This window comes from Nomascus leucogenys, chromosome 24 (assembly GCF_006542625.1).
Source record: "Nomascus leucogenys isolate Asia chromosome 24, Asia_NLE_v1, whole genome shotgun sequence".
NCBI lineage: Eukaryota > Metazoa > Chordata > Mammalia > Primates > Hylobatidae > Nomascus > Nomascus leucogenys.
In genome coordinates, this window is record NC_044404.1 from 18,701,251 (window position 1) to 18,835,315 (window position 134,065).

General features: G+C 51.7%; 1 protein-coding gene across 4 annotated transcripts; it reads left to right on the forward strand.

The window, feature by feature from the left end:
* Positions 1 to 3,141: 3,141 nt before the first annotated feature.
* PAX7 (paired box 7) lies at positions 3,142 to 121,315 on the forward strand. 4 transcript variants are annotated; one of them, XM_030805396.1, is made up of 9 exons: positions 3,142 to 3,993; positions 6,609 to 6,844; positions 7,418 to 7,547; positions 8,567 to 8,701; positions 63,882 to 64,081; positions 72,756 to 72,921; positions 75,229 to 75,431; positions 108,052 to 108,298; positions 117,278 to 121,315. In XM_030805396.1, exons 1-9 carry the CDS (start codon positions 3,909 to 3,911, stop codon positions 117,391 to 117,393), a joined length of 1,518 nt encoding a protein of 505 aa, XP_030661256.1. In that variant the 5' UTR covers positions 3,142 to 3,908; the 3' UTR covers positions 117,394 to 121,315. The 4 variants fall into 4 exon arrangements, with proteins under 4 accessions (XP_030661256.1, XP_012353836.2, XP_003279579.3 ...); XM_030805397.1 differs by having other exon boundaries at positions 3,909 to 3,993; positions 8,573 to 8,701; positions 117,278 to 117,393; XM_012498382.2 differs by lacking the exon at positions 117,278 to 121,315 and having other exon boundaries at positions 108,052 to 108,558.
* Positions 121,316 to 134,065: the final 12,750 nt, after the last annotated feature.

Consider the following 134,065-nt stretch of genomic DNA (forward strand, 5'->3'; position numbering starts at 1 on the left):
TGGGAAGAAGAATTCCTATTAGCATTGTTGTTGCCCTTAAGACAAGGGAAAGGAGGAATGCAGAGAGTTCAGACCAGACGGGGTGAGCTAGAGACAGGAGACAATCATCCAAACCAGATCACACTGGGGGATTAGCGGGCTGGGCTGGGCCCGGAGATGCACCCCCAGACCAAGCAGAGAAGGAGGATCTCTTCCCCAAGGTCTTCAGCCAACCTCATCTGGACCAAAGGATCTTCCCAGGGATTCAGGTCTGCATTACAGCCCAGAGAGCAATGGAGGCCCATACATACCTCAGGAAACCATGGAGATGGGGGAGGCGGTGACAAGACAGACAGTCCCAGAGAAAAGCCACTGGGGTGAAGCCAGAAAGGCAAGGAGGAAAAGAGAAAGAGAGACCAAAAGAACAAAACAGATGGAGGAGACCATAAGATAGACTCAGGGGGACAGAGAGACATGAAAAATGCTTGTGTGTGAGAGAGAGACAGAGAGAAAGAGGGTGAAAGAGGGTGAGGAGAGAGAGGGACAGAAAGAGGGGGTCAAGGGCTAAAGGAAAACTTTCTGGAACAAGTCCGGCCCAGCCCACACACTCAGAAGCCCTCACAGCCTCCCAGCAGCAACTGGAGGTCTTAGGCATTGATTAAGCCTGCATGGGGGTGACTTTTTCTAGACAAGGGGGTAAGCAAAGGGAAACGAGAGGAGGGGACATTGCTCTCCCCCACCCCCAGCCACAGTTCCCAGGTGAACCCCCCTTTCCCCTGCTGGATGTGAAATCGCCATTTCACCCCGCCACACTCCTTAATTGTTGCAAAAATCATTTGTGAAATTGGTCTCCAACAGGCAAGAACAGCCACGCTCATTCCAACAGACAACCCCCCCCAACCCTTCCCTCTGCAGGGGCCCATGGAATCCTGGAGCTGCAGAAACGCTGGGGGCCAGTGTCGCTACTGGACCTGCTACTGTGAGTCTTTTGCAGGGAGGGTGAGGTGGCCCCAATGCAGGACTCCTGAGGTTCTGAGGGTCCCTGGCAGCAGAAGTGTCCAGCTATGCACTCGCCCCACTCAGCTCAAGATGCTACATGAGCACTGGCCGGAAGAGAGGGAGGCTCCCACCCTCGGCACACCCTGGAAGTCTTTTCTCACTCGAGAATTGACCTAAACATACACTCACACATTCCTGACGCGTGCTTACAGCCATACCAAGGCAACCTGGAGGTGACCTCAAAGCAGAAATACAGACATGGACCCTCACTTAGAAACACACATTTACTCAAACTGACCCCAAACAGACCTACACACAAAACCCACCTGCACCTTGACACACAGACCCAGGCACAGGCCTATATTCACACACAAGCACACTGGCCCATTCCACAAATACAGGGAAGAAGTGCCTTGAATCCTTCCAGGCAAAGAGGACAACTAGTGACGAATGAATGGATGAATATGCAATATACCTAACATATATGTGTGTGTGTTATATGTGTGTATGCATAAGTGTATATGATACAAACACATGTATATATACACACAGAATATATATCCACCTATGGAGGTCAAAGCAGGCCAGGTCCCCAGCAAGGCTGGTGATGTAAGGGGGTTACCATCTTCCCTGGGCACACATGCTATGGCTTGAAGCTTGATCTCCCAATCTCTCCTGGGGGAGGGCCCCATAACTTGGGCCAGGCAAAGTACCCCAGTGTCCCCCTTCCAATTCGAAAGCTACTTGGCATCGCTCTTCTCAATTAGAGAGAGTGTGAGCTTAACAAGTTTTTCATCAGGGCCTCCATTCCCAGAAGGCCCCCCCAAAATCTGATGAGTCCCTTGTGCTAGGAGAGTGGGGAGAGGAGGGAGATCTGTCACATGCTGAGAGGGGCAAAGGTCACAGGTGAGGCAAAGGGGAGGGATGGGGACACCCTGGGGCCAGCCAGCGGTGAGCCCCCCAGGCTAAAACAAGGCTGACCCCACTGCCGAGAGAGGGCGGGCAGGGGGCGAGATTGAGGTCTGGGTTCATTTTATTGTATTTTGCCTCCAGCGTGGGGCCAGAGACGCTCTTTCCCCGGGGAGACAAAAGGCCTCTAGTTGTGGCGTCCTGCCCCGCTGGGAGGGCGTTTCGCCCCCAGGACTCTGTGTCCCGAGGTTGAGGCTACTGGTCACCCTGGCTTCAGAAAGCGAAGAATTCAGGAATCTCTGATCACCCCACCCTGACTCTCGATCATTCAATTGGGGCGTCCCCTCAAACCCACCAGCAAGGAGCTCAGAGCTGTACCAAGTCTTGACGGGCTCCCTCCCTCCCTCCCATTTCCCACCTCTTTGGGACCCCAGATCCTCACACCAGCACCAACTCCCTGTAAACCCAACTGCCTGCTGGAAAGGAGTTATGGGCCCGGCCTGGGGGCCTGAGGAGGACGGCGGCGGCTGGAGATGTCTGCACGGGGCGGAGCTGGAAGGGGAGGAAGAGACTTGTCCCTAACACTTGGCAGACCCACTTTGCCAAGCCTCGGAACCAGATACGGTTACTGGGGGCTTCTCAGAGCGGCGGGAAGGTAGAGTAAGAACCAGACACTGGGGCTCTGACATTACACAGAAAAAGTCAGAATTCCTCCCTTCAAGTCACCTTAGGCCGGTTCCCGGGGAGCCTCACTGGAGGAATTTCAGAGGGTGTAAGACGAGGGAGAAGATGAGAAATAGGGCGGACTCTGCCCCTGGGAGGCCAGAGAAAAGGCGAGACTCCAGAGAGGCGCCGGACCGGAGGCAGACATTCCCATACAGCCGGGACTCCGAGAGCAGCCGTGAGCGACCTGGGGGCCGGGGACTCGGCGGATCCGGCCCATTCATCAAAGGAAGGCACTGGGACAAAGTTGGCCCCCTCCCCTTCTCCCTCAGCCCCCAACTCGCCGGGATCCGCTCCCTCTGTTTTCACGGCGGTTCAAATTCTCCCCCAAAACGAGGTCGACCGGGGATTAGAAAAGAGGGAAAAAAATATTCGTTGGCGATTTCTTTTCGTTATTGGTCCTCCGCTCCCTTGTGCCCTGGCCCCCTTCCCTCCTCATGAATAAAAGAAAAGTCCGAACCTATCAGATCGCGTTCACTACCTCCTCCTCCTCCTCCTCCTCCTCCTCCTCCTCCTCCTCGTACTTCGGTGAACACTTTTGCACAACTTACCCAGCTGATCACTCGCGCCCCCTCGCTTTTCCATTTCTCTTTCCCCAACCCCGTCACCCCCTGTCGCCTCCGTCCAGCCCCGAAACCCGAGGAGGCTCCTTCTTCCGTCTGTCCCCAGGTCTCCTAGGGGACGGGGGTGTGAAAGCTGGTGTGGAGGGAGAAGCGAGTGCGGTCCGAAGAAAGAAGGCGTGGAGAAGAGGGAAGGAGCTAGAGCGAGAGAATAAATATATAAATAAATACGAGAACGAAATCCACTCCGCGGTCTCCGGGCTTGGAAACTTTGGCCCCAAGCGCGAGAGCGCGGCGCTCGCCACTCCGAGGCTGCCGGCCGCGATTCCGGCCGCGATTCCGGCCCCGAGTCCGGCCGCGTTCCCCCAGTCCCCCTCCGCCGCCGGGCCTCGTCTCCGGGTTCTGCCAGGCGCATCAGTCCGCACAACTTCTGGCCGAGCCCAGCCGGCAGAGGCGGACTTGGGGTTGGAGTGTTTGTTTGTTTGAACTTCCTTGTCGTCGCCACCTTCCCTCCCCCCAACCTCCGCCCCCACCTCGCCCCCCTCCCGAGCTTCTGGACGCGTTTGACTGCAGCCAGGGGTGGGGGGTGGGGGTAGGGAGTGTGTGTGGAGGGGAGGGAGAAGAGGTTAAAAAAAAGAAGACGAAGAAGACGGAAAGAAAGAGATCGCAGCAGGGGTGAAGGGAGCGGACGGGAAGCGATTTTTGCCGACTTTGGATTCGTCCGCGGCGTGCGCAAGAATGGCGGCCCTTCCCGGCACGGTACCGAGAATGATGCGGCCGGCTCCGGGGCAGAACTACCCCCGCACGGGATTCCCTTTGGAAGGTAAGAACGCCCAGGCTGGCCTCGCCGCGACTCCGCCGCCCGGAACTCGGGGTCCTTGGAGAGGCTGCGGTCTCCAGGGGACGGTGGCGGCGCCGGCGATAGCAGAGGGATCCGGTTCTCTTCTGGGTCCCAGTCCGGGCGCGGAACCCAGGAAGTTTCTGGAACCCATGCTTGTCCGCTTCTGCGTGGGTTTCACTGACCGGTGGCCTTCGTTTCTCAGGTCGAGAGCTTCCGGCCTTTACCCGCAGGGCTGAAATTCTGGTAGATTTGGACTCCTAGTAAATATCAGGTCCTGGTGAATTTCAGCTCTTTCCACTATTTCCAGACACTTCTTCCCTGACAGTTTCTCGGCTCTCCAGGCTCGCTGGCTGCCACCTTTCTACTCTTGTTTTGAATTATTTTTTCCACCCCTGGGATTGGTCTTACAGTCCCTTTTATTTCGAACCACCTACCATGGGTGATACTTTATATGCCTCAACTACCACGGCTATCCATTTCTTCCGAAGCCACGTTCAAACACTCCTGCTTTTCCGCCTGGAAACAAACTAATTGGAAATAATAATTAGTAATGATTTTCCCCCTAAAACTTTTTACTCGGGCTTCCGCACTCTGGAAATCTCCCGGGAGAGAACCTCTAAACGGCGAGGTTTAGAGAACCTCTAAACGGCGAGAGGGGCACGGCAATGTCCAAACGAGGAGAAAGAGCTGATTTTGTAAAGCGTCCTTCCTAAACATCCAGCGCCCGCCCGGGGAGACCTGAGAGGACGGGCGGCGGCGAACCGGGTCCAGGCTGGAGAAAAGGCTGGGAGCGCACGGCGGAGAGACCCGCTCCTGTGTTTTTGTTCTGTTTTCTTTTTAAACTAATGGAAGGCCTCAACCTGTCACTGAGGGATCATTTGGCTTCTGAGGGTAGGTAGCCTAGGGTGTCACAGAGAAGTCGTTAGAAATATGTGCGACTTTTTTTTTTTTTTAATTACTCTTCCTGTAATCGTATGAGTCCCTGGCGCGTGAGGAAGGGGAGAGAAGGCAGGGAGGGGGTGGGCGGGCTGGCAGCCTGCGATCCGGGAGGAGCTCCCTTGGGCAGCGAGACGGCGCCGGGTCCCTGAATTAGACAGAGGCGAAGAGAGCGGCTTCGTGATCAAGTGCGCGCCGGCAGCCACGCAGGCAGGAGAGCGCGCAAACCCGGGGATTTGCAGTAGCACTCTCCTGTAGCGAATGCAAGTAAAACAGGCGGCTGAGGACGCGCGGCGGATTAGAACAATATTTGCCCAACATGACGCAGAATACTGAGGAGGGCCGAGTGCCGGTCGCTAAAGAGGCTCTTGAATATAAAGTTGGGCCCTCGAGAGCTCTTGAGCGCTAATGGCATATCCCGCCACGGAGACCGAGTGACTCTGACTTTGCGACGCACGATTTCTGATTAAATCCGAGGGTGGCTTCAGACACCAACTTTTACAAAGAGAGGTGGGGGGACCGGGAGAGCGAGGGAGGGGGCGGTAGGAACGGCCCAGCAGCGGAGCCTCTTCTCGCCTCTTCCCTTTCAATTACAGTCAGCTCCCTCCACTCCCGCGGCTGTGAAATCGTTCTAATCTTCCAGATCTCCGCAGCCGCTGAGTCCCCAAATTGGGGGGATCGAGGTCGGATTAGTGCGCTGGGTGTCTCCCCAATCTTCTGTGAGGAAATTGTGTAGACTTTGCATTAAGGCGACCAGGGCGTTCTCCCCTCCCCAGCACACACGAGGGATGCCTGTCTTCCGGGTTCCCAAAGTCACCCCCACCCGGGGGAACTGTGTCCCATCTGCCTACCAGCCTCGCAGAGCCTGCAGGCACGGTTCATGGATTTGTGAGGCTAAGTCAACTATTTAATTTAGGAGCTTTGGGGCAGTGGTGTCCTAAAATTGTCCCAAAACGAAATTAGGACTTCGAGGGTGGTTAGAAGCAAGGGGAGTCACCCAAGGGACAGCCAGGTGCCCTTGGAGGCAGCAGCCAACAGCATATGTCACCCGTCCCTCGGCTGTGCCTCAGCTGTTCCCTGGGACAGTTCCACTGCTCTAGCCAGAGCTGTAAATGTAGTAATCAGCCAGGCCTTTCTAGCCCCCAAAAAACTGGATCATTCATGACTACCAGGAGTGTAGAACCGAGCAGATGAGCCAAATCACACCCGTTATTGGCCTCTCCAAGACGCAGGCAGGCCTGCAGCCCAAGCTTTGGCCTGAGGGACAGAGAGTCATTGGTCCCAAGATCTCTAAGGCTCTACCAGCCTGGTGGCTCTGCGGTCTCACCTTTGTCTCTCTCCCTCCCCTTCTTAGCAGCATTCGAATCCCCCAGGTGTGTCCTCATCCCTCGTAGTGTGGCAGGAGTTGGGGGACACAGCATCTGGGGACACTCTTGCAGCCGTGACTCCTCTATCCATCTCTGCAGGAGATTGCCTATATTTATGACAGTTGTTTCTCAAACTACCCACCTACTGAAGCCCCAGTGTGAGGACCACCGGGATCGCTGGCTGAGGTCTTGGGGCTCAAACGAACAAAACTACAGTCAGGGGGTGCACTCAGTGTCTGCTTTCCATCCTCACCCTGCACCTCTCTCCTTCTGCATCTCCCCTCCCTTCTCCAGTGTCCACCCCGCTTGGCCAAGGCCGGGTCAATCAGCTGGGAGGGGTCTTCATCAATGGGCGACCCCTGCCTAACCACATCCGCCACAAGATAGTGGAGATGGCCCACCATGGCATCCGGCCCTGTGTCATCTCCCGACAGCTGCGTGTCTCCCACGGCTGCGTCTCCAAGATTCTCTGCCGCTACCAGGAGACTGGGTCCATCCGGCCTGGGGCCATCGGCGGCAGCAAGCCCAGAGTGAGTGTCTTTGCCACAGAGGCTGGCAGCTGGCTTCCTATGGTCAGGGGCTCCTGGTTGTGGCCCCTCTTACTACCTCGCGGCACCAGGCTGTAGGAAAGTACAGCTGGAGGGTGTCTGCTACTCCCAGATATCCTCCCATTGTTTTCCTATTATTTGAATTTCTCAGAGATGGAGCTAAGTGAGGTCTAGGTTGTCCAAGACCTTGAGGCCAGTGAGCCATTCCTGGACTGTCCCCACATTTGCCTCAACCCCTGTCACCTTCCAAGACCAGAAGACATCTTCTCTCAGTCTTTCCTGAGATAATGATGGGGACCCTGGGGGTCCTAATTAGAGTTCTTTATTGCCTATCCATGTCCCACCCCGCCCCACCTGGCCAGACCCCTAGCTGCCTTCCTGGGAGCCAAGAACCGGTTTCTTGAAAGGATAAAGCCAATCTCTTGGGGGATGGGGGGGACACATGGTAACCAGAACCACCAGCCTGGTCTGGGGCTCTTAAGAGGTGATATTAAAAGTATTTCCCTCCCCCCATCCCATCTTTCCACTCCTACTCTCCCACCTCCACCTCTGAAGCAGGTGGCGACTCCGGATGTAGAGAAAAAGATTGAGGAGTACAAGAGGGAAAACCCGGGCATGTTCAGCTGGGAGATCCGGGACAGGCTGCTGAAGGACGGGCACTGTGACCGAAGCACTGTGCCCTCAGGTGAGAAGGCAGCTGAGCTGGCAGAGCTGGCCCAGAGTGTGGCCAGGCCTCCAGTATGGAGGGCTGGAGGTGGGAGAGAGGCGAGGGGAGATGATGGTTGACTGGGAACTTACTGAGAAGTTGGGAGGAAAGGAGTACAGAAAGGCAGAGTTAAGGCATAGGAGTAAATCAAAACAGAATGGAATAAGATGGAAAGAAGGAATGGGGAAAGAAAAAAGTTAAGAAAGAGGAGAGAGAAAGAAGAAAGGGAGGAAGAAGGAAGGAAGACAGGAAGGAAGGAAGAAAGGGAAGGAAGGAGGGAAAGCAGGCAGGCAGGCATGAAGGAGGGAAAGCAGGAGGGAAAGCAGGCAGGCAGGCGGGCAGGCAGGAATGGGCAAAAAGTTAACCTAGGAAGTTGGATGATAAGAGAGTCCCCCTGGAGGGTTTTTCGGAGAAAACGGCTTCAATAGATGTCCTAGGAGGGTGGATGCCCATGGGCTTCCCTGGACCACCGTCTCAGAGTTATCATTTCTGCTGTCGCCAACGCCAGCCATTTGAGTCCTAAATTTGGAGGTCCCAAACCATACTGCCTGTGAGAGAGAAAGTGACCTGGTTGTGTGTGTGTGTGTGTGTGGTGTGTGTACATGTACATTCAGGCATGCAGGGCCAGAATGCACACCTGAGTGTGGGAGTGGCAGCAGGAGCTGGAGAGACTCCAGGGAGGCCCTGGGACCTCTCAGGGGTGTGGGTGGAAGTGCACCTAGGCAGGTGTTAGTGTAAGGCACAAATGCATGCAAGCATCTGCATAGGAATGCACAGTCTAACCACCCTGTGAATGCCCGGGGTGTGAGTCAGGCTTCTCCAAGTGGATGCTGGTTATGGAGTACGTGTCAACGCCTAAATGCCTGTGTGTGGAAGAGGGATGAATGGATATCTAAGGAAAGCAGGGGGCTTCCTGACTTTCTCCCAGGGGCCCAGGCCACCGCTCGCTCCTCTGCTCCAACAACTTATACTTGCTCTTTTGCCTTTGAATTTCTGAGGTTTAGTGAGTTCGATTAGCCGCGTGCTCAGAATCAAGTTCGGGAAGAAAGAGGAGGAGGATGAAGCAGACAAGAAGGAGGACGACAGCGAAAAGAAGGCCAAACACAGCATCGACGGCATCCTGGGCGACAAAGGTAGGGAACTTCCCCGGGCAGCGAGGCCCCAGCCCGGGTTTTCCCACGCTCCGGTGTGCGGGCCGGTGGTTCGCTCCCGCCGCCGGAGCAGGTGACCAGAACTCCAGCGGGGAAACTCTCAGGCTGCGGGGCAGCTGGGAGCTGCTCAGGCTTTGCCGACAGCGCCCCCTCGGTGCGCACCCCAGGTGCCGGCTAGATGTGAAGCCCGTGCATTCTTTGCGCTATGGAGGGTGAGTCCCGGGAGAGCCCGGCTGCGGGGCCGCGCGCCTGGTCTACCCCAGTACTGCGGGGAGTGCGTCCTCCTGGGCTGGCGTTTTGGCTGCTACTCTCGGCGTCGATCAATTTTTATAGGAAACTTGGGCAAGGGGGCGGGGGACGGGAGGGAGGGAGCGAGGAAGGAGGAGCCGGCCCGCGGCTCCCTAAATGAATTTGTTAACCAGACCCGCACACGCTCTCTAAACGGTCCCTTGAAACCCCGCCTGACAGTTGACTGACCGCTGCAATCAATAAAAATTAGCCAGGGCCGCCGCCTGACTCAGCCCCGCGTTGCCAGGGCGGACTGGGGGACAGAGAGTGCCTTCCTCTGTGGCGTGCGCCGGCGGGGCTGGGAGTGGAGGCCAAGTTCTCAGATGCCCAGGGTCGGAGGATCGCAGTGGGGGAGAGACTCAGGCTCCACACACCCTCTCCCCATTCTTAGCACGGCTTCCGCGGGCAGGCTGGAGTCTGAGCCCTGCGTCATGCTTTTTCTCAGGATCAGCTAAGGAGGGCGTTTAGTTTTCAAGCGCCCGCAAGCCCGGGAAAGGGGATTGTGCTTTTGTTTCTTGATGGAAGGAAGTTTCGAGAGAAGGAAGGGAAAGTTCTTCCTCATTACCGCCTCCCCTTCCTCATTGCCCTTATAATTCCCCTCCTAAGTCTCTTTGAGACTTGGTAAGTGCACGTTAAGGGGCGACAGGGGGAGAAACAGAAATGGAAGACCCAGAGTCACAAAGACTGACAGTTAAAAGAAAAGGCCCCAAACACACACGCGGGGAGGCGGCAGGCTGAGGGAATCGGAAAGACAGTGGCCATGGGAACCCGCAGGCTGATGGCTTTGGAAAAAGTGGCGAGTGCCCTGGAACCTGAAAGCTTGCAAACAGCCTGTGTTGTTTCAGTCTCCCTTCAGAGGTTTCTCCCAGCACCCCTCTCCTCACTCCTAGCCCAGGTCTCTCTCCAGTTCTCAGAAGACCCTCCCAACCTTGAAGATGAACTTCACAGACAAAGCCGGCTCACTAAGACAACTCCCATCTACGCCCAGCCCCCATAGGCGTGGTCCGAGGAGGAAGGATGGGGGGCCAGGCAGCGGCCTGGAGCGAAGGGAAGGGGCGGGCTATTGACAAACAGGGCCCCTAGTGATGCCGCAGTCCCGCCCGGGACAAAAGAGAGAGGGAAGAAAGGGAGCGAGCTGTGCCGGGTGCCCCGCTGTGCCCCGCCTGCCGAGGGGCCACGGGTCTGCGGCGGGAGGCAGCCCTGCACTGCCAAGCGGTCCTTGGCTAGGCCAGTCGGCCCAGAGCCCTGGGACACCTGCCGGGGGACCAAGTCCTTATTTCAGTTGTTCCCATTGGAAGGAGACTAGATGGACTTTTTGTGGGCTGTGGAGGGGAGGCATAGAACTTGAATAATCTTTCCTGGACAAATAATCTTTCCTGCACAACAGACAACTCTTCTGAGAGTTATCCCAGGGAGAAGCAGAGGAGGTTTGGTTTTCCTTGGAGAGACTTTAAGTGTGTTTGCACGCAGGGAGTATATCCAGTTCAATCTGCGAGGAAGCACAAATAGGTAAATTTCCTCTGAGAAAAAAAGGAAGGGAAGGAAAGGAAGAGGATGGAAAGATCGTGCGGTTTGGAGGATTCCTCTGATTCCAGGGAATGCGGGGCGTTCCATGCTGGCCTGGGCTCACCACACCAGCTAACAAGCCACTTCGCTGGATAGAGGTTTTTCCCTGCCGCAGAACCAGGAACAACCACGTCTCCAAGGGTTTAAAGTGGAGCCTGTGCCAGATGAGGGTGGCCGAGGACACAGGTGCTAAGTCTAGAGGAGCTGAAGAAATGAAATGATCTTATGCAGTGAGCCTGGTCTCCAGAAAGTCCCTCAGTTTTTGCATGACGGTGGGTGCGCTGGGTGCGCTGATTGTGCATTGGATGGCTGTGTAAGCGCAAGCATCCCTTGGTGTGACTGTTTACCCACGGGCCTTCGGATCTGAATGCCATAGGCCATATATCTGTGCAAACGGGATTCAGCATAGGTGTGCAGGGAGCGTGTAGATGGGTGTGAATGGGCAATATGATGGTGCAGACGAGACAGGGCCATCTATCCATCTGTGAGCAAATTGTATCCGTTTCCTATTTGAGTTCCTGGGCCGGTCGGCAGGCACCCCTGTGAACCCCTCATCTCCCTCCCAGGCCCCAGACATCAGTTTCATGGCCAAGTTAAAGGTGAAAAGACCATCCAATCTCCATCCGAGTCATCCAGGTAGGGAGAGGCAGAGATGCCCCATGGCCAGAGCAGGGGGAGTTGTGCATACCCACAACTTTGTTTTGGCTTCTTGCTCTTGAAAAATGCTTTGTCTGGGGGAGTTGCCCCTCTCGTGGCAGGGAGCCGCCAAAGAAGGGGTTTAAGAGCTCTCCTCTTTAAGCACTAAAGAGAGATCCCTCCCTGAGTCCGTTTTTTCCTATCGTCCGCTTGGCATTTAATAATGTTAAGACTTATTAGAGCTGGTAATGAAAACTGGGACTGCTGAATAGGAAACTGTGTTGGAGAGGGGTGTAATAGCTTCCAGGCATGGTAAGAAACTATTTATCCGCAATCAGTTCTCACTCTCAGAGTTTGAAGCACAAACGTTAAGTTGAAGGGTTTTAAAGCAGATTAAATTGAGCTTTTATTTCTGTGCACTTTCATCTCTGAACAGCTCACTCCTGCTCCCCTTGGGCTGATATTCATGAGGCTGTTCATATTTTTTTTTTTTTTGCTCTTATCCTTGTTAAGACTGAGTTATTAGGATTGTTGGTTGTGAGTATTCTCAGACCGTTGCCGATAGGTGCTTGCCCCAGCCAAGCTCGGCTCACCTGGAGAGGGAAGTGGACAGTTCCTTGCCCCCAGGCACTTAGACTCCCTCCTCTTCACCCCTTTCTCCGAGGATCAGGGGATAGACAGGCCAGGGACCCAACAGGGAGGGGATTTGAGGAGAGAAGAGAAAGGAAAAGATTTTCACAGAATCTGAGCTCAGAGAGATTCTTGTGGGGAATTTGATAGGGGTTTGCAATGGGTCAAACCGTTCCTCAGTGGGAGCTGAGGGAGTGAGTGTGAAGAAATAAGCAATCATATAAACAATAATAACAGCAGTGACAAACAATAAGAACACCAAAGCCGCATGCATCTGATAGTGCACCAGTTTAAGCCAAAACTGACCGGATCGGACCAGTGGCTCCACTTTGTTCTCTAGGATGGAAAGGCCAATGAGGCTACAATTAATATGAAATATAGGGAAAAGTTACAAGATTAGAAAAAAGAAATAGTAGTAGTGGAGGCAGCATTTTTCTCTGGGGGACGGGGCGGGGGGGGAATCCTGGGGGTGTCAAAGTCCAGGTGGAGAATTTGCAGACTTCCTGGGTGTGAAAGACCATCTCAGGTGGGGGGAGGGTTGGCGAGGACAGCGAGTGAGGCAGATTTGTTTCTCTTTGCATTTTTCCTGTATTTATTTTTAAGGCAGCAAACTTACAGGTGTGGAGTGGGAAATGACGGGGAAGGATTGGAAAGGAGGGGAGAGCCCGGAGTGTCGGTTTTAGACACTTGTAAAAGGAGGTGGGAAACAATTTAATTTGGCAGCAGCGATAGCTGCTAATGCGGTTTTCGGTCGTTTGCTACACTGGAGGAAGCTGTTTTGATTGTGTGTACAAGGACCTGCCAAATTTAATTAGGCTCCGGGGGAGCGAGTGAATAGGGGAAGGGGGGCACGGCTCCCCTCAGCCCACACCATTTTTTCGGCTTCACACCTGGAAGGGACATTGTTTACCGGATCTTCGAGAACCGGGAAGGGGTGGGGGCGGAGAGGGACAGGAGCCTTGGAAGAGGGGGCGAGGGAGGGGATGAGGATAGTCCATTTATCACGAAACAATCTGCATTGATTTAAACCAACAAGTTCCCTCCTCTGTAAATGTTGTGTTTAGAGAAAGGTAATTGACACTCCACCAAATCAAAGGATTACCCCGGGTTGGCAATCTAATCAAACAGAGTCCAGGCGGGATTTGAAGCTGTTCATAGTGGGATCAGCTTCGCATAATGGGGGCTCGGAGGAAGACGGGAGGGTGTCAGGCAATTCCCGGCTTTAGGCAGCGCTCGGCGGTGGATATCCAGTGCGACCAGAGGGAGAGAGGGAGGGGGCGCGGGAGGGGCGCGCCGGGCCGGGGGCTGGGGGGGATGGGGCGAGCGGAGAGGGGCGAGCGGAGCTGGAAACGTCCCGGCGGAGGGGGCTCCCGGCGAGGGGCCGAGCCCACACTGGGCTGACAAGGCTCCCCTTTTCTTCCCTCCATCCCCCCAACCGAAGAAGAGAGAGGGGGAGGCGGGAGCGGAGACTAACGAGAAACAACAATGAGGAGATAAGTATTACAAAGGCAAACACTGGCGCTCGCGCGCTCGCAGCCCCAGAACCCGCGGTAAATAAACAAAGTCTGTAAACTGTTTGCTAGATAAACTCGTGCCTAAATCGAGTGTGACGGGCAAGGAGAGAAGAGACAGAAGGAGATAAGGTTGGAGGGGGATGAACGAGCATAATCTAACAGAAGACATTTAGAAAACAAACTTTAAACAAGGGAGAACAGGCGAACGGAGGGCAATTATCCGCCCCAGAGAGCGGGGGAAGCCGCTGGAGGTCTAGGAAGGGGTGGAAGGGAGGGGACTGGGAGCTGCGGAAGAGCTGAGTGTTGGGGGGGTGCCTTCGGGACTCCGTGGGGGAGCCAAGAGGGTCTCCCCAGGGCGCGCAAGAAAAGAGGCTCGGTTCCCGGAGTGAGGTTCCCGTGCTCAGCCGGTCTTGGAACGCAGGCACGTCTAAACCGGGTGGGGTCCCCCGCTGCGAGGGCGTGCGGGTTTTGTGTTCCCCTCGGGGCACGCATCGCCACACTTGGGCTGTTTCAAGGCGTTTGTACCTAAAAGACTAGTGTGCACGGCGCAGCGGTTAAAGGAATTAGATATTTACCAGTTTGAAATAAGCCTGGCTAAGAAGAAGAGAGAAGAGAGAGACATTGAAAAGATGAGGCTGGGGGAAGACTTCAAACGAATTCATCATTTGGAATGGTGGAGGGGAGATTTACCAGACAGTATTGGGAAGTTATTTAGATATTAATAACACATTTTCCTGAGGCGCGACCACAGCAGCCATCTGCGCTGCTCTCGGAGCTATTTGGCTGGGTAAAATATGGGCGTCTCAAATGTTGGGAAGAGATAACGCAATCAGGCTAACCCTGGTCCTAAGACTGCATCGCAGCGTTAAACCCGGATTAACCTCCCCCCCAACTCCCGCGGCCCCCTCCCCTTTCACAGCTTTCCAAATTTTCAGTGGAATTTACATGGAAGGATTTAAAAGCATATATAACAGTAGCCTTAAAGCAGTAAGGTGATTATTTGGGCTTTTTTTTTTTTAAGAATGTCTTTCTGAAAATGATAGTTGTCACACATTACATTATATATAAATAATATTATATAAAAACATATTTTTATATAGGAAAAGAGGGCTGAGCAAATGAGATTTCCTTCCAGGTTACCTCTTTGGAGTTTCTGTTTGCCATCATTCTATCATCATCAACAAAGTTGGTGAGGCCTGTGTGGCAAGAGTGCCTAAGGATATAAACATGTAATGTACAAGGTCCTGGCCGTGGCCCTGGAAGCTCATAGTCTAAGACTAGACAGAACTCACACCCCTGAAAAGACAATGCCTGGTTGAGGGATGGGTTCCTGCACAGACGAGAGACCCCCAAAGAAAGGTTCTCTAGACGATCTGGGGCCTTGAAGGCTGTGACTAAGAGGGGGGCACATTCCAGAAATTCCAGAAAAATAGCTCTTCTCTCCCTCCCATTGCAGACTGAAGGGGTAATTAGGAAACTCAGGGTGAGGGTAAGAGGCGCTTGGGAGATTAGGATGCCCCCCTCAGTTTTTGCTGTCCGGGGCCTTCCCTCTTCTTTTCTCCTTCCCCCAACTCTGGCTGAAAGAGGAAAAGGTGGAAATGGGGTCAGCGCTTTCTGATCTGCTCTGGAGAGATTGGCCCCGGCTGGGGTCGGGCAGGGGGAGGGAGGGAGGGAACTCGCCTTCCCAAATCGAATCAAGGCAGAACGGTGACCTAAGGGGGAAACTTCGCCATTAGTAGATAGATCTCTCCAAAACTTCAAACGAAGTGGGGTGGGGGAGAGGTGAGGCAGGGAAGGAGTCCAGAGAGAGCGCAAGGGGAACTACCAGCATGCGAAGGGGAGGGACCTGGAGGAGGAAGAGACGGGGTCGAGGGCAAAGGGGAGGCGGGGGCCAAAGGAAGGGGTGTGGGGTAGGGGATGCGAAGGGAGGGGGTCGGCTGCACTTGGAACTTCAACCCCCTGGGAGAGGAAAAGCGTCTGCGGGTCGCTGCAGCCTCGGGAGGGGTGAAGGGAAGTTGTGTGCGCCCCAAGTCCATCTCAAAAGAGGCCCCCAGGGCGCCTCGGGCACGCGTGCCAGGCCCCCGGTTTGGCAGCCGAGCTGAGCGAGGGTGGATTGCGAGGGGCACTGGGGCCGCCGCGGGGCTCTGCTTGTCGGCTGCCAGTGAATTGGCCGATTTCCGCAGTCTGAGGGTCAGCGAATGGACCTTTCCATGGCTTGGTCGCCCTGGTCCTGGAGGTGCGCTGGGCCTGAGCTCCGGTGGAGACCAAGGGAGGGGTGGGGAGAGGCAGCGGAGACAGAGAGCCACAGAGGAGGAAAAAGCTAGAAAATTCAGAGTGAGAAAGTCTGAGTGCAGCAGAAGAAAATCTTGGGTACAGTTTGAGGACGCTGGAAAATGCGGAGGGGCCGAGGGAGGCGCCGAGCAGCAGGAAGAAAGACAAAGAGATGTAGAATCACCGAGAGACTGTCCCTGGGACAGGCGGATCAGGAGAGGCAGCGGGACCTAGAGACAGAGCCCGCGGGAGAGCACGGGCCGAGAGGGCGAGCGCTCAAAGCCGGGCAGCGGCGAGGGAAAGACGGGAGGCGGGCGTGCCGCGGCCGCCCTTTTGATCCTTCGTGGCTTCGCCTTATCAGAAGCGCTTTCGGTGACATCGGCACAAAGGCAGTTCATCATATTACAGCATGTCCCGGCGGCTCGCTGCGATCCTGCCGCTTAATTAGAGGCGAGCGAGCTGGGCCGGCGGGGCGGGAGGGAAGCTGACCCCGAGGCGGGGGCCCGGGTTCCGCGCTCCAACCCGGGGCGCTGGGCAGGGGCCAGCCCGCGTGCCCGGCGGTGTTGGGACGTGGAGCGAGGGGGAGGCCGGGAACTGCATTCAGAGCGTCGCTAAATTAACAGGCCGGCCCGGGCTTCACTGCCCGGGGAGTGAAGCTCGCCGCCTTCCAATTTAGTCGCCGCCCCTTCTAAGTTCTCGGCTTTGGGAAGGGATGGTGCTCTGGCCACTTTCCCCGCTTCCAGGCTGCGAATGCTGCGGACTGGAGGGCGAGTAAGGGGGAGGTAACCCAGGGCGAGCTGAAGGCTCAGTGCAACTCCGGGTCCAGGTTGCACCCACCAGCCTCCCGCGGCTGTGTTCCATCCCCTTCTCCGACCGCCTTGCTCTCCATCCGAACCCAGGTGTGCGAGGCTGGAGCAATCTGAGAGGGGCAAAGTTCATCGTGGTCGAGGTTCTGCTATCCATCCCGCCCGCAACTCACTAGCGATATCACCCTAGACAACCCATTCAACCTCTTTGGGCCTCAGTTTCCTTCCATAAAAAAGAGAATTAACTAAGACAAATGTTATCCTTTTAGGGGATCCTGGATCCCTTTAAGAATAGGCTAAAACCGAAAAAATAATTTTAAAACCTTGCCACTCACATACTTTCATACAGGCAGAATTTTTCATCTAGTATAAAGGGGTCTTTGGGGCTTCTAGAGGCTACACCCCATTCAGAACCTCACATCTGCGTGCTTCCTGATGACTCCAGTATTCTCCAGGGAGCTTCTGATTCCAGCATCAGGAAGCTCAAAATGAGGCGATGCGGAGGAGGGGCACTGAGATCCTGCCCTTGGTCTGGTCCTTGCTGCTTCCTCCCCTCTCCAAAACAGAGCGGAGAGCTTCTTCTCCACCCCACTTGGTTATTGGAAGGGTCCTTTGGGAAGTGTTTAAATGCTGATATAAGCACGTGTGCTATGCTCCCCCTTTTACCTATACCACCCAAAAGAGAAATTTTCCTCTGGAGTGTATGTGTGTGAATGTCTTCATTCATTCTGCAAAAAATTTTTGAGCACCTAGTAGGTGCCAGGCGTTGTGTTAAGTGACCTCAAGAAGGTCCCTGCCCTCATGGAGTTCTGAGCCAGGCGGTGGAGACAGAAAATAAGCCCGCAAATAAACAGATGTGTCTCGTGTATGTGTTTGTTGTGTGTTTACCTGAATATCTTTGTGGGCTTCCCTCTTCGCAAGACTGTCTTGTGTCTGGGTGTTTGTGAATGGTGTGTGTGTGTGTGCGCGCGCGCGCACGACAGCAGAGTGTGTTTGCGGGGCTGGGGCTGAATTTGGCAGGCAGCCCCCAAGCTGACCTCTGGAGTGGCCCGCGTCGGCGGGCTGGGCCTTGCTTCGCCACGGGTTCGAGGGAGAGGCGGAGGGAGGAGCGGCTGGGCTGCGGAGCCTCTTGCCTTCACTGCACTCTTTGTCTGACACCACGAAAAGACCGAAGATCAAAGAGGCCCCGGGGCGGGACAGAAAAAGGGGTGGGGCGGCGGGCGCGATAAGTAGCTCGGAAAACTCCACCCTAAACTTTTGTGGATCCTTTCCATGGGACCCAGACCCTACACAACCTCACCCAAGTGGGCGAGTGGGCGGCCGGCGATGGGTTCTCTACCGTCCCAAGCCTCAGCGAGGGTGACAGGTGGAGAGGGACAGCTACGGCTGCGGGCTCCAATTCAGGTCGAGGTCTTTAGGTGACTGGAGAAGGTGGAGGGCAACATTCAGAAGTTTTGTGAGGTGTGTGTGTGTTTGTGCGGTGTGTTCTGAACACTTTTGCAGGGAGATTGTGGATTTGGATCAAGCCTCCTGGTTTCCTGAAAACTTGTCTTAAAGTCTGCTCTGGCTTTACCTGGGCTGCAGACTTGGGAGTTGGAAGGAGTCCTGAGGAAGCTTCTGGAACCTCTTGTTCCCAGCGGAAGCCTGCAGAAGCGCCTCCGTCTCCCGCACTTTCTTGTAACCACAGCCCTAACTCAGGAAGCTGGTCTCTAAGCCACCTGGGAAGGCGCTTTCCCCCCTCCCGTGGTCCTCACCCTGCAGCTCTCCTTCCCGCCTGGACTTCTTGAGTTCGAATTCACCCTTCCGAGGGTCTGAAAATATGGTAGAAAAAGAAAGTCCGATGTGGGGGGATATACCCCATCCTTCATTCTCCTCCCTCCCGCTGCCTGCAAATGCCAAAATTCAAAATGCCCACCCCTTCCACCTTTTCCATGGGGGAAGATTCTGAATGATTGCAGAATCCCAGCATGTCCAAGATTTGTTGGAGGTCCTCGGAGTGAACCCTAAGAAAAGAGGCCTTGGAACTTTCTTTAATAAATGGGGCTGAACCTCCCTCTCTCTTCAAATTAGGTTCTGGTTGGGACTTTTTCTCTGGTGGCCTAGTGGTCCATACAGGGGACACGGAGCGGTTTGCCCAGAGCTGCCTGTTACAGGCGATTACTGCTGTAAATGGCCCGCTTTGCGTCGACCCTCTTCCCCCAAAACCCGGTCTTTTCCGTCTCGGCGGTGCCTGAGCCTCAGTTTCCCTATCTGATTAGTGAGGATAAGAACCGCTCCCGGCCTCCCTAGGCAGCAGGAAATTAGGGCCAGGAAAGCGGTTTGGAAACTGGTCAGCGGGTGCAGGCGGGGAGAGGGTGGGAGGCGTCAGGAGTTCGTCCTCCTCCCCGCGTCGCCCCCTCCCCGCCACCCTCTCGGGGCAGTCCCCGCTCGCGCCTCAATGGCCACTTTAGAAATACAAACAACTTTAGAAATAAAGTAACCAAACCCCCGAAAGGGGCTTTGAAGGGGCGAATGCCTGGTGGCGCTTTACTATGCTGTGGGCCGAGGCCCCGGCCTAATCCCGCTTTCATTTCCACCGACGGCCGCGGAGGAAGCGCTCCCGGCCTCCCGGCCCCTCAGGAGGCTGATTAGGCCACAAAGAGCCCCCATTATCCCGAGAAGAAAACCGGGGGGCGGCGCAGGGCGGCGCGGCGCGGGGGGAGCGGCCCGCCCGCGCCCCGGCTATTGACTTAGTGGATGAAGTCAAGAGCGGGCACGCTGGGAGCCCGGGGTGGGGTGGCGGGGAGGGCTGGGGCCTTGGGCGGGGATCCCGGAGGTGGGGTGGGGGAAGGGCTGGGGGGGAGGGGCGACCCGCGCGGGAAGGGGCGGGGGACGGAACAAAACAGAACGCACAAAACCCACAACAAAACCGAGCTCCGGGAGAGGGGAGCCGGGATCTGGTGCAGGGCCTCCTCTGCTGAGCTTGGCTGGGTCAGCTGCCCGCGCCGGCCAGCGGAGGGGAGGGGGGCAAAGGACCTGGCCCCGCCGCCACTGCCGCCTGGGCTGGGTTGCTTACTTGGGACGGGGTGGTGGAGGAAAGGAGAAAGTTGCAGCCGTTGGACAGTCTGTCGCTAAGTGCTACATGGCTTGGGCACGCGGCTCTGTGGCTCAGGCTCTCTAGTCCTTCTCTGTGACCCCAGGGAACTGGGTACAGAGGTCTCCAAAAGTCACCCCCACTGTGGCGGCCTGCTAATCTGTGATCACAGCTATAGAGGATGCTGTAGAGGAGATGCCTGAATTGGTGGGGGCGGGGGCAGGGAGGGGGGAAGGAGGCAGGAGATTGAAGGAGAAAGAGGAGGACCCTGGATTCTGAAAGATCTGGGTAACTTTGAGTGAAGCATTCTGACAGCCTAGATGTCCTCTTCTGCAAAGTGGGTCCATGGACACAACCTCCAAGTAGGCTAGGAAGCGTAAATGCTATAATTATATAAAGTACAGGGCAAACTGGGAGGCTGGAGAAATATCACTCCCCCATCCTCTCCTGCCTCTTCATTTCCTCCAAGGCTTCTTTCAGTTAATCCCTATGACTTGAGAAATAATAGGGGCCTTGGAAGAAACGGGCTGTGAATCCATAAGTGATCACCAAATGTGGGTGCAGGTGGGGTGGGGGCAGATACTCAACCAAGTGCAAATAAATAGTATCCCTCCTGATCTACAGTTCTAGACAGGAGAAATAGGCCTGCTCTGTGGGCAGCTCCTCATTCAGCAGAAGGTCAAGAGAAGAAGGTAGAAACACACAGAGCCAGATCCTGGAGCCCAGTAGACACTGTTCTGTGTGTGGAGGGACTTGCCTCCCTGATGGCTTCTGTCCCCACAGGCAGAGAGGCTGGGCAGCCTTGACTGACAGGGTAGGGAGGTGTGGGTGAGTGCTCTGGTTTGAGGAGATGGTGAAAACATCCTCCAGGTATAAAGGAGGCAGGTGAGGGTATGTGACACAGGCTCCTACCTGACTGGCCCCCAGTCACCTCGCCTCCCCAACCGGAGCTGTTTTCCCCACCCCCAGCCATCTCTCAGAAACAGGCCCTGACTCCAATGATTTGGAAGTTCTTTGAAGGCAATGTCACTCTTCATCCATTCACTCTACTACTTTATATTTGTCTTTTTTTTTTTTTTTTGAGACTGGGTCTTGCTCTGTCACCCAGGCTGGAATGGAGTGGTGTGATCACTGCTCAGTGTAGCCACAACCTCTCAGGCTCAAGCGATTCTCCCACCTCTGCCTCCCGAGTAGCTGGGACTACAGGCATGCGCCACCACACCTGGCTAGTTTTTGTGTCTTTTTGTAGAAACAGGATTTTGCCATGTTGCCCGGGCTGGTCTGGAACTCTTGGACTCAAGCGATTCTCCCACCTTGGCCTCCCAAAATGCTGGGATTATAGTGATGACCACTATGCCCAGCCATTCCACTACTATTTATCAAGCCCTAGGTTGTGTGGGATGTTCTGGAGAGGATACCCCCTACTGCCGGTCCAGACTCATCAAAGGCTAAGTTAAGGAGTTAGGACTTATTCCAAGGGCAGCAGGGAGCCATGGAGGATATTTCAGTAGGGGAGTGTTGGATTCACCGAGCCGAGAATGTACCGGAAGATGTGGAGATACCAGCTAGGAGGTCAAGGCTGTGGGAAAGGAGCAGAGAGGTGCAGAGGTGCAGAGGAGCTGGAGAGCAGAGGATGCAAGGAGACATGGTTAGGAGAGGGCTGCCCCAGCTGGAGATGGAAGAGGAGGAAAGCAGCCCATTCCCAGACTCCCACCACTGATGCCCAGGGGTACTGAGCCCGTGACTGGCTGCTAAGTTCGTTCAAGGTAACTTGGAATTCCTCTGCAGGCTGCGATTACAAAGGGTGGAGTCAGACTCAAACAGGCCTTAGAGGTCATCTGGCCATTTTACAGATGGAAAACCTGAGGTCCAGAGGGAGTGACATGAGTGAGGCCAAAGGAGGGAAAGGCCACTCTGGTCTGCTGGCAGTTATGCATGGGTACAGGAGCAAAACAAACTGGTGGAAGCTTTGCTCCCAGGAATTAGGAAGGCATGGAATAAGGACAACCACGGGAAATGAGGCCTTTCCCTATCCCGGCAGTTCATCGCCCTTCGTGTTTAATGTGACACATGCCTTAAAGTTCTCATTCACAGAGGGGGAGACTGAGGCACAGAGCGTTGATTAGCCCAAGGAAGTAAGGGGAGGAGGGTTCCCTTCTAACAGGCTCTGCAGGACTCTGACACCTTTGCCCTAAGAAGCCTGAAGGGCAGCAAGAAGCTCCTCTTCTTACCCCATCTGGACAATTGCAGCCCGTATGCCCCTCCCCCGTTCTTCATAAACCCCAGATTCTCAGGTCCAGGGGAGACTGTGGTTCAAGCCATTGCCACAACCCACCCCACCCCACTACCACCCACACTCCCAGCACCCATAAGCACGTACTGGGATCTTGAGCCCTGCTAGATGCCACAAACTTGGCCTGCTGAAGAGTTGGTCTGTCCACCATCCTGGGAACAGTCCTTTCAACGGCAAGGGAAAATAAAGCCCAGAGGGAAAAGAATCACAGATTGTGGTTAGATCCTCATGTAAAGGGCCCCATGCAGAGGCCCTAGCCTGAGCACTAACTGCTGTGTCATTCTGGAAGAGTCGCTTCATGTCTCTGGCCCCTGGTCCTTTTCTCTGAACAATGGCAAGGCAGGGTCTGCCTAGTGGTTTTCAAACTGTGTTCCATGGGGTCTTGGGATTCTCAGCCTCAGGGGCCATCCTTTGAGCTGTAATACTCTGGGCGTGTGTTTAGTGGAGGGGAAGCAGTGAAAAACCAGCCTGGTTCCCCATGGATAGAGGAAACTACAGGAAGGCAGGGCTTTGTCCTGGGAAGAGCAAGGACCACTTCCTATCCAAGGCTACTCTGGAGGAGGGTGAGGGGAAGAAGCTCTGTATACTCCTGGAATCAGAGCCCGCGGGCTATGGTTATTGGTCTTCAGAGATAAGGTGATAACTGCTTATCTAGTGACAAATGATTATCCTCCTCTTCTATTCTTCTGATTAGGGAACTTTCTCTCCTGACTGGGAGGTCTCTTTGGAAGATGGGCAGGGCTGGTCAAGAGACACTGACATCTGCCTCTTCAGTCCCTGCCCGGCTTGCTGTGTGACCAGGAAGCAGTTACACACTCTGTGCTTCATTTTGGGGCCTCGTGGAGCAGCTGGCTTGCAATGCCATCCTGAGATGGTGCTGGAAGGAGGATTCAATGCAGCCTGTGGGGGATGGAAGGAGCAGGAGGGCAGAGGACAGAGGGCTGTGCCCCAGAGTCACCCAGGTGCTTTTGCAAGACATGCACACCTGGGTACTTTCTTGATTTGGGACATCTGAGCGCAGTGGCTTTGGAGCAATCTGTCCCGATCATTCTGATGGCCTCCCCAGCAAGAGCCACTGGTCTCATGCAACACCTTTTTTTATAGATGGAGAAACTGAAGCCCAGAGAAGGGAAGGGAATTGTTACCTGTTGCATAGCAAACGGAGAGGAGTCAGAAGAGAGACCCAGTCCCCAAAGTATTAAGCCAGGCACCATGAAGGGAACATTTTTCCAAAGTTGCTGGGTCCCTCAGCTTTTGTTATGGTCACCTGTCCCTACTAAGGGTCCCATCTGCCAGGCTACCATGCTGGGAACAATGGGGCTGGCAGAGCAAGACCTCTGCTCTGTCCTACCGTTCCCAACTCCTGCTTGTGCCATAGATGGTCTCCCAGACACTCACTGTCATCTCAGCTCTGGGCTCTGAGCCCTTATAGCCACAGGCAGCTTCAGTGCACAGAAGGACCCCTGGACTTGGAATCAGTAAGACCCAGGTTCCTCCCCACTTCTGCCCCCACCATGTCCCCTGAGCTGTGGCTTCCCCTCCCTCAGCCTTAGTTTTCTCATCCAGGCAATGGGAGCAAATGAATTAAAACACAGAAAAGCTGTGTGGCACATAGGAAGCACATGCTTAAAATGAAATAAAAGACCTGAAAGTGATTTGTGTGAAATAGATGATCCCTAAAGATCTATATGCTGAGAATTTCCTAAGTCAAAAGCACATTGTTTCATCGGTGGCTCTAAAATGTGTATGCATGTATTTTTATAGGTTTTTGAAAGATTTATTGCAAAAGTGATATGTACTTGTAAAATTTCACATCATAAAAAAGTATATAAAATAAAAATTAAGAATTCTTCTCTATCCCTAGCAACAGCTTTGTTGAGTTGGGATATAACTGTCTAGATTTATACAGTGATATCTAGATATGTCTGTCTAGATCTACCTATCCATCTATCTGTTTAGATGCAGATATATATTTGAAGGAAAGTGGTGTCACATCAGCTTAACTTGGGGGCAATAGAGGCTTCAAGGGGTGACTGTGAATCCCCAGAATTAATTTATCAGTGGCGGGTATGTGTCTGGAGAGAGATTCCAAGTGTTCCAGAGCTCAAGGTCCCCCAAAGGTTAAGCATCCCGAGTTGGAAGATTTGCAGGTGTTTGTCCTCTCAAAGCTCCACCCCTTCCCCCGCACCCTCCCTCCAGGCCTCACAGTGCCATCCCTCCCCCTCTCCCCTCCCCCACCCCCACCCCCTCCTCATGCACCTGCTGAGGCTTCCGGCCTCTGCTGCTTCAAAGAGGCAGGCTGGGCTTTACCTGCCTGCCTTGGAGAAAAGCAGCCTGGTTTGAAAGGGGAAGTGGCATTTCAGGCACTTAATTAGACCCGGGACAAGAATGGAAGCTGGCTCTCAGGTCAGGCCAGGGGGGATTGTTGGGGGATTAACACTCAGGTAAACCCATCAAGGCTCACCGGCCCCCTGGCAGGAGGCAGCAAGAGAATCCTGGGCAGCAGCGGAAAGGCTGGGCCGGCTGGGCCCACAGCCTGGGAATCACATTCCAGAGTGGGGTAGTGGGGGTGTGCAGAGCCGGTAGAGGTTGGGGAGGGGAAGGGAGGGCCACTGGCTGCCTCCACCCTTAACCTCAACTGGCCCCCTTCTCTTCCCCGCGCCCCCCCCCCCATTGCCCCAGGAAGGTAGAGTTAGAACTAGCATTTTATTCCTACAGCAAAATGTATTGAGAACCCACTATGTGCCAGGCGCTATTCCTGGGAGCACAGCCGGCAATAGCACAAGGTCCCGGCTGCACAGAGCTCACACACTGGGGGAAGAGCAGGTTCACCAATATGGAAATGCTTTCAGAAGGTAGATAAGGGCTTGAAGAATATAAAGCAGAATCGTGATAGAAAGGGACTGACAGAGGAGTGATGTTTATTAATAGTTGGGCTATCAGGGAGGCCTGCCACCAGAAGAGGTGATATTTGACCTGAAACCTGGATGGAAGGAAAGAGGTAACCATTTATTGAAAACATCTACTACTTAGGACACTGGCCAGTTGAAAGCTGACTGCATATGTGTTAAGTGCTTTACATTAATGAATTCATCAGATCCTTCCAAGAATACGTCGAAGGAGAGATTATTCATTAAGAAGCCCATTTGTAGATACAGAAATTGAGGCACACAGAGAGGTGTGTCAGTTCTTTGGGTCCAGATGGGCAGGGCCATCTCACTGGACACCTGTGCTCTCCACCTGCCCACCTCTTGCCACGTGCCAGGAACTGAGCCAGGTGCTCTATACACCTCCCTTAACTCCCCAGCCATGCCCCGTGGTTATCTGTTTTCCCAATTTTGTAGATGAAAGCACAGCTCAGAGAGGTTTACTCAGTTGCTTGGAGTCACACAGCCAACAAGAGTAGAGCCAGTAATTGAATCTGGTACCACAAACTCTTCCTGCTGCAACACCTATGCTTTTGCGGGCATTGACTTTGGAATACCCTCAGCTAATTCACGGGGTCCTTTGTCCCTGGGGAATGGCCTTCCCTGTCTCCTTCAGGGAAAGGGTTTCATCCTTCAGGGAAGATTCATTGAATCAGGATTTGCTGGGTCTTGTTTTGTTTTGTTTGTTTGTTTGTTTTACGAATGGACTTCCTGGCCTGCATTTTGATTTGCGCTTGGGTTTATGAATTGAGAAATCACAGTCAGCTTTGGGAATTAGTTGCAAGATAAATATTGCAATCTTGGTTAAGGACTTAAGAATTGTCACTTGTGTGTGTATGTTGTTGTTGTTGTTGTTGCTGCAACAATGCTGTGTACACATGGTTACAGTGGATCGAATTTAGGGAGTTAGGAAGTGGAGTTGGTTTGTGGTTAGACTTGGGGGAGGTGTCGCTTTCGGTTGTTGGTGTGCTGGTGGCTGTGTCCCTGTGATATGGAATGTACTGTCGGAGTGAGAATGTGTTCAGGGGTCTGTGGTTATGTGGATATGGGTGTGTAGCTGCTGATGACATGGATGGAGGGATGTATCTGGGTGTGTTTCTGCAGAACAGGTGATACCTGTACCATGTGACTTTGTCAATTCCACCATGTCCAGGCACAGGTTGGGGGGTTTGTCCAAGGCTCTGAACGTATCTGCCCCCATTTTACAGATAGGAAACCAAGACTTAGAGAGGCCAAGTCATCTGCTTGAAGTCATCTAGCTGGAAGCGGCTGAGCCTGAAGGGAAACCAGGGCTGCCTTCAGAGTCCAGCCTCTTTTCCCAGCTCACCAGGAAAGGTTTAAGTGACAACAAAAGGTTTAAATGCCAGCAAAAGGTTTAAACGCCAGCGTCGGTCACGGGGCCTGGCGGACGTGTGTGCGGTCACATGCATGTCCCCCTTCTCATTCTGGTGTCTCAGCTCCTGCCCATTCTATGGGCCCCCAGCCCAGCCCTGTCGCAGGAGAGCCTTTCTTTCTCGGGATTGCAAATACTCCAAAGATGAACGCCGCCCGCAGCTGGCTGCAGCCCTGAACAATGGCAAGACCTAGGAAGTGAAGAAATTGCCCGAGGAGCACAGCAGCCCAGTCCAGAGAGGCAGTTCACAGAGTCTGCCTGCTGGCTCAGGCTCCAGTGCAGTGAGCCCTCCCCCCACCCGCCAGCTCCACACTCCCGGCTGGAAGGATAAACAGTCTGTAAAGAAATTTTCCCTAGAAAGAACACTTCGATCAAGTGCAAGTCTACTGCCTTAGACCAGTGATTAGGGGAGAGTTAAAGAAGGGGAGGGGTGTCCCCTCTCAGGGGGAAATATGCAATAAATAATCACAGGTGGGAGAGAGTGAGGGCGGGGGCTGGAATCCCAGCTGGATGCTGGACCCAGCTCCAACACCGTTCTCCAGAATAGATGCCAAAATGCAACACAGTAAAACAAATCTGGTGCTCATGTGCAATGCCTTCCTCCTTCCTAAATCTCCACTCACCCACTTCTTCTTAGCAAGTGGCAAGGTGGCAGATGCCATCTGAGAACTATCTAGGGTAGCAGAGGAAAAAAAACCACAACATCGGGTGGGCTGCAAGGTAGCTTGTACAAATTTGCCAGGCCGTAATAATTAGAGATGAACAGAGCATGCTCATGTCCAGTTGTGAGGGAGCTCTGGAAAGCAAACTTGGAATTCTGGAGGGTTTACCATGAGCCAGACACAGCTCCTTTAATCAGCACAGCCCTATGAACGTCACAGGTTTTACTCATCCCATTTTACAGATGAGGGAACTGAGGCTCAGTGAGGTAAAGTCACTTGCCTGAGATCACAGGGCTAAAGAAAGAGGCAAGAGGAAGCATTTGAATCCAGGCCTCTCAGGCTTTGGGCCTGGGGTCTCCTATCACCCCTGGGGTGGCAAGGGAGGAGCCAATCAAAATCAAAGGAAGAACTAATCTTGCTTGGCACGTGCCTACAATGCCACCGTGATATTAGTTCCTGGGCCAGAACCATATATGCATTCCTTTAATTTGGGCATCATTGTTATCGTTTAATTTTAACTCTGCTATTTTGTCTGGAGCTAGTCAGGTTTGCACAAACTCCTTCCCAATTCATCTCATTACTGCAAAAAATAAAGACTGTTATTTTCAATGAAGACAATGTGACTCCTTTCTAGTGGCCAGAAGCTGGTCTCCTTGGATTCCAGTTTCACGGTCAGAAACAAGGGCTGCAGCCAGTCCCAGCCCATGACTACAGAGCTTAGAAATGCAGGTGGCACATCCCCTCCATAGATGAAGCCACTTAATTACCACGCAATCAATATGCAAACAAGTGCCAAACTGGGTTTGAATCAAATTTCTCATGGGACTGGAGGAGGAAAGTCCAGCCGAAGGGGGCCAACCGGGATGAGCTGGCAGGGAGGGGGCTGCAGGATGAAGAGATGGGCTTCGGCTGGGACCCAGGCACCTGAGGGCTACTCAGAGACCCTCCAGAGTCCCCAGTGTCTGGCATGGGGCCCGGCTCCCATTGAGGGGAGCCAGGGCCTGTGGCTCAGGGCTGCAGTCGGTGGGAGGGTTTCCAGGCCTGTCAGCTGAAGTCTGGCGGCCTCCGCTAATTCATTTGACTCGGAAATCTCAACTTGACCAGGTTCCCCCTCCCTTCTTTAAAACAAACTCATTAAACTTGTCAACACTCATTAGGCCTGTAAAACATTGAACTAGAGCCACGGGGGAGACTTGGAGAGGGTGTGTGTGTGTGCGTGTGTGCGTGTGTGTGTGTGTGTGTGTGTGTGTCTGGGAGTGTGTGCTCCAAAGCTGAGCCAGGCCCTGGGAGACCCATCTCCGAGGCTTCGCAGGGGCAGAAGTCACATTTGTTTGTTCATCTACTTCCTTCCTTCCTGCATCTGTGTTTTATCAAAGGCAGAACAGCGTGGGGGTTTGCAGCCTCAGACTTGAGCTGGAATCGGCCTTTACCCTCCTGGCACTCCAATGCAGCCCTCTCCTTAGCCTTGCCAGTGTGTCAGTTTACCCCATCTGCAATATGGGTATTATCATAAAGGACCCATTTCACTGGGCCATTGGGAAAATAATGCATCTAAAGCACTTATAACAATGCCTGGTGCATTTTAAGAGTGCAATGACTGGTAACTATTATTCTTGTTGTTGTGATTGATGATCTAAAATGTAAGAGGCAAGTCCGGGAGCAGTGGCTCACGCCTGTAATCCCAGCACTTTGGGAGGCCAAGGCAGGTGGATCACTTGAGGTCAGGAGTTCAAGACCAGCCTGGACAACATGGTGAAACCCTGTCTCTACTAAAAATACAAAAAAAAATAGCCAGATGAGGTGGTGCGCACCTGTAATCCCAGCTACTTGGGAGGCTGAGGCATAAGAATCGCTCAAACCTGGGAGGGCAGAGGTTGCAGTGAGCTGAGATACTGCCACTGCACTGCAGCCTGGGTGACAGAGTGACACAGTCTCAAACAAATAAATAAATAAAATGTAAAAGACGGCTTCATTTAGCACTTTGAAATTTGGATTTGGAAAGATTCAAGTTTGAATTTCAGCTTCCTGGTGTGAGACTCTAGATCATGGACCATTTCCCTGAGTTTCAGTTTCCCAAAGTAAAATGAGTAAAATAAAATGCATGCAAAAAAACCCAAAAAACAAAAAACAAGGGATAATGAGGTGAGACATGGTGGCTCATGCCTATAATCCCAGCACTTTGGGAGGCTGAGGCAGGAGGATTGCGTGAGCCCAGGAGTTAGAGAGAAGCCTGGGCGACACGAACCCTCTCTCTACAAAAAAATCGAAACATTAGCTGGGCATGGTGGGGCACGCCTGTGGTCACAGCTACTCGGGAGGCTGAGGAGGCAGGATTGCCTGAGCCTGGGAGGTCAAGGTTGCAGTGAGCCGTGATCACACCACCGCACTGCAGCCTTGACAACAGCAAAACCCTGTCTCAAAAAATAAAGAAAAAATAGGATCATGTCAAGAAGTGAGTTAACACAAACGGAATCAAAACCAGTGTGGTGTCTGTTGCTGTAGGAATATCAGGAATGTCCTTTTTTCTTTATTTCCCTCCCTATTCAACCCACGACCCCACCTTACCAGGCAGCAGAGAATCAGGGGGACAGGTTGAGATCCCATTGCTTTGGCATGCAGCATGGGGGTGATCAGAGGCTACACCTTCTTATGACCTAATCCAAAAGTGAGGCAGATATGGGCTCCCAGGAGAGGGGCTGGGGATTGAAACTCCACACTAGCCTAAGGGTGGAGGTCCCTCTGATCTGAGAAGCAGAAGCCTCAAGTGGAGAGGAAAAAGTGCTCAGAGGAGAAAAAACTGGCCCCGTCGCCTCCACCTTCCGTGAAAAAAACACACCTGCAGTTTTTAAAAACTGCCTGATGGCAAAGAAACCAAATGACCCTAGATCTAGAAAGAGAAGCCAGAGGAAGGGTTCCTGGCTGCCCTTGCCTTCTGTCACACTTTCCTGCTAAGAAGCTCCTCTTCTCAGCTTGCACTCTCTGAGCTAGAGACCAGGTCTCCTCTGCCTCCTCCAGGCTGCCAGCAGGACCCAGCTCCACCAGGCTCAGGGACACTTAAAGGGAAGCAGAATTCAGGGGCCCATGAATAGCGGTTTTGTCTGGGCTGCCTTTTAGGATCTGCGACTGGAGTGCTGGTGTGTTCTTTTTCCCTTTAAAGCGGGGTGTCTGCAGGCTCGCGCTCTCTCTCTCTCTCTCCCCTTCCCCTTCTTATTGAGAATGCCCCCTAAAAAAAAAAAAAAAGACGCCAGCCTTCTGCTATTTTTCTTCTTTCTCTGAAAATGAGAACATCAGCTATTGAAGCGGATTGATGAACTCTTCCCAAAAGTTTATTAAGGGAAGGTTAGACAAAGGCCTCAGGGCCCGCAGGCGACTGAGCAGTCAGTATATATACTGGGCCCTTTTGTCCCCCCAGGGCCGACGCATGAATACCTCTCAATGGCCCTCTTTAGAGTGACAAGATCAAGCCAGACAACGGCTTGTTAAAAGGAACTGCGAGCTGTTTCTCTTTTTCCAGCCCAAAGCTCCGTCCCCCACTTCTCCTGCATTAATGTACATCTGCAGCGGGGGGAATAATCGGCTGGAATTCTGTCGGTTTTGTGTGGGTTTTTCTTTTTTCTTAAATACACCCTTCCTCCTCCTCTTCCCTGCCCCCACCTGCCCCTCCCCGCTCCTGCCCTCCCCCTCCCCCACAAAGGTCCTGGAGCCATATGTTACTGAGCACATCCTGGCTGTGTCTTCCAGGGACCCCAGGGTGGGTATTTCTGGAAGACAGCAAGAAAAGGGGGTTCTGGAGCTTCTGTTCCTTCCAGTCCACGCTTATAATAATCACCCCATTTCTGAACACTTACTGTGTAGCAGGGGCTGGACTAGGGACCCAGGTGTGCCATCACCTCTGCAGACTTTTACATCAAGGGAGGCGTTATTGGCCCCCACATGATGGAAGGGAAAATGAGGCAAGAGAGAAGGAACTTTCTCAGGGAATCATCGGGGCTGCAACTCTAGGCCTGGCCCACTCTTGGGGGCTCGCCCTGATTTTCAGCTGCTGCATTCAGGACAGGGGTTAAAGCCAAAAGCAAATCTTAGCCCCAGTTCTACGGCAGGCTTCTGCCCGGCTGACTATGGCTCAGGCAGCTCAGAGAGAATGTGTTCTGCAAGGAAGGTTTGCTGGTAGAAGCCTGACCCCAAGGACAAGTGGCTGGGCAAGGTTGTAGGAGAGCTGGTTGGGGTTGACATGAAGTTGCCTTGGGAGAAGCCTTTCTTCATTATCAATGCTAAGGGAACCCTTGCTCAAACAAGCCAGGGTTATGCAAAAATTCAAAATTTCCTTCATTTGGGCTGCAGTGTGTGCGCGTATGTGTGTGTGCATGCATGTATATGTGTGTGTGCATACATGTGTGTGTACACACGTGTAATGTGTGCATGCCTGTATGTATATGTGTGTGCATATGTATTTGTGTGCATGCATGTGGCTGTGTGCACAGGAGCACGTGTGTGACGTGTGTGTATGTGTGTGTCTGTGTGTGTACTGCAGATTCACTGTCCTAGTGAGTTTTGTTCTGTGTTTCCAGTTCCTGAACCAGATTAGGACCTTCTTTGAGAGCAAGGACCAGAATAAAATAAACACTCCAGCCTGGGTGACAGAGCGAGACCCCGTCTCAAAAAAATAAAAAAAATAAACATTTTATTCTGCTTTGATCTCACCTATTTAGTGCCAGTGCAATACTGTATGCAGAACAGGTGCTCAATAAATGCTCCCTAACTCGAGAACTTCTTTGAGACACCTGAGCAGGACAGGGGAGGGGGCAGCCAGGTCTCCGCTGAGGATAGAAGGCAAGCCTTTCCCTCCCCCTCCTTTCCACTTCTCTTCCTCCCTCTCTCCCAATCCCATATCTGTCTTAATTTGGGTGCTACTGAAGTGAATTAGTGTCCCTAATGATCATGGTGTAGAGAATTCCACCCATGTCATTCACTTTCACCTTCTAAGGAGCTTCCCTGCCAGCAGGGACAGGGAGGGCTTTTGTACTCACCTTCCCTGGTGTTTTTTTCCCCTGGGGAAAGAGAGAGTGGAAAGGAAAGACCTTAGGCAAGCAGCCAGGTGGAGGGAAAACTGCTCTTGCCTGAGAGGTGGGAACCCTGCCTCTGAGTCCTGGTAGGCAGGCAACTGTCCCATTTGGCCTGGGACTTTCCTGGTTTTCGCACTGAGGGTCCCACATTCCAGAAAAGCCTTCAGTCCCAGGCAGACTGGGATGGTTGCTCACCCTACCCCCTGGGGTGTAAGGATCAGTCTCATAGGTCCATGGGGCTAAGGTACCTGACACAAGGAGCGGCCTCAATCTCCTCCCACCTTTGTTAAGGAATGGGTGGGAAGGGAAGAGTGACTGCAAAAGAACTGGGAAAAGCCCAGCGGGCCATGTGCTCAAGGGCCTTACCCTTTGGCATCTGCCCCTTATGTTGGGTGGTTGAGGGGAAGCATAGATGTGGGAGGTCGGAATTCGTCCATGTTTGTGGGTGGAATTGGAGCCCAGTGGCTGGAGCCTGGGGTGTCCTCCTTATCAACGCTCCCAAATTGGAGCCTCTGTCAGGGGAGGGGCCACTAGGTTAGGGCCAAATGGGCCTCCCATTTGGAGCTTGGCTCTTTGACTCAGACCAACTCAAATTCGAATCCTGGCTCTGCCATTTGCTGGCTGGGAGGTTTTGGCCAAGTCATCCCCCCACCTGTGGAAGAGAGGTGACACCACTCCAACCCAACTCTGCCCAGGACAGAGCAGGCCTCCGACACACGCCACATTCTTCTCTTCCTTTCTGCTCTGCTCTTCCCCCAGACACCTTATTTTTTCTGGCTTAAGGACAGAATTAGGAGGGAGGAAAACGGAAAATCCAGATGCCAAGTCTTTCCAGGGAGACCAAAGTGGGGGATGAGTGAGGCCTGGGAGGTGGACGGAGGGTTGTCTTGGAGTCATCATAATTTAAGAAATTTGCCTCCCTTCCACGCCCCAAGATGAGCATTACCATTTCATGGATGATTCAAGTCTAACTTCCCCCAAGGAAGGGCTGCGACCCCTGACCCCTGAAACCTGTATTTACCACGCTCAAAAGCCCCTACTAGCCCCAGAGAGCTGACCTGAGCTGGGACCAAGGCACCAGGGCCGGCAGGGCTATAAACAAGCCTGGCTCCTTCGGCTCAGGAATCCTGAGCGAAAAAACAGAAGGGGGCTCAGAGGTGGGGCCCAGTCCTGGCCTGTGAGCCAGCGGCTAAAGGGAGGGGGGGAGAGAACTCCCGAGGGTGGGGGACCTGGAGGATGAGTTAGGGGAGAAATGGGCAAATAAGGAGTTATTTCCTCTCCTTGACCCTTGGTTTTCTTGGCTGTAAAATGGAGCTAAAGCTACTTTGCTCGTAGGGGTTTTGTAAGGCTGAAGTGAAATAGCGAGTGTAAGGGCTTCAGAGTGCTAGAGGAGAAAGTAAAAAGCAAACACGCGTTCTAGAGCAGGGGGCACAGAATGGGGAGGGAGCCAAAGGATGGAGGATTAGACAGTTGACACGTGGTTGTTGGATGATCAGTAAATCTCTGTTGAGAAATAAATACCCAGAGCTTGGCTGAAACAGAACAACGTGGGTCCGTCCCTGCCCTCGAAGGCCCCCTTGCTTGGTGGGGTAGACAGGCAAACAGATATCCCTCCCTTCAGTGGAAGGGTCACCATGAGGAGTAGGGGCCTAGGGGCTGTGGGAGAGTCCAGCTTTGGGGTCCATGAGGTGGAAATGAATTCGTCTTTATTTTTTCAAACTCACATTTCCTGTGCATCTTTGCAGAAACTTTCTGATCTCTCCTCCCACCCCAAACCTGGCTTTGGTGTGTCCACATCTCTTGGATTAGACTTTAATCCTCCTCCAGCTCCTTGGTGGGCATGCAGAGGCTGAGAGGATCTAAATGGCCTTTCCCAGCGCTTGCTCTGGGACTATCTGGAAGCTTGCACACTAACTCAGCCCCTGCCCTGCCCTGTAACTGCAGACAAGAAATGACCTCCATGAGCCTCAGTGTTCTCATCTGTAAAATAGGGCTAATGACACCCACCTCACAGCGTCGGACAAAGCCATGCGCCGTGCCTGGCACACAGTAGGTGCTCCGAGTGTGGGCCTGGAGCCCATGCTGCCTTTCTGGCTGCAGCACACAAGAGCCTGGGCTCCCTCGGCCAACTGGGCCTGGCCTTTGAAGCTTAGTGCGGCTCCTTATTATGGCAATTAATTACCCGGGGACAATGGAGCACAGCCCTGCCCTCTGCCCGCGCCTTCCAGTGGCAGGGGGTGGGCGGAGGGCGCTGGGAGGGGGAGGTTAAGCGGCTGCCTGTTTGTTTATGGGCACAGGAAGCTTTATTGGTTTTACGCTGCAGCCTGTTCTGAAATCAAAGACGATTTCCAGGGAGCGGGTGGGAGTCAGCCACTTGGAGCTCAGAGAGTGGCTTTGTTTATTTTGGGGGCCCTGACTGAGCACAACCTGGTCTCTGCCTGCACCAGTGTCCTAGAGACCTGCTCTGGGGTTGGGCAACGGGAGTTGGTGCTTTGCTGGGGGTAGGGTGGGTGCTGGGGGGTTGAGGGGGGCGAGGAGGCAGCTCCTCCTGCAGGCCTGGGGGGAGAGGGAGCTTTGGTTTCCCAAAGCCTGGGGTGAGTGCTGCTGAAGTGATGCGACCCGGCCTTGGCCAAGCTACTCCTGCTCTCTGAGCTTTGGTGATCTTGCCTTCAGAACGGGCCTAAAGATGACCCCCGCCCCGGCAGTCTTGGAGGATGCGCCGGGTTATGCTCATTGGTGTGGTTCCATGAGGCGACCTTTCTGCAGTCCTGGAATTTGCAGTGCTCCTTTGTTCCTTTAGTTCATTCATTCATTCATTCATTCACTCATTCTCCCATCCTGTAAGAGAGCCTGTAGCTTCACACCGGACTTCTACTTGGAATTAGAGAAAAGAAAGCTGGTTTCTTAAATTCAAAAGCACCGTATTAGTTCTAGTTTTTTGTTTGTTTTGTTTTGTTTTTGTTTTGAGACAGTCTCTCTGTCACCCAGGCTGAAGTGCAGTGGCACAATCTCAGCTCACTGCAGCCTCCACCTCCTGAGTTCAACCAGTTCTCCTGCCTCAGCCTTCCGAGTAGCTGGGGTTTCAGGCACACGCCATCATGCTCAGCTAATTTTTTTTGTACTTTTAGTAGAGATGGGGTTTCACCATGTTGGCTAGGATGGTCAACCTGGCCTCAGGTGAGCCACCTGCCTTGGACTCCCAAAGTGCTGGGATTACAGGCATGAGCCACCACACCCGGCCTGTTAGTTCTTTATATTGAAGAAATCACATATTATTGTGAAGGAAAAAAAAAAACTCAAAAACTAAAAGAATATAGAAAGTAAAAAAGCTTGTCAGCCTCTGCTTCCTACTCTCCAGGGTTAAATACAATGAATAACTTGGGAGTCTGATCTTCTAAATGTTTCTCCACAGAGAAACGGCACATGTATACATATGTTTATTTTGACAAAGTGGGATTGTGCAACAGACACTGCTCTGGACTTAATCAGTTAATAATGTGTCCAGGACATCATTTTCCGGAGGCTGGTTCCTTCTCGACACCTCGCCAGTGATGGGTTTTACCCATTGTTTTAGTCACCTTCAACCTGCTGGTAGCTGAGAACTGATGTGTCTAGCCCTGGGTACATCACTTCCACCTGTTAACTGAGGAGCCATTGCTAGCCCCACTGTACAGATGATAAGACTGAGGGCCAGAGAAGCTGGAAGATTTCTTCAGGTCTCCTGCTAGAAAGCAGCTGAATTGGAATTTGTGGGGTTTGTTTTGTTTTGTTCTGTTTCGTTTTTGAGACAGAGTCTTGCTCTGTTGCCCAGGCTGAAGTGCAATGGCATGATCTCGGCTCATTGCAACCTCTGCCTCCCATGTTCAAATGATTCTTGTGCCTCAGCCTCTCGAGTAGCTGGGATTACAGCCATGTGCCACCACGCCCAGCTAATTTTTATATTTTCAATAGAGGTGGGGTTTCGCCATGTTGGCCAGCTGGTCTCGAACTCCTGGCTTCAAGTAATCCACCCGTCTCGGCCTCCCAAAGTGCTGGGCTTACAGGCGTGAGCCACCACATCCAGCCTGAGCTAGAATTTGAATTTGGGTTTTCTGACTCTCAGTCCTCTAGGATAATTTGGGGTACGTGGAGGAACTGGCCCTATCCTAAGTTCGGAAGACAGATTCCAGATAAGAAGTATAACAGCCTGTGGTGAAAGATACGTGGTATTGACATCTTCCCACAGGTCAGGAACAGTTATGACTTTAACATAGCCTTGAAGTTGAGGCCAGCTGCTACCAGCCCATGCCAGATGGCTTCTTAGTGCCACAGTCTTCCCTTTTCCCTCCCAGTGAGAAAGCACAGAGGTGAAATGGGGGCTTAGAAAGCCCCCACCCCACCCACTGGCCTTAATAAAGTCGGATTCCAGGGCTGCAATTCACTTTCCCAATCCAGGATCTTGAAACTCACAGCTCTCCCAGATCGTTGTACCAAGATTGGGATCTGGAGCTGAAAAGAGCTTCTCCAGCCGACCCTCCTTGGATGTCGGCCCTGGAAGCATCCAGTCTGACCCTCTCACTTTCACAGATGGATGGGCAGAGGCCCCAGGAAGGTTAAGTGACTTGCCCAAGGTCACACAGCTAATCAGTGGCAGAGCTGGGACAGATTCCCTTTTGCTGGAAAGATGATCTCGTGCCTCTGAGGCGGTGGTGACGTCTCTCCTGGCCCCTGACAGCCTATGGCCACATCTGAGTTTTTCCTTCCCAACTGTTGAAAGTCTTCCAAACCTCGGGGAGGCCGGGAGGCGTAACAAATGGGGAGCTGGTGACCTGGAAGAGGGAACACCATGCCTGGGGAAGGGGAGGGAGGAGGGTGAGGCAGCCACGCGAAAGTCCAGTTACCAGGCTGTCACAGCCGTCTCATTTGGCCAGCACTTTACAGTTTATGAAGCTTGTCCCAAGCTGTGATCCTCACAGCCCTCTACGAACTAGCCTCGTCACCCCTATTTTCCACATGGGGAAATCGAGAGGCTCAGAGGATGACATCCGTTGCTCAGAGTCCCACAGTAAGTGATGGAATGTCAGATCTGGGGTGAGGCAGGGGCAGCTTGGGACCATCTAGTCCTGTGCCCCCATTTTACAGATCACGAAGGTGAGCCCCCGAGAAGGGGAGGCTAGGAGCTCCCTGTTGTAATGCTCATTTCCCTAGACATATGCTGGCCTCCTGGGCATGTTATGGTAAACCCCAAATCCCGAAGGGAGACAGGATCATGTGTTCCCTTTCCGGGGAGCATGATTCTTGACAGGGCCTAGCGGGAGACACTACCCTTTGGTTCCAGTGATTCTAAACCTGGCAGTGTAGTGTGGTGGTTCATCTTGAGTCAGCTGGACCCAAGCTCCAATCCTGACTCTGCTGTGTGTCCTTAGGAAGACGGCATCATCTCTCTGTGCTGCTCATGTGCAATATAGAGCTCCATTACAGGGTGGTTGAGAGGGTTAGATGATGTGATGTGTGCACACAGCTTAGCAGCGAGCCTGGGCACAGTAAGTGCTCAGTAAAGGTTAGCAGCTTATTATGATTTCTTATATCAGGGTCTAGTAAGAGGGGTGGAGGATGTCCCAGCTCTCAACCTTCAATGGCCTTAACAACACACCCACGGCACATGACCTTCACAGGTCTCTAGCCAGCCTGTGAAGGTGAGCAATGAGGCAGGCTTGTGCCTGGAACTAGAGAGATGTGGCATGAGCGGGCTCAGGTGGCATTGCTTTTTTTTCCTTTTTCTTTCTTTTTTTTTTGAGACAGAGTCTCACTCTATCACCAGGCTGGAGTGCAGTGGCACGATCTCGGCTCACTGCAACCTCCACCTCCCTAGTTCAAGCAATTCTCCTGCCTCAGCTTCCCGAGTAGCTGGGACTATAGGTGTGTGCCACCACACCCAGCTAATTTTTGTATTTTTAGTAGAGATGGGGTTTCACCACGTTGGCCAGGATGTTCTCGATCTCTTGACCTCATGATCTCCCTGCCTTGCCCTCCCAAAGTGCTGGGATTACAGGCGTGAGCCACCACGCCCACCCAGCCTTTTTTTTTTTTTTTTTGAAACAGAGTCTTGCTTTGTTGCCCAGGCTGGAGTGCATGGCATAATCTTGGTTCACTGCATACGCTGCCTCCCATGTTCAAGAGATTCTCCTGCCTCAGCCTCCCCAGTAGCTGGGATTACAGGCATGCACCACCACGCCGGCTGATTTTTTGTATTTTTAGTAGAGATGAGGTTTCACCATGTTGTCCAGGCCGGTCTCAAACTCCTGACCTCTGTGATCTGCCTACCTGAGCCTCCCAAAGGGCTGTGATTACAGGTGTGAGCCACCATGCCTGGCTTGGATGGCATTTCAGCTGCAGAAATGGTGAAGTTTTTCTGTAGAAAAAAGAAAGAGGCTGGGCATCGTGGCTCCAGCCTGTAATCCTAGTAGTCGGGAGGCTGGGGCAGGAGGATTGCTTGGGCCCAGGAGTTTGAAACCAGTCTGGGCAGCGTAGCCCCATCTCAATAAAATAAGACCCCGTCTCAATAAAAATAAAAGAAAGGTGGTAGTTCATTTGCACCTCCTTTCCCCAGGCTGTGCCCATCTAATTCATTCTGTTTCAAAATCATCATTTAATTTAGAGGGGAAAAAATAGCTCTGCAGACCAGGGCTGAAGGCCAGCTCCAAACCTTGGGTCTGTCCCCCACCCTTTTGCACTTAGTGGCCTGGCTGTGGTCTAGGGGAGGCCCTGAGCTTGCTGTGATCTGTGGGGACCTCATAGGCTCTCCAAAGAAGTTGTCAGGGAAGGAGGTGGCATAGTCTCTGCCACAAGCCCCAGAAAGGCTGATGGCACAGATGAACATACCTGCAAATGCCGTAGTCTTCCTAATAGCTGCCCAGCAACATTTTCAGGGGTGCTGAGGGCCTGTGGTCAGCCTTGATCCTCTTAGCCCCCAATCTGAGTAAAGGTGATGCCAGCCAGTGATTGTGGGCAAAGGCTTTGGGGTGGAGGAAGGGGTTGGTGGGGCCCGGAGGGTGACTGAGGGAGGCATCTGGCCAATCACAGAGCCCCGACTGACACCACCCCATTCCCCGGCAAAGTCCTCGGGGTTCAACCCTTCACCCAGGTGCTGTGTGGCAGCGTTCCACCTGGAGACAGGCTTTGAAAGTGAATTATTTGAAACTGAGGAAGTCAAGGCCTCGGGCCTCTCAGCATTCTCAAAGCAAACAAACTTTTGGCAAGTTCAGAGAAAAGGAAGCAGGATTGAATTTCCTCTTTGACTCACCTGGGGAAAAATTCAGACTGCTTGGTGGTGGGGGCACCAGGGACCTTGGCTCCAGGATAGGCTGAGGGAGCGGGGGTCCTCTGGGGTCATTGAGAAAGGTCCCCGAGATGCTCTATAGCTTCTCCATAGCAGCTGGTTCTAGGGCTAAGGGCTACCAAGTTTGGACAGTTCTTCTTTTGGTCTGATTTAATTCCCTCCTGCTGCAGATCAAAAGACAGCTTCTCCCTTGCTCACCAGCTGAGTTGAGGAGTCAGGTTCAAGTCCTGACCCTAGCTGTGTGTGCTGTCAGATAAGCTGCTTTACCTCTCTGTGCCTTTCCTCATCTATAAAATTGGGGAAAATAATAATTGCCCCCTCAGAAGTTCTGGGCCAAGTGGAAAATTTTACAAGAAGGGAAGAGGTGGGGAGAAGTTTGTACACTGGTTGGGTTTTGCCCGCATCTTCAGAGAGTGGAAGGAAGGAAAAAAGGAGAGAAGGAAGGAAGGAAGGAAGGAAGGAAAGAAGGAAGGAGCGAGCTTTGGTCTGCACACACCCCGGAGCAGCAGCCCGGTAAAAGCGGATCTTTCCCCAAGAAGCCAGATTCTCATAAAACTACGGAGCGCCAGGAGGACAAATCACAGAAGGTAGATGCTGGAGGATGCGGTGGAGGGATTGAGATTAGACATAAGGAAACACAAACCTGTTAGTATCTACAAGTCATGGAATCCTGGGTTTAAGGGGGTGGAAATTTGAGGACCATTGGAAAGAACTCTATAAATGTGATAGAGGCAGGGATATGGTGTCAATGACCTTCCCGCTTCACACCCAGGAACTCTGGCCCACCTGCCTACTTATGTGGGATCTCTGTCCCTAAGCTAGCCTAACCAGCACTGGGGGTTGATGAAGGTCCAATCTTTGCTTTCCTCTTTCCCCAGCCAAGGCCAGTGGGACACATGCCCTCTCCCCAGCTCCCAATCCTCCCTTTCCTCTGAGGAATTAGCTACATGCCTCCCAGCTGAGCCATCAAAGGATGCTTTCTCTACGTCCCAGTCTCGTAACCATGCTGCCTCTGGAACCGAGTAGAATACGGGAAACTTCTGAGCAAAACCCAGGAGCCCGGGAGCAGGGGTTCTCAGCCTTGGCTGCACACGAGATTCATATGAGGGAGCTTTTACAAATCCCACTGCCCAAGATGCACCACAGCCCCATTAAATCAGAATGGACAGGGGGTGGGGCAGTATTTTTTAAATCTCCTTGAGTGATTCCAAGGAGCAGCCCAGGCTGAGAAATTCTGGCCCAGAGTCAGAGCTGTGGATATTCCAGCCACATTAGATGCCTGAGCCACACCCTCTGAATTTCAACGTCCTGGACCACACAAAGCAGGCACTGTCAGGATCATCTCACAGAGCTGTAAGGCAGGAAAGAAGAGAAAGCAGCATGAGACAGCAGTGCCTGGCACCTAGTAGGTGCTCAGTAAATGCTCGTTAAAAATAATAACAATGGCCAGGTGTGGTGGCTCACACCTGTAATCCCAGCACTTTGGGAGGCCAAGGCAGGCAAACTGCTTGAGGTTAGGAGTTAGAGACAATCCCTAGCAACATAGTGAGACGCCATCTTTACAAAAAAATTTAAAAAAATTACCTGGGCATGGTGGCATGTACTTGTGGTCCCAGCTACTCAGGAGGCTAAGGTGGGAGGATGGCTTGAGCCTGGGAGGTCGGGGCTGCAGTGAGCCTTGATCTTGCCACTGCACTGCAGCCTGGGCAACAGAGTGAGACTCTGTTTCAAAATCATAATAATGACATAACAGTAATAATAACAGCTGTCATTTTTGCAGTACTTACCTGGTACCAGATACTTTGCATGCATTCACATAAACTTTTCTCTGGACCTGAATGATTCCTGGGATTGGCACCACTTTTCCCAAGAGGAGGGCTGCCTTTGTCCTGGTTTGAGGCGGGCGGGTGTGTCTGGAAGCCCCGGAGCAGGACCCTGGCTGGTTCTTGTTTGGACACATCTTAGGTAACCTTCGGCAAACAGTGACTCAGCCGCCTTGGCTGTAGATGAGTTCTTCCCAGACCAGGCCTGGCTTCCTCAAGTTTCCTCCTGCAACATGTCAGGGCCCAGGAGGATGTGCTAAGCACCTGTGTCGGTTTTCCTTGGGGGCCCTTGGGAGGGATCAGGGGCAGAGGGACAGGGGTCTCTCCTTTCCTTCTGCTTTCTGAGGTGCTTGTTTTGCTGGAGCATTCTCCTGCCTCCTAGATGCTGGGGCTCAGAGAGGCAGAGTGAGCAGCCCAAGGGCACCAGGATTCAAACCTAATTCTCAGTCTCTAAAGCCATATTCTGCCGGCAGCCTCTGGTTCCACATAGCAGGGGAGCAGAGGAAGAATCCATAGCCTCTTTAGAGCTCCAGAGCTGGTGTTCCGAGTCCGTGGCCTTAGGACTTAGCAAAAACAGTGACCATATGGTGGCACCCTCAAGAGATCTGCTGTTGGCCACCCCTTCACCCCTTACTGGTACACCCCCAGAGTGTCTGAGAACCAGTCCCAGCTCTCTCACTGACTGCTGTGTGACCTCTAGCCAGTCACATTCCCTCTCTGGGCTCAGTATTCGCATCTGGAAGACAATGAGTTGGGACTAGGTTATCTCTCAGGTTGCTCCCAGCTTGAACCGACTCTTTTGATGCAGAAAGGATGTCTCAGATATTGGAGACAAAGTCCGTACTGGGGGAAGCTGTCCCAAAAAGGAAGGCTGGTGCCTGCCCCACACCTGAGTACAATCCCATACTCTGCTGCTTAGAAGCTTTGAGACGTGGACAGTAGCTTGGCCTCTGAGTTCTGGCGTCTTTATCTGCAAATGGAATGATAATGGTTGCAACATAGTTGTAATGGATAAAGGAGCTAATCCACAAAAAGCCCTTAACAGGGAGGCCAAGGCGGGCGGATCACGAGGTCAGGAGTTCGAGACCAGTCTGGCCGACATGGTCTCTACTAAAAATACAAAAATTAGCCGAGCGTGGTGGCACGCACCTGTAGTCCCAGCTACTCGGGAGGCTGAGGCAGGAGAATCATTTGAACCCGGGAGGCAGAGGTTGCAGTGAGCCGAGATCATGCCACTGCACTTCAGTCTGGGTGACAGAGTGAGACTCCATCTCAAAAAAAAAAAAAAAAAAAAGAACCCTTAACAGCTCCTGGTACATAAGAAGCACTTTTTATGAGCTGAAATTATCACTGATGAGGATTTCTCTGCATCTTAGACTTCCTGCCTATAAAATAGTACCTACCTTGTGGAGCCACAGCAAGGCTAAAATGAAACAGTAAGTGCCCGTAGCTTGGTGTCCAGCAAATGGTCTCAACTATTGTAAAATCGATTATTTTCATGGGTGTGGCTAAGTCTCCTGTTTCCAGCCCCCATCGTGAGAGCAGAAACTGAGGAGTGGAGCATTGCAGGGCAGGATGGAGGTGGCTTTTGTTTGCCCTGCCCAGGGTGCCAAAGACATTCAGTTCCCAAACTCCTGAGTGCCCAGGCCCAGGGGACCCGCCTGTGCCCCTCCCACCTCCTCTGCTGTGGCACTACCAGCCCTAGCCCAGGCCTTGTTCTCCAATAAGCACCCCTCCACTCTCTTGCTTTCCCTCGGGCCTGAGCTCTCAACCCCTAATTCATGAAACCTGTTGACTCAGGGCCCAGACCTGCAGCCCCAGGCATCCGTCCGTCAGTCTATCTGTCCATCCGTCACACCAGAAACCTTGCTGGCCTCTCTCCAGGGCCTGGTCAGAGGGTGCCAGCCAGCCGGCAGGGGCTGCAGGCCATGGAGACGACAGCCCGGGCCAGTGTGAGTCCCTCCACCTGGCTCCTTGTCCCATCAGGCACCACTTAAGAGGATGTACTGTTACATGTAGAGGGCGAAGGCAGGGCTGGAGACGCCTTCAGAAATGGAAATGGGACCCATTTGTTTATAATTTACTCTCTGACACTTAACAGGAACCTGATGGGACCAATAAAGGCTCGGAACTCACCCACCTCCTGCCTCAAAAGTGCTGGAGCCGGTCCAGTTCTCTAGAGGCAAACACATCTCAAAGCCGGGCAAACCGCTTGGCTCCCAGCACCCCATACCCCCTCGCTCCCTCCCTCCTCGCTAAACTTTTGAAAAACCCCTCACTGTTCCCTAGCTCAGTGGGCCTGCCAGCCTTTCCAAGCTGTGGGGCAGGAAGGCAGCAGGACTTGCTTTCGAGGTAGAGAGGGGCCCAGAAGGCAATTCTGGAGAGGACTAGAATATTCTGGGCACAAGGTAGGCAAAGAGAGGGAGCCAGTGACGGAGGAGGAATCCAGTTTTCAATTTTCCTCAACAGAAAAATGAGTGCATGAGAGACAGAATAATTTTCCAGTATGCAGGCCCCTAAGTGAAACCTCCTTGAGACATTGTGAGTTATTAAAGAGGAAGAAAGAAAAGAAATGGTAAAATCAGTTTGCCTTTAGCAGAACTGTACAATGCACTCTTATTTCCAGGGGAATCTAATTAGAGGGCAGACAGCCGAGCCTGGAAGGGGAAGAAAGCCAGAGGTTGGGGCTGGGAGGCCCCAGTGGGCCAGGTGGGAGGAGGGTGTGATGGTGGAGGTTGGGCCCTGGGAGGACGACCTTGGAGAGACATATTCCCTCCCAGCATCTCGGAGGGCTCAGCAGGCCTGGATTCAAATCCTGAATCTTGGCCCTGCCTTATATCTTTGGGTTGGTGGCATAACCAGTACCTCCACTTTCTTCATTTTAAAATGGGAACAGGCCAGGCCTGGTAGCTCATACTGAACCCCAGTGCTTTGGGAGACTGAAGCAGGAGGATCACTCGAGGCCAGGAGCTGGCATAGCAAGACCCTAACTCTACAAAAAAAAAAAAATTAAAAAATGAGCCAGGCATGGTGGTGCCCACCTGTAGTCCTAGCTGCTTGGGAGGCTGAGGCAGGAGGATCACTTAAGCCCAGGAGTTCGAGGCTGCACTGAGCTATAATTGCATCACTGCACTTCAGCCTGGGTGACAGAGCAAGACCCTGTCTCTTAAAAAAAAAAAAAGTAAATAAATAACTGAATAAAATAGGAATAATAAAGTTCCTGTTGGTGTAGTCATCAAGATGAAATGAGGGAATGTCTGAGCAGAGCTTGGCACATACGGGGCACTCTGTGAGTGTTTGTTTCTGTCCCTCCTCATTCACCAAGGTGATCAGCCTGACGTCCAACCCTAACAGCTTCCTCATCCCACGCACCCTTGATAATACCCTTCACTTTCCAGAATCTCCCTTTGCCATTTCCTGTTCTTTCACCACTGCCCCTCTGAAACTAGCCACCAGGTCCCCTGGCATCCTGGTATTACAGATCTGGCTTAGCCTCTGAGGCGACCAAGCCATCCCCTTCCCCCATCTCTTACAGAATACATAAGATTCTTATAATAAAATATCAACTGTTTTTTGTTTAGAAACATATAACAGGAAATAAATGTCTTCAGGATTGTAAGGGTGCGCCATGCACCCACCCAGCAGAACCATGGCTGGCAGGAGGTGTGTGTCCTTCCACATCAATTTCAGGAAACACGAGGTGCAGCATCTTCCCAGGATATGTATCCCCGTCTCAGATGCAGCGTCCCCTCCTGCCAAATGCAGCCCCAGACTGGAGAGCACTGTTTTTTTTTTTTTTTTTTTTTTTTTTGAGACTGAGTCTCGCTCGCTCTGTCGCCCAGGCTGGAGTGCAATGGCGAGATCTCAGCTCACTGCAACCTCTGCCTCCCATGTTTAAGCAATTCTCCTGCCTCAGCCTCCCGAGTAGCTGGGATTATAGGCATGCACTACCATGCCCTGCTAATTTTTGTAGTTTTGGTAGAGAGGAGTGTTTCACCATGTTGGCCAGGCTAGTCTTGAACTCCTGACCTCAGGTGATGTGCCCGCCTCAGCCTCCGAAAATGCTGGGATTACAGGAGTGAGCCACCGCATCCAGCCAGAGCACTGGTCTTTTATGAAGCCTCTATCGGGACTATTTAGAGCAAGCACAGCATGGCGCTGATGCGGGGAAGAGGAGGTAAAAGGGTGTGGATGTAGCAGCACTGGCACGTGCAGAGCTGCAATTTCCAAGGCCTCCTCACTGCCCTCCCTTAGTGAAAGGGAGTTGGAGTGGCAAGGGGTCTATGGCATGGGTTCCGACTCCTGACGGGCCTGGGTTCAAGTCCTGACCCAGCCACATATAGCTGTGTGACCTTGGATAAATCACTGCCCCTCTCAGAGTCTCTTCCTTAGGACTGGTTTAATATTGATGCCTACCATCTCTGAGTGCTTGGAATGATGACAATTATGCATGCAAAGCTTAGTACCCGGCTTAAGGCAAGAGCGTCATAGACACCCATTACCACTGTTTTGTCCCCATGGAGAGGACCACGTGCTCTTCAGAACTAAGAAGCCCAATCCTACACCGTCAGCTCCTTAATTGAACACATTTTTGTCCACCCCTAAATATCTAGAAGCATGAGTTTGTGCCCTGTCAGAACCAGTGTGTTTTCAGATTATACCACTCCTTGCTAGTTTAATGTAACCAACCTACGGTTGGCCACATTTTTGGAAAATAACATTGTTTATTTGATCAAGATTCAGTAAACTGGGCTCAGAGCAATAATTGCCCCAGGGTGCGAGTAACAGATTTTATTTTTATTGATCAAAAAAAATGTTTTTATCTAAAACACATCAAACTTTTAAAAGGCGTAAACAGCAGGATCAAATTGGATTTTAACTCCTTTAAAAAGTGGCTCCTTCAGGAACCCATTCCAAAGATGTCCGACTCTTTGCAGTGAGATACTCAAACCCCAGGGTGGATGAGGGATTCCACGGGCAAGGGAGGTTATTTTGGAGCCATAATGAAGACACTGCATTTGCATTTGGGGGCCCTCTGAGCGGCTGAGACATCTGGAAGCAGAAGGGGAATTCGACGGACTATCTGTGTGTTGGTTTAGAGTGTCAATCCTCGACCTCTTGGAACTGTTCAGCTGGCTAGCTGGGGCTTCCAGCGTGGGGCCAGGTGTCTGGTGTTGAATAAATACATCTCTAATGAAATTATTGTGCAAAACAATCCTAACACACTCACCAACAATCACGTTGGCTTGAAGAGCAAACTATTTGGAACATTGCACCTTATTGCACAGATCTGGCCATATAGGAGGACGCAATTCTTTCACTCCTTCAACAAATGTCTGTTGAGCAATTACCATGGGCCAGGCCCTCTTCTGGGCACTGAGGATAAAGCAATGAATAAAACAGATAAAAATCGTTATCTTCATGGAGCGGAAACATGGTTCCTCCAAATAATTCAAGAGGGGAGGCTGGAAGACAGCTCATGGAGGAGGTAGGTGTCGGGTGTGGTTCCTGACTTCAGTCTTTTAAAGGCCACTCTCCTGATACTATGACAGCTCCTTCCCCTTGCAAATACCAGCGACACACCTGATTGCTGAACACAAAGGGAGAGATGGTGAGGAGAAAAGGGACTTAGGGAAAGAGCCAGGGTGGAGAAGAAGGGGTGAAAAGAGGTGAGTCCAGAGCTCGGAGCAGGCAGGGAGGCAGGCTTCCAGGCTGTGGTCTGTCAAGAATCTGATAACACGGCCACCATGGCAAGTTGCAGGAGCAGGCACAGAGAAAGAAGTTCCCCCTCCAAGTTGGCCCCCTTGGCATCGTCTCCACCCTTCCCATGTGAAAAAGATCCAGGGCTTTGGAGCCATGAGGGGCTAGGGCTTGGCACCGCTGTCTGTCTCTCTTTTTCCACTGTGATGATGGGTGAGAGGGGTTGTATGTTTCTCCCCGGGCTCTTGCTCCCTTCCACAGAGCAGCATAGTCCTGTTTCTTTGCTGATGCTCGTTCTCTCTGCATTTCTGTAAAACAGTGGTTCTCAAATTGTGAACCACCCCCCCCAGCCCCCACCAACAGCAGTGGCAGCATCATCTGGGAACTTGCTGGGAATGAGACTTCCTAGGCTCCCTCATGGGGCCCAACAACCTGTGTTTCCAGAGGCCCTCTAGGTGACTCTGATCCTGCTAACACTTGACAGCTGCTCTAGAAGATGTTGAGGAGTGGCTTGCTTTACTTAATATGCATTCATTGGCTTTGGTGTCTGCCCCACCTGGGTTTGAATGGAGACTTTGCTACTTAGCATCTGAGCAAGTCTCCACATGTTTCCCAGTGTTTGAAAGAGTCCTCTTCCCATGATTTGATTGTGAGGATTCTATGAAAGGATGCAATGCACGATGACTTCCTGAGACATAGTGGACCCTCAGTAGCCCCCTTCTTTCCTCTGTGGCTTACCTGCCTTACCTGACACACGCCAACCATGAAAAGAAGCCGAAAGTGTCCAATAGGCACGTGCCAATTGCCTTGGAAAAATAAACCTCACCAACTCTGACAGCAACAGAACCACAGCATCTTAGAATTGCAGAATCTTAAGATGTTAGAACCAAAAAGGGAATATTTAGCCCCACCCAGCCCACCCAGTTTTTATGCGTGAAGGAACAGAGGCTCAGAGAGACCACCTACCTGGCCAAGGTGACATATATGTCAGGGCATCTCTCCTTTCCCCAGCCCAACTGTATGCCGGTGCTGTCCTGGGCTCTGGAGGTGGGGTAATGAATACATCAGATACAGCCCAGGCCCCCTTCTCAGGCTGTCCCCCCAACCCCACCTGCCATTCTGCTCTCTGAACAGCTTTGCAGAGACTCCCAGCCGGGAAGCCAGAATGAGCCCCCGGCTGCTTTTTGTAAACAGCTTTTGAAGTCTCATTGTCTGTCACAGCTCTCATAACTAGCTCAGAATGGGGCTCATACCTGTGTTCAACCCCCATGTGTTGGGTGAATTCATGTCTTGAAGCCATGGCTCTAAGTTCGAGTCTTTCTTTCACTTCTTCTCTTGGTGGTGTCTCGGGGGGGCAGGAGTCCGGGCAGCGGGGAGATGCAGCAGGCCCCAGGGTCACTCCCCTGATCAGGGCAGGTGACGGCCCTCAGCCTCCCATCTGCCCACCAGCATCCCTGCACCAGGAGCTGGCTCCAAGCCGGGGTCCGCTCAGGACCAAGTTTTCCAGGGTTGGGGCATCCGCCTGACATAATATGTAACAGTAATTAAGAAATAAGCCACCTTGCCCAGCTTCACAGCAATCATTTGGCTAAGTAACTACCATGGTCCAGTGCCTCAAAAATCACCATTAGAGTACGCTCCTTATGGCCATAAAATTTCTCGTTTTCTGCCTTTCACCAGCCTCCCCCTGCCATCTTTGCCTTGCTTTATTTATACATTCGTCCTCAAACAATGGCAATAAACTCTTTCCCAGAGTGTTGCAAATCAGAAATTTGTCCACATTTTTCCACCACCTTCCACTGTGGACCTGCTCCGCCTGGGAATGGCCCAGCCAGGCCAGCTGGAGAGGGCTGGGTTGCAGTAGATTGATGGGGGCACGACAGGATGGGGTTGCTGGGGAGAGAGGGTGGGGAGGGGGGCCGCGGGAGAATGCACCATGAAAGGCCTCTCGCTGCCCAGCGACCAGCCGGAGACACAAGGGGCTCATGAGTGGCTGGGGGAGGGGAGGGGAGGGGAAGTTGGGGGAGGAGAGGGGAAGGGAAGGATAAGGCTTCCCCACCCCCTTCTCCTAAGAGGAAAAAGAGGGGGATTGGGGGATCCTGGGAGGCAGGGCAGGCCCCAGGCAGAATGGGAGGGTGATGAAATTGGTCCTTCCCCTCCCCCACAGGAAGCAGATGATCTCAGGGTGTCTTGTAGCTCACGCTGCAACTTAGGACCCTAGTCCCTTCTGAAACTCCTCACCACCCCCACCAGTCAATGATCCTTTCTCCAGCAACAGGCATTGCTGAGAGCCAGCCCCACTGTATGCCCGGAACTGTCCTGAACCCTGGAGGTGGGGTTTATCCATCAGATACAGCCCAGGCCCCTTCTCAGGTTGTTCTTTGAGATCCAGGAAGACCCCTTGGTTTTAGGGGTAGGGAAAATGCGGCTCAGAGAGGGGTTTAGACTCGGCAAAGGTCACACAGCAAGTTGGAGGTGAAGTCAGGGACAAACTTCAGGGTTTCAACCCCGAGCCCCCTCATCTTTACAACCAGCCCACAGGCTCCTGGGGGATGCTCCTCTGGGCAAGGTGAAGAGTCCTCTCATCTAAGTGGGGCATGCTGGTTGATTGTAGCTGATTTGGGGGACACTTCCACCATGACAACTCGTGTTTTAATCTGGCATTCCTGGAGGCAGCAACAGGGGAAATAACCAAGTTGATGGCTTTGGTGTTGGTGTCTCCAGAGGGTGAAGTCTGTTTCATTGGGCGGGCTTCTCAGGTGGAGATTTTGTTTCTAAGCGGGGCGGCGTGGCCTCCATTACAGCAACTGCCCCGGTGGTGGGGGTGTCGGGCTTATGTTTCCAGCGATCCTGCTTGACTTTCTCATCAGCACTCCAGGACAGGCGCACAGCAGGCCCATCTTTCGGAGAGTGGTCCTCTTTCATGGTGGCAGGATCCTGAGACCCCTAGATCCCGTCGCGATGAACATTCACTGCTGTAGCTTTTGTTAGAGTGGTTTGTGAGGCACCGCTGGGTGCTTAGTAAACACCTGTGGGGCACATGCTTCTCTGTACACCTTGTTAGGTGCACAGAATGTTAGCTTTCAGAGTTCTCTTGGGAGGCCTATTTGAAGGAAGATAGAAGTGTGGGAATAGACGGGAAGCTGGAAGCATAGAAATAACTCTGGAGGAAAAGAAACTGGCACAGAGTCCTGGGGGAGAAGCTCTGACTCTGGGGAAGCTTAATCAGTTCTCATTGCTGTGTGTGTAATGATGAGGGTCCGTGGCTTCTTTATTTAACTGATGGCTGCAGTTCCTGTAGACTGTGATTAAAAGCATTCTAGCCAGGCGCAGTGGCTCACGCCTGTAATCCCAGCACTTTGGGAGGCTGAGGTGGGCAGATCACGAAGTCAGGAGTTCAAGACCAACCTGACCAATATGGTGGAACCCTGTCTCTACTAAGCATACAAAAATTAGCTGGGCATGGTGGCATTCGCCTGTAGTCCCAGCTACTCGGGAGGCTGAGGCAGGAGAAACGCTTGAACCTGGGAGGTGGAGGTTACATTGAGCCAAGATCACACCACTGCACTCCAGCCTGGGTGACAGAGCGAGACTCCATCTCAAAAAAAAAGAAAGAAAAGAAGCATTTAGCCGGGCATAGTGGCTCACGCCTGTAATCCCAGCACTTTGGGAGGCCAAAGCGGGTGGATCACCTGAGGCTGGGAATTCGAGACCAGCCTGACCAACATGGAGAAACCCCATTTCTATCAAAAATACAAAATTAGCTGGGCATGGTGGTGCATGCCTGTAATCCCAGCTACTCGAGAGGCTGAGGCAGGAGAATTGCTTGAACCCGGGAGGCAGAGTTTGCAGTGAGCCGAGATTGTGCCATTGCACTCCAGCTTGGACAACAAGAGCAAAACTCTGTCTCAAAAAAAAAAAAAAAAAAGCGTTCTAGAATGATAGGAACTGCAGAGCTGTTCTTAGTCACCCTGCCCTCGGGTAATGCCCAATATAAGAAAAACTAGAGTTTCCATCCTCGAGGAACTCCGTCTTATTGTAAAGGCACCATCTCCACCCTGGGCTGTCCTCAGTTTGGTGGGGAGATGGACTTTCCACACATATCCACTAAAAGCTAATGATTAGCCTCCAGCAGGAATTGATGCCAAGGGCTGAGAAGATGGCACGGGCAGCAAGTGCCGCAGGGTTTCAAGCAGAGTTCTCTGGATGTGGCAGTCCTGGAGGGCTTCATGGACTATGTGGCCTTCATGTCTAGATTGGGAGGATGGTGGGGTTAGACAACAGGAACTAATTTGAAGGTATCATCCCAGGGCACAAGCCGGTATGGAGGCTGGAAGCGGCTCTGCAGGGTGGGCATGTTTGAGCCAGTGCAGGGGACCTGGCATGGCAGGCTCAGAAGTGCCCATCGCGATGGTTAAGAGGGCTCTGGGACCGGCTGCCTGGCCTTCACTGTCACTCTGCCATTGAGTTACTTAACCCCTTTGAGCCTCAGTTTTCTCACCTGTAAAATGCGGCTAATAGAAATACGGATGGGCGTTGTAGTGAGGTGATGTGATTTGCTACAGGAAATGTCCTTCATAAGGTCAAAGCACACTGCAGCGGTTTGAACGCTTCTTCTCTGGCCTTCACACCCAGCCCCACTGGGGGATGCTGCATGGGTTCACAGAGCCCCGTCTTCAGGGTACAGTGAGCCCCAGGTTTAAGTCCTTCTTCATGGCTGAGCCCGGAAGCAGGGAGTTACATGGACAGAGGGAGGAAGCCCAAAGCCATTTTCCATCTCCACCTCCAAACAACTTTCCAGCTGGACACAGCCCCTCTGTCTCCCAGGGCTCCAGCACTGAGGAGGGGTGAGGGCGTGGGGAGGGGGAGAAGGAGGGTCCCGCAGGCTTGGCCTCTCAGGCATATGGTCCTTTCACAGCTGCTTTGTGGGGCACGGATGGGTGGTCAGGCTGCCTTTTCCTCGCCATGCCGGGCAGCTTCGTCTGGCCACTGGAGCCCCAGCTGCTGCTCTTTCCCCTCGGCTGATTTTGAAACCTCTCCTTAGGCCTCCCCTGCTCCAGCTTCCTGGGTGTCTGTCTTCCTCTGGCACCTTAGTGCCTCCAGCATTTGTGCTACGGCTGAATCACTTACCTGAGACCACCTGGCCCCCTCCTCTCTGTAGGTACATTTTGCATCCAGGACAGATTTCCCGGAAAAGGATGGGATGGGATGGTTGTGGGGTCTCTGGGCGTGGCTTGGGGTGTGCAAAGCCTCCACCGTGGAAGAATAAGGAAAGGATGACAAAGCCGTGTTCATTCATTCAGTCATTTGTTCATTCATTCATCCGTGCATTCATTCCTTGCCTTTATGTTTTGTGCCAGGCAAATGTGCTTGCCTCGGAGGGATACAGAAGTAAAATAGACCCACACTACGTGGAGGGGCCAATAATAACAATAGCAGCAACAGTAACAGCTAACATGGGTTGGGAGTTTACTGAGTACCTGGAACTGTTCTTGCCTTGCAGTAATTACTTTCATCTTCAAGCATGACAACTCTTTGGGGTTGGTAACTATTCTTGTCCTCATTTTACAGATGAGGAAATTGAGGCCCAGAGGGATGAAGTTACTTTCCTAAGTTAGTGGGAGTCTGGGACAGTTGTATCAAGGGTACCTCTGTCTGTGTATTTCTCAAGGTTCTCACGCCTGGAGCTGCATCAGTACCCTAGGGAATAGATAGGGTGGCAGCTCTTATTCCCAGGGGATGGATAAGCAAATAGAGATTCCAAGAGGACAAGTGACAAGTGACATGCTGAGGGTCACACAGCAGGTTATGGATGAGCCCAGAGTGCCAACTCCCCACCTGCCAGGCTTCCGTTCTGAAGGAGAGGAGAGACTGGGTCTGGGAGTGGTGGCTGGCCAGCCCAGGAGCGCCCGTCATACACAAGGCTGGGAGCTCAGCCTCCATCCAGTTTTCCTCATGTCCCCTCCTCCTTTCTGCCTCCCACCACTCTCACCATTTAGAAATAACAAGAATGAGGCTCAGGACTTAAACATACCCAGGAGTTATGGCTGGTGGGAGGCAGATTCCGAACTCAAACCCAGGTCCGTCTGACCCCACTGCCTCTACTCTTCTCACCTCTCCCCCAGTGCCAGCCCTTGCTTCCTCCACCACACTCTGTAAGACAGGACCAATCGGGCAAGCGCTTCAGGAGCAGCATGGTGACCTCTGCTCTGCCCAGCACAATCGTTGCTCTCCCTGCTGCTTAAATAACTTGGGTGAGTAAATGATTGAAATAACCCACGAGAGAAGTGAATGAGAACTAGTGAGTAATTTCAAGATGGACTTAAAGTCACAAGAAGAGTGTAAAAGATTTTGAGCCGGGCACAGTGGCTCACGCCTGTAATCCCAGCACTTTGGGAGGCTGAGGCGGGCAGATCACCTGAGGTCAGGAGTTCAAGACTAGCCTGACCAACATGGAGAAACCCACTCTCTACTAAAAATACAAAGTTAGCTGGGCATGGTGGTGCATGCCTGTAATCCCAGCTACTTGGGAGGCTGAGGCAGGAGAACCACTTGAACCCGGGAGGCAGAGGTTGCGGTGAGCTGAGATTGCACCATTGCACTCTAGCCTGGGCAACAAGAGCAAAACTCCGTCAAAAAAAAAAAAAAGATTTTGAGCTGAGCTCCTCATAGAGTGGGCCTGCCCCTACCCCCAAGGTGCCCTCTTAAAATGTCCCACCTCGTCCTCCTCACTAATCCATAGCTGCCACCCCTCCTGAAACTCCATATTAGCTGCACAGGGCACCAGCATGTTAAAGAGACCGAGTTAGAAGGGTCCTCATGACATCTTCAGCTTCAACCTCTTGCTTCATCTCCCATATGTGCTTCGTGCTTGGTTCACAGCTTGGTGCAGAAGAAAGAGCTCTGGGTCTGCCACGAGAATACAGGGCTCTGAATTCTGTCCATGCAACTACACAGTACCGTTTCCAGCAGTACTACTTCCTTCTTCCTAGAAAGGCTCCTTCCTGGCAGGAATGTATACACAGTGCCCTCTAGTGTCTAACGACAGTACCGTGCTGCTAGCACAGGGCCAGGATCAGAGAATGCCCCACTGCAGTTTCCCCTTGCATCTGATTTTGTGGTGCAAATAATCTACCTAGGGCTTAGAATTTTATTTCATTTCATTTTATTTTATTTATTTTTTGATACGGAGTTTCATTCTTGTTGCCCGGGCTGGAGTGCAATGGCACAATCTCGGCTTACTGCAACCTCCGCCTCCCGGGTTCAAGTGATTCTTCTGCCTCAGCCTCCCGAGTAGCTGGGATTACAGGCATGCACCACCATGTCTGGCTAATTTTGTATTTTTAGTAGAGACGGGGTTTCACCATGTTGGTCAGGCTGGTCTCGAACTCCTGACCTCAGATGATCCACCTGCCTTGGCCTCCCAAAGTGCTGGGATTACAGGTGTGGGCCACCGTGCCCGGCCAGGCTTAGAATTTTAAAATCCGGCCTGGTGGGTTTCGATGGGAGCTCCCTGGAGAAGAAAAAGTTTTGTCAAGTTTTGTGAACAAGGTAAGAAAGAGTCCAACTCTGGCTTTCCTAAAGACACTCTCCTCCCTCCCTCCTCTCCTTGAGTTGGGAGAGTGAAATTAAACCTGTGGGCTTCTCTCAGTCACTGGGAGACAGCGTAGGATTTGGAGTCAGGCAGAGCCTATTTGGATCCTCACGTTACCATTGCTTCCCAGCCCCCAGGAGGCCTCTGGGGCAGCCAGAGGACCTGGCCATGGAGCCTGAGGCCTGGGTTCTGGTTAGGGGCCAGTGGGACCCTTCAGATGTCAGCAAGGAGGAGTCTCGCCCTTTGCCAGCTGTTGGGCCCCATGGAGGGGGAGGAGCCATGTTGCCCCCTTTCTAGAATCCCCTTCGAGAAGAAGCAAGAAGTGTTCCCCCCTGGATCAATGCCAGCTCACCCTGTCTTCTTCCCAGTGGAGAATTGGGGATGGGGGTAGCAGCCTGAAGTGGGCGGGACTCCAGCCCTGGAAAACCCCACATTAGAATCCCACCCTGCCACCTTCTGGACAGTGGCCCTGGGCAAGTCCCTGAGACTCTGAGCTGCCGTCCCCTCCTCTGGGGCCAGCAACTTGGTGGTGTAGCCTTGGTCCAAGGGTTGGAGATAATGGACTCCCCAGATGTGCTGTGGCCTTAAGACATTCTCGGCCCCTCCTGGGCCTGCCTGGGAAGGGGAGAGAGGAGGTGCTGCCGGGCTGTGGGGGCGGGGTGGGCAGGACCTAGGGAGTTGATGGAGATCCCATCTGTCAAGGATGGGTCTCAAGGGGAATGTGCAGAGCCCCCTCCCTGCTCCTGTACCCTCAATAAATCCCCTTCTCCACCCGTCCCTGCACCGCTGCCCAGCTGCCTGGATGGGGCAGGGCACCTGGCTGGGGTCCCTGCTCACCAGGACAGGGGATTACGTGTGTGGGGGAAGTGGGTGGGGATCAGGAAAGTGGTCAGGTACAGCCAGAAACCAGAGCAGGGCCAACTGGTCAGACGGTTGGCTCAGTGGCTCCATCCAGGACCTGACCTCCCCTCCACCCATCTCCCTTGCACCCCCAGAGTAGGGCTGGGCTGATTTCACCTTTGAACTTCCAGATACTGGGACTGAGTGAGTGCACAGACACATTTGAAATGAATCAAGCGTGGATAGTTTTGCTCTGTCTCAGCAATGAGAATGCAGCTATGGATACCTTAGCCCCAGAGCACAGAGGAAGGCTTACCTGTCCCCGGCACTGTTTTTCTAAATTTCGTTTTCTTTGAACATTCAGTTGTTAACAACCCAGCACTACTTTATGTGCCGCAAGATACCGAGTCATTTTATCATCCATTCATTCATGCAACAAATATTTGAGTGTCTATTTTGTGCCGAGCATTGGAGATTCGGCAACAAACAAAAGGACAGTCAAGAATGCCCATTGGCCGGGTGCGGTGGCTCATGCCTGTAATCCCAGCACTGTGGGAGGCTGAGGTGGGTGGATCATCTGAGGTCAGGAGTTTGTGACCAGCCTGGCCAAAATGGCAAAACCTTGTCTCTGCTAAAAATACAAAAATTAGTCAGGCGTGGTGGTGGATGCCTATAATCCCAGCTACTCGGGAGGCTAAGGCATGAGAATCACTTGAGCCTGGGAGGCGGAGGTTGCAGTGAGCTGAGATCAAGCCACTGCACTCAATCATGGGCAACACAGGAAGACTGTCTCAAAAATAATAATAACAATAATGCCCATCCTTGTGGAGTGTGCGGTGGGTGGTTGATGGGTGCTGGGGACAGATGACAAAACAGAATACATAACACATCTGACTGTGATATGTGCTGAGGGAGGGTCGAGAGTGTCTCTGTTATTATCTGTGTTTTCACATGTGGGGGCCACAGAATCCAGCCAGACTGAGCCCAGAGCCTGTGCTCCTCAGCGCCCGTTCTTCGTGCCCTGACCAGCTGCAAACTGCAGGGGTTCACCAGGCCATGAGGAGGGTGGGGCGGGGCATGGGCAGAGGGCACAGCCTGTGCAAAGCCCCGCCATTGCTGGGGGAGAAGATGGTGGCTGGAGTCCAGGAAGAGATGGCGTGGGCAGATGCCAGGACAGGTTCCAAGCTAACAGGGACTCGGGATCTCCTATGCTGGGCTGGCTGCATGAGAGGCGTGAAGGGAGAGGAGGAAGGATTAAGAACAGTGCTGGCTGGGTGTGGTGCCCAGTGCTGAGATGAGCACCCAAGAGGAGTGTGAGCAGAAGAGGTGGACTGCAGTGGGATGCTTCATCCTTTCCTGGGCCCCTGGGAGGTTTAACTTGGATTCCAAGCCCCTGCGTCTCTGTCTGATCATCCATTGCCCTGTCCTTGTGTGCGGTCTGACTCCCGCAGCCATGCCCGAGCCCCATGCACTGTGCGCTGGTTACAGCTGAGCGGTTCCCTCTCGGAGGGGCAGGGAGGGCTCCTGCCATGGCTCCAGCTTGCTGGGCCCCCAGCTGAGCTGTAAATGACTTTTCCATCTTCTGAGACCTGCGCCCAGGCCTGTTTGGTATTCAGGGACGCCTGGCCCACACTGGCCAGCTCTCAGCTCTGCCTGAATTACTTGATTAAAACGCATATCAACTATTATGTGATTCGTTTCTCTGCCGCAGCTCCACGCCGGGGCCTATGTTAAACTGTAATAAAAGCTGGGTTGGGAGGCTGCGGGAGAGAGGAGCGCAGAAGTAGGGGTGGGAAGGTTTCCAGAGGGTGTGAGGGAGGCTGAGAGAAGGACCCCAAACCTCGGGGCCACTGCCGGCCTCCACTGATCTGGGATGGGTGATTTAGAAATGGGTCAGCTCCCTGCTGGTCCTCTGTGACCTGGGTAGATCCAGAGATTGCGGCCACCTTATTTCAAGGCTTTTCCTCTGGCACAAGAGGGAGGAGGGAAAGGTTGGGGATGGAAGAGAAGCCACATTGGTTTTCAGGACCAGAAATGGAATTTTCCATCACCCGGGAACTTGCTATAGTCAAATTGGCCTTCTCCGGGCTGGGGGTCCTGAGTCCTGGGTTTACTTTGCAGCCTCACTGCCCTGAGACTCCACTGAACATCTGTAGAATGGGGATAACACTGCCTGCCTTCCCCTCCCCTTATTGGGAGAGACTGTGTTGGGACAACAAAAGGGCTTGTAAACTGTAGAGTGCTGTGCGCAAGTGCAGGGGGGTGACTGCTGCAGTGTGTCAGAGTTCAAGAGAGACTTTGCCAAGCTCTGCCAAGCTCTATTCATTCAAGAGGCCTTTATTGAGCACATGCTGTGTCCCAGGCATAGTCCCTACCGCACTCAAGGATCTCCCAGCCCAGTGAGGCCCACAGACCCATAAACAGTCTAGTTCAGTGTCTCCTGATGAGCTTTGAGAACACCAAGAAGGGGAACTGAAATCACCTTGGATGGGCCCAGGAAGCCTTGCTGGGGGAGGTGGCCCAAGAGCTGGATGGTGCTGGGTGAGCACTCCCAGGAAGAGAGAAAGCGCTCTGAGCAGAGGAAGCTCACGTTCAAAGGCATCAAAGCAAGACCCACCTGGCTCACTCACTCACAGAAGCCATGAGTGGCTGGACAGGCAACTGTATGGGATGGCGCGGTGAGTGGGGACACGTGGGCAGAGCCCATGGTTGTTGAGGCCTTGCTGGCATGGCTGAGGCTTCCTGGCACACGCTGGCAGTCAGTGATGGCTTCCAGAGGTCAGTAGCTGTGAAAGGAGGCTTTGAAGGGAGAGGCAAAGGCTGGGGGAGAGATGATGAGAGCTGCCCCCAGCAACCTTCCATCCACCACCATCACCATCACCATCACCATCACCATCACCATCACCATCACCATCATCACCTCAGCCTGGGCCGGACTCTGCCTAGAGCTGAACTGGCTCCTGCCCACCCCAAAGCTTTGACAACGCAAATGGCTCCCAGCACCTCCTGCCCCTCATTCTGTCCCGAGGCTCTGCTGCTTTAACGAGTCACAAGCTGCCTTGATGTTTTACGTCTGTCCTGTGCCCCGGTTCATCTGGCAGTGTTTCCTCCACTGGACTGGAAAATCCCTGGGACAAGGTGATACTTCCTCTCTCCGACTGGGAGCTTCCTAAAGCAGAGGCTGCTTCTCCCCCATGAGACTGGGAGGTCTCTCAGGCAGGAGCCTCGATTCTCCTTTGCTCAATACAGACTGCTCCACATCCCCAACTAGAGACAGGATCCAGGAACTCAGAGAGAGCGTCTCTCCCTGTATCCTTCTCTTTTGGGGCAATCTCCAGACCAGCACCCCCTGGGACCATCCCATTCCTTAGCTGTTTGAGAGTGCGAGGGCAGGAGCCGAGGCTGGCCATGAGGCTGCTCCCCCACTGCGCACCCCGAATCTGGCTGCCGTTTAATGAATGCGTTCCCATGTTCACTCCCGCCACATCCCCCTCCCCGAACCAGCTGCCCAGACTTCACCAAGGTACCAGCGTTTGGTACACAGAAGACTCAACCCCAACCAGCAGGGCCTCTGTGGCCAATTCCCCCTAATCCTGTTGATTAACTCTGAGGCTAAAGGGTTTCCAGGGGTGGGGAGGGGGAAGGGCACCCTAAGAAAATGGGGGTGCAGGAAGCTGAAGTGAGGTTGATGTGGCAGCATTGGGGCTCTTTGTGTCTTCTCACACTGCTTTGGCCCTGTACTCCCCACCCTGTTTCCTTTTCTGTTATCACCACCGTCATTGTCCTCATCATCAACAATAGTAATAGCCTTCATGGGTCCTTGAAGTTGCAAATTACTCCTATGATCTTTATTTTATTTTATTTTATTATTATTTTTCATTTTTATTTTTTGAGACAGAGTCTTGCTCTGTTGCCCTGGGTGAAGTGCAGTGGCGTGATCTCAGCTCACTGCAGCCTCCACCTCCCAGATTGAAGTGATTCTCCTGCCTCAGCCTCTCAGGTAGCTGGGATTACAGGTGCGTACCATCATGCCCGGCTAATTTTTGTATTTTTAGTAGAGAAGGGGTTTCACTATGTTGCCCAGGGTGGTCTTGAACTCCTGACCTCAGGTGATCCACCCGCCTCCGCCTCCCAAAGTGCTGGGATTACAGACATGAGCCACCACACCAGGCCCCATCATCTTTATCTCATTCCATTCTCAAAGCCATCCAGGGAGGCATACAAGGATATATTGTTATCTTCATTTTTATAGCTCAGAAAACCAAGGTGCTAAGAAGGCGAGCGACTGTCCAAGACCACACAGCTAGGGAAAGGCAGAGCCCACAAGCCAGGTCTCAGGCTGCTGAGACCAGGATTCCTGATTAAACCGGGGCTGTCCCAGAGGACCCTCAAACTCCCTTCCAATCTGTCCCTTCCCGCCAATCCCTCTCCAGGGCTCACTGGCTGTGTATCCTCCATCCAAGTGACTGAACATCTCTGAGCCTCAGTATACCTCTTTGTAAAAGAGTCAATAGTCCCAGCTTCACAGACCTACGAAGGCTGGCACAGAGGTTTCTAAAATGGGGGTCTCTTCCCCTGAGCTTGGCCAAGGCAGGTGGTGGAAGTTCTTTTTCAGGGGTTGAAGTCACAAACAAACTGCAGTTCTATTCTCTTGAGATCTCTCTGGATCTTAGTGGGCAGCAAGACAGAGCTCTGCCTTCCCCACTCAGTGTCCAGAGGGTTGTTAGGGCAACCTCCAGCATCCAAGAGGGTCATGCCAGATCCTTTCGGACAAGAGAGACCTGTGGGCCCTGCTTGGCCTTCCCTAGTCTGGGCTTCGGTCTGGGCATCCCTTTGGATCCACGGAGTTCCCCCAGATCCCTGCAGAATAAGGAGTGGGAGAGACAAGGAGACAGGAAGGAATTAGACCCAGAACTCCATGGTGAGTCTAGAAAGCTGCAGGTGACTTGCAGGACCGAGGGATCAGCTGAAGCATGGGAGGGCACTGAGGCCGGGGGCTCCACAGAAGCACCTCGAATTTTATCTCTCGGTGGCATAAAGCAAATGTTGGTCCTTTGCTAACTGCAGCCATGATTTTGGTCACAACTCTGTATCTTGTCCTATTATTTCCTTAATATTTTACTATATCCAAAAGCACCTTTAAAAACCTAATTCAAGGATACTAATGCTCTTATAAATGGAAATGAGTATCATTTCCTATAAATAGGTGGGAACCATAAAAACCATAAATAGCATAAAAACAAGCAACGTTGTTAAATTCTACCTAGAGACTTGCACACGGGAAGCTGCGAGCATGGGGCCTGCCCTCTCTTTGTGAAGAAGAGAGAACAACTGTGTTAATGACTGTATCCGACTGTGCTGGCCTCAGTGGTGGCCACCAGCCACGTGTGACTATGTAAATTTGAATTAAAATTAAATCAATGAAAGACGAAGTTCTTCAGTTGCAGTAGGGAAGTTTCAGGTGCCCAGAACCCCATGTAGCTAGTACTGCCACATTGAACACTGCAAATCTAGAACGTTTCTGTCATCGCAGAAACTTCTATTGGACAGCGCTGCTCTAGAACTGAATGGAGACTCAGCCAGATTAGTATTTCCAGGCCAGGCATGGTGGCTCACGCCTGTAATCCCAGCAATTTGGGAGGCCGAGGCAGGCGGATCACCTGAGGTCAGGAGTTCGAGACCAGAGTTCGAGAGCAGACTGGCCAACATGGCAAAACCCCGTCTCTACTAAAAACACAAAAATTAGCCGGCCATGGTGGCATGTGCCTGTAGTCCCAGCTACTCAGGAGGGTGAGGCATGAGAACCATTTGAACCCGGGAGGCGGAGGCTGCAGTGAGCAGAGATGGCGCCACTGCACTCCAGCCTGGGCGACAGAACAAAACTCCATCTCAAAAATATAAAAATAAAAAATAAATAAGAAAGACTAGGATTTCCCCCAGGAAAAGGCTGTGCCTCCTCCATCAGACTGGGGCTTTCTGAGGGTAGAGCCTGTGTCTGCCCTCATCTTTGACCTCACAGCTCTGAGGACAGTCTGCCCAGAGACTGCACTCCCTATAACTCTAGTCCCCATCCCCCTCAGCTCCTCTCTGAGCTCAAGTGTCCTCACTGGAGAACTGAATCTGGTGCCCCATTCCCCATCCACGGGCTGGCCTCCCTGCCTGCCAGACAAATGCCTGCTTCCTTCTTCTGAAGCACCAAGGACTGGCTTTCATTGTTACCATCAGAACACTGAGGTTATGCAGTGCATTTCAGGAATTGAATCCTTAGCATTAGTTGTATTTGGCTCTGAGCCCCAGACATGGTGGGGAAGGGGCCCCAGGATGGCAGCTGTGCCCACTGTGGTCTCCCCACGGTGACTGGGGGGCTGGGTAACTGGCAGCCCTGGCAGGAAAGGCAAGGGCAGAGCCCTGGCAGGAAAAGCAAGAGCAGAGCCCTGGCAGGAAAAGCAAGGGCAGGGGTTAGATCTGACCCCAGGTCTCTGCCCTTGGGGATGAGGCAGGCCATGATGAAGGCAGGACTCCCTTGCAATCCGTTCCTTCACTGTGTGGCATGGCGTCACAGTCAGAGAACGCCTGGCACTGGCCAAAAAAAAGCAAGGATAACTTCCCAACGGACAAGATAGCAGGATGGAAGGAAGTGGGCCCAGGGCAGAAAGGAATCGCCAAGACGGAAGACCCTCCAGGCGCATGACCTCCCACACCCCTGGGCTACACCCACCAGCTTCCTGGCTATGAATGTGGCCCCATGATTAAATTACCCAACATGCCTTTTGACACACCAGGCGTTTGCATGTGCTTTCCCCTCTGCCTGCAGTGCCCTTCCCTTTACCTCCACTTAACATGTAAGGCAGTACTAGTTTCTCTTTTTGTTTTTGTTGCGGGAAGGAGGGGGTTGCCCTTTGGGGGAGGGGCCTAGGCCTATTCCTGTAATTAACACTTGAAGCGATTGGGAGGAAGGGATCTTTGTATTGGTGGAAGGGGTCAGGGGCGGGGAGCACAGTTTGAGTGAACCTCACATTACCTTTCTGGGACTCAGCTTCTCCCATCTCTGATGTGAGCACAAGGTCTCCCAGGCTCTTCTAGCTTGACCCAAGCTGAGTGCTCCAAGCCCAGGGCTCAGGTCCTACCTTGCCCACTGCATACCTAGCCTCTTCGGGTGCATAGCAGGTACTCAATAAATGCTTTGGGGGAGGGAGTGAATGAGTCAATGACAAAAAATAAAAGTGCTTCCAGGAATACCAGAGATGGAGAAGGAGAGGAAGGGGGAGAAAGAAATGAAGGCAAAAGAGAAAAAGGAGGAAGAGGAGTAGGGAGGAAGGAAGGTAGCCTCTGAGTGTCTGCTCTCTTTTCCATCTTCCTTTCTGCTTCCTCTTCTCTATGCTTCCCACAGCTCCCCAGGGGCTGCTGAGGGGCAGCTTCAGAGCCCTGGCTGGGAGATGCCCTGCTAGCATCCCCTCTGCTGGGTCAGAGGTGGGCAGGAGCCACAGGATTGATGGGGACAGTGAGCTGGTTCCTGGGTGTCTCAGTCCCAACAGCTAAGGTGGCTGAGCAGGGGCTTCCTGCAGCCTCCCTAGCTTGGGCCCAGGGCTGAAGCAGATTCCTGGCCTGATAACCCCAACCAGGCCTGGGAAGTGAGCTGGCTCCAACCTTCTGGGCTCTCCAGGCCCAGGCCCAGTAAGCAAAAGGCTGTCACCCACTCCCAGTCTCCATGGTGGAAATTAGTGGAGATGATGGGGTGGGGTCCATGGCCTTGACCAAGGTCATTCAAGTGAGGTCTCCTCTAGCCTGGGGGAATCACTCAGAGACCCTGGGACATCCCAGAGAGAGCTTGTCAGTGGAAGTCACCTAATCCAAACTCTTCATGTCACAAATGGGGAAAGTGAGGCCTGAGGAGGGGAGATGGCCTTCCCAGGGTCACCAGCATTTAGGAGCAGAGCCAGGCCTGGAATCTAAGCTTCCTGATGGGCAGCCCTGGACACATGCACTTTTTCTTTTGTTGAGATAGGGTCTTGCTCTGTTGTCCAGGCTGAAGTGTAGTGGTGTGATTGGCTTACTATAACCTGGAACTCCTGGGCTCAAGCAATTCTCCTACCTCAGCCTCTTGAGTGTCTGGGACTACAGGCATGCACTTCCACACCCAGCTAATTTTCTTTCTTTTTTCCAGAGGTGGGGTCTTGCTATGTTGTCCAGGCTGGTCTTGAACTCCTGGGCTCAAGCAATCCTCCTGCCTCAGCCTCCCAAAATGCTGGGATTACAGGCATGACCCACCATACCTGGATGCCTTTTTCTTAAAGTCAGGATTATTGAGGTATAGTTAATATACAGTAAAATTCTGCCCTTTTAACTGAGAATATAGCTCTATGGATTTTGTCAAATGTATCTCGCCATGAAACCATCCCTTGAGTCTTATGTCATGGACATCCTTGCATGTCAGTGGAAATAAACAAAATGGCCAGCTAGAAGGAACTGTTTTTTTTATTGTTGTTGTTTTTTGTTTGTTTGTTTTTCCCTAAATGGAAAGATTTTACAAGAAAGTATTTAAGTGATACTCTGGGGTTGGGCATGGAGGTTGCTTCCCATCCTTCACATTGACAAACAATGCTAGGGTGAACATCCTTCTATCTTGTACTTGGGAGGAGTCTGATCCTTAGTGCAGTGATGGGTCCTAGGTGGGCACTAGTGTGCCTTGTGCTCTCCTCCCAGACCCCAGCACCCTTCCATCTCTCTAAGCCCATGCCCTCTCCCTCCCTCTCCTCCGGCTGTAGGGAACCGGCTGGACGAGGGCTCGGATGTGGAGTCGGAACCTGACCTCCCACTGAAGCGCAAGCAGCGCCGCAGTCGGACCACATTCACGGCCGAGCAGCTGGAGGAGCTGGAGAAGGCCTTTGAGAGGACCCACTACCCGGACATCTACACCCGCGAGGAGCTGGCGCAGAGGACCAAGCTGACCGAGGCGCGTGTGCAGGTGAGGAGGCACCTGCGGTGTTGGTGCTGCAGGTATACTCCCTCTGGAGTATTCAGAAGTTTGGGATGGCCAAGGTCAGTGGGTTTAATGGGACCCCTTGGGGGGTTTACAACAGGTTCAGGGGGTTGTGTAGGCAAATAATGCCACCAGCATTTGATGCAGAGTTAGTAGGCAGCAAATGTTGGTTGACTGAGAGCTGGACAGTCCAAGAAGGAGGGAAGAATGGAGGGAGAGACAGAGGGAATGGGGGAAGAAAAGGAAGAAGGAGGAAGGGAAAGAAGGATGAAAGAAGGGAGGGAGGCCAGGTATGGTGGCTCACACCTGTAATCCTAGCACTTTGGGAGGCCGAGGTGGGCGGATCACTTGAGGTCAGGAGTTCAAGACCTGCCCAGCCAACATGGTGAAACCCCATCTCTACTAAAAACACAAAAATTAGCCAGGCGTGGTGACACACACCTGTAATCCCAGCTACTCGGGAGGCTGAGGCAGGAGAGCCACTTGAACCTGGGAGGTGGAGGTTGCAATAAGCCAAGGTCACGCCACTGCACTCCAGCCTGGGCGACAGAGTGAGACTCCAGCTCACAAAAAGAAAGAAAGAAGGGACAGAGGGAGGGCATTAGTTCAGCCAGAAGAGAGGGTTCGGGGAGTATAAAGATCTCCAAATCTCTGATGAGTAGAGGAAGTGATCAGGAGGAAGACTTCCAAACAAGCCTAGCTTCCTCAGATGGATGATGAGTGTCCCGTTACCGGAAGCATGGAAGTAGGTTGGGCAGGCCAGTTCCTGGCAGGTTAGATGCATCAGGGCAGGGTGGGCAGCCCCCGAAGACCCTGAACATCCCCTCCACGGCCTCAGTGTGTGGGAAGGAAGAGGGGAGAAGAAGAAGAGCCTCGTGAGCGCTTGAGGACTGCCCTGCCTGCCCTCTGTCGGTGGGTTGAGGGGCAAAGGCCTGCTGCAGGGGGCCTGGGGACATTGCCTTACCTCCCCAGGCCAAACTCTCGGATTCCAGGAGGCCTACAGTTGTTCTTCAAGTGCAGGAGCCTCTCTGGGGGCCTGGCTGGAGGGGGCTGAGGCTGGAGGGTTGGGGATGGAGGAGGAAGAGCCGGGACAAGTCGTGATGAACAGCTTTTGTGGGAATCCATTCCCAGGCTGTCTCCTCCATGGATGGGGAGGCATAGAGAGAGGGGAAAGATCCCCATTACCAGAATCTAAGCAGTGCTCAGGGAGTCAGAGTGGCCTGCAGAGGGGCCACCCCAAACTGCTGACAGTGGGCACTTCCATCCAAGAGGAGCCAGCCTTCGCCCAGCACCCACTTGGTGCGAGTGGCATTGCTGGGGCTGCTTCTCAAACGTGACCTAGTGGAAGCTCAGACCACCTTGTCGGGTCAGCATGGTCACCCCCTGCAAGCCACGGGCGCAGAAACTGGAAGTTCAGAGAAGCAACATGCCCAGGGGCACAAGCTGGATGGGGGCTGAGCCAGGCCCAGCTGCTGGCAAAACCCACGTCCTTTCCATCCAGGGAAATGAACAAGCTGAGTCACAAGCTGAAATCTGAAAGCCACTGGGACAATCCTAGAAGCAAGGGACGTTTCAGCACTCCAGGACCCAGCGGACACCCCTCCGCCTCCTGTCCCCACTCCCAGATTAGGGGCCCTTCGCTTCCTTTGAGGGAGACCCCAAGGGGAAAGAGGCGGGAGGCAGCAGCCAGCTCATCTCATTCCCTCCCCTCCTGACCGAGGTGATATCCGAGCTGGCTCCAGGCCTCCCTCCCGCTCTGATCCTCCTGCAGCTGTTCTCCTGGGCACATTCCTGGGTGCTTTCTCGTTCCCACGTCTGGCAGCCACGGCGGCTTCCCACCACCTTGAAGCCTGACTGCTCCTTATAAAATTTCCTGGCTGTCAGAGCAGTGCTTTTATTGACCCAGGGGACTCAGAAACAGGTGTCACTCAAGGTCCACGGAGGGAGGGGGTCTGGGAATGGAGAGGCAGCCAGACCCCAGGCAAAGCCATCCTGAGGGGGCGGGGCCCACCTCCTGCGTCTTACTGACTTCCTATCATACTCTGGGCTTCCCCAGTGCATGGAGCTCCCTCTAGGGCAGGGCAAGGACTCCCCATTAGACCAGAATCTCTCCCAGGGCAGGGCTGGATCTCCCCACTTAGCCTCAGAGCTTTCTCAGAGAAAAGAGAACAAAAAATGTTTGAGTTTTTGAAGAATAAATGGCCTGGTGTGGTGGCTCACTCCTGTAATCCCAGCCCTTTGGGAGGCCAAGGCGGATGGATCACCTGAGGTCAGGAGTTTGAGACCAGCCTGACCAACATGGAGAAACCCTGTCTCTACTAAAAATACAAAATTAGCTGGGCATGGTGGCACATGCCTGTAATCCCAGCTACTCGGGAGACTGAGGCAGGAGAATCGCTTGAACCCGGTAGGTGGAGGTTGCAGTGAGCCGAGATCATGCCATTGCACTCCAGCCTGGGCAGCAAGAGCAAAACTCCGTCTCAAAAATAAATAAATAAATAAATAAATAAATTAATTAATTAATTAAATTAAATAAATCAAGAATATTTAGCCTGGAGAAGTGGAGACTTGAAAGACACAGCTGCTTTGAGCATCCCCCAAAGTGTGAGCCCAGGGCCAGGGTCAAGAGGGGAGCATCTGAAGTCCAACAGGAAGGTCTACAGGAAAGAGCTCAGGACTGAGAGCTCAGGGTTCCTGCCTTTGGTCAGCTGTGTCACCTTCAACAGGTCAATTTCCTTTCCCGAGACTTCGTTTCCTATCTGCTAATAAGGGGATGGAACTCAACAATCACTAAGACCCTTACATTTCTATCATCCTTATTTATTGACAATCGGGGATGCTTTGTGAGGTGATAAGATTCCCATTACCAGGAGCGTTCAAACAAAAGCACAATGTCCAGTCAATCAGGGACCCTGAGGTCTTTGAGTTATGACCTCAAAGTCCCCAGAGTACTGCTTAGATTGTATGGCTTCATACATTTTAGGTCTTGGTCTTTGATTCTAAAGGTCTGTGGTTCTGGAATTTTGCAATCGTATAATATCTCATCTCAGTGGACCTGGGAGATGGGTGGGTTAGTGGATTGGTTCAGGGTGGGCTTGGAGCCAAATACCTAGTTGTGGATTCCAGCTCCATCTCTTACTCTCTCCACCCTCCACCCATCTCTCACCGGCAAGATGATGATAATAATGTCTACCTTGCTCTGAGGATTAAATGATTACATGTAAAAAAAAAAAATGAGGAAGTACCTGCACACAGAAGGGCCATAAATGGGGGTTGTTCTTACTAAAACTCTGCCTGTTCTTGGCAGCTCCAATTCTAGGCACCTTTGCAGCTCCAGGCACATTCACCCAGTAGTCATTTATGGAGTACTCACTGTGTACCAGGCGCTGTTCTAGGCAGTGGGGATTCACTGGGCAAAAAGCTCTGCTGTCTTGAAGCTGGCATTCTCATAAACACGTGCGCAAGTAAACATGATGTCAGGTGGGGATCTGGTCACCAAAGAGTGGCCTGTTATCCTCTCTGGCTCCCTCAAGCCTTGCTTCCCTGCAGGGGCTGGGAGCATCTGCTTGAAGCCTGCTAGATGTTACCATGACTGGAACACCTCTGCCTCAGCCAGGAGAAAGCCAGAGCCACATGAAGGGCAGCCAAGGGGGTGTCAGGCAGGAGAACCCCTGCCCGGGGACCCATGACTCCTTTCTCTGGAGTGATGCATATATCTTCCTTAGAGGTGAACAGATCCATTTTTTCCTAGGTGCCACAACCCTGAGCCTGTGAATTGCTTCTACAAATAGAGGCTGCAGGGCTGATAGGTCCCAAGGTCACCCCATGGCCTCTCCCACGACTGCCTGTGATGACTTCCCCATCCTTCAGATGATCAGCACCAGGAAACTAGGGCTGTGTGCCCTTTGCTTTATGGTCCTTGGAACCCTGCTTTTTGCTTGGGGCTGGGGTGGGATGTTCTGAACAGAAATCCCGTTGTGGAAGCACTACAGAGATTCACTAATTAACAACTTATGCCAAATCTCTTAACACTAGGTAGCATTCATGGTGCATTTCTTTTTTCTTTTCTTTTTTTTTTTTCTTTTTTTTTGAGACAGAGTTTCACTCTGTCACTCAGGCTGGAGTGCAGTGGTGCAGTCTTGGCTCACTGCAACCTCCGTCTCCCAGTTTCAAATGATTCTCCTGCCTCAGCCTCCCAAGTAGCTGGGATTACAGGTGCCCACCACCATGCCTGGCTAATTTTTTTGTATTTTTAATAGAGACAGGGTTTTGTCATGTTGGCCAGGCTGGTCTTGAACTCCTGACCTCAGGCGATCTGCTGGTCTCGGCCTCCCAAAGTGCTGGGATTACAAGCATGAGCCACTGCACCCGGCCTTCATGGTGCATTTCTTATGTGCCAGGCATGATGGCTCACCAGTCTACATATGTTATGTTTATTAATTCTTACCATGACCTGTGGGGTATGTGTGATTCTTCTCTCCATTTTGCAGACGAGAAAACTGAGATGTAGCTAAGGAAAGTAACTTCCTAAAGCACAGTTATACACATATACAGTGGAGTACTATTCAGCCATAAAAAAGAATGAGATCCTGTTCTTTGCAACAACACGGATGGAACTGGAGGTCATTATGTTAAGTGAAATAAGCCAGGCACAAAAAGACAAACTTCACATGTTCTCATTTATTTGTGAGAGCTAAAAATTAAGGCAATTGAGCTCATGGAGATAAGAGTAGAAGGATGGTTACCAGAGGCTGGGGCGGGTAGTGGGAGGTGAGGGGAGAAGTGGGGATGGTTAACGGGTTCAAAAAAGGAATAAGGATAAAGAAGATGTATTTGTATTTGATAACACAATAGGGTGACTATAGTCAATGATAATTTAATTGTACCTTTAAAAATAACTAAAAGTGTATAATTGGACTGTTTATAACACAAAGGGTAAATGCTTGAGGTGATGGATACCCCATTTACCCCCGATGTGATTATTATACATTGTATGCCTATATCAAAGATCCCCTCTATCCTATAAATATGCATGCCTACTGTGTAGCCACAAAAACTAAAACTTAAAAAGAAGATACAGTTCAAAGTGACTGTGCTGGGACTTGAACCCAAGTCTATCTGCTCAGGTTCGTTTCCTCTGTGCTACATGAAGAGAAGGGCCAGATGGAATATTGGACACAGTACACAGATGGCATCAACTGTACCCTACTCCCAGTGCAGGGTATTGAGAGAAGGATCAGAAATGAAGAATAAAACCCAGCCCCTGCTTTCAAAGAACTCAGTCCTGACCAGAGATTCTGGGTAGGGTGCTGGGACTGTCGCTGTCCCTTGTAGAGCATTTATTTCCCTCTCTGTAAATGGGCAGCTCGTACGAGACGCTGACAGAGACCCTTCCAGCTCAGCTATCTCAGAGGGTCTCCAGCAGAATGATGCTTACCTGTGGCTGATGCCGTTCTGAGCATGTGGCCTGTGCTAACTCATTTGAGGTCCAGAACCACCTAGGAGATGGCTGTTATTAGCCCCATTTTATGAAGAAATTGAGGCACAGAGGGATAACAAAAATTTTCCCATCTTAGGATTTAAAGGCAGAATTCCATCCCAGGCAGTTGACTCCAGAATCCCTGCTGTCAACCATCCTGTTACACTTAGTGAGAAGGGAGGTGCCTACTGGGAGGGATGTGAAACTAGGGACATAGGACAAGGAAGGAAGAAGAGATGACAGAATTGGCAACAAAGGCATGCCCTCTCCTCCAGGAAGTCCTCCTGGATTCTGAGAGGCAAAGTTGGAAGCCCCTCTTCTGAGCTCCTTATCCAACCTTGCATGTCACCGCATCTGAGCTTACTGCACTGAAAAGCAGCTGCTGTTTGATTTGTGCCCAGGCAAAGGGCAGTTTGAGGGCTAGGACTGGGTCCTGTCCATCTCTGTAGCCTGTCTTACTTGGCACAGAGAGGAGTCCCAGTAAAAGTTTAAGATGAGAAGGCGGGAATAAAGAAGGAAGGGAAGAGTAGGAAAAGAAAGGGAAGGGATTAGAAGGGAAGGGAAGGAGGAAGAAGCATCCAACTTTATTCGGCATTCTTTTTTTGAGGAAAAGATGAGCGGCACCTAAGGACCAGCTGCTACATAACAAACTAGAGTGGCGTATCCCAAACGCCCATCATTCTCCCACCCACCCAAGATGTTCGCCACGTTCACATATTATCTATATTGTTATTTACTTTTCAACGAAATCAATGTGTTTTAAAATAAAAATGCACAACACTCCCATAAAGGGCAAGCAATTGTTAAAACACACACACACACACACACACACACTCACACTACACACAAAAGAAAACAAAACAACATGATTAAAGCCTTTCAGGAAAACGTCACCTGCAAACGCCTCCTCTCCCTGCATTCAGAAGGGAGATTAGCACAGGTTAGAAAGGCTGAGGATGCATTCGCACCAAACTGAGACCCCTCTTCCCGGCTTCTCTGTGCCCAGGAAGCCTGGGAGAGAAGTGGAATGGAATAACTTTCCCATCCTCATGTTCAGGTTATTGAATTCTGTTTCTCCAACAGGGAGCAGTGGCAGGAGGCCCACTGTTTGGGAAACGCTGAATTAGTACAAAGACCTCCCCACACCCTTCCTGCAGAGCCTGGAAGCTCGGAGGCAAGGCCATTCCTTGCAGGGCTCCCTCCAGCATCCCTCCCACTTCAGGGTGCCCCAGGGAAGCCCTTGGCTCCCTGCAGAAGTAGGGAGAAGCCAGGGCTTTGAATCCATCGGGAGCCAGTCGTTTTCCCTCCAGGCTTGGCTGCCTCCTCTCCCTTTCTCTGTGAAACCTCAACAGGTCAGAGCCGGCAGCTCTTGTTTATCCAGCCTGCAAAGCTGAACGCTGCTTTTCCCACCGGGGAAGGATGACTCTAGGGGCGCATAAGCGCCCTCCACCCAGCTGCACTCCCCTCCCCCATCTCAGCAGATACGGTCCAGAGATTTGGGGGTCTTGGGTGATCAGGTGCCAGGGGAGGTTGCGGCCTTCACCCCCCATAAGGATGGGACACCAACCAAGCCTTGTGGCCCCAGCCCCAGCAAAGGCACCCCAGAGCCAATCCTGCCTCCCCTTGTTCATTCATTCATTCATCATTCACTCTTTCATTCATTCGACAAGTATTCCTTGAACACTTACTGAGCTCCAGGCATTGGGCAAGGAATGCATGGCCTCTGCCCCATGGAGCTTGGGTCCAAGGGGGACATTAGGAGCAGCACAGCCAAGAAACAGATAAATAAAATCATTGCTCCTGTGGGGAAGCACACAGGCAGGAGGCCCCCTTGACAGAAGGCAGAGAACCTACCTGAACCCACCTTAGATGTGGCAATTAAGGAGTAGGAGTAGGAGGAAGCATTTCAGCTGAGCTCTGAAGGCCAAAGAGCCAGCTGCAGGAAGAGTGTTCAGGTGAGAGGGAACAGCATGTGCAAAGCTAAAGGTGGAAAAAAGCCCCCTCAAGGCAGCCCCAGTGTGCACCCTCATTCTCCTCTTTCTCTGACCTGTCCCAGGAAACTTGCAAATCCAGATAAGTGGGCTCTAGAAAGCCAGAGTGATTTTTTTTTTTTTTTTTGAGATGGAGTCTCGCTTGTCGCCCAGGCTGGAGTGCAGTGGCGCGATCTCGGCTCGCTGCAAGCTCTGCCTCCCGGGTTCACACCATTCTCCTGCCTCAGCCTCCCAACTAGCTGGGACTACAGGCGCCCACCACCATGCCCAGCTAATTTTTTGTATTTTTAGTAGAGACAGGGTTTCACCGTGTTAGCCAGGATGGTCTCAATCTCCTGACCTCGTGATCTGCCCGCCTCGGCCTCCCAAAGTGCTGGGATTGCAGGTGTGAGCCACCGTGCCCGGCCAGACTGATTTTAAGTTTGAACCTCAGCTCCAATACAGACTAGCTATGTGGACTTGGGCAAGCAATTTGACCTCTGTGAGCCTTGGTTTCCCCTTCTGTAAAATGGGAATAGGAGAATACATCTCATGGGTCTATGTATGGATTGATAACGTGAAGTGCCAGCACGGGAAGGGGAGACAAAGATGTTGGGTTATTATCCCACTAATGTTTGATAAATCCGTGTGTGTGTGTGTGTGTGTGTGTGTGTTTCCTATTTCAAGAAGGCCCCAGGGTGTGTAAGCAAAGTAGGGCCTCAGTCTCCAGAGAAAGAACCCGGCTTGCACATCTGGGTCTGAAGTGCAGGTCTCATTCAGGTGGGTTGCAGATGTGTGGCTTTCTCCTGGGGGGCTTCCTGGAGGAGGTGGTCAAGCAGGGCACCAGCATCCCTCCAGGAAGGAGCAACAGCAGAGGAAAGAGCACTGGCCTGAGAGCCACACAGGACTGGCTGGGCCACTGACTCAACCTGGCCCATGGACAAGTCACCCACTTCCTTTGGGTCTTGGTTTCCTCATCTGTAAAATGGGGATAATATAGAACCCCCTCACTGGTGGTTGTGAGGGCAGAATGGGGTCATACCTATGAAAACACTTTGCAAACCGTCCCATGCTGCACAACGCCGGGGCCTGCAGGAGGATGCTGGCTGGATCAGAGGGTGATGGCTTGGGCAACTGGGTCTAGATGTGTTGCAGCTCTCTGCCAGGAACCTGGCCGAGGGGTTTCCATTCTCTGCTCTCCACCCCCCAGGTCTGGTTCAGTAACCGCCGCGCCCGTTGGCGTAAGCAGGCAGGAGCCAACCAGCTGGCGGCGTTCAACCACCTTCTGCCAGGAGGCTTCCCGCCCACCGGCATGCCCACACTGCCCCCCTACCAGCTGCCGGACTCCACCTACCCCACCACCACCATCTCCCAAGGTGAGTGTCCTGGCCCCGTCCTGCCATCTCAGTGGTGCCCCTTCTCTTCTTTCTTTACTTTCACTTACAAAGGCCCTTCTTTTTTTATGACCATTTCTTACTTTCATGCAAGCAGGCTATAAGAGAAAAAAGATGCAATCCTGCCCTTGAAATTCTTGGCCCTGACACAGAGCAGCCAGGTGGGGTCCCCAAGGCAGCCCCTGTGCACCTGTTTAGAACTGAGCTTCTCAAATGGTACCAGGGATCTCCCAGGAATGTTACTAAAACGCTGGTCTGGGTGAGGCCCAAGGTTCTGCACTTCTAAAAATCCCCCTGGGAGTGCCCAAGCTGGTGGGGCATGGACCAGGCTTTGAGGAGCGAGGATTTGGAGGAGAGGACACTGGGCTGACCCGCTTTGGAGGGAAAGGGACAGATTCTCCAGGGACTTTGGGACCATGCATAGTCACAGTCTTTGAGTTTTTAAAATGAGAGTGACATGAGTACGTGTGTGTATGAGTGAGTGCATGAGTGTGTGCGTGTGTGTGCATGAGTATGCGTGAGTGTGTGCATGAGTGTGTGATGTGATGTGTGTGGTGTGTGTGGTGCATGAGTGTGCGTGTGTGCATGAGTGTGTGAGTGTGTGCATGAGTGTGTGCGTGTGTGTGTGCATGAGAGTGTGTGTGTGCACGTGCGTGTGTACTTGGTGGGAAGATGTTGGAATCATGTTGGAATCTTTTTTTTTTTTTTTATATTGTGTTGGTCTCCAACCTATGACAAAAAAAAATTTACAAAGGGGCTTAAATAATTTGCTGGGACCTCATTTTCTTGCCTCTCTCTCGAAAGATCCATTTTCAGAGATGGAATAAAGGTCAGGGCCTCCTTTGAGGACCTGAGAAAGCTCCCTCTGAGGGATTCCCCCCACTCTGGGGTGAACAGCCCTAGGCCAGGCTGGGCTGAGCAGGGTCAGAGCCCTGAGGTCGGCCTGGGAAGGAGGCCTCACTTGAGCCCAGTTCTCCCAGTGGCTTGAAGTATAAGATTCCCTTCTAGCCTTGGAAAGGGAAAGGCAGAGGGAAGAAGGTGAGTGGGTGGGAGAGGATAGGGGATCAGAGGGGCCTTCGGAGAGGAAAGTCTGGGTCCCGGGAGAGAAGGTGAGCCTTGTAGGGGAAGAAGGGTTCCCTCCCCCACCTCACCAGACCTTGCTCTCATTCTGTCACCCCCCACGCCCTGTCCCAGCACACACCAGGAATACCACTACTTGATATTGGCCTCATGGGCTGGGCGCAGTGGCTCACGACTGCAATCCCAGCACTTTGGGAGGCTGAGGCGGGCGGATCTCTTGATGCCGGGAGTTGGAGACCAGCCTGGCCAACATGTGAAACTCCATCTCTACTAAAAATACAAAACAAACAAACAAAAAACAAATTAGCTGGGCATGGTGGCAGGCATCTATAATCCCAGCTACTCAGGAGGCTGAAGCAGGGGAATCGCTTGAACCTGGGAGGCAGAGGTTGCACGGAGCCCAGATCGTGCCACTGCACTCCAGCCTGGGTGACAGAGTGAGGCTCCATCTCAAAAAAAATAAAATAAATTTTAACAAAGATAGCTACCTCATAAAGCCTCCTCTTAAATGACTGGCAGGCTGGAGTTCTGGAGGCCAAGGAGAGAGTCAAAGAGCCCCCTCCAGCGCCACTGTGACTTGGTAAGAGAAATTGCAACAGTGTTGAGGGTCACAGCCCCCGCAAAGCTGCACAGAGAGGCCCAGAGAGAGCAAAATAACAGCCTAGCAGCAAAGAACAGACATGGCTCCGGAGTTAGGCCATTCAAATCCTGGTCCCATCACTCACTAGCCTGGTCATCTTGTGTGAGTGCCCCAAGCCCACCAAGCCTTGGTTTCTTCATCGGTAAAATGGGATTTACAGTCTTGCTTCATACCCTTAGGCAGCATTTGTAAAAGCAACTGGCAAGTGGTTGATGCTCACAAAAGAAAACAGACCGGGTAGATTAACAGAGTCCCCATCAAGGTCTGGCTTTCAGCCCAGCTGGCATTTATTGAGCACCTACTGTGTGCCAAGCACTGAGTAACAGGGGCTGGTGTGCATCTGTCTAGGGGTTGTCTAGAATGTTGGGTTGTCAGTCAAGACCTGGCCGGTGCCCAGTGCCCTGCCCAGGAGCCAGCTTGTCTCATCCCAGGTAGCATGAGAGGGTAGTCCCTTCCCTCCACGGGATGGAGACGGGGAGGAGGAGGCTCATGGCTTGCCTTCTGCTCTCAGAGGCCCAGCGTCCAGGATGAGGCCACTTGCTTAGGACCTCTCTTGGGTCTGTCTACAGATGGGGGCAGCACTGTGCACCGGCCCCAGCCCCTGCCACCGTCCACCATGCACCAGGGCGGGCTGGCTGCAGCGGCTGCAGCCGCCGACACCAGCTCTGCCTACGGAGCCCGCCACAGCTTCTCCAGTTACTCCGACAGCTTCATGAATCCGGCGGCGCCCTCCAACCACATGAACCCGGTCAGCAGCGGCCTGTCTCCTCAGGTAGGTGGCCTCAGGCCAGCACCCAGGATCCCACCGCCACGAAAGTCAGACATCTGCAGACAGCACGTGGGTGGAAGCCTTGCGCTCTTTCCTGTAGGAGGCTCACTGTGGTCTGGGTTTTTGTTCTAGAACCAGGAATCCTCCCTAAACTCTGTCCCGTGCTCTTGGCTTTTCACCAGGAGTGACCAATTCCTGAAAGGCAGGACCGTGTCCTATTGGTGGAGAGAATTGTGGATGGGGTTCTGGGCCGGTAACTCTACCCGGATTGGTCATTGGAATTCTGTTTGCTCCTGTGTGATTGGTTAAGTCACTCATTGCCTCGGGGTGCTGTTAGAAGTCACAGGACCTGCTTTGGATGAAGTCAGAGAGATAATGTGGGTGCTAATGGTGGTTATTGGTGAGTTTGGGGAACAGGACTTGATGATGCCGAAGGTCCCAATGAACTTGAGGAACTGATGGGCTCATTTTTGTGTAGCTTCAGCAGGCTCCCAAATAGCTGTGGGGGAAGGGTGAAGTGCCCCCTGCCACATGTCTGTGGTGAGAATCCACCGCACATGATCCAAACTGATCTGAAGAGCCATAGTGTGGCAGAACAGTGAAGGCTGTGGCGTGGGTCTAAATCCCAGCTCTACTGCCCAGGGGACTCTGAGGCAAGTCAGCATCTGTGAGCCTCAGTTTATCCTCCATTAAGCAAAGAGAGTCTGTAACCTCTCAACAAGGGGTGCTTGCCACATTCAATATGCTAATAGGTCAGAGCACCTAGCCCAGAGCCTGGCATGAAATTAGCGCCAAGTAAATATTAGTTCTCTGGCCCTCCCAGTGTCAGGACAATGTAATTAATATGGGAAACCCATTACCTAAAAGGAGAATAAAAAGAATTCAAAGAAGGCCAGCAAGCTACATCCTGCGGGCCACGTCCGTCCAGCTCCCTGTTTTTTGTAAATGAAGTATTGGAATACAGCCATGTCCATTTATTTATGGTGGCTTTTGTGCCACCACAGCAGAATTGAGTAGTTTTAAAAGAGATCATATAAGGCCCAGCGTGGTGGCTCACACCTGTAATCCCAGCACTTTGGGAGGCCGAGGCAGGTGGATCACCTGAGGTCAGGAGTTCGAGACCAGCCTGGCCAACATGGTGAAACTCTGTCTCTACAAGAATATAAAAATTAGCCAGGCATGATGGCAGGTGCCTGTAATTTCAGCTACTCAGGAGGCTGAGGCGGGAGAATCGCTTGAACCCGGGGGGCAGAGGTTGCAGTGAGCCAAGATTGCACCATTGCACTTCAGCCTGGGTGACACAGTGAGACTCCATCTCAACAAAATAAATAAATAAATAAAAAGAGAGAGCATGTGGTCCACAAAGCCTGAAATAAGTCAGGCCCTTACAGTAAACTAAAAAAAAAAAAAACCTTTGTCCGAAACATTCCCAAGAATGTTAATTTTTGCTTGTCTGGATTAATTTCTGTTTGCCTCCATTAATTTGTGTAGTTGAGGGTTAATTGCATTTCGGCTCCATCATTTATTTATGGGAAAACCCTTGAGTAAGTCCCCTCCCCTTTCTATGCCTCAATTTTCTCATCCATGAAATGGAGATAATCCCATTACTTGCCTCCCAAGGTTGCTGAGGATTGAATGAGATGATCTGTGGAAGGTGCTCAGCTCAGGTCTGGCACAGAGTGAGTGCCCAGTACCTGTAGGCAGCTGCCTGCAGAGCTCCTAATAGTGATGCATCAAGCCCTCTCAGGGTCCGCAGTATGAAGGGTGATGCCACTTACTTGGCTGAACTTGCCAGCCCCTGCACTAGTCCTCACCAGGCCACCTCACTCTCTTGCTGGGATCCCAGATGAACTAAACCCTGCACATGGAATGCAGCCTGTCGGCCAGAATGTCTTCCCTGGGGACCCCAGTTGGCCTTTTTGAGGTTCAAGGTCATGGCCTCCATCTCATTAGTGCTAATCTTTCAGAACCCTTGAGATGAGTCACAACAGGATCCCTGAGCTGGCTGGGGGAGGACACTGCAGAGATCCAAGGTGTCCATACCCAAGAATGGGGTCCAGGTGCGGCTTGGCGGTACAAAACAAATATGGAGGAGTGTCCTTAGAAAGCTGAAGAGGGTCTTTGGGGTTCTGTGCGCAGCTGTCTTGCTTTGGAGATAGAGGGCCCCGGTACACATTGGCCAGGCCAGGGTTGAGAACCTGGCACACCTGACTCCGTGACCACGGCTTTTCCCAGCCCGCCCTGTCTCACTGTGGGCTGAGGTTTACCCCCAACACAGGACTCTGTCACAGGACAAAAGAGAGACTTAGCAAAGAAAGGGCCCCAGGCCTCCAGAGTGTGGGTCGGGGATGGGAAACCGACGCACTGGTGTGAGCAGTGGATCAAGGGGGAGCATGCCCCCCATGGCTAGGAGACTTCAGAGTTGGATGACGTGTTTTCCATCCTTTCCTGGAAGTTCCTAAGTTGAACCCCCAGCCCTCCACCCAGCCCAGAATTTCACTGAAGCTAAAAGCGAGAGGCCTCCAGCCCATTCCTCAGGGCTGGGAGGCTGACATGATGAATTGGAGAAGCTCAGAGGCTCCCATCAAAGGTGTGAAGACAGATGGAGGGTCTGACAGGGGCAGAGGGGACCAAGAGGTGAACAGCTGCTGGAGGAGGACGGGTGCAGGGGCAGCAGGGCAGGCCGTGTGTGCTTCTGTGCATGTGAACCGCAGAGGTTAAGCTGTGAGCACTTCCTGAAGGACCGGTGCAGCGAGCAGGGCGGGAGTTTCTGGGTCTTGTACAAAAGCTCCCGGGGTTGCTAGGCTCCGACTCCCACTGCCCTCCCTCCTCAGTCTGGGCAGGTGGACTTGACACTATCAGCACATCGCTGTGGTCCTGGGAGGTGCGGGGCCAGGAATCCTCTGCGTATAAGGATCTGTAGGGAGACGCCCTGTAAGGACAGATCTGCCTCCTGCATCCTCTCTTCCCAACAGGACCAGCTTCTCTATAGCTCACCTGGGCAGGGGGAGGTTAAGCTTCCCCCCCCCGGGCTGTGGCGTCAGCACACTGTCCCTTTCCCCAAGATGGCAGGTCCCTGACACATTGCCCAGATAGCTGTGGACCTCAAAACTGGAAGGAATTTTTTTCTTTTTCTCTCTCTCTTTTTTTTTTTTTTTTTTTTTTTTGAGACAGAGTCTAACTCTGTTGCCCAGGCTGGAGTGCAGTGGCGCAATCTTGGCCTATTGCAACCTCCGCCTCCCGGTTTCAAGCAATTCTCCTGTCTTCACCTCCTGAGCAGCTGGGATTACAGGCGCCCGCCGCCACTCCCGACTAATTTTTGTATATTTAGTAGAGACAGTGTTTTGCCATGTTGGCCAGACTGGTGTTGAACTCCTGACCTCAGGTGATCCACCCACCTTGGCCTCTCAAAGTGCTGGTATTACAGGCGTGAGCCACTGCATCTGGACGGAATTTTTGTTCTTACAGAAGCCAAAGGGGCTTACACTGGAGGATGAAGCTGTGGCTCTGCCGAGCACCTGGGCAGACCCAGGATAAGCTAGCTGTGCATCACGCTGGCCAGCTTGCTACTACTGTGGGGAAGACGTGCCTCCTCCAGTGGCTTGACCCAAGTCCCTTGTCTCAAACCCAGCCTGGGAAGTGGGGACCACAGAACATCAGGGACTCCATGCAGAACCTCAAGGAAAAGCCATTTACTCATCTCATCTCTGCACATGCCCCCTGGCTTGGAAGAGAGTCACTAACATAATGAATATTTATAGAGAACCTACTATGTGCCAGGTACTGTTTTAGGCACGTGGGATTAATCAGTGAACACGAGAGGAAGACCCTTATATTGTCCTAGTGGAGGTGACAGTACAACAGGGTCAGACAGACAAAAAATATAATTTTAAAAGGCATACCGTATGTTTAATACCAGTGTTGACAAGGACAGCTGAATTTTCTGGAGCCCTTCTAACCTTCAGATCCTGCTCTGGGTGTTTTACATATATTAATCCACTTAAAGGGACTTAAAGGGTAGAGCCAGGATTCAAACCCATGACTTTAGAGCCTGAAATCTTTTCCTTTTCTTTTTCTTTTTTTTTTTTTTTTTTTTTTTTTTTTTGAGATAGGGTTTCACTCTGTTACCCAGGCTGGAGTGCAGTGGCGCGATCTCAGCTCATTGCAACCTCTGCCTCCTTCCAGGTTCAAGCAATTTTCCTGCCTCAGCCTCCAGAGTAGCTGAGACTATAGGCATGTGCCACCATGCCCAGCTAATTTTTTTGTATTTTTAGTAGAGATGGGATTTCACCATGTTGGCCAGGCTGGTCTTGAACTCCTGACCTCAAGTGATCCACCCACCTCAGCCTCCCAAAGTGTTAGGATTACAGGCGTGAGCCACTGCGCCCAGCCTAGAGTCTGAATCTTAGTTACTTGTTCTGTCTTCCTGCCTCTCAGAAATGCCCTCACTTGCACTCTTCTTAGAGATTGGCTGGTGCAAGTAGGGAAGCCACCCCCATCTATGGAAGCCACCCCCTTCAGCTTGGTGGAGGAAGGAGCTCATTCTACTCAGGTGGTGGATGAGAAAACTGAGGCCAATGACCTCAGGTTAGGGACCAGTGGGCAGAGCTGAGTTATATGGGCGTATGCCTTTCAAGAGGTTTAGATACCCTTGAGGCTTGGTTCCCTCATCATCTCCCCTACCCACCCAAGCCCCGGCCTAATAGGATTAGGGATTAGGCACTCAGCACATGGATGTCCCTGGCTCTGTGCACTGGGTCCTTCTGAAGAGATGCAGGGAAAAGGAATCCTGCCCGTGAGACCTCATTCCTGATGAGGTTCATCTGGGGTTAGGATCATAGACTGCCCGCAACCCCCAGCCCACTCTTTCCCCTTTGCCCTGGGCTGAGGGCCAGTTACTTGGACAACGACTGTTAGAAAGCAACTTAGAGGTGGGGTGCCGTGGCTCACGTCTGTAATTCCAGCACTTTGGGAGGCCAAGGTGGGAGGATCACTTGAGCTCAGAGTTCAAGACCAGCCTAAGCAACATAGCAAAACCCAGTCTCTACAAAAAATTAACAAATCAGCCAGATACGGTGGGGCGAGCCTGTGGTCTCAGCTACTAGGGAGGCTGAGGTGGGAGGATTGATTGACCCTGGGAGGTTGAGGCTGCAGTGAGCTGTGATTGTGCCACTGTGCGCCAGCCTAGGTGACAGAGTGAGACCCTGTCTCAAAATTAATTAATTAATTAAAAACATAACGTAGGACGAAAGGAACCTTTGGTAACACGAATGACTTTGAATAATGTGACACCTGCAGATTGATCCCTTCATACCAGCCCCTGTCTAGGAATCCCAGGCAGGCCAGGCTCTTAGGAGTAGTGGCCACAGGTAGAAAGGAGAACACAAGGCTGGCCCTTGAGGGATCTCCAGTCTGGTGGGGAAGACACAGCCCCTGTCTTCAGGAACTCAGAGCCTGATGGAAGAGACAAACCCCTCATCCTCAGATGCCGCAGTCGGATGGGGAAGACACAGCCCCTGTCCTCAGGAGCTCATAGTCTGATGGAAGAGACAAAACCCCTCATCCTTAGATGCCCCAGTCGGATGGGGGAAGACACAGCCCCTGTCCTCAGGAGCTCATAGTCTGATGGAAGAGACAAAACCCTCATCCTTAGATGCCTTAGTCTGATGGTGGAAGCACAGGTTGGGGAGACAGGCATCAGGAAGTCATTCAGAGCTGCAGTTCTTGGCAGGCTGAGATCCCAAGCAAAGAACCAGGAGAAAAGTTCTGCCAGTTTCGAGGGTGCCTTGGGTTGAAGGCTGCAGGCAGGGTGCCTTGTGCTGGAGGCTTCCTCAGGGCCCAGGTGGTGTGTGCCAGGTGTGGCTGGGAGGTGTGGTTAGCTGGAACTTCCTCATCTCCCAACCTTTTTAAGATGCCAACTATATCAGAGTAGGAAGTGGAAACTGAGGCCCAGAGAGGGCCCAATCTCCTCCCAGATTTTCTGAAAATCACACCGTTGGGTTAGCGGCACCCTTGGCTGGGGTCTGGAGGGCTCCTGCCTCGTGGAAGGGGCGTCGGTCTCCCCAGGAGCACCACTCCTGGTGCTCTTTCCTAATGTCCCACACTCATCGTCTCCTTTGTTCCTTTCTGGAGCTTAAAATGAAGGAACCCATAAAGGGATTTACATATTTACAATTTCCCCACACACCGAGCTAATGAAGAATATTCTCTAAGCGTGCAGTTAACCACACAACCACGATCACGGCCAGCCAGCCTTTCTGTCCTTTTCTGCTTCTTGATACCCTTCTCTCCGGTCCAGCCTGTGCCTTTAGTAATTACGGCGACAGCAATGGCAGAGATCATGCTTACAGAGGGCCAGGTCCCGATGGACCTGAATGCTGACCCCACTTGCCCTCCTTGACTCTTGGCTGTTATCTTGTGACCCTCGTTTTACAGATGAGGAAACCTTCCTTGTCCAGGGTCCCCTATCCATCCAACCACCTAACAAACATTTGTGGAGCCTCTTCCAGGTGCCAGGTTGTGTGCTAGGATCTGGCAAGTGGCAGAGTTAGGATTCCAACAGTGGCTCCAGGGCTCACTGTGCTACTGTGTTGTATCTGCCTGGTGCGGTTGGTCTGGTGGTCCGTCCAAGGGAAGCTGAGGTCCCAGGTCACAGGGGCAATGAATGGCAGAGTCAGGTTCAGAGTCACTGTCCCCAAACGCCAAGCTTTCTCTTTCCTCCTGAGACCCACAGAAATCAAGCTCAAGGCTTTACCTTTATTTGTGAATGGGGTCTCCTGGGTGCGTCTTTACAGCACATGCCCAGTACTGCCCTCCTGGCATTGTCTGAGGCCTCTAGGCAGCCAGTTCAGCAAGAAAAGACATTCCATTAATGGCATACCTACTGGATGCCAGATCCCATGTAAGCACTTTGCCTATCTGAAGTCATTCCAGCCCCACAGCAACCCTACTCTTGGGGAAATAGGCTCAGAGAGGTCAAGTGACTTGCTGAAGGTCACAGAGCAGGTGAGTGATGGAGATGGGGTTCTAATTCAGGTCTGCCGGACCCAGGAACCTCACCACCACTTGACTCTCAGCAAGACACGACCAAGACAGTCCACTTGCCCTAGGGAACTGAGCAGTGCCACTCACACAGTGGACACTAGAGATTCCTACCTCTCTCTCCTATCACTTCCTCTTCATGCCCCCGCCCCTTCATTGGCGACACTGCGTTTATAATAGGCATTTAAAATGAGTCTTGCTGGACCAGGGACGAGGAAGGAGGAGGGAGCGAGAGATTTGTAGGCAGGAAGATGGGGAGGGGGATTGTGGGGTGTTAAATAGCCCAGAATTTTAAAAAAACTGATGCAAATCACTGGTAGGAGAGAAAATTATGTGCAATTACGTCCTGATATTGGAAGGTTTTGCCTAGCCCAGGCAACAAGATCTCATTAACAAGCAGAAAATAAGATTGAAATGGTGTGTAAAAGAGCTGAAAAATGAATTTGAATGCTGCGTTTGTCCACAATTACCCCCTCCTTCACACATATTTTATTGCAATTTTTTATTATTCTTAATCTCTCCATTCCTCAAAGCAGATTGGGGACATCCTGGCATTACCAGGGCGTCAGGAGGAGGTGTGGAGGATTGCCTGCCCCCCTGAAAGGAGACCGTTCTCTCGCACATTTTCCAAGGTTGGGTTTTGGAGGGATCAGAATTCATTTCTCCGGCTTAGCAGGTTGTAGGAACATGGGGCTTTAACCCCGGCTGCTCGCTCCTCTGCGCCCCGCCCAGCCCTTCCTTCTCCTCCCTTCCTGGGCGAGTCTCCTGCTGCCCGCTTCCTCTCTTTGCCTTCTCAGGGTCTCTTTCAGGCCTCCGCTCTCAGGAGGCCTCTCCCTCGGGCCCCATGGGTAGAAGGAAGCCTGGAGCGAGAGAAACTGTGTCACCTGTGCCAACAAGCAGCCGTGAGTTGGAGCTCTGGTTCTGCCATTTACTAAATTGCTGTGTGACCCTGGCACAGCTTGCTTAACCTCTCTGGGCTTCCTTTTCCTCATCGGAAAACAGGGGTGATCATTGCTACCTCTCAGGGGTTGCTGTGAGAACTAAGGGAAAATTCAAATTAGGTGCCTGGTACAAGTAGGCACTCACTAAATGTGCACTCATCACACCCCCCTCACCTGTGCCCTGGCCTCCACCTCTGCCTCACTGCCATCCCTTCTGTTCCCTTCCCTCTGTTCCCTTCTTTTACTTCCCCGCTCTCCTTGACCCCCTTCAGTTAGCTGGACAATGCTTGAGTTGGTTTCCTATCCAGGGCAATGTAAGGTGTTCTGCTGACCTAAGTCTGGGGAGGAAAAGGTGCCAGGTGAAGGGGGTTCCCTCTCTGCAGAAAGTAGGGGAAAGCCTGTCTCCTGCTCCTCCCTCGGGCCCCTGGGGAAGGACGAGCTGATGGAGGAGTGCTTGACTCAAGTTGGAAGGGCATGGGCTCTGAGTGGTTTTTCCCAGGATTAGGGGAAAGCTAACTGAGTCATCCCCCCACCCTCCAACACACATCCGCACACCCGTTTCTCTTTCTCATGACCAGTGCTGTTGGTATGGAGTCTCAGGGGTCAGTTTGTGGAGTGGGCCAGGAATCTGTGGCTGGATTTTCTTGGACCTGAAGCCAAATGACATTTTTCAGTGTCTGCCCTCCCCAACTGGCCTTCTGTACCCAGGAGAGACTGATCCCCTGCCCCTACCCAAACCACATTCACCAGCCCCTGGTCACAGCATCAGGCTAACAGTTGGGCTGCCCATTCACTCTGCTCATCAGGCAGCCCCCAATCCCCCAGGGCTTTTTCCCCCAGTTCTCTTGGCAAGGCCAGCCCCAGGGTAGGGATGAACTGCAAGGCTCAGGGAAGCAGCAATGGTGGAGGTGTGAACTGATGGTCAGTGTGAATTGATGGTCAGTGTGAATTGACGGTCACTTTAGTCCCTTGCCCTGGGCATCCTCAGCCCTTCCAGAACCTGGGGAGACAGACCCGGCCAAGATCCTGCTCTCACATCCAGCTCCGTCTTTGTCCACAGTTAACCCACCTCAGTGGGAAACACTGAGTTATTTCCCCGCTGGCAGCTCTTCACCAAACAAAACCACCTGCTCACATCCATCAGAAGCCTCAGCTCAAGCCCACAAGGGAGCGGCCTGGGCAGAGCCTCTTCTCCTGTGAAAATAGACTCGTGTTTATGTCTCTGCCTTTCCCACCCCTTTTTCCTGGGTGGAGGGGAATGAGGGGGCAGGGGAGAAGGAGGAAACCCCTCCTGGAAAGAAAGGCCAAACCAGGATCAGGAAGTTTCCAGACTGCTGCTGAGGGGAATGGAGCATGCCTATGAGTAGGCTCTGCTAGGAACTGGGAGGCCTGGCGGATTGCCTGGCTTTCAGGGTGACATTAGAGCCTTTGGATCATTGAAGGAGAAGTGCGAGAGCAACCCTGACCTTGCCTCCTTTCTTAGAGAACTGGGTAGAATTCTGGGAAGACAGCAGGTCTTCAGCCCACCTATCTGAGTCCGAACAAGAGGTGGGTGGAGGGTGGCCTTCAAGGACCACTCTGGGGCGGGCTGTGGTGGCTCACACCTGTAATCCCAGCACTTTGGGAGGCTGAGGCGAGTGCATCACTTGAGGTCAGGAGACTGAGACCAGCCTGGGCAACATGGTGAAACCCCGTCTCAACTAAAAATACAAAAATTAACTGGGCATGGTGGTGCATGCCTGTAATCCCAGCTACTTGGGAGGCTGAGCGGGGAGGATTGCTTGAACCCAGGAGGTGGAGGTTGCAATGAGCTGAGATAACGCTACTGCCCTCAAGCCGGGGCGACAGACCGAGACTCCATCTCAAGAAAAAAAAGGGGAGGGGCACTCTGGGCCTCTTTTATGCCCACCGGCAAAACATCTTCTTCCATCCAAACTCCACACCTCCAGAGGGTGTGGGCAGGAGCTGACCTCTGCCCGTTTGCACAGATGGAGTAGAGACCTGGCATAAATAAGTGGGGAAGTGGAAAGTAGCCTGCTTGGAAGCTCTAGATGTTTCCACACACCACTGTTGTCAGGGACCATGGTCTTCAGTAGGACCACAGGCAGCATGGCAGTACTTGGGACACAAAATCTTGATGTGACACTTGTATTATAACTAGGTGTCTGGCAGGTAATGGACCACCACCAACTGTTGGGCAACCCGCAGGCATACAGCAGGCCTGGCGAGACACAGCTGTAGTCCATTCTCAAGAGGATTTTGAGGCAGCTGATCATGCGGTTTGCACTTGAACATCATTACATATGATTCCCTTCAAATTCATTTATCTAACTCCCCTTAATAGCATAGAGGGAGACTCAAGAAAGAAATATGCATGGCTGTCTCTTCTCTTATATTTTGGAGAGACAATACTCCTCATCCCACCCCAGAGAAAAATTAGAGTATTCATTGTGGACAATTTAGTGTGATTTCTAGTCAGACAGGAAGACCAGAGGAAGTCTAGAGAAGGGAGGGCATAGTCAGAGAAGGCTTCCTGGAAGACGAGTCCCAGTGAGAAGACAGGACTTGCTCAGGGATAAATAAAGGAAGGTACAGGAGACTGGTGCCGACCAGAAAGCAGCAAATGATATGGCAGATATTAAAACAGCCACTAATTTAGGCACATCGTGGACACAGTGGAATGATCATACAGACCAGGGCTCAAATGCCAGCTCCTCAGCCAGGCACAGTGGCTGACGCCTGTAATCCCAGCACTTTGGGAGGCCAAGGCGGGCGGACCACTTGAGGCCGGGAGTTCGAGACCAGCCTGGCCAGCATGGTGAAATCCCGTCTCCACTAAAAATACAAAAATTAGCCAGGCATGGTGGTGTGTGCCGGTAGTCCCAGCTACTCGGCTGAGGCAGGAGAATCACTTGAACCCCAGAGGCGGAGGTTGCAGTGAGCCAAGATCTAGTCACTGCACTTCAGCCTGGGTGACAGAATGAGACTCCGTCTCAAATAAATAAATAAATAAATATAAATAAAAATACAAAAACAAATTCTAGCTCCTCTACTTATTTGCTTTGTGATCACAGGCAAGTTATATGAGCTCTCAGAGCCTCAGTTTACTCATCTGTGAAATGGGGCCTCTGCCACTCACCTTGCAGGCTTATGAGAATTAAATGAGATTGTTCATGTGAAACACTTAGTTCCATACCTGGCATCTAGTAAGAGCTTAAGACAACGTTCCCCTTTCTGCTTCTCCTTGCCCTGAACAGAAATTGAACTCCAGAAGTCTTGCTAGGTTTCTCTACCCAGGCAATTTCCTTTCTGGGCCTGGTCAAAGGTTGGAAACTCAGGAGATCCAAGTTTCCTCTAGGCGCTACCTCCGAACCACCACGTGATCTTGATAGAGGCCTTACTGCTGTGGGCCTCAGCTTCCCCATCTGTGCAATGAAAGAGATGGACCAACTGCTAGCAGAGAGCCTTCCTACTCAGAATCAGTGATTCTGTGGGTTACTTGTACATCCAGGGGAGTCACAGCCTCCAGATCTGCGGGCAGGGCTGGCCCGCCTCTCAGTCGTACATCTGCACCTCCTTCCTGCCTTCTGGGAAGCCCAGCAAACCTGGGGTTTAGCCTTCCAGAGCTGCCTGGCTTGGTGGGAAAGAATGCAAATAGTGGATTTGTCCTTCTTTCTGATTAGCACAGGGACTGGGGATGAGACAGTACAGCAGACAGAAGGAAAGAAAATGAAGGAGATTAGCAATTAATACGGCGAGCAGACTTGGAGTTCCACAGGCCTGTCCCTGGAGTCCCCTGGGGGAGGGAGGCCACCGGGATGGTTGGGCAGTCGGGCCTGGGAGGCCAGGCAAGATCGCAGGTAGGAGAGACGGGGGTGACTTTGAGGGTCCCCAAAGGAGACTCATGCTCTCCTCTGCCTCCAAGCCTTTGTACCTGCTGCTCCCTTGGCCTGGAACACCTTCTCCACCACCCCATTGTCATCTCGAGCCCACCCCTACTTCCTTTTTAAGACTTGGCTCCCTTCCATGAAGCCTTCCTTCACCATACCCCCCACACAGTGGGTTTGCTGTGCTTTCCCTGTGCGGTTACCACATTTTATCAGTACATTAAATGTATATATTGATATAAGTAATACAATATGTCTGTATTGCTACACAAATATTATTAAATAGTAATAAGTAAAATGTTTTAGCATTTACCACAAGCCAGATGCTGTGCTAAGTCAGCTACACGAATTATCTCATTTAATCGTTACAGCATCCCCTTGGAGGAAGTGCTGGAATGATTATTTCTGTCCTACAGATATAGGGACAGAGGCATGGAGCAGTTTAAATAATTTGTCTAGGGTAAGTTGCTCATTAAGGCAGGAGAGCAGGGGCGTCAAGATGCGTACTAGAATCCCAGTGCTTGGGCTCAGTCCCCAGCATTGTCACTTCCTACCTGTGTGACCCCAAACAGGCTCTTCCCTGTCTCTGTTTCCCCTTCTGTAAGGTGAGGCTAATAATCATTCCCATTTTATAGAGCTAGCCTGAGAAGTGTGTTCATATATGCAAAGCATGCAGAAGAACAGCTAGCATAATATGAGGTAGCTGTTTGCAGATGGGGTCTGAGGCTCCAGCAGGTGCCACCAGGGGCCAAGGTCACAGTGAGTTAGCACAGGGCCAGGACGCAGACCTCCTGTTGCAGAATTCGTGTTCCCTCAACACCTTTGCAGCTGTCTCTTCCACACTCATTTCCCATCTTCTTTCCATCAGCCTTTTCCATCCTGTTCCCCCACTCCTTCTTGCTCCCCACTCTAGGTTCCTGCCCTGCCCCCACCTCAGCCCCAGGGCTCCCTAACCTTCCCCGTCCCCACCTCAGCCCCAGGGCTCCCTAACCTTCCCCACAGGCCCTTCTCTCTCCTGGCCCTCTCCCCACCTGTGAACACGTTTCTCCAACACCTTTTTCATTGGGGACGAGTGTCCTTGGCCACCAGGGGAGTTCTGCTAAGGGCAGGGGAGGCTCCTCCCTTGGAGCTTTGGAGAACATCAGAGATCTGGGTGGGGTCCCCCAGGACATTGTTGGAGGCCTTTGGAAGGATGGGCCTGGGTGCGCCCTAATTCCTGCACACCTCGGCCTTGTCACTCCCCCACTCTGTGGCTCTGTTGCCTTCTGAGTCATAAGGGCCTGCACTTTCTTGGGAGGGTGGACAGCCTCCCCCACCCCTCAGCCCAGCCAGGCCTGCCTTCCACTTTCTCCTCCAGTCATTCTTGCCTCCCTGTCCCCTCCCACAGCCCAGAACTCTCTCTTGGGCTTGGTTGATGGGAAATCCACGTCTGGTTTTTTTTTTTTTTTCTTTTTTTCTTGTTTTTTTTTTTTTTTTTGAGACGGAGTCTCGCTCTGTCGCCCAGGCTGGAGTGCAGTGGCACAATCTCGGCTCACTGCAAGCTCTGCCTCCTGGGTTCACGCCATTCTCCTGCCTCAGCCTCTCCGGGTAGCTGGGACTACAGGCACCCACCACCACGCCCGGCTAATTTTCTTTTTGTATTTTTAGTAGAGACGGGGTTTCACCGTGGTCTCGATCTCCTGACCTCGTGATCCGCCCGCCTCGGCCTCCCAAAGTGCTGGGATTACAAGCGTGAGCCACTTTTTCACACACTCTCTGCTTCCTATTTCTCTCCTTTCCCCATTTCCTCTTTTCGCCCTTCGCGCCCCATTTCCCTTCGCCCCCTGTGCACCACCCCCTTGCTCACCGTCTCCCTGACCGTGTCATAACCCTGAGAATACCTCCAGCCTGGGTCCTCTCTCCACCCACTCCCTTCTCAGACCCTCATTTCCCTCTTTGCCTGTCTCCTCCCATAGCCGGCCTTGCCTCCACCCACTCTCTTCCCCCTAATCTCTCTCATTCTCCTCTCCTCTCTCATTCCACACCCAACAAACACCTCTTCCCCCTCCATCTTCAGCCCCTGCGAGCCCCCCTTGCCCTCTCCCCCATCCCCGTGTCCCCTTTCCGAATTCCTCCTCTGCTGGTGGGCTCCGAGGCAGGGGCCGGGCGCGGGCTGCCGAGGCCAGGCGGACCCAAGTCCAGGGCGGGGGTTGGGGCGGCGGCGTGGAGGGGGGATCGGGTCGGCGGGGGGGGGATCCGCGCGGCCGCCCCTCCCCGCGCTCCGCCGCCGCCGCGCCTTTGATCCATGGCCCGAGGCCGCCTGACAGTGGAAAATGCGGGGAGACAAAACCACTCAGTCAAAGTGATTCCCAACAACTGTCTCCCCGAGATAAGGACGCCCTCGGGCTCGGCGGCCTGCTTAATTCCCGCTGCCCGGGCCTGGGATCCCGAGCAGCCGCGCGCCTGGCCGCCCCCCGGACTGCGGAGCCGCCGCTCGCTCGCTCGCTCGCTCGTCCAGTCTTGGTCGCGAGGCCTCGGACGTCTCGGGACGGGGCAGGCGGTGAAGGGACGGGCAGCCGGAAGGAAGACCCTTGCTGCCTGCTGGAGAGAGAGGCTGCCTCGGGAGCACTCCATTCCCCACCCGTTCATTAGGGCCTTCTCCATCAATGGACTGCCCTTCCCTCCACCTAGAACCTTCTTGCCCCTCCTCTCCTCGCTTAGCCAGCCCTGCTCATCTCTCTGGTCTCAGCTCAGAGGTCGTTTCCTCCAGAAGTTTGCCCTGACCTGGCTCTGGTGGCCAGGCCCCCTCCCATGCCCCTCGTATTCCCCTGGGTAGCAGCTTTGCCTCTGGTTTCTAACTTTTTGGATACCGCTCTCTCCTTCTAATGCAAGGACCCTAGGCTCTTGGCCTGCGTCCCCAGCACAAAGCCTGGCACGAAGTAGATGCCCAATAAACAGCTGCAAGCATGCCCTGGGCTCTCCTGAGGGTCTATTCTGTGCCCCTTTCTGTGCACAGAGGATGCCAGGTGGGCTAAACCTGGCTTCTGCCCTCAAGAACCTTCCAGTTAGTCCACCCACAGACAAGCAAGTGACAAACCATGAGCCAGAAGCCTCCAGAGAGGAGGGAGGCCTGGGGAGGGTCCGCAGCCCCCTCGTAGGGAGGGAAATACCGTCTTGACGGCCAGCTGGCGTGACTCGCTGGACAGACCACCTAGAGCCCCGACTCTGCTGTCTGACCACCCTCCTTAGCAAGCTATGGTTCAACAATGTGTAGATTCCAGAGGGACAGGAGATGAGATTATGTAAAGTGAGGCCAAAAGGGAGCCCTCATGATCCCGCCTGAACCTCCATGGGGGTGTCGGGGACAGGAGAGCCAGCATGTTTGGGACGATGGCAGGAGACACATGTCCTGTGGAGGCAGAATTCTGCTGAACTGAGTTCACTTGGAGCTGGCCAGGGATGGAAGGGGTAACTGGAAAGCAGGGAGTGCCCCATCTCTGCTCAGAGCGGGGTGCAAGCAGAATCCAGGCCATACCTGCCAAAATGGTTGGAGGGCGAGTCTTTGCAGGGTGGGGCAATTGAGCTAGAGTCAGTGGTTCCGAAACCTGAGCCTGTTAAAAATCTCAATTCGCAGACTCCACCCTGAGAGGCTGTTAATAGTAGGTCCATGGTGGGACTGGGGAAATCTGTATTTTTTAAAAAGGTACAGTGCAAGGCATCCGGTCCCAGGCCTGGTACATCCAAAGCATGGATTAGCGAGCTTCCACCTTGTCAACCTCTCCCCAAGTGGAGGAACGTGGGGATCTGTCAAAGGCCTCCCTAATCTCAGTGCACCTGGGGGTCCCTGTGCACCCCAATGATATCCACGCCTTGACCCTTCCTTTTTTATTTATTATTTTTTATTTTATTTTATTTATTTTTTTTTTGAGATGGAGTCTCACTCTGTTGCCCAGGCTGGAGTGCAGTGGCTCAATCTTGGCTCACTGCAAGCTCCGCCTCCCAGGTTCAAGTAATTCTCCTGCCTCAGCCTCCCGAGTAGCTGGGATTACAGGCATGTGCCACCACGCTGGCTAATTTTTGCATTTTTAATAGAGACGGGGTTTCACCATGTTGGCCAGGCTGGTCTCAAACTCCTGACCTCATGATCCTCCCACCTCAGCCTCCCAAAGTGCTGGGATTACAGGCATGAGCCACCACGCCCAGACGACCCTTCTTTTCTTTAGAAAACAAGTTGGAGGGAGTGTCTGCTTGAAATGAACTGAGATCCCCCTCCCCAGCAATCTCAGAGCTAGAAGGCACCTAGAAAGAGTTAACTGGCTGTCTCATGTTGCAGATAGAGACACTCACAGTGCTCCTGCACACTTTCACTGTCCAAAAAGACTCAGGAGTTAGCAGGGCTTTCCGAGGGCACAGTGAGTGCGGCAATGGCCTTATCATTGCAAGAGGCTGATTTGCAGCATGTGCAGTCAGCCATGCCTCTGCTGCCAGTGGCTTAGGTGACTTCAGCTTTGACACAGAGCCCTGGGAAATCTTTTCAAGCAAAAGAGGCAACCCATGTGGGTGAATGAGTGCTGGGTGAGGAGACAGGAGATCTAGGTGGGGCTTTTGAGGGAGATCCGCCCCTGCCCTGCTCCTGTCCCTCCATCCTGCTGCGTGAGGGCTGGGGCTTTGGAGGATAGGAGACAGTGTGCACTCTCAGAACCCAGCCCCCAGGCCCTGGGGACTCTGCCAGTGGAACTGGCCTGAGGCCAAATGAATGTGACCCCCTCACCAGACCAGGGGTCTCTGACCAGCGGCATCAGAGGATTAAGGTCCCATGAGGGCCCTGGTAAGTGTCTTATCACAAAGGGGACATGTCCAGGCTGAAATTGAGACATGATGCCCAGGGCCAGAAGTTCTGGAGCCTCCCCCACAAGGGGCTCCCTTCCCTTCTTGGGCATAGATAATGCCCTCCTCCGGCCCTGGAACTCCATAGCATCCTTCCCTGAGCACCCTGGATTGTGGCTCCAACCCCAACCAACTTCATTCTCCTTATCTAGGTCTCTGGGGTGAAACGGCTGTCCCAACTGGGGTCGTATTCTGCTTTTACTCCCAAAGAAGTGGAGTTTGTATCCCAGCGTGGTTACTGATCATAGTAGCAGTCATGCCACGCCACATTGGTTTGGCAGTTGGCAAAGGCACCTCTACTCCTATTAGCTATTTGGCCCTCACTGAGCCCTAAGGGCTTGGAATCATTGTACCCATTTTGCAGACTCAGAGAGGTGAGCCCCGTGGTCAGCAGCAAGGGACAATTTTGGAACCAAAACTGGTTTATCCAGACATTCAGTTATCTCCTCCAAGCTGGGCTGCCAGAACAGGCAGGGTCTGGAGCAGACCCTTGCTACTCCAAGTCTGTTCGGCACTTTTAACGAGGTCCCTCCGAGGCTCTGCATGCCTGTGGATGTCTGAGAAGCACTAAAGGATGACCTCCCATGCCTTCCCCTCCTTCCAGCTCTCAGATGCTCCATAAGCTCCCTGCAGTGACTCAAAGTAGACCACCCTGAACAGCAGAGGACAGAGAAAGGAAGCGCCCTGAGAGGGGACCCCAAATCCTTCCAAGGCCCAGAGGAAGAGGCAGGAGAGCAAGGGAGGTGGCTGCGGTTCTGTACTCAGCCAACACCCAGCTAGACCAGGGTATGGGCCTGGCACCCTGGCATGACAGCTCAACCCAGGGTCACATCAAGCTCTTGGGCTGATTTGGCAGGTGACTCTAGCAGGGAGGTATGTAGTGGGCAAGGAAGTGGTCAGAGAGACAGACAGACCCAGAAAGAGCCAGGGTATGAGGTGCTGATGGAGAGAAGGGAGGTGGGTGTGGATGGACCCATGGAGAGAGGGGAGGTGGGTGCAGACAGACCCATGGAGAGAAGGGAGGTGGGTGTGGATGGACCCACTGAAGCGTCAAGGAAAAGGAGGGATGGAGAGGGATGGAAGTTAGGGGGAGAGAGAGAGAGGTAGACACCCAGAGACTGAGAGACAGAAACAGGAGCAAGAAAACCTAGGTCAGAGCAATGCGGAGGCGGGGGCATATACAGGGGCGGGGCCGGGAGAGGGAGAGACACAGGGAGAGGGATGAATCAAGAAGGCCAGGATGATGGAGGGGGGACCCAGAGCTGGAGGGAGGAAGGTGCAGAGAGAGGGCTTGAGGGCTCGGAGGAGAGGGACACAGACAGCTCCGCCATCAGAGGAACCCGAATTTGAATTCCAGGCCCACCACCTGCTCCCCCATGTTGGTCCATGGGAACAGCAGCAGCAGGCAGGTCCCTTTCTCTCCCAGCCTAGTGACCTGCCAGAGCCAGCTTCTCTCCACACTCCCTCGAGCCTCTTCTCCGACTCCCAGTCCAGGTGTCCGTGGCGAGGACCTTTTCCCATGCACAGGGGCTGCCCGGGCCTGAACCCCAGATGCCCTGGCCTCCCAGTGCGGCGGTGGTGGGTCCCAGAGCCCTCAGAGCCCAGGGTGAGAAGTCCTGCCCTTTTGCCGAGTGTTTTCCTTTAGTTCCAGATGCCACCCTGACAGGTGCTACCCTGTGATTAATGTCCCCACCCCCAAGGCCTGGGACCAGCCCCTCCTCCCCAAGCCAGAGGTGGCAGTGGGTGGGCAATGCAGGAACTGAGCTTCCAGTATCCCTTCCTGGTTCCTCCCTCTTCCTGGACCCCCTCTAGCCACCAGGAGCAGAGAGCAGACCCTTCCTCAGAGACACTCTCAGATGAGCCACATGGCCGTGGCTGAGTTTCCCTTTAAGCCTCAGTTTCCCTGGCTCTCTGAAGGTGGCAATAGTCTTGCTGCTGTGCTCAGGAGGCCGTGCCAGCAGAGTGCCTGGAGCTCCCTGGGGCAAAGCACAGAGGCTGCTGGGGGCCTCTGGGGAGCCCCACACAGTCTTGATACCAGAGCCACTAATGGTGGTGGATGTGGGGATAAAAAGAACCATTTCTGCTCCGTCAGTGACGCGGGGAGGAGAAGCTGGCAGTTGTCGGACCATGTCTGGCAACACACAGGCTTCAGCAACTTGAGGGCCCTGTGCAGAGTGTAGAGAAGCAGACCATGGTTATTCAAAGGAGAGTCATGGTTAGGGGCGTTGCATGGTTTGGGGGACTGCTGTCAGAGATGGGGATCAAGGTCGGAGTTAGAATCGGTCGTGTTACATTGGAGGGTATTATCTAAGTTGGTGGCAGTGGTTACCAGCTGTGTGATCCTGGGCAAATGACTTGACCTCTCTGTGCCTCCATTTGCTCATCTATCAAATGTGGATGATACAGGGTTAGACCTGCTTCCCAGGGCTGTTGTGAGGAGTAAATGGGTTAACTCACTGAAATGCTGCCTGACATGGAGACAGCATTACAGAAATATTAGCTTAGGATTATGGATGGCTGACCTTGGAAGTGTGGTCAGCACCAGGGTCATGGAGTGGGGTCGTAATCAGAGCGGGGGGTCCAGGTTGGAGTTGGAGTGCATGCAGTATAGGATAAGGCGGGGACTCCATTTGCCCAAACCCTTCCCCATATAACCCGAGGCATCGCCTTTCCAGCCTGCATCGCCAGCGAAAAAGCTACTATCTCCTCCCGCATCTCTTAGGGCCCAGGGACTGAAATGAGACAACATCTCTCCGCCACTGTCCCCAGCCTCTTGTTTGTTTGGTACGTCGATGCCGTGGGCACGTTTTTGCTAATTTTGTAGCTGCCTTTATCAAATGGGGATTCACAAGCACTTTATCCTCGATAAGTGGATTAGTCGGTGAGCTAAACAAGAAGGTGTGGGACGCGGGGGCTGCTCCGGAGAAGATATTTGTTTTGCAAAGAATGGAGCCTGCGTTCCCTGCCCTGTGTAGGTGAGGCGGCAGGGCGTCGACGTAGCTGGAAGGGCTGTCTCTGTTCCTTCTCCCAGAAGGGCCCCGGAAGCCCTAACTCATGGGAACTTTCTACAGTGCCAGCAGGGAGCAGGAGGGAGGCTGGATCTCTGGAGAAAGAGCTCCTGGGTCCATCCGGGGAGGGGAGAGTGAAACTCCAAATCAGACCCAGGTAAATAGGTATGCCGGGGCTTATGTTGAGTTGTGTCACCTCCTTGGGCTGCAGCTTTTTCCTCTCCATCTTCTGTCTTCATCCACCTTTCCTTTCCTTCCTACCCTTCACCTCCTGTATTTGTCTCCTTTCTTCATCCCTCAAACCCCTCCGAGGGCCTTTTGCTAAGAACTGTAAATTCAGGCACCAGTAAGACATCGTTTCTGCTCTTGCAGATTTCATAGTCCAGTTGGACAAACCAAGACAACAAATTAATGGGCCCCCAAACGTGGCAGCAAGAGGTGAATCTGGTTGGAAACCCTAGAATGCTTCCAGCTGCTTCCTTAGCCTTGATGCTCTCTAAGGAATGGCCATCTGGTGCTCACAGGGCTTCTCAAACTTCTCTTCAAACACCCGGGATAATAGTTGAGTATGTTCCCCCTGAGGCCCTGGGGGTGGGGTGTAACATAGAGTTTCATGTATTCTCTTTGAGATGCATTCTTTGCCACTACAGAGCCATATATGTTGGGTCATAATAATGGAATAAGTTGGCATCGTGTCAAGTTGACTCCTCTCCAGCAAGTTGCGCCATGTTTAGCTTGTGACTTTCCATGGCATGTGAAGGACAACCGAATATGGGCACTGAGAGGGGAATCAAAGATGATTGGGATGTCTGAAGTCTGAGTGAACAAGAAGGTGAGGCATCGTAGACAGAAACAGGGAATGCAGGAGGAGGACCTGGGTCAGAGCTAGCTCTTTGTAGGTCAAGACCAGGAGATAGCCACCAAGGTGTCCAGGACAGAGGTTGGGGCAGAGATGTGGATTTCAGAGACATCTCTCTGCAGAGACCTGGAGGTGGAATAAGATGCACAGGGAGAGAAGAGAGAAAGGCTGGGAGGTTTCATTGCACCCATAGAGGGGGGACCCAAATGCTTTCTTTTTCCCTTCTGTTTTTCATATGCATAGCCAAGATCTTGAGGTCCTTGCTCTGTGTTGCAGCAAGAGCCTGGTTGAGGGGGAGAGAGGGAGCAGAGACTCTAAGAAGGAAAGAAAAGAGTGGAGCAGAGCATTCCGGTCCCCAGCTGGTCCTTAGCAGCGTCTGTCCTCCCCAAGCTGCCTCCAGCTGAGTGTGATTTTGCTATTTATTTACATGTAATTATTGCTATGAGGTGCAGATATTAACGCTGTCAAGAGCAATTTGCTCTGACATTTTTCACTCGCTCAGTGCCCCCGCCACTCTCAATGGGGCCCAGGGTACTCCCGGCTCAGGCCGCTGCATGCTCAGTGGCCCGGCCGGGAACCACCCAGCCGGCAAGGAGTGGCGTCAGCGGGCTCACCCGGCTCCTCTGCAAACTCATTAAGCTTCGAAATTGAATTTGGTCTGGGAGAGGGCTGGCTGGGCCCCACTCCACCAGCCGAGGCTGGCTCAAGGCCTCCCTGCTCTGTCTTCCACAGAGAAAATTGGGCAGGGCCAAGCTCACTAGGGCACAGGCCAGTGGCTAAGGCTGGCAGCAGGCTGCAGAGGCAGCTGGTGAAGGCAGTGGAGGGTCATGGTCAGAGAGGTGAGATGTACACAGCCACCATCAGCAGAGCCCCAACACGGCCAAGGCACACTGCGGGCATGGTAGCACAAACCCTCTCTGTCTGCTCCATTACCAGGTCACCCAAGAAACCAATCCGTAACTTTGAGGAACAGCACAGCAATTGACAGGTGCACCCTCCTAACTAACAGACTGTCCTATGAAGCCAATCAAACACCTTAGTCATCCTGCAGAGGACGGTACCATGGGGGTAGGAATTGGTGCTGCAGCAAGGCCCCTGGTGGATGCTAGAAACAGAATCGACTTTCTATTTACAACTTTTGAGTTCAACTCCATCCCCCAGTGCTTACTAATTGGGGAGACTGGGTCCAATTATTTAGCTTTCTGGAGCCTCCGTTTCCTGCTCTTGAAAATGGAACAGCCATTTTTCATTATATTTCATATTTCATTGAATCTGAGACATCTGATGCCGGCCCTCCCTTGATCCTATCAGAAGATGGGAACAAAAGCTTTCCACACAGCTACGCAGCCACATAGCCGCGGCAAGGCACTGACGAAGGCAATACGCATCCTCATTTCAGAGAGGTGAAAATGCACATCTTCGACCTGCTGTGGGGAGGAGGGGCTGGCGGTCCGCCTGCACATAGTAGGCGATGGGCACATAGTAGGTGCTTAAGGCTATGATCCTTTTCCCGTGTGAGCTTCTCTATAACCAGGGGCCATTTTACAAATGGGGAAACTGAGGCTTATTTGTTAATTCATTCCACTGAAGGGATTTTGTTCCTGAGAGGGGGCAAGCCAGGCCTGAGCTATCATGGCCCTGAGTCCTTAACACATTGTGATATGTGCCAGCTTGTCTGCCCAGGTACTAACAAGGCCTCCCTGCCACCGCTCAGTCCCTGCCACAGCCAATCTGCATCCTCGTCTCCACCAATTACCGAGGTGGAGAGGCCCCCTGCCCCCCCCCCCCCAACCCATGCTGACTCCACCACGCCAGGGGGCCTCAGAGCTCAGACCTCCTCCTTTTCCAACCTGGGCAGGGGACCAGAGTCAAGGAGGCCCTCCTCCCTCCCCTCTCCTTCCTCCTGCCTGCCCCTCCTCCCCTCAGCTCGGCCAATTAGGCTCCTGACACCTGGAGCCGCTGACAAACTGTTTCTGTCACTTGCTCTCTGTCTTTCATTAGGGCCGCAGAGGAGGGGGAGCAGGGAAGGGAGGGGGAGGAGATGGGATCTTTCATGCTTAGTAAGGCCAGATACATTAATTACAAAACGGCCATTTGCCGCGTGAAAGTGTGCTAATTAAATTTATGCAATCATTATCTTTAAATAGTCATATCTTTTCCAGCGATCGGCCCCTTCCCCCCGAGCCCCGCCGCTCCGAGCAGAGTCGCTCTAATCCCTCGTCTGCCATTTATCGAGCCATCAGAGATGGTTTCTGAATCTCACTACACCCTGTTAGCACCAGCACCCGCCAGGGCCCCTGAGCCCTTGGACCCATCCTGGTGTGGGCACCTTCAGACTCAGGCCAACCCAAGGATCTGCCCTGGAATGAGGGGCAAAGCCTCATCTGGTGTTTCCAGATATTTCTAGATGTTTCCAGAAATTTGGAGATTGACATCTTGTAAAACAGACATTGGAAGAGTGTGTGTGTCTGCGTGTGTGTGTGTGTTTGACTTCTTGGACAATGAGTGGAAAGCCATTCTGTTCCTCCCTCCACCCCCACCTCACCTCTAGACATCTTATAAAACAGACATTGGAAGAGTGTGCGTGTGTGTGTGTGTGTGTGTGTGTGTCTTTGACTTCTTGGACAATGAATGGAAAGCCATTCTGTTCCTCCCTCCACCCCCACCTCACCTCTAGACATTCCTTAATAAAAGCCTCCAAGGACCCCTGGGATGGGGAGGGGGCGCTTAGAAACCCATTGGGTTGGAGGATGTTTGCCATATGACCCATCAATTTATTCTTTTCCTCCAACCAACTCTGTGCTAGACCCTGTGCTCGGAATAAAAAGATAAATTCATTTTTTCATTCATGAATTTCCTCACTTAGCAAATGTTTGTTGGGTGCCCTCTGTGTCCCAGGCACTGGGAATAAGATGCCAAGTCTGTCCCCAGGCAGCTCCTGGCCAAATCCAGGCACGTCATGGCCACAAGAAAACAACAAGCAGGGTGAGGCTCAGTCTGTTCCCAGGCAGAGGGTTGGGCCTTAGTGGAACTGAAAGTTTCCACGGGGTAAGGCTTGAACACAGGGACCTCACAGCCTCTTTTGGCTGCACCTCCCAGGATCTCTCCCTGACAAACCAGTAGGTTCTTACCAAAGTCTCAGCTGGATGTCTTCTGCTGCAGTTTCACAAATTACCCCCTCTGCTTTCCTCTTCACTCAGACAGAGCCGGCCTCATGAGTCTTTCCAAGTCTGTGTATCAAACTGCACATGGGAGGAGGAGAGACCCCAACAGGGTTGTGGGTGGGTAGCCCCCACCCTGGTCAGAGATGGCAGTCAATGACCCGGTGTTCACCACATATCCTCTGAGCTTCCAAGGTCCCCAAGCTTCAGCCTGTACTCTGGGTTGGGGCATACAGGATCTGTGCCCCATACATGTGCAATGCTCACATGCACACACACACACAGACAGCACTCACACTCACTCACAGTAGCTACTGCGTGCAAATGCAATACTTCTGCACACACAGTGCTCATGCACACAATACTCACACAAGCACACATACAAAATTCACACGTACACAAATACTTGCACATGCACACAAAAATTCTACGCATGCACGTACAATACTCCCATGCACATATAACACACAGGCACATACATAGACACAATGCTCACACATCACACAAGGACTTAGAAGCACACATACAACACACACATGCAGTACTTCCATGTGCACAAGCATGCATGAACACATACTACTCACACATGCACGCACAGTATTCACACATGCACATACTCCCTCTCCTTCTCTCCCTCTCTCTCTCTCTCTCACACACACACACACACACTGAGTTAACACTCAGTTAACAAATGACCCTGAGCCACCTATGGTAAATGAAGGCCACAGCCATCAGACCAGAAGTTGAGGGTCAAGGGTCCTTGCCCCAATCCTGCCACTCATCCCCCAGGTGATTCTGGGTGAGCCGCTAAGCCTCAGTTTTCTCATCTGAAAAATGCGGTAACAGTGCTTCCTAGAGTCATTAGGAGGCTTAAAGGGAAATACTCCACAAACTGTAAAGTGCTGTGCTTGTGCAAGAGAATGCCATCAGCCAGGCTTAGAAAAGCGTTCATGGAAGGCTTCGAGGGTGACAAATGAGAGGGAACCAGGAGTCAGGGGGCTGGGTCGGGGGAGGGAAGGGAACCTTCTTGCCCACACGGCAGGTGCAGGGCTGCGGTGTGGGTTGCTGGTAATGGAGGGGGTGGGGTGTGGAGGCCATAAGCAGAGATGGAAACTGAAGTGGGGGACAGGGAGACCTGCAGGAAATCTTGTTTGGAAGCTCCAAGTCAGCACCCGAAGCCTATTACCACTGTCCACAGCGGGGAAGGAGGGGGAGGGTCCAGATCCTCTTAGTGGAGAATTGAGAGGAAGTGGGGGCAAGGGTGGGCAGCTGCCTGGGTGGGTAATTTCTGGCTTGCGGTAATCCCAGTGTGGGGCTGGGAACAGGCAGCCGCCAGTAGGGGCGTGCGTGTGTCTGGGTGTCCCCTGGGGGCTGGAGGAGGATGAAGGGCACACAGGTTTGCGTGAGTGAGCTGACGAAGGCGGAGTTGTGGTGGCGGTGTGTGGGTGCATGAGGGTCTGCGTACCTCTGTGTGTGTGCGTCGGGGAGGCCGGTGGATCTGTGGCCAGTGGGATGGGTGCCTGCGGGTTTTCATGGATGTCGTTCTCTGTGTATTCGTGTTGGCGCGTCTGTAATGTGTGTGTCTTCGTGCACGGGTGTCTGGGTGTGTGTTGGTGTGTGTGTAATGTGTGTGTCTTCCTGCATGAGTGTCTGGGTGTGTTTTGTGTGCATCCCATATCTTTGCCTGTATGAATATGGATGTGTCATGGTATTACGTGTTTGTAGCGATTCATAGTGATGTCTTGAGACTAGTGGCTCTCAAACCTGGCTGCTCATTACAATCACCCAGGAGCTTTAAAAACTCCTGACCTGACCGGGTGTGGTGGCTCACGCCTGTAGTCCCAGCACTTTGGGAGGCCAAGGCAGCCAGATCACCTGAGGTCGGGAGTTCGAGACCAGCCTGACCAACATAGAGAAACCCCATTCTACTAAAAAAAAAAAAAAAAAAAAAAAAAAAAATTAGCCGTGTGTGGTGGCACATGCCTGTAATCCCAGCTACTCAGGAGGCTGAGCCAGGAGAATCACTTGCAGAAGCGGAGATTGCGGTGAGCCGAGATCACGCCATTGCACTCCAGCCTGGGCAACAAGAGTGAAACTCCGTCTCAAAAAAAAAAAAAAAAAAAAAAAACTCCTGACCCCACAGACGCCCCAGTGATTCCAGTGGACAGTCAAGACGGAGAACCAGTGATGGAGCAGACAGACCCAGGGGAGCGGCCGGTCCCTCTTGCCCAGTCCTCAGCCTGCTCTGACAGGGTCTGCCTGGAGGCAGAGGTGGATTCCAGGCCCCAGACCCTTAGGAACCAAGGCCAGTTGTGAGCTGGGCTGCCCCAGGTCATCTCCCAACTGGGGACAGTTCTTGGTCCATAGGGACACTTTCATACAATTCAGACAAACAAAGCATTCTATTCCTGGCAAGCTGTGTTCTGACAACGGGAACAGAGGGCTCTGAAAATATCTCCCCTTCTCACCTCTTGTGAAAGTCAAAACGGTGAGCCAGGGCTGGAGGTGGACCTGAGGCTTGGAGATAAAAGTGCTCTGTGTGTCAAGCCAGCAGATCCTTTTGGAACCACACCCAAGACGGGGCAGGAGGGAGTGGCAGTAATCCCTGGGATGCCAAGTCACTCCCCCTCTTTGAGCCTCAGTTTCCCCATCTGTGAACACGCAGCAAACTCCAAGTTGCCTCCCAAGTTTCACGTGCATATTTGGGTGTATTTGCATGCAAGTATGTGCGTATGTAAGTGTATTGGATGAGTTTAAGAAAGTGGGCGTGCAAATGGGAAAAACTATCCTGCCTGTTAACTGGGGCTCTGATGAAAGGCTGTTTGGCAATCGGGACCAGAGACATTTTCATTGGACTCATCGTCCTGGATTCAGTTGTGTGTCTTGCAGAGTATGGTGTGGGCTGCCCTGTGCAGAGCTGTGTGGATTCCAGGCCTTGCTCGGCTGAGACTGGGAGACTCCAAGGATTTGTACTTTGATGGTTCCTTCTTTCTATAGGGGAGCACACTCAGGCCAGAGTGGGGTACAACTTGTCAAAGCCACACACTCCTGCTCCCTTTCCAGTGTGCAGGCCCCAGCTTCTGCGTGGGGACAGAACAGTTCTAAGGGGGCAGAGCAATGCTTCATTCAGAAAGCACCCGCTGGGTGTTGGCCCCCATGGGAGAAAAAGATGAAAAACTGCACGGCCCCTGACTGAGAGGTGTTCCCAGAGTCTGCTTCCAAGTGCTCATTTCTATCTCAGGCAAGGTCCCTGAGCCACCTGCCTCTTCCCTTCTAATCCAGGCAGAAGGAGATGTCAGGGAGGTGAAAAAGGAAGGGGAGGGGGACAGCTGATATTTACTGGGAACTAACAGTGCACCAGGCATGGCACATCCAGTGTACACTTACTCACTTAATCCTTACAATAACTCTCTAGGTAGCTACAATGATCATCAAACCCATTTTATAGATGAGAAAACCGAGGCACAGAAGGTTAAAGAAATTGCTCAGAGTCGCAGTTAGTCAGGGCAGATATTCTGGCCCCCATGCTGCAGGAAAGCCCTTCTGAGCACTGACTGGCCCAGGCAGGCCCAGTGCCCTCAGGGAAACTGTTGTCCCTCTTGGAGCCTCAGGGTCCCTCTCAGGCAGTGCAGAGGTGGGGCTCTGTGACCTGCCGATGGTCCCTGCAGCCTTGACCTGATTCCTGACCCCCACCCCTATCCTGACCTTCAGTCTCTAGGTCCTGTGCCTCCCTCTCCCTCTGCACCCTGCTGCGGCCCCCACACACTCACCACAAACCCTGCCACAGAGCCCCAATGATGGTGATCGCCCCTTCTAATTGCAGCCACACTCCCAAAGCCACGTTCGGTTATCACAGAGGGTGCAGATCTCGCAGCTCAGCCTCCTCAGTCCCAGGCCCTCGGGGCCAGCTCAGGAACGGAGGGAATTAATTACATTTTTCCCATCCCCTTCTTTTAAAGTAGGGGAGTGCACTGGCACGTCCCAGGGGAGGGGGTGGTGAGCAGAGGCTGTGGAAGGGGGGCCCCCACCCCCAAACCAGCAAGCCTCTCCCCAGCGGGTGGAAGGGAGGGTGAGGCTGGCCTCTTATTGATTTAGTCTGGTCGAGGCTGGGACTGATTTGGAGCAGAGGGAGGGGAAGGGGTTGGGGGTGGGGTAGGGGCCGTGGCGGGTGGGGGGAAGTGGAAGAGGAAGGGAGAGGAAGGGACGGCTGTCTGTCAGCCTGATGGACAGCCCTGAGATTTGCCTTCAGATAAAACCTTACAGATGTGGAGGTCGGTATTGATTTTGAGTTAGTAACGGTAATGTACCAAGAAGTAATACATTAGTGAAAGCAAGGTCACCGGGAAAAAAGTAAAACCCACCTGGGGAGAGGCCTTAGCATTCTTGAGGGGGGGTGGATTACTGCATCAGACCTGAACTTCCTCAAGTTGAAAAGTTTGCAGACTCCGGACCTCAGCTGGGTTCCTAACTGTGGGCCAATGCTTTCTGCTTCTGCAGGCCGAGAGGGAGCCCTAAAGGTCCCCGGGAAGCCAGAGGCCAGCGAGGGTCATTTAGGCCCGTAGGGCTCTGTGCAGTGAGGTTGCCAAACCTCTCCCTGTGTGCTCTCCAGCACAGCTGGTGGCAGGGAAAGAGCACAGCTAGGGACCCGGGAGACCTGGGTGCAAATCCCAGCTCTGCCACTTACCAGCTGTGTGGTTGTGGGTGAGCCCTTTTGCTTCCCCATGTCTCAATTTTCCCATCTGCATAACAGGAGTAATGATACCCCATCTGCTTGAGGAGTCCATGAACTGGCCAATATACGACTCAGGCCTTGTGGTCTTCATCAATGTTCTCCCCTCCTGCCGCTCTCCAGTTGGGTCCTGTCCCATTAGCTTAGACGCTGCCCTGCCTGGAGACAGGGGGTTGGATGAAATGGAAGCCCTTTGATCCACAGACCCCCGGGGACTCTGGGAGAGAGTGAGCAGTGGCAGCACATCCTCCATTCACACCTTCCCCAGATGTGGATTTGATTTGATGTTCCAGGGCAAATCCCACTGAGCAAATCCCATTACAGGAAAAGCTCCCTGGACCCAAGCTGTTTCTGAGCTGTCAGTTCACAGCCCAGGGTCCAAGGCCTCCTGAGCCACCAGGCACCACCCAAGCCCCTTCTGAGAAAGGACTGCACAAGCCCTTGCGGCTCCTGGAATTTTCACTCTCCACCTTCACCTTCTTGCTATTTCCTAACCCTGCTGGGTGTATCTCATGGTTCAGCCCCCTCAGCCCCAGGGACCTCAGGGCCTTTGCACTTGCTGACTTCTCTGCCTGGAAAGCTCCCCTGCCTTGTCTTCTCAGGGCTGTTCTTTCTGGTCTTGCTGGATATCACATCCTTGGGGAGGTCTTGCCTGACTGCCCCACATAGCCCCTTATTTTTCCTCTGTAGCATTTATCAGTATCAGAAATTATATTATTTGTTCACTTGTTTATTGTCAGCTTCATTCCTTAGGCTGACAGCTCCAGGAGGACATGGGATTGGCATTTTTCATGGCTGTGTCCCCAGTGCCTGGCTGTGTCTGGCATGTAATAGGTGCTCAGTAAATGTTTGTTAAAGGAATATGCATGAATTCAGCAGAGGTTTTCTGAGCTCAGAATATGTAGCAAGCACCACGTAGGCATGGGGCTCCAGAGATGGACAAAACGCAGTTCCATCCTGCCCTCAAAGAGCTCATAGTCCAGCCCTAGCTCCAGACTGGCACATAGTAGCACCCTATGAAATGCTTGTTGGATGAATACGTGAATGAATGAAGGATATTTTCAAGAAATAACACATTGTTTGGGATAGCTGGGATGTAAAGTGCAAGGTAGAAAGGGGTGAAAGGAGTTGGGACAGGCAGCTAGAGGTCTGGTCACTAGGAGCTTTTGCTGAGAGATAATGGGGAGCCATTGATAATTCTGTAGTGATATTGTCAGATTGGGCAGCAGTTCCGTGTAGGTCTCTGTCTTAGAGGATGAGTAGCGGGTCTACACATAGCTCTCAGCCTGTCTCAAACCATCCTCATCCTCTTCCTAACCATCCCCCGACTCCTCCCCTCCCATCATCCCGTCCGGGCTTGGCATCTTGGGGATGGGCAGGAGGGAAGGATCAAACTGGAGTCTCATGGGAGCTGACAAACCCTCCCAGGAGTCTCCCAGCCTCCGTCGACTGTCCTTCTGAAAGAAGGGATCTGGAGCCTGTGTGTGTTTTTCTGAGCCTCTAAGTCTGTTCTTGGAGTCCAGGCCTCCTTTGAGCAGGGAGCAGGGTCCGTGTTTGTGTTGGATGAGAAAGGAGATGGGTGGGAAAGGGTCTAGACTGAGAACCCCAGGGCAGAGTTAGATTCCTGAGTTTGCCCTGGGACCTTGCTCTCCTCCCCAAGCCCCTAGCACATTCTTCAAGCTAAGGAGATCCCATCTTGACAGACAGAAAGCAACAAACACAGTCCTGCAGTGTCAGACACCCTCACATACCACTACCCCAGCACCCTACTGTTGACCCGACCACGACAAAGACCTCAGAAGCACATTCAACACGGAGCGAGCTAGGGAGACCTCAGCTCCCTAAAGTAGTGCTAGTGTCCAAAGGACTCCAGACCCTCCCCAGCCCAGCCTCCTGCCTCCCAGGCAGACTTTCTCTGTCCTTCTTGCAAACCCATTCCAGTGTGTCTTTGCCATCTTGATGAGGTTGACACACCCCTATATCCCTCCCAAATCTCCCCAGCTGTGTGGAGATGAAGACTAGCCAGTTGACGGTCCCAGCAGGTCTGAGCTCTGAGCTCTGGCTCTGGGGTGAGAGTGACAGAGGGAAAAGGTGGAGGAGGGGAGACCCCCAGGGCTGAGGGCATGGGAGAAGGAACCAGGCAGAGGCTCTGCTCAAGACATTCCAGAGGACCTAAGCTTCTCCCAGAGCAAGGGACCCCACCCCACTCACCCCACATTAGCTGCCCAGGAAACAAACTACTGCTGGTCCTTGGAGTGAGACCCTCTAAAGTAATCAGATGCCTCAACCTCATTCATTCTTGAGAGTTGAACTTGACATTTTGCAGGTGAGCCAGGGTCAGGCGAACTGAGCCATGGGCCTGCTGTGAGACCTAGGGAAGCCACGGCCCCTTTGCAGGCCTCAGTTTTTTCATCTGGGAAATGGGCATCCTAGCTTTGCCCCACACATCTCTGGGCTTTTGGGTTGGGAGAGTCAAATGAGTTAACTGCTCAGGGATATTCCCAAGGTTACACAGCTGGTAAGCAGAGGAGCTCGGTGTCTGTCCCTGGCCCGAAGGATCCATCAATGCCCTCGACTGTGGCCAGGCCTCAATGCCTGTGGCACAAGCCAATAATAAAGGCATAGGTAAAAATCTTCAGAAGGTGTCTAGTCGGCAAAGCGATCACTGCTCGAATGCCCGCAGCCTGCTTTCTTACCCTGTAGAGGGAGTAAGGGAACTCAACCGTGTGCCCAGCAGGGATTGCCACGTGGTTCTCCGTCTCGATGCTGGGCAGATTATCAGCAAAGCCCTCCCCACCTCATACTCAGGGTCTTCCTCCCATAAAGGGCGGCATCACCAGGAGGTCATCGGGCCAGGGCCCTGCATGTTAGGTTCACGAGGGCCTGCCTCTCCCTCCCACCCTCTCCCCTGCCCTCCTTTCGACTGACCGGGGCACTGTGCCTTCTCTCTCCTGCCCTCTCCCCTGCTCTGCTCTGAACTGACTGGGACACTGTGTCCTCTCACTCTCCAGGAGCTCCTGCTGCACCACTCCCAGCCCCACTCCAGGAAAGCACTGCTTTTCCCCGTCCTCTTTCCGGGAGAGCTGGACAGCAGGTTCCACCTCCCCTAGATTTCCCAGACTACTGGGGATGACTGGATGCCCTCCTCTGTGTCCTTTGATAGATAAGATGCCTGTATCACTACTCCATGTCTCTATGATCTTTGCTAGTAGCTTCCCTCACCCGACCCAGGCCCTTCCTCCTCCTCTCCCCGGATGGAGGGCAGAGACCATGGCTCTTTCTCCTCTGAAGTCTCAGAGCCTTCAGCTCTCAGCCTGGGGCCAAAGTCACCATCCATGCCTGTTTGGGGAGTAAATAAGTGAACATCCCAGTAAGTGAACACCTGGACCTCCATCCAGGTCCCCTGAGCTGCGTTGCTAGAGACAAGCCTCCCCTGGTAGTCTGTGTTGCCAGCACTGACAGTGAGTTCCTATTTGTGGAACCTGGCCAGGCAGGGAAGGAGGGGATGGTCACAGACCTTAGGAGCTGGTAGAATCAAAGGAAGGGGCCTGAGAGGCTCTTTGAAAGCATTGGCTGTGGGCTTCAGTGTCGAAGGGACAGGAACTTCAGAGTCCAGAGGAGTGGCAGGCAGAGCAAGCCACACACAGTGACGCCAGACAGATCAAGAGTCCTGCTGTAATGTTTGCGTTAGAAGATGGGGCCATCCCAGTCTGGTGGGGGAGGCACAGTTCTCTGAGCTTGGAGAACTCCCTGACTGATGGGAGAGGCCTCATTAGTCAGTTTGCTCATTCATGCATTCATTCATGCATTTATTCATTCAATAGACAGGCCCAGAGTGACCCTTAGAGCCAGACCCTGGAGCTAGAGAGGTGAGTAAGCCCCTGCTGAGTTCTCAGTGGAAGGGGGATCCCTGGGTCAGGACCCTCCTTCAAGAGAAACACCGAAGACCAGCAGCCATCCCATGCATGAGGGCACGCAAATCAGGTAAACTGAGGACCTCGAAGCTACAGAGACTTCAAGGGAACAAGTCTGGCAAAGAGCGTTCCAGGGCCAGCCTGGCATTGTGCCCAGTGTGCTCGTGTCTCTGGGGTCTGTCCGGTGAGCATGGCACTAACGGCCTTTTCCCCACAGGTGATGAGCATCTTGGGCAACCCCAGCGCGGTGCCCCCGCAGCCACAGGCTGACTTCTCCATCTCCCCGCTGCATGGCGGCCTGGACTCGGCCACTTCCATCTCAGCCAGCTGCAGCCAGCGGGCCGACTCCATCAAGCCAGGAGACAGCCTGCCCACCTCCCAGGCCTACTGCCCACCCACCTACAGCACCACCGGCTACAGCGTGGACCCCGTGGCCGGCTATCAGTACGGCCAGTACGGCCAGAGTGAGTGCCTGGTGCCCTGGGCATCCCCCGTCCCCGTTCCTTCTCCCACCCCCAGGGCCTCCTGCTTGTTTGTAGAGAGCTACAAGGTGGTGTCAGGGTGGGGTATGTCCATTTTACAGATGGAAAAATTGAAGTCCAGCAAGACGGAACATTTCACCTAAAATGACACTGAATTGGGCAAAACCCAGGACATCTCCTGGCTAAACCCCTGCTTCTGTACTATGGCTCCAACAGAAATATAATACACAACACAAATATCACTTAACATTTCTAGTGGCCACATTTTAAAACATAAGAAGAAACAGGCCAGGCATGGTGGCTCATGCCTGTAATCCCAGCACTTTGGAAGGCTGAGGCAAACGAATCACTTGAGCCCAGGAGTTCAAGACCAGCCTGGTCAACATGGTGAAACTCTGTCTGTACTAAAAATACAAAAATTAGCCAGGCATGGTGGCACGTACCTGTAATTGCAGCTACTCAAGTAGGTAAGGCACAAGAATCACTTGAACCCAGGAAGAGGAGGTTGCAGTGAGCCAAGATCATGCCACTGTACTCCAGCCTGTGTGATAGAATAAGACTCTGTCTCAAAAAAAAAAAAAAAAAAATCAAGGGGAAGAAACAATGGAATTATTTTTACTAATATTTTATTTAACCCAATACATCCAAAAGATAATCATTTCAAAATGCAATTCATGTATAATTATTGAGATACTTTACATTCTCTTCATGCTATGTCTTTGACATCCTGTGTATGTTTTACACTCACGGCCCATTTTAATTTGGACACTGGGTTTTCAACAGAAATACTTGATCTGTATTTAAATTTCATATAGTTTGCAATTGAGAAAATAGACTTACACACCCAAAGTGTTCCAAATTGTAAGTTTTCCAACCACTAAATAACCCAATTGAAGATTAGTTTTTGACTTTAAATTAGTTCCAGTGAAATCGACATTTGAAATTCTGTTTCCCAGTTGCACTAGTCGCTAGCCATGTGCTGCTGGTGGCCACCGTGCTGGACAGCTCAGTGGGAGACCCTGCCCCTTCTGCCGCAGGGCATGGGAAAGCTGGGTTTCCAGCTCTCTCCTTCACTCCAGACTCTGCAGTGGTCTCATGCACCCATCCCAGCTGCTATCCCCTTTGTGCCTTGCCTTGAGGCAGGGACGGTGGACCCTCAGACCAAAGGCTGGAAAACGCAGGCCTGGACACAGCCTCTGATGCCTGGCAAGGCCAGCAGCAGGGCAGGCCCAGATGGGACAGGGAGCCAGAGGTCATGGGTCACTTTCCTGCCCCACCGCCCTGCAAAGGCCTCACCTGCTGGTGTCAAACTAATCAGAAGGGCGTGTGGCAAGAGGGTGAGGCCCCCATCCCTGAGGGCGTCCTCTCACCCAGCCCAGCCCTGGGCCAGCCTTTCTGACCTCTGCTTCCTGCCCACCCCCTCAACATACCCCTCCTCACGTGGCGTTGGCCTCCACTGCCAAATGAGGGCCAGCTGTGTCGGCCTCCACCTCCCAGCTGTGTTCACAACCCTTCCTGTGTGCGTACATGTTTGCATATGTGTATGTACACATGTGTATATGGGTGTTTGTGAGTACATATGTTGGGACATGTTACAATTCGTGTGTGTGCATGTGATGCATCTGAGTATTTCAGCACCCATGTGTTATTGCATACATCTTTGCATATGTGTGAATACATGTATGTGTCAGTGGGCACATGTGAGCATATGTGTATATGACTTCACATGTGTGTACATAAATGAGCATATTGTGCACACGTGATGTGCACATCTGTGTGTGAACACACATGTGCACACATGTAAGCATATGTATCTGCTTAAACAAACATGTTTAAATGTGCATTCAAGTCTGTACATATGGTTGAGCGTGTCTTTATGTGTGCCTGCACGTTTGGCATAGGTATGCATATGTCAATATGTAGATATGTATAATGAATATGCGTGTGTATAGATTTATATGAGTGTGCAAACGTGTGACTGTATGTACACGTGTATAGCCATGCATTGAGGCATGCACACATGCTTGAGTGTGTCTGTGATTGTGTGGGAGTACCTGTGTGTGGACACATATATTCTGTGTGCAGTGTGTAAATAGGGGTGAGTGTATGAGTGTATGTTTGGGTATGTCATAGGTGTGGCTGTGTGTACATGTGTACGGATGTGCATCTGGGTGTAGACATATGCCGTGTCTGTAGGTATAACTGTGTGTGTGTGTGTGAATGTGTGCGTGGGGGTCTGCATGTGTATTTGAGAGCAGGGTGCACGCATGCGCATGGGAGAATTTCCAGAGGGTCCCAGGGTGACCTCCTGACCCAGCCCATGTTCCTGGGCATGGAGCAGGACACACATGCTCTTGATAAATATTTTAGAGTGACCTCAGCGGCGGCAGCAGCCCCGGCCCGGGGCAGGCGTTAGTCACACCCAACCCCGGTGCCCTGCTCCAGGGGCGCCTGCTCAATTCGGAAATAAAATTAACCCCAAAGTCAGCATGGGGGTGGCAGGGGAGAGGATCAAAAAGGAAGGGGCCTAGGAGGCAAGAAAGGAGGGTTTGTTCTCCTCTTGCTTGGACAAAGCCAGCCAGAGCAGCTTCCTCCCCCCCCACCACCCCCCACTCCATTCTTCTCTTTTCTGTCCTCTCCTTCCACTCCCTTCTCCTCCTCCTGTCACTCCCCTTCCAGCTCCATCCCTGCTGCGCTGGCTTCTCCAGGAATAGCTCAGAACGCCTCTTGGCCACATTCTCCAGCCCTCCCCAAAGGGAGCCCAGCACAGACCCCACCTCACCCCCCAGAGACTCTGGGCCCAAGCTGGGAGGGAAGGGCTGGAGGAAAAGCCCCCTCCTCTGCCACCAATTAGTGCAGGCAGCCACACGCTTGCCTCTCTGAGACTCAGTCTTCCCATCTGTGAAATGGGGGCCACGGATTTAGCCGTCTCAAAGTGTTTCCATTGCACCACCTCCCTCTCCTTTGGCATTTTGGAGGCCCCGAGACACATCGTGTTCCCACTAACCACTTGCCCTACATCCCTGGGCAACTTAATCCATCTGTGGCTGGGATGTCCTGGCGTGTGTGCAAGAGTCCCATGTCCTGGACTGTGCCCGCATATGCCCAGGTCCATCTGTCCTCCCGTGACACCTGTCCTCTGCCCAAGTTCATCCCACAGGGCACTGGGCAAAATGCGTGCTCCTCATTCACATCATTCTCTAAGTTATTTGTCCCCAGGTTGCAGGTGCAAAAACGAGGCTCAGAGAGGCGAGGTAGCTTTTCCAAAATCCCACAGCATGGCAATGGTGGACCCAAAGTCTCCTGACTTCAAACCACAGATTTGTGGAGGCCACTCAGCAGTAATACACACCTTAGCCCACCCATGCGTGGATTCACGTCTACAGCTTCACATGCACATGCATATGGACAGATGCACATGCAGAGAGAGGGGTTTATATGTGAGTGTTCACTAATGTGTGTATACACAGCTTTAAGACATAAATATACAAAATGTGCATGTGTAAAGGAAGGAGGAATGACCATTTATTGAGCATCTACTATGGGTCTGGCATTTCATCCTCGTGCCACCCTATGCAGTACACGTGGTTATTCTCATTGGACAGATAAGGAAATGGGATCCCAGAGAGGCTGTTTGCCCAAGGTCACCCGGCAGCCCATCCTGATGTGTACACAGCCGCACCTGCAGCCTGGTCCCTGGAGAGCCACCTTCAGGTGTGCATGGAACGAGCATACACATGGACCAAACTCTTAGGCCCCAGAGTCCTCCTCCTCCTCTCCGTGGGCTTCTCATCTTCCCAGGGACACCTTCACTCCTTTTCCTGCTCTGGCCATTGTCCATCCACCTGTCCATCTTTCCTCGTCTCTGGGGGGGTGGGGGCAGGGGCCCAGGGATGGGGCACACGGCAGATTAATATGGCCCTGGTGTTCCCAGAGGCCAGGGCCGTACTAATGATGGGGCTGATAGAACGCAGAAGTGTGAAAAGAATTTTAATAGATCTGACAAGTCTAATAAGAATTTGTGTCTAGAAGGGTCCTCCTCTGGGGCTGCGGGCTGACGAGGCGCTGACGGCTGAGATTGTTTACCGGTTGGCATCACCACCACATCTCCTGCCAACTCCCAATTAATCTAATTTGAGACATTTAGAGCCCAGGCGCGGGCGCGAGGCAGAACAGGGGAGATGCGGAGAGACAGAGGGACAGGGAGGGCCGTTGACAGAGGCCATAATAAGAAATGTCACAGCCCTGCCCTAGCCAGCCCCTCGGCTCCACCCCTGGGAGAGGCAGGCTGTGCGGCCTGTTGGGTGCCCTTGAAGTTGGCAGGGTCGTCAGGAAAGTTTGGCTTCCTGGTGTTTCCTTGGCTACCTAGACAGGGCCTGGCAAGCTCCTACTGTGTGCTGGGCCATGGGCTGGTCGCTGGGAGAGGCTGACGAGGATAAGGCACACAGAGTGGCCAGAGGCACAGGCAGGACCAATGCAGGCTCCTCCTCCAGGACCAATGCAGGCTCCTCCTCCATGTCACGTGCTGCATGTGACTCTGGGCCAGCGACCTCTCGGTACCTCAGTTTCCTCATTTATAGAAGGAGAACACTGATACCTAAAGCATGGGGCAGTTGAAAGAAATAGATGTGGTCATGCCTGCCAGCACACAGCAGGTGGTCCATACATGAGGGTGCTCGCTTTGTTGTTCTGATTATTATTCAAAGCCTGTGAAAACTAGAACTACCATATTTATCAAAAGGATAGGAATCAGTTTATCAGAGGGATGCCTGCACTCCCATGTTTATTGCAAAACCATCCACAATAGCCAAGACAGAGAATCACCCTAAGTATCCATCAACGGATGAATGGATAAAGAACATATAGTATATATACCCAGTGGAATACTATTCAGCCATAAAAAAGAATAAAATCCTGTCATCCGCAGCAACATGGATGGAACTGCAGGTCATTTTATTAAGTAACATAAGCCAGGCACAGAGAGACAAACATCACATGTTCTCATATATGGGAACTAAGAAGGTTGATCTCATGGAGATAGAGAATCAAATGATGGTTACTAGAGGCAGGGAAGCAGGGAGGGAGATGAAGAGAGGTTGGTTAATGGGTGCAAACATACAGTTAGAAGGAATAAGCTCTAGTGTTTGGTAACAGAATAGGGTGGCTACAGCTAACAACAATGCATTGTATACTTCAAAATAGCTAGAAGAGAGGATTTGAAACACATAGAAATGATAAATACTGGGCCAGGCATGGTGGCTCACACCTGTCATCCCAGCACTTTTGAGAGGCCAAGGTGGGCGGATCACTTGAGGTCAGGAATTTCAGACCAGCCTGGCCAACATGGTGAAACCCCAGCTCTACTAAAAAATACAAAAATTAGCCAGATGTATTGGTGGGCACCTGTAATCCCAGCTACTTGGGAGACTGAGGCAGGAGAATTGCTTGAACTTGGGAGGCAGAGGTTGCAATGAGCCAAGATTGCACTATTGTACTCCAGCCTGGGAGACAGAGTGAGACTCCGTCTCAGAAAGAAAGATAAGATAAATCCTGAAGGTGATGGATGCCCTAAACAGCCTTACTTGATCGTTACACATTCTATGCACATAGCAAAACATCAGAGGTACCCCCCAAAATATGTGCAAATATTATGTATCAATTGTTTAAAAAGCCAGAGCTCTCAGCCCACCCACAGGAATAGCTGGAGAGGTTGGTGTGAGAGGTTGGCATGGTGTGAAGTAAGGAGGGGAGGCAGTGGCTGCTGTGACTCAGGGGAAGTGTCACCTGCCTTAGCGGCGTGCCCTTGGACAGATCGCTTACCTTGCCTGGAGCAGAACATGGGATCAATGTGGAATTTGGGGTGTAGAGCACCTCGTGCCCTCTAAAGTGTTGTGCATGTATAAAGGGTTATTCTCTAGGAGCCTGCAGGGGTGGCTGGGAGCCAGGCTCAAACTGCCTGGGTTTGAATCCTGGCTCCACAACTTACGAACTGTGTGATCTTTGAAGTGGTGCAGTCTCTCAGAGCCTCAGTTCCATCATCTGTAAGATGCGGATACCACCACTACCAGCCTCATAGAGTTGTTGTGAGAATTAAATGGAAAATGAGCACAAAATGCTTAGAACAAGACCCGGATAGAACAAGCTCTCTGTAAACACTGGCTCCCCCTCTTTCTATTCCGACTGTCCGTCTAAGAATGAGGCTTTTTTTTTTTTTTTTTTTGAGACAGAGTCTCGCTCTGTTGCCCAGGCTGGAGTGCAGTGGTGCAATCTTGGCTCACTGCAAGCTCCACCTCCCGGGTTCATGCCATTCTCCTGCCTCAGCCTCCCGAGTAGCTGGGACTACAGGTGTGCACCACCACGCCTGACTAATTTTTGTATTTTTAATAGAGACGGGGTTTCACCGTGTTAGCCAGGATGGTCTTGATCTCCTGACCTTGTAAACCGCCTGCCTTGGCCTCCCAAAGTGCTGGGATTATAGGCATGAGCCACCACACCCGGCCAGAATGAGGCTTCTTAACGAGATGGATCCTGCCAGGTAAGGCAGGCTCCCAGTAGCAGAGTTGGTGTGGCCAGGGCTACAGGGTCCCCCCAAGGCCAGAGATGGGAATGGTCCTACCCTCACGCAGAGTAAGGGGCAGACCCAAGGCAGGACCAGGCTGACTGCCACCAACTCTGCTCTACCAATTGGGAGCCTGGAGGCCAAGTGACTTCAGAGGAAGGCTGGCAGTCCCTGGGGGCTCAGCTCAGACCCTAGGCAGACTCAACTTTCCTCTCATCACCCACCCTGGAGCCTGGTAAGCAGAGGGGCACAGGGTTCAGACACTCCAGAGAGATCCCAGGGCATTTGCACATCCTTTGGGACTCTTGAGGGCCAAGCCCCTGCATGCTCTGTAACCACCACCTTAAAGAACAGTGTCTCACTTCATCCTCATAGCAGCAGCCCTGGAGGAGGCTGGACTTTGTTTTCCCCATTCTACAGACAAGGAAGCAGGTCTAGAGAGGTCAAGTGATGTGCCCAGGGCCACATGAGCAGGAGGTAACTGGGACTGCAGCCACCTCATCTGCTGCTTCATCCCCTCCTGCCCCCATCAAAGGCCATGTTTACTTACTAAATCCCAATCCTAGTCTTCCGCTGCTTCCAAACCCACATCTCTCAAGCTCACAATGTGCCAGGCACAGTACCAGCTAGCCACTTTGTACGTATTTCTTCTTTAACCTTCGTAACAGCTTCTCAGATAGGTGCTGTTACGATCCCCATTTTACAGACAAGGAAACTGAGGTTTGAATAGATGAGGTGGGATGCCCCAGATCACACATTAAAAGTTGGCATGTGCAGGATTTGAACCTCCGTCATTTGAACCACTAGGCAATACGGTCTCCCATGGCTCAATGATTGGCACTGACCACCTGGCCTCCCTGGCCTTGTCCTCAGGCCATGCCTATCACCTTTTGGCTCCACCCACCTACCCTGGGCAGGAACCTTCAACCTTGGGGAAGCATGTAGAGTGCTACAGCGTCCCCTGTGGGCAGGTGACAGAACAAGTGTTGAGCCAGGCCTTGTAATTCCTAATGCAGTTCTTTCCATCTTCCTCTTGCTTCTGGATCCTACAGATCCCAGGGGTTTGGACTGGCCACAGCCACAGATCCCAGCTTGGGAGGCAGCATCCCTGTGCCTCTGGAGGCGTTGGCCACACCTCAGTCAAATCATTTGGTCAGGGCTGATTTCTGTTGTAGCCTCAGAAAGGCAGAATTAGTAGTCAAGACAGAACACATGTACATGCAGGTCAAGGGTCATCCCTGCACACACACAAATATAGAGGCAGGTACCTGGCTCAGTTGGAACTCACGTGTACACAGTGCCTGCACATGCACTGGCATTCCCAAGGTTCATCTATTCACAAAGGTGCACACAACTCACACACGTGCACATGTGTGTGCAAATGTTGCTCTTGTGTGGACATTCATGTGCAAGCCAATTATTCAAGGAGATTCTTATTTCTGTTGTTCACACACACAAGTATGCATCACTCTCAGGCACACACACCCTCAGACACTCATCTGTGTCCTCTGGGTGACCAGATGGGCAGAGCTGTAGGTCTCAGCTCCCTGCGTATCTGTGTCCGGGCTCCTTCTGCGTGGATCCCTCAGCTCACCCACAGCCACTTTGGCCTTGCAGCAAAGGTCTTGCTTTGCCTTATCTGTAAGCTGGGCACAGATAGAGAAGGCAGAGAGACCTTGCCCTCATCATTACCTGCACTCAGGGATTCACAGGGCCTTCTCCATAGCAGATATATGTAGTGGGCTTGTTGAGGGGTGGTTAATTCTTTGCTCAGCAATGTGGGTAATCTTCTATGCCTCCCTAGGACCTTACCAGAGAGCTGGGCACACAATGCATTAAACATATTTGCTGAATTATTGGAGAGGAGGTGAGAGAAAGAGCTTCATGAAGAGATGGATAGATGGAAAGATGGAAGGATGGATGGATGGATGGATGGATGGATGGATGGATGGATGGATGGTGGCTGGGTGGATGAGGGATAGATAGAGGATGGATGGATAGAAGGATGGATGGATGGATAGATGGATGGATAAATGGATATATGGATGGACAGAGAATGGATAAATGAATGGGTGGATGGATGGATGGATGGATGGACAGAATGGATGGGTGGATGGAGGCATAGGTGCATGGATATGGCTGGATGGATGAGAGGATGAGTGGATAGAAGGATGGAAGGATGATGGATGGATGAAAGAATGGATGAATAGACAGGATGGATGATGGATGGATGGGTGGGTGGATGGATGGATGGATGGGTGGATGGATGGGTGGATGGATGGATGGATAGATGGATGGGTGGGTGGATGGATGGATGGATGGATGGATGGGTGTAGATAGCGTGAATGGAAGAATAAACAAAAAGAACCTCAATTTCTAGGAGAGTCTCTTCTTTTTTCCAGCTGCTGTTGATTATCTGGCCAAAAATGTGAGCCTGTCCACCCAGCGTCGTATGAAGCTCGGGGAGCACTCCGCCGTGCTGGGACTCCTGCCTGTGGAAACTGGCCAGGCCTACTAGGGCCCCTGGGGCGACTTGCCCCAGCCCAATTCCCAGTCCAACCCTAACTGACCCCTGAGTCTCCCAGCCTTGCTCTCTCATCCCCCTGTTGTCCTAGGAGGCCAGGAAAGGAGCCCACCTGCTTCTCATCACCGGCCCCCTGGAGGTAGACAGCCAGCTTGTCACTCACCTGTGGTTAGGGATCCAGAGTGATGCCCTTGGAGTCTGCTCCCCACTTTCCCCAAGGAGGGTTTCTGGTCAGCCTCAAGTCCTCCCCGTCAAATCCCATGGTGGCCTCTGTGCCATCTCAGGCATGGAGATTGAGGCCCACCTTGAACACCTTGGGCACCCAGAGGAGGATGGTGCCTGAGAGGAGGTCCTGCAGCTCTTTGGACCCAACTCCAGTGGGTGCCCTAGCTAGAGGTGGAGGTGAAGCTTTCAGGACTGCTCTCAGCTGGATGTACTGGGAGCCAGCCCTGCAAGGAAGGTCCCTGGCTCAGTGTCAGAACCACAGCCCTTTCCTCCTCTAGACATTGGGACTCCAGCAGAGAGGGGACCCTGGCTCTGGGGTCTTCCCAGGGGAGTCAGCAGGGGGGCAGTCTCACCCCCACCCCGGAATATGAAGGACTTCAGAACCCTCCCCAGACACCTCTTCTGGGCGCACGGGGAAATCTAGCACAGGCAGGGAGACTGGGGAGACCAGGAAGAGGCTTAACCAGAGGGCAGGGGCACATGGGGGTGGGGTTTGTCAGCCATGGGCCCACCCAGGATACAAGGACCCAACTCAGGCTTCTGGAAGCAGAGGTTTCTTAGCCTGAAGCCCAAGTTCCCACCATGTCCACTCCATCTGGGGCCTGGGGAGCCCACAGAACTTTTCAGTTTCCTTCATTAGCTGAATCAGATGAGATGGGGAGGGGATAAAGTCTTGAGGATACATGAGTGGAGGAGCAGGAAGTGGGCTCAGAAGGCGCTTTCATAACCAGGTCCCTCTGTTTGTGGGAGGGCAAGCCTTTGTTGCCCAAGGCTTCAGCTCTTTGCCTGCAAGTCCACACCCCAGGGAGTTGAGATTTTGCCCAAAGCCTTCCGCAGAGGCCCGAGCCCATCCTTACCATGCCCCATCCTCTAGGAAGAGGCCTCCCTCTTCCCCAAACCCCTTTCAGTTTCTGGGGATGCAGAGAGCTACCCTCAGAGCTTTGGAGGAGGGCTCTAGACTGGGCAGGGATTGTTTGCCCCATAGACAAGATGATCTCCCCTGGCATGTTGTTAGGGGCAAATCGCTGTCCTGCTCAGAGTGGCATCTTTCAATGTTGCCTCCATCTTGGCCAAGAGGTCCCTGCCTCCTGATCCGGCACAGCTGAGCTGGGGCAGATGTGACTAGTTTTCAAGCTACCACCCCTGGGCAGAGGAAGATGTCAACAATTCCAGAGCAGAGGGAAGAGGCACCTTCCTTGACCACGCCAGTGGCCTCCTGAAGTTCTATTCTCTTAAGAGCTTGGGGGGGGGTGATTCAAACCCCGGATTCCTCCTCCCTGGGAACTTTTTACCACCTTTACCTATTTATCAAAATCATATTCATCTTTACCATCACTGTCACTGTAATCTACATTCCATCACCTTTATCAGGTGCTGCTGAGTACAAAGTACTCAGGATGGGAGACACAGCACTGAATTCACCAACATTGGACCAAACTGCTTGTCCCCACCTGGGTTCGTGAGGCCACCTCTTTGCTCAATCCATGCCTTTTGCCCTCAGCCAACAAGACATTCCTAGAGGGAAAGGGCTGCTGCTCTGGGAGTCAACCTGAGTTCCTCCCTCCTGGGGAGCTGGGTTGGCAAGATTCTAGGACACTCACCTGCATGGACGTCACCTCTGTGACAAATGCTCACCTGTTTCTCATCTTCAGACTTGGTGATATCAAGCCTGTTCTGGACCATGACCAGGCTGGCTCATATCTCTGGTTTACAGAAACCTGTAAAGAACTGGGGACAAACAGACTTTGGTAGCAGCAGACACATGTGGCCCATCAAGATCAAGGTTGCAACTGGAGCGTCCACTGCAAGGAGACCTTTGGTTCTTCAAGCTCGGGACAAAAAAGAAGACTCCGTTATCGCTTGGTAACCCAGTCCCTGCTTTTGTAGCTATCACAGCAGAAAGCAGCTCTTCCTGAAGACCAAACACTCGTCATCCACATTCCTTGAATGGCCAATCCTTCCACCTGGAGGCCTGCCTCAGAAAGTGTCTGAGTCTCCTGACACCCTCTGTGACTCAGGAGCAGGGATCTCAGGCAGCTGACATCAAAACCACCCAGTCCCATCCCCAGGAGGTGACATTCCAGTGCTAGGACCAATCTCAGATATCTGGTCCCGATGGTGAAATGGAACAAAGACCTGCTTGGGAATAAGCCAAATGATTTCTCATGATGTTGAGCATAAGTTCTCCCAAGCCATCATCTTGGTAGAAAATGGGACTTATTCCTCGAGGGGCCCCACCCCCTTCAGAAATAGGCCCTTGACCCTGATAGGTTCTCTGTAAAACCCGTATATTAACACATCTGGCCAACTTGGTTATAAAATTCAGCCTTGTGTTGGCAACTCGAAACATCACCAGAGAGGTGATGCTGAATGAGAGACACAAGGCCTCCATCTCTTTGGGGCTAACCACAGCCTGAGAAAGGCGGCCTGGGTTCCAGCGGCCAGGCCGTCCCAGAAACAACCCCCATCCATCCCTGTAAATACAGTCTGTAGCAAAATAAGAGCTGCTTCCTCCAGCTTATCACAAGTCGCCGTTGGTCCTCTCTAAGGAGGGCTCTCTTCTGAGTTCATTGTACAATAGTTGGAAATGTGGTGATGTGCTGTTCGTTTATAGAAAGTTGACTTTTTATAAATATATATATACTAAAAAAGGAAAGAAATCCCCCACAGTGTGTGTCGTGCTAGTGCCAGAGACCATCTGTAGGGATATATCTTCATATTGTGTGTTTCAAATTATACATTCCAGGCTCTAGTGGGTTCTTTCATTCTTGTTCCTTTATTTTTTTCATTTGGTATTTCTCTCTTGCTATATAAAGAAAAAAAGAAGTGATGTGTAAGAACCAAGCTATGCTTTTATACTTCCATTTTATACTTGATTTTCCTTTGTTGTTCTTTCGCCAGAGGAACCTGAAAGGGCAGAGCAAACAGAGAACTAGGGGGATAAGAGAGAAGAAAAGAATGGAGAGAGAGCTTTGCCCAGAAGGAAAATGAAGAGTCAGATTGAAATCTGACTCTGGCTTGACAACAGGACAGGTCCCAGAGTTTGACCACTCTGCCAGAATCCAGTGTTTTAAGATGCAGTTGGTGAAGCATCCAAGATTTTGGATCCTGGGCCTCAGTGACGCTCCATCACCCAACTAAAAAGATGTTCTCCGGGACCTCTCTCAGGCTGATGTTCTTCTCATCAAGCTCCCAAATGTGTCTCGCACTATTGGACACTTTTTGGGGGTACACAGGTCTTCTCTCCTCCCCTCCTTCAGAGGCACCAAAACCAAGACCAAATGGGGGTTCTCTAGCCGCCAACTTGAAACGCTCTGAGACTTCTGTGTATTTGATGCTTCTTCAAGTCAGCTCTGACATGGCCAATTCCCTGACCTGGGAAATATTTACATAGTACTCTAGATCATTCCTTCTTCCTAGTAACTGCAACTTTGTTGCTTCGGTGTTTGACTCACAGCCATTTTCCCCCATGCGGAAGTGAGTGGGTGTACGTGAGGGTGTGAGTGGGGTGTGTGCGTGGGCGTGTGGGCATGAGGTGTGTGTTTAAATATAATCGCACCATAATTTATTCAGCTATATGGAGTAGTAGACTAGAAAGAGAAACTGGTATTTGCTTTAACTACCTGCTGCTTGTAAGCGCTTCCTCTGTAACTCAGGCGTAACTGTTATACATTAAAAGAAATTAAAAGCATTTTGAAGGTTTCGTGTACTCAATTGATTGTCATTATGCAGCTGCATAAGGGACTCTGAGGGGTGTCCAAGAAGCCTTTGGACCTAATTTAGAGGATGACGGTAGAAACTGCATTTCTCTTGCTCCCCACTGGGTCCTCTAGTGCCAAGCAGCTGCGAGGTTTCTAGTGAATGCCTAGTCAATATTTGATCAATGGATGTTGTTACTTTAAGCCTCTCTCTGAGCTCATAGAAACAGCACAGTGTCAAAGAATAAGGTGAAACTTTAGTTCTCTTCACCAGAGCAAACTTTTCCTGCTGCTAACCTTAGAACCCTCAGTGGCTCTCTCGCATTACACAGGATTTGGGAGGTAGAAGAGAGCTCAGAAACTTATGTATTGCTTGGAAGCATATGGGGATTCTCGGGCAATTTTCTGGTTTTGTTCTTTTTAGAGATGGGGTCTTGCTGTGTTGCCCAGGCTGGAGTGCAAGGCTATTCACAGGTGTGATCATAGCACACGCCTTGAACTCCTGGGCTCAAGTGATCTTCCCGTCAGCATCCTGAGTCATTGGGACTACCAGTATGCCTGGCTCTTTTTGAATTATTGACGGCGAGATCTCCAGAGAAAGCTGTAAGGGAATGAAGGAAGCAAGATGGGACAAGTAAAGAAGCTGAGCAAAGAGGTGATTTTACCTGGCGTCCAGTTTCAACCTGATGCTACAAGGAGCTCTGGAGTGTGGATTGTAGTACCAGAGTAGTCCCACCTTGAGGCCGGGGGCTGGCCTTTGGTACTGTGTCAGTCAGTCATTGACTGCTGGCTGTCCCGTTGATGTGGGTGGGTGGGTGATATGTAAGTGATATATAAACTATCTGCCCAAGCATCTCTAAAGTGGCTTTTGTGGGCTGCAGGCACTTCTCCAGAGAAAGCACAGCTATGAGCCCTTAGCAACAACAAGCACATCAGTTAGGGGACACGTGCACTGGCCCAGGAAAAGGGACCTGAGCAGGGACCAGCAATGTCCACTCCACATATGTTCCCCTGGCCCTAAACCTGGGTAACCAAGTCATTCCAGGGCTCTGGTTTCCTTGGATTATCTTCTGAACAGGAATGTAGTGGGGTGAGAGAGTTGTTGGTTGAAACTGTACGTGAAGAATTGGTAAGGTGCTTCTGTCGACCTGTGTCCAGTTAATCCAGCCAAATTCCCCAGGGCAAGGTCTGGAGGGAAACCCTTGGGTCTGAAACCAATCAGAAGTTGCCCCAGTATCTTTCTCTGCACAGAGTCCCTGGAGTGTGATAAGCTCTGTGCCGGTCCCCTATGGAATCCAGAAAGCGTATATCAGAGCTAGTGCTCCCAACCATGTCCTGTCTCACATCTGTCCCCCACCTACCCACCTGCAACCAATCTATCCTTCAGGTAAGTCAGGAAGATGTGGGGGAGAGTCAGCTCTGCATCTAACTCACTATGGGTCCTCAGACAATTTTCTTCCCCTCTTGGACCCTATTTCCATATATTTTTAAAAAGTAGGCTTGCTGACATCTAAGGATCTTCCAGGTTACCGTGATGATAACCTAAGCCAAAGGTTTGTTGTCATGCAGGCAGCTCAGAGAGTGCCTGCATCGCTTGGAGGTGTCCGTCACAAGTGCTGGGAAAGCAACACAACACATGAGGTGCTGAGTGCATGAGGCCAAGGAGCTCCACAACATAGCCTGCCCTTTGAGACCCCCCACTTGGGGAGCTTTGCTAGAAGCACCCCCTGCCCCAAAGACCTTTGTGTGCATCCCAAGGAAAGCTGAGGAATGTAGTTTTCTACCCAGCCACATGACTGCCCAAAATAAAATCAGGTTCCTGTATATAAAAGAAAAGAGGAGATGGATAGACAAGTGTATCCGTCAGCTACTGCCACAATAATGCTGCATAACAAAGCAGTCTCTCTTCCTGGTTTCATTGATCTGCACGCCTTATGGTGAATGAGTTTCACAGCCTTTCCTTGGACAAAGTTTGCTAGTGAGGGAAAGGAGCTCCTTAGATAAATGAAGCCTCTGAGGTGGGAGGGACACACAGGACAGGGAGACCGAGTGCAATTGCACCTGCTGTGTGGCTGAATCTAGAATATCTGGTCCTCCTCAGAGTACAGGTTCCAGAGCTCCACCGTTCCCCTCCCTAGGCTGCCACTGACTTACTCTGAACAGAGATAATTTTCCTACTACTGACAATGTAAACAGCTTCAGTGAGGAGTGGGGACCCATTTCCCAAAGGCAGCAGGTGGGGCTGGTGTTCAGAGCTCCAGTCACCTTAGCTCTTAGCACCTTAGTTCAGAGCTCCAGTCACCTTAAAAAGTGCTTCCTTAGGTAAATCCCCACCCCTTAGTACTCTCTGTGTGACCACAGGCAAGTCACTTCCCCTCTGCTGTCTCATCTTTCAAATGGAAGTAAAATCTGTCCCACTGTGTCAGCATAGAATACAGTAACCAACAACCCCAAATGTTGGTGGCTTAAAACACCAGAGATTTGCTTTCTTCTCATCCATATTCATGACCACTACTCATCCTAGTCGGCTTGAGGGAGACAGGCATCTCCTTGAGCGTGCTGGCCTCAGGTACCCAAGGAAAGACAGAGCAGGTGGATCAGGCACTGGCTTTTAAAGCTTCCACTCAAAACACAGACACATCTGCTCACATGCCATTGGCCAGAGCAAGTCACATGGCCACACTGCACTTCAAAGGGAGCAGGGAGGTGTAATCTACCACTTGCCTGGGAAGTGGAAAGGGGGATTGCACCTGCTGCCCAGAGGGTTTTTATGAGGATCAGGAGGAGAAGCAAACACCTTCCTGAAGTACCTGCTCTGTGCTCCTCTCCAAGGTGGGCCCTGGAGGGAGGGTGGGGCAGGGAGCCTCATTAAAAAGAACAGGAGACATAGATGGCCCCTGCTCTGAGGAAAGGGGAACACCACTTAATCGAGCTCCTAAGTGGCTCCAGACAGCAGCCTTTTGTGCATCATCAGTATAACAACAGCTTTGTGAGGTGGGAATTTAACCTTTTGAGGTACAGGAAGGAAATCAAGGGTCAGAAAGTCTTGGCTCAAGCTCACATCACTAGTCAGTGGTGGAAACTGAGCTCTCCATGGTCATGTCTGATTTTAATATCAAAGCGCTGGGGAGATGGAGCAGGGATCTTGTGTGAGGGTGAATCCCCAGGGTCTCTACCCCCATAGAAAACAGGTGGGGCTGCCTTCTGCTATGGGGCTGACATCAGAGGGGCTACCCCAGGTAAGGGAGCCCCGTGGGTCACCTTCTCATCTGGCAATGAGACACCCGCCAGGAAGCCCTCGGGTATTAGCAGTGGAGTGACCCCTCCCAGAATTCACACCACATTCATTCCCTTGGGCATGTTGGCTAGAACTAAGAGCTTAAGAAAGAAACACTAATATTACGTACCAGGTACTCCACATCCATAATTTTAGTTCACCCTCCCAACATCCTGCAAGGTGGACATTGTGACAAATGAGGATATGGATCCAGACAGTGAAGTAACTGGGTCAAGCCTCCTCCAACTAGAAATTGGAGAAGTAGGGATTCAAACCTAGATCTGCCTGATCTCAAATGCCTTGCCCATCACACCAGGCTGCTTCCCCAAAGTGGAGCTATGACACTGGTTAAACTATAAGGACAGTGCTTATTGAAAGGAAGTGTAACAGTCAGCTATGTCACAATAATGCTGTGTAACAAACCACCTCAAAACTCAGTGGCTTAAAACAAGCATTAATTCTCACATTCACAGGTTTGTAAGGTTTGTAAGTTGACTATGGTTGGACTAATCTAGGCATGGATGGTATGATAGGCACAACTCTAAGATGTCCCCTAAGATTCCTGGCCCCTGGTGTACACACCCTATTTAGTTCCCACCCCTTGAGTGTGAACAGGATCTGTGAATATAATGGACTAGTCACTACATTCACAGGGTTATCTTACCTGGCAAAGGTGATGGAATACTCAGTCACTCTCATGATTATGTTACATTACATAAGACTTCATCACAGCAGACTGCAGTGAGATCCTCCTGCTGGAATTGAGAAGTAAGCTGGTTACATGGCTAGGATGTTAAGGCATCCTCTAAGAGCTGAGAGTGACCCTTGTCCAACAGCCAGCAATAAAATGGAGACCTCAGTCTTACAGCCACTAGAAACTGAATTCTGCCAAAAGCCCAAATGAGCTTGGAAACAAATTCTTCCCCACACAGGCCTTCAGATGAGATAATAGCCCCTGCCAACCCCCAATTTCAACCTGGTCAGATCCTCAGCAGAATACCTAGCTATTCTGCACTCAGACTTTGACTTGCAGAAACTGTGAAAAAATAAAATGAATGTTGAGTTAATCCATGGAGTTTGTGGTACTTTGTGATTCAACAGTATAAAACTGATACAGACAAGCAGCTTGGCTTCAGGCTGCAAGTCTGACAATATTTGTTCTGGGAGTCCATTATGAAGGCAGCTTCTAGGCAATGATTACAAATCATGAGCTCAATGGATGTTGTGGGGGTTCCAGTTCAATCTCCATTTCAAGAGCCTTCTTTTGTCAGATTCATTGACATCCCATGGCCAATGCAAGTTTCATGGCCAAGCTCAAAGTCAAGGAATTGGTATGTATATTCCACCCATCTTAAGGTATGAAAAGAGTATAAATGTCTAATTCTGTAATAGTGAAGAATTAGGACCCATTATTCAGGAAATTTAGGGGAAAATCCCTCTGTCTGTTTCTACCTCCTCCACTTCCATGGATACACAACTGATCAATAAGCAGTTATCTCCACGGTGAGTTTAAAGTTCATGAAACCCCATACCAGCCCTGTCACATTGGTCCACAGAAGATAGGCCGCCAAGACAGACATATGGGACTTAGGGGAAGTCCGGTGAATGTCAGAGTATCAGTAGGAGTATCAGGATGAAGTTTGTGGGGTATCAGGAGACGCTTTGGACATCTGAACACCAGCAGGAGCATTCCCAGGCAAAAGGGTAGAAAAGTTGACATAGAGGTGGCTGGTTTCCCTGGGACCTTGTGCTGGGTCCCACCTAATTGACCCTACAGATCCCTTCCTCCTGTTGTGAAGCCAGGCTTGAGGTAAGCACTTTAGCTGCCCATACTATAAGAATAAGCATTTTTTTTCTGTCAGGCACTTTACATACAAGATTTGACTACAGTTTTAAGACAGCAGGCTCTGGATCCAAGCAGCCTATGTTCCAGTCCTGACACCACTACTGTATAATCTTGAGCAAGTGGGGTCTAAACTTCTCTGAAGATTCAGTTTCCTCACCATCTATAAAACTGGCATAATAATGGCACCAACCTCCAAGGTGGTTGTGAGGATTAAATGAGATCACAGAATAAAGAAATCAACCTAACTCTCTTTAGCCCTATGTTTTGCACATTTATTTGATCATAGGGCCTTTTATTGTAGGAATGCTTATTAACATTACAGGGAGATGCTTGGAGCTTTCTAGCAGCCAATGGAAAGTGGGAAATCTGAAGAGTTACACAACCACTGATGCCAATGAGAAAATAAGAATCTTACTAAAGGAAGGTTCAAAGATTTCTACCCTTCAAAAGGGTAGGTTCAAATAATTTCTCTCTGGGAAGAGACTGTGTGATACAATAAATAAAAACTCAGGAAACTTGTGAAATGTATATAGATGAGTTGTGAGGGATTGTTTCTCACAATGGTCTTCAATATAGGTTGATAGCAGTTTAGTGAATATAACCCTGCTGGCAGGTGAGGAGATATGAGAACAGGATATAATCTAGATACTGAGTTCTTTGATGTGTTCATTTGATCCAGGGATCATTTGGGAACATCTAGAGAAGGAGGGTAATCCCATCAAGAAAATCATACTTAACATGACCTTTTAAGAACTAGACTTTTGTTTAATGGCAAAGAACTGAACAATATACACTCTGGAAAATTTTTAGAGTGTCAATTATATAGATATTTAGGTTTTTTATAGACAGGATTATCAGAATCTGACAATCTCCATCTTTTAAGGTCTATGTTTAGACCTTTTTCATTTAATGTAATAAGTGATGTAGTTGGATTTAGGTCTATCATTTTATCTTTTTTTCTTCCTGGTTTTAACCTCTTTTGTTCATTTGTTTCTGTGTTGCCTTTGTGCTGCCTTCCTTCAGATTATTAATTTAATATATATTTTAGTGTTTCATTTTGATTTATCTATTGGCTTTTTGCCTATATCTCTTTCTATTATTTTTTAGTGATTGACCTGGAGATTATAATATACATACCTAACTTTTTACAGTCTACTTAGAGTTAATTTGTACCTGTAAATAAAAATAAAACATAGAAGCCTTACAATCCTTGATATTATAGTTGTCCTATGTACATACATTGAACCCTCCCAGACAATGTTATATTTTATAATCATATATTTTAAAGAACTTAAGAGAAGAAAAATAGTGTATTATATTTACCCAGATATCTAACATTTCTGTTGCTCTTTCTTTATTCCAAGTTTTCTTCTGGTATTGATTGCCATCATCAAGAAGAACTCCCTTTAGCTTTTCTTTCAGGGCATTTCTTCTGGTTAAGAATTCTCTGTCACAATAATGAGATCGGGTTGTTTAAAAGTGTTGCAAACCACCGCCTTTAACCTTCTTGCTCCTGCTCTGACCATGTGACATATCTGCTCCTACTTGGCCCTCTGCTATAAGTAAAAGCTCTCTGAGGTCCCCCCAAAAGCCAAGCAAATGTTGATGCCATGCTTGTATAGCTTGCAGAACTGTGAGCCAATTAAACCTCTTTCCTTTACAAATTACCCAGCCTCAGGTATTCCTTTATAGCAACACAAGAACAGACTAACACAGGGGTGGAAGTGATAATGTGACTTCCAGGCCAAAGGATTAAATTGTCATATATGTTTCTCTAACAATCTTTTCCCCTACCATATTCATCAGAGAAGCTGCATAATCCAGAAAATGCAGCTACATGATGATGAAATCTAATGGATGCAGATGCTGAGACCTATAGCAGACTTTGTGAGATAAAAACATAAAACCTTGCTGTATTCAGGAACTGAGATTTTGACATTGTAGATTACTGCAACTTATCCCCACTAATCCTGAATAATATCCCATGTGAGAAATATTTAGTCTATAAAACATGTCTCTAGAGTTTAAAAAATAATACTAAGTATTAACAGATTGAACTACGATGATGAATACATCATTATACATTTGTCAAAATCTGTAGAATGTACAGCACCAAGAATACACCCTAATGTAAACTATGAACTTTGGATGATAATGACGTTGGTGCAGTTTGGATCTGTGTCCCCACCCAAATCTCATGTTGAATTTTAATCCTCAATATTGGAGGTAGAGCCTGGTGGGAGGTGATTAGATCTTGGGGGTGGATTCTTCGTGAATGCTTTAGCACCACCCCTCAATGCTGTTCTCGTGACAGGTGAGTGAGTGAGTTACCATGAGATCTGGTTGTTTAAAAGTGTGCAGCACCTCCCTCTTCTCTCTCTTCCTCCTGCTCCAGCCATGTGAAGACACTTTCTCCTACTTTTCCTTCTGCCATGAATAGAAGTTTCCTGAGGTCTCCCCAGGAGCAGAAGCCACTATGCTTCTTGTACTACAGAAGCATGAGCCAATTAAACCTCTTTTCTTTATAAATTACCCAGTCTCAGGTATTCCTTTACAGCAGAGTGAGAACAGACTAATACAGATGTGTTAAAGTAGACTCATCAGTTTTAATAATGTATCCCTCTGGCAGGGAATGTCAAGAGTTGGGGAGGTTGTGCATGTGTGGGGGTGAGGGGTAGATGGTAACTTTCTGTACTTTATGCTTGATTTTTCTGTAAACCTAAATCTGCTCTTAAAAAATTAGGTCTATTAAAAAAAACTTTGGGAAGCCGAGGTGGGCAGATCACGAGGTCAGGAGATCGAGACCATCCTGGCTAACGTGGTGAAACCCCGTCTCTAGTAAAAATACAAAAAATTAGCTGGGCGTGGTGGTGGGTGCCTGTAGTCCCAGCTAGTTGGGAGGCTGAGGCAGGAGAATGGCATGAACCCGGGAGGCGGAGCTTGCAGTGAGCCGAGATCGCTCCACTGCACTCCAGCCTGGGTGACAGAGCAAGACTCCTTCTCAAAAAAAAAAAAAAAATTCACAGATTCAGATATTGTATTTTTTAAACCACACATTTTAATGTTGATATCTATTTCTTATTTCTCTCCTATAATGAGAAAATTGGCATTTCCTTCAATGTTTCTTCAAATTTTTACAAAATTTTTGTTAATTACATTATTATTTTTACTTTATTATGCCCATATCAAATTACCTTCTGTTTTATAAACATAATTTTCATAGTTGTTATGTCTTACATGTCTATTTAATAAATGGATTAAATGCTCATCACAAATGCTTTCAACATGGTTTCTACAAGATTTTTTAAAAAAGAATCCTCTTAGTTTTCCTTCATCTAAGAATATCTTTCTTTTGCTTTCATTTCTGAAGGATATTTTTGTTAAATAAAGAATTCTGGGTTGACAATTATTTCTTTCAGAAAAGATGTCCTAATATTTCTTCTAGCATCTATGGTTTCTGCTGAAATATTCACAGTTATTTGAAGGGTTGTTCGTTCTTAGGTAACGTATCATTTTTCTGACTACTTCAACAATTTCTCTTTGTTTTTGGCTTGCAGAATTTTTGTTAGGTTGTGTCTGGGCATGGGTTTGTTTTAAATTTATCTTCTTTGGGCTTTACCAAACCTCTTGAATCTGAGTATTTATGGATTTTTCTCCATTAAGTTTGGAAACTTTCCAGCCATTATTTCAAAAAATATTTTTTTCTGTATCCATCTCTTACTCTTCCTATTCAGGTATTCCAATGACAGAAAGGTTAGAGTTTTGGATTTTTTTTGTTTGTTTTTGTCCCATAGGTTCTATCCTGCTATTAAACTCATTCAGTGATTTTAAAATATAGATATGTATAATATGTTTCAGTTATAATTTTTTTGGTTCCTTTTTATAGCTTGTATTTCTCTGCTAAGAATTTTTATCTCTTCACTCATTTTAATACCTTTACCTCATAGGGTATGGTTATAATGGCCCCATTAAAGTCTTTGATAATTCCAACATCTGGGTCATCTCAGGGTTAGCATCTGTTGATTGTCTTTTCCCTTGAGAACTGGTTTAGATTTTCCTGGTTCCTGGTCTATCAACTAATTTTGGACTTTCTGAATATTATGTGGTGAGACTCTCAATCCTGTTAAAATCCTCTGGAGGATGGAATTTTTGTTTGTTAGGTTTTTTTTATTGTTTTAATTTAGCAGACCATCAACCTATTGATGTTCAGAACCCAAGATCCGTCTTGCCTTCCATGAATGATGGCTTCAACTTCAGTCCAATTTTCAAAGCCTTTGCTATGCTGTTTGGGTCTGTCCCATCCAGAGGTTGGTCTCAGACTTGGGCAGTGTTTTATGTCATCATTCACTTCTCAGATCCTTTGCTTTTTTTTTAATATGTATTTCATGCATGCTTCACTTGAAGATGGGCCTGGGACTTATGTCAGTTCATACACAGAATTAGGGGGCTTCCTTCTCCATCCCTCTCCTCTTGGAGATTTTGCCCACATCCTATCACTTCCAGGGGTCCCATTTTCTGGTCCCTCTGGCCAGAAAAATGACATTCTCCGAGTGTTTTAGCCTCCCTTGCTATCACACAGATGCATGTGAGTGGTCTGCCCTTAGGAAGAAGGCACAAGATATTTTAAAAGATTTTTAAAACTCTAGTCATAAAGAGATTCACCATTTGTCTCATGTATTTGGAAAAGAAAAAAAAAAAACTCTAAACTCTTTCCACACTCCACAAAATAGGGGGCGCCTCTGCCTGGCTCCTCTGTCAAGGGTGACAGGTTTTCTCTCTGGCCCTTAGGTCCCCACGTGCCACTAGCATCATTACAGAAGTGTGGCTTCACCACTAGGGTTGGTCTCAGAGTAGAGCAGAGAACGTTTTAAAAGAAGAAAATGAGGCTGGGCACAGTGGCTCATACCTGTAATCCCAGCACTTTGGGAAGCCGAGGCAGGTGGATAATTTGAGTTCAGGAGTTTGAGGCCAGCCTGGCCCACATGGTGAAACCCTGACTCTACTAAAAATACAAAAATTAGCTGGGTGTTGTAGCGGGCACCTGTAATCCCAGCTACTCCGGAGGCTGAGGCAAGAGAATTGCTTGAACAGGGGAGGCAGAGGTTGTAGCGATCAGAGATCACACCATTGCACTCCAACCTAGGCGACAGAGAGAGACTCAGTGTCAAAGAAGGAGAAGGAGGAGGAGGAGGAGGAGGAGGAGGAGGAGGAGGAGGAGGAGGAGGAGGAGGAAAGAAGGAGAAGAAGAAAAATAAAACAAATATTTTTCTTATGTTTTCCAGCCCAGAGGGATATTTTTTTCCTGATCCTATGGCCAAAAAGACAGTTTCCAATCTGTCCCACCTGCAGGTAAGTGGAGTCCATATGACCCTCGTCCTTATGTGTCAGGATGCAGACTTGGCGTGATCCTTTGAACCCTCCATAAACTGTCTGTCCACTGACTCCAGCATTCTGTGCCTTCTTTTTGTTTTTTTTCTGAGACAGGGTCTCACACTGTTACCTGGGCTGGAGTGCAGTGGCGCAATCTCAGCTCACTGCAACCTCCACCTCCCAGGTTCAAGCGATTCTCCTGCCTCAGCCTCCCGAGGAGCTGGGATTACAGGCTCCCACCACCACACCCAGCTAATTTTTTTGTATTTTTAGTAGAGATGGGGTTTCACTGTGTTGGCCAGGCTGGTCTTGAACACCTGACCTCATTATCTACCTGCCTCAGCCTCCCAAAGTGCTGGGATTACAGGCATGAGCCACCACACTGGGCCTTTTTTTTTTTTTTTTTTTTTTGAGATGGAGTCTCGCTGTGTTGCCCAGGCTGGAGTGCACTGGTGCAATCTCAGCTCACAGCAACCTCCACCTCCTGGGCTCAAACCATTCTCCTGCCTCAGCCTCCCAAGTAGCTGGGACTACAGGCGTCAGCCACCACACCCAGCTAATTTTTTATATTTTTAGTAGAGACAGGGTTTCACCATATTGGCCAGGCTGGTCTCAAACTCCTGACCTCGTGATCTGCTGGCCTTCTTGGTTCCCCAGTTTTGTAGGTAGTCCTAAAAATAAAAAAGAAAACTTTTGCTTCTCTGTAGATAAGAGGTCCAAGACGCAGGTGGGAATTAGGAGCTTAATTTAGGGATGGCTGAAAAAGAAAATGAACGTTGTGCTAGTCTGAACTTAATAATGACATTGTGTGTCTCATCTGTTTAAATAGCTTTAAAACAGCTCATCTCAAACCAACATTTTGCTGAGAGCCTGGCCTATGCCAGCTCCTGCCCAAGATGGTTCAGAAACAGCTTAGCTGGGGAGAGACAAGTAGAAAACTTCGGTGATGCATGAGAGAGGCTCTGAGAGGTAGGCCAGGCGAGGAGCATGCGCCTCAGTGGTTCTGATCCCTGGGTCAGAATCCAAACCTGGCAGGCCTCTAAAGCTTACCGGTGGGACTCCACCTCAGCCAATTGTATCAGCATCTTGGTTGGGGGGTGGCAATAATTTTTGAGATAGGGTCTCACTATGTTGCCCAGACTGGAGTTCAGTGGCATGATTTCAGCTCACTGCAACCTCAGTCTCCCTGGCTCAGGTTATGCTCTCACCTCAGCCTCCTGAGTAGCTGGCATTACAGGGGCACCCTGCCCCACCCCATGCCTGGCTAATTTTTCTATCTTTTTTAGAGACAGGGTTTCACTATGTTGCCCAAGGGGCTGGTCTTGAACTCCTAGGCTCAAGTGATCCTCTGGCCTTGGCCTCCCAAATTGCTGGGATTGCAGGCATAAGCCAGCGCCTGAGGTGGGAGTAATTTTTAAAGTGTCCCAAGTGATTGCAAACTGTAGCCAAGATGAAGACCCCCAACCACCTGGGTAGAGGCATCTAGATCTACCCAACAGTGCATTTGGTCTCATGGGACGCTGAAGGTAGACTGGAAATCAGGGAAATGAAAAGTGCAGGAAGCAGAAGGATCTTCATCAACGTGGGTGAGAGCAGGTGTACTTGCCTGAAAGGAGGGCTGGAAGAGGGGGAAAGACCAATGCAAAGACTCCACAAAGGGAACAAGACATACAGGCCACAAAGTCATGCCAATAATCCTATAGCGTATGGTGCTCCCCTAGTTCCATAATTTCTAATCAAATGTGACTTTCCATTGTCTGATTTTATTATTTTCTTCATCCACTAGCATCCTCCTTGTTGAATGTATGTCCTTAGAGTCTTGAAAAATAGCTTTATGTGTGCTATAAGTTTACAGCAATGTCTTTGTGATGTAGATTTCCTGTTTCTGCTCATTTTCAGGTGGCACTGACCCTCCTCCATGTGACTATATTCGAGCATCACCTCTGTGTGCTAATGAACATTTCATCACAGTTCACTTCTCCAGTCCCTGAGGGACGCACACCTGAGCTCCCTCCAGCTCCTACTCCCACCAGCAGTGCTAAAATGAACATCTTCATACCAGACCCCTTGCAGATCTGACCTGAACATCCAAATGGGACTGCAAGTTCATCAGATGCTGTTAGATGACCCAATGTTGTCAAAGGAGAGTCTCCATCATTTTCCTCATTTGTGATTTTGGCCCCAGAGGACAGATTGGCCCATGAATCTATCTCTAGGGTCTGGCAAGGTCCATTCACATGGTGCCACCGT

What these genes read in the sequence shown, in the direction of transcription:
- PAX7 (XM_012498382.2), top strand. Translation starts at nt 3,909, where the DNA reads ATGGCGGCCCTTCCCGGCACGGTACCGAGAATGATGCGGCCGGCTCCG. An exon ending in TGACCGAGGCGCGTGTGCAG is followed by an intron (nt 64,082 to 72,755) that starts GTGAGGAGGCAC and finishes TCCACCCCCCAG; the next exon opens with GTCTGGTTCAGTAACCGCCG. An exon ending in GCAGCGGCCTGTCTCCTCAG is followed by an intron (nt 75,432 to 108,051) that starts GTAGGTGGCCTC and finishes TTTTCCCCACAG; the next exon opens with GTGATGAGCATCTTGGGCAA.